Genomic DNA, 143,106 nt, shown 5'->3' on the forward strand with positions numbered 1-143,106 from the left:
GTGGGTGAGTCCCGGGGCACGAGTCACTGAATCTTCTAGGTGGCGTGCTTCGAGCCATTTCACCACCCACTGAAACTGCGCTGCAAGATAGTATTGTTCCATATTGGGTAGTGAAAGACCTCCGCCAGTCCACGAAGGATACACCTTGATTACTGCCACCCTGCTGCGTGAACCTGCCCCAGATGAACCTCCACACATCCAGCTTTAAGCTTTTTAATGATGTTGGTTTAAGGCACAGGGGCACATTTACAAAGTGATACAGAAGTCGCAGGAGAACTACCATCTTGAGTAGTGCAATCCGCCCCATGACCATCAGCGGCAGGGTGCCCCAGAATGTCATCTGCACCCTTATGGCAGTGGTTCTTCCGGAAACCCGATTGAGTGCTGTCCAGTAGGTGGTGGAGCTCGAGGTAGCTTGTGAGTTGTTTGTTGATGGCCTTTCTATTACTTTAGCTAGTTAGGGAAGACAGTAGGTAGGTCAGAAGTTAGCCAGTTGGTTGGGATCAGATGAAGATTTCTTGAGGAAGGCGTTGACCGCTGCATGTTTCCAGTCGTCTGGGAAGGTGGCGGTGGTGATGGAGGTGTTTATGTTGTGGGTGAGAGCTGTGCTGATAGGTGATGTACCGAAGTTATAGATGAAGTGGGGGCATGAGTCTGATGGGGCCCCAGGGTGGTTGGTCTGCATGATTGCAGCTGTTTCTCCATTGGTGAAAGGCTTCCATCTGATCAGGTGATTGTTGTGCTTGGTAATGGGCAGGTTGAAAGTGCTGGGATCTGATTGGGGCATTGCTGTAGATGTTCATGATTTTGCAGTGGAAGAAATTGGGATAGGTCGTTGTTGGACTTCGCCCTGTCTGCAGAGACATCCCAAAAGATTTGCCTTTACTACTCCTATTTTGTTTGGCCTTAGTACTGCACTATAACTCTGCTAACCAGTACTAAAGTGCTTGTGCTCTCTCCTCTAAACATGGCAAGATTGGATTATACCAAATTGGCATAGTTAATGTATTTATAAGTCCTTAGTTAAGTTGTACTACATGTACCCAGGGCCTGTAAATTAACTGCAACTAGTGGGCCTGCAGCACTGATTGTGCCATTCACTTAAGTAAACTTTCAAACATGCGTCAGGCCTGCCATTGCAGAGCCTGTGTATGCAGTTTTAAAATGCCATTTTGACCTGAAAAAATAAACCTTTTGTTGGGCCCAAACCTTCCTTTTTAATACATATATGTCACCCCAGGGTAAACCCTGACTAGTCTAGAGGGCAGGGTGCAGTGTATTTAAAACGTTGGGCATATACGTTTTAGCTATACATGTCCTGCTAGTGAAAAACGCCTAAATTCATTTTTCACTACTGCAAGACCTGCCTCTCTCATAGGATAACATTGAAAAAAACTATTACATTTAATATGTTGTAACTTCTAAATGGGAACAGGCAACCAGTTCATGTTCGGTGTCTTTGGAACTGTGATAAGAATCATCTCTTACAGTAAAAGCAGATTTTAAATTACAATTTTGAAAATGTCAATTTTAGAAAGTTGGCATTTTCCTGCTGTAGGGCCTCAATACGATGGAGGTGGGACCGCCACTGCCAGGCCGTCGGTGGTGGTCGCACCGCCATCGGACCCTGCAGGACCACCTGCATTATGATGGCAGGCGGATGTAGGGTGGGTGGAGAGACCACCCACCATGTATCCAACGGGCTCAAGGAGTCCGTCAGACCGTTGGAGGGACCAAAATCCCTACAACAGTGGTGGTGCCTGATCAGGCATCGCGGTAGGGATTACAAGGTCCCTTTCTGCTGACAGTTTCATGGCGGTTAGCCCGCCATGAAAAGGCAGACGGAAAGTGGCTTGGGGTCCTGGGGGGCACCTACATATCCGTGCACCATATGGCAGGCAGCGCTTGGTTCCTGCCACATAGTGCAGGGATATGTCAGATGTGGGTTTTTTTATATTGCAGCGTGTGCTGCAGCCTGCATCACACACTCCAATAAAAAAAATACAAAATGCGACCGCAGTGAAGGCGGTCACATTGTAATGCGGCCAGCCAGACCTCCGACACCTCGTCGGGTGGTCGTGTTCCGCATCAGTGTTGGGCGGACGTAAGTCCACCTAACATCATAATCAGGTCCTAAGTCTTTTATTGCCTGGGCCTGTCTCTGTGTCACATGACTGGGTGTAGCTGACAAGTTGTTCTTTGTCTATTCCACCTAGACAGCCACACACAATAGAAAATGTAAGTGTGTCATGATGGGCCCTCACTCGCAGGATGGGAGGGCGGGGCTGGGCACAGCCCTACTTACACTTGAACAGTATGTGTCTAGCCCCCACACAAAGGGCTGCATACTCCCTATAGTTAGTCCGGTGCCAGAGCACAGGAGGCGGAAACATCTAGAAGATTTTCCCACTTCAAAGGAGGCACCTAGTATATATATTGGACCTCAGATACCAACTTTTAAGTGCACTTCTAGACCTGTGGAGATTCTGCCAGGAAGAAGGACGGATGTGCTGCTAAAAGCAGTGCCACCCTGCTAGACTTCTCCCCTGTTGGACTACTGTCTTGCTGGACTGCTGCCTTGCTGGACTGCAACTTTACTGGATTGCTGCCTTGCAACCCTGCTGCTCACCTGCCCGGAGTCTGGGGGATTGGACCTGCATCTAAACCCACAACTCCCAGGGTGACTTCAAGGGCTAGTCTGCTGGCCTCCTGTTCAGAGCTGCAGAAAAATAACAGGATCACAATCACATGAACCAGCAGCCAGATTGAGCTGGAGCAAGCTCCTTATCCCAAAGTGGTGCTTCTCAGGTCCTGGAAACTTGGTGTGGGCTCCGTTGAGCTGAATTGAAATGTTTGGGCTCTTCATACCTGTGAACGGCCCGGTTGACACCAAAACCTTGTCGCTCATACAGCCCGCAAATGCGAAGTTCCGTCAACCCGACCTTTCTCGCTACAGCATCGACCACTTTGGGTACTGCCACCGCGAATTACAGGCCCAACAGTTGAAGACGACAACAGGATCTTTGTGCTACAGTGACGCCCGTTTGCGATGCCAAGCATGCTCTTCGCCCTACATCGATGAACATCCGCAAAGCTTCCCTTCTTCCTGTGGCCCCGTCCACCAAGAACTGGACTCTTTGCACTGTTCTCAAAGCTGTGGAAACATTGTAACTGTGTTCTCTAAATACTCATAGAGACACTGATGTATAATTAGTAAACATAGGCAAAAGACTTTTTATCACTCTTACATAATGCATGCTCCTCAGTTATTGGAAAAAACACTTCATGAGTCCAACATAAAAAAAAATGTTTCTTCCCTTAACATAAATAAACATGGTATCTCATCATGCAGAAATAAAATAATTTCAACACAAATTACAAAGTGAAAATACTATTTAAGAAAATATGCAACACTATGCAAGTGCATGTGATCATTGGTAATGCAGTATATCTCAAATGTGCTCGGACCACTGTCTACTGCAGGAGAAAGTCGGTCAAGTAACCTATGGGAACACAAAAGGGGGTGGGGGTTATGATAGTTTAAAGCCAGCGTGGCAGTGGTAACCTGAGTGAGGTTGAAAATCACCTACCCCTGTGAAGACTTAAAGCCTAAGTCACCTCATATGCAAGTATATTTATAATATATATATATATATATATATATATATAAATATATATATATATATACACTGAAAAAACCAAAGGTTTCAGGGGCGTTATAGTTAGGAATTGGCATTTAAAAAACCTTAGAAATTCACTGAAAAAAACATAGGTTTCAGGGGCGTTATAGTTAGCTGGACATTTCCCTCGTACAAAACCCTAGAAATTCCCCTGTTATAGTTAGTTCAGCTAACTATAACTCGCGCCCCCGCAATGCACTGCTGATGACGTCACATATTACATCACTCAGGACATGGTCAGTGACATCACTGATGACATCACTGATGACATCTGAAATGACATCACTGATGACATCACTGATGACGTCATCCAGTGAGTGTGTGTTTCTGTAACTTTTAAATATGTTTAATATATATATAGGGAAAAACCTATGGAAGAATGAGTGGATGTATAAGTGTGTGAATGGATGATTTAGTAGGTGCGTGACTGACTCTATAAGTGAGTCATTAAACGTATCTTACTGCAGACTAGTGACTAAACTGTGTGAATGTCTGTATCTGTCTGTCTGTTGGTGTATAAGCGGCTGCATGGTTTTGTGAATAGCTATATGAGTGTCTCAAGAGGTTATTGATTGGTTGTCTGAGTATCTGTATGGGTGCCTGAGTGTTTGTGTGGGTGGGGTGTGTGTGACTCTGTGCATACATGTGTAAGTGGGTGATTCTATGGGTGCATGGTTTTAAGAGTGCATCTGTGATGGACTGTATGGTTGGGTGAGTGTATGTATGGGTGTGTTAGTGATTGAATGTATATCTCAGTGGTACATGTGTGAGCAACTACATATGTGAAAGGCAGTATATATGTGTGTCAGAGTATATAAGCGGGTATATGTGAGTGTGTGTGATTGTGAGAGTGGCTGTATGGATGAGTGTGTGCTTGTATCAGTGATTGTATAAGAGCGTAAGAATGTGGTACTATTTTTATGAGTAAGTGAACTTGTGTGTGTGTATAACTGCATAGGTAAATGGGAGTGTGATTAATTATTTGCATGACTGACTAGGTGTGAGAGTACCTCTATGGATGATTGGTGGTGTGTGAGTGTCTATGTTGGTGTATAAATGCATATGATAGTCTTGTACTGAGTGACTGTAAGTATGGGTGACTGTACAGGTGAGTGAATGGATGTGAGTGTAGATCTAAGAGTCAATGAGTGGGTATGTAGTTATTGGTATTGGAGTATCTATGGTTTTGAGAATGGACGTCTGAAATTTTGATTGAGTATATCAAAGGGTGTGAGAAGAAGCACTAATTTATCACATGGATGACGTCATCAGTGATGTCATCAGTGATGTCATTTCAGATGTCATCAGTGATGTCACTGACCATGTCATGAGTGATGTAATATGTGACGTCATCAGCAGTGCATTGCGGGGGCGCGAGTTATAGTTAGCTGAACTAACTATAACAGGGAAATTTCTAGGGTGTTGTACGAGGGAAATGTCCAGCTTACTATAACGCCCCTGAAATGTATGGTTTTTTCAGTGAATTTCTAAGGTTTTTTAAATGCCAATTCCTAACTATAACACCCCTGAAACCTTTGTTTTTTTCAGTGAATTTCAAAGGTTTTTGAAATGCTAATTCCTAACTATATCAGGCCTGAAACCTATGTTTTTTTCAGTGAATTTCAAAGGTTTTGTAAATGACAATTCTTAATGTATTAATTGTTATACTGATTTTTTTTTATACTGATTTACTACATTTTTTAAACTATTTATTTTTAGATATTTTTTTTAATTACATTATAATTACATTATACATTACAATACAAAATATACTTTCTCAGAATGAATTACTTTAGTTTAAATACTTGGCAAATAGGCAACAGACTTTTAAGTACACTAGTTACAGTTGTTGCAATGGGCAACACAATTTCAAACACAAAGCAACATTGAGCTCAATTTGAATTTCTAGTTAAATGCAATTAGTTACTTTATGGATTACTTTTCTAACCACAGGACTGGATCCTAGATTCAGTCCTTGGACATCTCCTGTAAACCGCTGAGTAAAAGCGCTTTGGTTACAGTAGTAATTTTTAAGGAATATTATTGTATTTTAAAACTTGACACTTAGAAACTTTTTCCCATAGAGTCACCAATGTTATCCTATGGCAGAAAATTCACTTAGCAGGTAAGTAGTGTTATCGTTACTTTTTCTTACTCAGTGGTGGATCCAGGATCCAGCACTGGCCAACCTCCTGTAAACAGTTGAAAGAATGTGTTTAAGTCATACAGATGATTTTTTAGGAATATCTTTAGTTTGTGAAAATGGACACAGAAATTTTCTGGTGAAAACCACACAATGGATTCCTATGGAAGGAAATACAAGTTACTGGTAAGTACGCTTAGAATTACTTCTCAGGGTCAGTGCTGGGCTAAAAGATGCAGCCCTGGGTTCTCTCCTGATAACAGGTGAGTAAATCGGAATTCGTAGTTCGGCTGATTTTAGAGGAATATTTGTACGTTTAAAAAATGGACACTTAGAAAATTTTCTGGTGAAAACCACACAATGGATTCCTATGGAAGGAAATACAAGTTACTGGTAAGTACGCTTAGAATTACTTTTCAGGGTCAGTGCTGGGCTAAAAGATGCAGCACTGGGTTCTCTCCTGATTACAGGTAAGTAAATCGGAATTCGTAGTTCGGCTGATTTTAGAGGAATATTTGTACAATGGTGAAGGAAGGGGGAGGGGCCTGAGGTGACGTGTGCAAACACGCCCTGTGGCACATTTTAAGTTGGGGAATTAATTCCTCTTCAATCCTGAGGTCCCCTGGGGGCCAACTAGCCCACCAGGTACCTCCAGTATGCGCCAGGGAGCTGCATTGCAGAGAGGTATTCAGAGGCCACGCCCCTTTTTAGAACACTCTGCAACACAGCTCCGTGGCGCTTACTGGAGGTACCTGGTGGGCTAGTTGGTCCCCAGGGACCCTCAGGATTGAAGAGGAATTAATTCCCCAACTTAAAACGCGCCACAGTGCGTGTTTGCACAGATCTCACCTCAGGCCCCGCCCCCTACCTTCACCACTGTGCAAACGCGCCCCGTGGGATGTTTTAAATTGGGGGATAAAGTCCCCTTGAATCCTGAGGTCCCCTGGCGGCCAACTAGCCCACCAGGTATCTCCAGTATGCGCCAGGGAGCTGCATAGCAGAGAGGTGTTCAGAGGCCACACCCCTTTTTACAACACTCTGCAACGCAGCTCTGTGGCGCTTAGTGGAGGTACCTGGTGGCTAGTTGTCCCCTAGGGGACCTCTGGATTGAAGAGGAATGAATTCCCCAACTTAAAACGCGCCACAGGGCGTGTTTGCACAGTATCGCCTCAGGCCCCACCCCCTACCTTCACCACTGTGCAAACGCACCCCGTGGCACGTTTTAAGTTGGGAGATTAAGTCCCCTTGAATCCTGAGGTCCCCTGGCGGCCAACTAGCCCACCAGGTACATCCAGTAAGCACCAGGGAGCTGCGTTGCAGAGAGGTGTAAAAAGGGGCGTGGTCTCATTACACCTCTCTGCAACGCAGCCCCCTGGCACATACTGGAGGTTCCTGGTGGGCTAGTTGGCCCCAGGGACCCCCAGTATTGAAGGGGAATTCGTTCACCCTCTGCAAACGCGCCAGGGGGTGCGTTTGCAGAGTGCCTCCCCGATCCCGTTTTTTAAAAAATGTTTCTTTTTAAGAAGGGGGGCTGTGTAGCTCCCCTTCTTTTTCTTATTTTTTGGCCCTGGGGACCCCATCCCCCAGGGCCTGCCCCCAATTTGTATTTTTTTATAAAGAAATAAAAATCAGGAAGGGGGCCACGTGGCCCCCCTCCCGAGGCCATAATTTGCCCCGGGGACCCCATCCCCCGAAGCATGGCCTTTTTTTTATTTTTGTTTTTGGAGGGGGGCTACCTTGCCCCCCTCCTGTGTCCCCTTTTTCCCTGCTCTCGCTTCAATGAAGCAAAGCAGTTTGCAATGGCAGGGTGGGAGCCGCGAGGCTCCCGCCCTTCAGCAGCAGTGTCCCGGGGGTGGGCACCCCGGGACACTGCAGGAGCCGGCCCTGGGGGGTGGCGGTCCCCAGGGCCATCTTTGGCCCTCCCACTTAATTTTAAGCACCCAGGGGTGGTGGTCCCCGGGGCTTGGGGGTCCGTAACGGACCCCCTATTTTAAATAATTAGTGCCCCGGGGAGGTGGCGATCCCCGGGGCATGAGGGGGGGCTCGAGCCCCCCCACACTTGTTTTTTTTTCTAAACAAACATGCCCTGGTGGGTGGCGTTTCCCGGGGCTGCGGGGGGCCATGAGCCCCCCGCATACATTAAATTAAAGCCCCGGGGGGTGGCAGTCCCCGGGGCTTGGGGGGGCATTTGAGCCCCCCACCCATTTATAATGAAGCCCCGGGGGTGGCGGTCCCCAGGGCTGCTGGGGGCTGTGAGTCCCCCCGCACATTCAATCTTGGAGCCCCGGGGGGTGGCGGTCCCCGGGGCAGTGTGGGGGGGATTGGGAACCCCCCACACTTTTTTTTTAAATTATGCCCCCGGGATTTGGCCCCCGGGGGCAAAATAGAATATTCAGCGCGGGAGCCCGCGCTGAATTGTTTTTTATTTTCGGCCGAAATTCGCGCTGGGTGCGCGAATCTCGAGGTTTTTTTTTTTAATTCTTTTTTCGGCCCTGGGAGTCCTTGTGGGACCCCCTGAGCAGACTTAGGGGGTCAGGGTGTTTCTACCCTGCCCCCTTGTCGTGTTTTTCGCTTTTTTTTTTTTAGGTTTCTTGTGCCTCGGTTCTACCGAGGCACAAGATGGCTGCCAACACTTCCTGATCTGGTGTGTTTACAGCCAATTAGCATTCAACTCGTGCACGGCAGGGTGCGCGCTGGGTGCGGGGAGGGTCCACGGATCCTCCTCGGCCATAGATATATATGTACTTTTAACTGTAATTTTCTCAGGAACTACTGAACGGATTTACACCATTTAAGCAAAAGGCATGAGTCTGAACTGAGGACTACCTCTTTGCCAAATTTGGTGTAATTCCGTTCAGCAGTTCGGGCTGTAGCTGCGACAACAGATCCTATGGGAAATGCATGGGGAAAACGCGTTTTGGGACCCCCCTTTTTTCTCAGCCCCCGCTTGACGAATCACCGCGAAACTTTCAGGGTAGGAGCGGAGTGGAGCTGGCCAAAAGTTTGGAAAATTTCGCGAGATTCGTCAATCGGCACCAACGTTATTCCAAATAGAATGTTGCAGATTTCCTATGGAAAATAGGCCCTAACTATAACTATCTACTGGTGACCGCCAGTAGATAATATATATATATATATATATATATATATATATATATATATATATATATATATATATATATATATATATATTACCTACTGGCGGTCGCCAGTAGGTAGTTATAGTTAGGACCTATTATCCATAGGAAATCCGCAACATTCTATTTGGAATAACTTTGGCGCTGGTTGACAAATCTTCGTGAAATTTTCAAAACTGGTGGGATGCTCTGGTCCGCTCTTATCCTAAAAGTCTCGGGGTGATTTGTCAAGTGGGGGCCGAGAAAAAAGGGGGGCCCACAACGTGTTTTCCCCATGCAATTTTCTATAGGAACCTTCAATCGCAGTTACAGCCCGAACTGTTGAATGGAATTACACCAAATTTGGCAAAAAGGTAGCCCTTGGTTCAGAGTCGTGCCTTTTGGTTAAATGGTGTAAATCCGTTCAGCCGTTCCTGAGAAAATCAAAACTAAAATCACATACATATCTGGGCGGAGCCTAACCACACATCTCATCGTGAGATCTGATTGGCTGTTAGCACTTCATCCAAGAAGTGTTGGCAGCCATCTTGGGACCAATATACATGATAGCACCTCATTAAAAAGCATTGCTGTTAATAGAAGGTTTTAAGACTTTGGTTACACTATAAATCATTTGTTGATGGTAATATACTCATTTTAGGAATTGTGGTGTGTTCTAAGGTGATTTTACCATGTGAAAAAGCCTTCTGCTGGGATATCATGAATCATGTTTGAGAGAAAACAATTTTCTCATGCTTTTCCCACAGAGGTTTGGAAGGTGATCTATACGCTAATCTGAGAGCATATTTTCTGTAAATTCACAATATGTTTCTCAGTCATGTGAGAATGAAGTCTGACATTCTCAGAAAAACATGTACATCCAACAAGAGCAGAGACTGTCAGTTGATTCCTTTGTGTTCTACTGCAGCTTCCCAGAGTGTTCTAAAGAACAACTAGAGCGCTAACAGTCCTACTTATGACAAACGTATTGCACACCTGAAGCCATCTTGATTGGAATAAAGTGCTAACTCTTAAAACATTTAATTTAAAAGGGAACAAAATGAGGGGGTTCATTTTGCCATAGAAAGTATGATTAGTGCTGCAGAAAGAAAAATTAGGGCACATTTTGAGTGACTTCTCAAATCCTTTTCTATGTCATTAAAAAATTCTGACATGCAGACTGAAACATGCACTTTCAATACCAGCAGCAGACTTCCCTGGTGAGCAGTAGCTTTACTACAGTGATCTAATGAGCAACGAGAGAGCTAACATTCAGAATTTATGGCAAGTGTGTGACACATCTGAATGCCTTCTTGATGGAACCAAAGTAAAAAACTGAAAGTATTTCCTACTGAGGAGACTGCAGTAAATGAGGAAATTAGGAAACTCCATAACAAATAAGTCTCCAAAGATGGCCACCAGAGACAAAAGAGCTCAAATGCAGCACAAATATCCCCCAGATGTAGCCCAAGGATAGCCAAAATACATGGTGGGCAAAAAGTATGGAGCAGGGGCATTCACAAAGACATCGGAGGGCAGGGGGAAGGAGAATAGGGGCAGCAAGCTAAGCACAGAGGCTAAGCAGGAGGTCAATGATGGGGCATAGGATTGGGCAATGGAGGGCAGGAGGAGTGGACAGGTACATCATGCTAAATGGAGGGCAGTGGCAGCACATCCGACCATGCATGGCAGGAGGGAGGAGGCTAGTCCATGAATTTAGACAACAGAGGATAGGGAGGAGGTGGATGGGGCAGCAAGCTAACTGTTCAGAGAAGGCGGGTATTAGGAACTTTATTGTTATTAAAATGTGTCTGTGAGGACTACTTAAAATATGAACAAGCATGCAGCTTAATCTCACTTTTTTTCAGGAAGAAGAGGACATTTGTGACTGTGACTCCGGCTCACTTGGCAGAAACTCCCCATGACCCTCCACCCCCCATCGCAAAATGTAATGCCCGTGAAAAGGGTAGGTGAACGCAGTGTTATATAAAATATAGTCCTGAGAGCACGATTGAAAATGAAAACTAGATGTAGTATATGGTATAAACTATGCACCAAAAAGTGTGATATAAGATGAACTGGGGCATGAAATATAATATGCAATACATTATGCGCAATAACAGATTCATTGGAGAGCGCGAGATAGCACAGGCACTAGCGCGTGCTATGAGATATGCACCTTGCACCTTACATCTCTCTGCAACGCAGCTCTGTGGCGCTTACTGGAGGTACCTAGTGGGCTAGTTGGACCCTAGGGACCCATAGGATTCAAGGGGACTTAATCTCCCAACTTAAAACAGCCACAGGGTGTGTTTACACAGTGGGGAAGGGAGGGGACGGGGCCTGAGGTGACGTGTGAAAACACACCCTGTGGCGCGTTTTAAGAGGTAGTTTTAATCCCCCTGCCCTATTATATACTAGGGGCTTACAGAGGAGGTCATGCTAATCACAGGGGGACCTCAATGCATAGTGTTCCCTAGTGTATGTAGGTGTTTTCACTGTATTCTAAGTGTCTTTCAACATAGCACTGGCTCTAGGACTGGTTAGTCAGACTCAGTTACCACCAGTATCCGTCTGAAAAAGTTGAGGGTACAAGATGATTTTGCAACAAGGCTTCTTTCTGCTCTTCTGTTTGTTCTTTCTGCACGTTATCCTTCTTCCTGCACTTTTCTTCGTCTTTGAGGACTTCTGTTGATTCTTTCTGCATTTCTTTTTTTTCTTTCTGTGCATTTTTTCTTCTTTCTTCACATGTCCTATCTCTGTAGGCATAGTTAGAAATGAGCATTTAAAAAACCTTTGAAATTCACTGAAAAAACCATAGGTTTCAGGCACGTTATAGTTAGGAATTAGCATTTAAATAACCTTAGAAATTCACTAAAAACAACATAGGTTTCAGGGGCGTTATAGTAGGCTGGACTTTACACTTGTACAAAACCATTGAAATTCCCCCGTTATAGTTAGTTCAGCTAACTATAACTCGCGCGCCCGCAATGCACTGCTGATGACGTCACATATTACATAACTCATGACATGGTCAGTGACATCACTCATGACATCACTGATGACATCTCAAATGACATCATCCTTGTGATAGAGTGGCAGACCTCCTCTCACCCTAATATAACCTTTGACACACACATTCAAAAATAGAAACTAAAATGTTCAAAACAATGGACATACCAATACCAGTTACAACAACCTATTCAGTAATTCCAAGATCCACATACACATCCACTCATTCACCAACAGTCCTATACAGTCACTCATACATGTACTCACTCATCATATGTACTCATACACCTATACATCCTGTTACACAATGCCACTCATCCATAGAGTTACTCACACACATAGTCACTCATGCTAATAAAGAATCAAACAGCCATTTACTTGCATATACAGTTATACACACACCACCACACTTACTTCTACAGAAACTTACACAAACTTAGTCTTTTAAACAATCACTTATAGAAACACATACTTATTCGTAAAGGAACTCTTCCAATCTCTCACTCTCACATATACTCACTTATATACACCAATAGTCACATATACTAGTTTAAAACATATGTAGTTACTCATAAAGACACTATTGAGACAGTCATTCACTCACTAACACACCCTCATCCACCCATACAGTCCTGCACACATGCTGTCTTCAACACATACAAACAGTGGGTCACTCATTCATGCATCTATGAACTACGTAATGCCCCCCATCAAACCATACAGACACTCATACTGATACTCAAAAAACCAACTAATAACCGAGACACTCATGTGGCTACTCACCAAACCATGCAGCCACTTATACACAAAGTGAGAGACTGATACAGATATTTACATATTTAAACATTACTCACTAAGCCATGTATTCACTAAGATACACTTAATCAGTCAGTTATACAATCAATTTTCCCCCAAAAAATCATCCATTTAGACACTTACATACCCATTTATTCTTCCATCGACCTTGAAATATACATATATAAAAATATACATATATAAAACATATTTAATTTTCAGAAAAACACACATTGATGGGATGATGTCATCAGTGATGTCATTGAATGTGTCATCAGTGATGTCATGAGTGATATCACTGACCATGTCATGAGTGATATAATATGTGACGTCATCAGCAGTGCATTGCGGGCACGCGAGTTATAGTTAGCTGAACTAACTATAACGGGGGAATTTCAATGGTTTTGTACGAGTGAAAAGTCCAGCTAACTATAACGCCCCTGAAACCTATGTTTTTTTTCCGTGAATATATATATATATATATATACATATATATATCAAATGACATCACTGATGACATCATCCAGGGACTGTGTGTTTCTGTAAAGTTTAATTTTGTTTTATATATATGCCAACCTGTATTGAGGAATGAGTGGGTGTATAAGTGTCTGTATGGAGGATTTAGTATGTACGTGACTGACTGTAGAGGTGAGTGATTAAATGTGTCTTACTGAATGCATGGGTTAGTGACTAAACTGTGTGAAAGTCTGTATCAGTCTGTCTGTTGTTGTGTAGCTGCTGCATTTGTTGGTGAGTAGCTGCATGAGTGTCTATATGGGTTATTGATTGCTTGCCTGAGTATTTGTATGGCTGCCTAAGTGTGTGTGTGGGTGGGTGGGAGGTGTGTGACTCTATACATAGATGTGTGAGTAGTTGATTCACTGGGTGTATGGGTTCAAGAGTGCATGTGGATACAGCTGTATGGGTGGGTGAGTATGTGTATGGGTGTGTTAGTGAGTGAATGGATATCTCAGTGGTACATGTGCAAGTAAGTACATATGTAAAAGGAAGTATATGTGAGTGATGGTGTATATAAATAACTATAGAGAGACAGTAATTGTAAGATTGGCTGCATGGATGAGTGTGTATTTGTATCAGTGATTCTATAAGAGAATAGTTATGTGTTAGTATCTGCATGAATAAGTGAGGTTGTGTCTGTATAACTGCATAGGTGAGTAAATGGAAGTATGATTGATTCTTTGCATGACTGACTAAGTGTGTGAGTAACTCTGGATATGTGGCAGTGTGTGAGTGTCTGTATAGGTGTATGAGTGCATGTGATTGTGTTGTATTGATGAGTGACTGCATGTATGAGTGACTATGGGTGAATGAGTGGATGTGTGTGTAGACCTAGGAATCAGTCAGTGCATATTTAGTAACTGGTATTGATGTGTCTATTTTTTCGAAAAAGGTAGTCTGTATTTTAGAATGGGTGTATCAAAGGTTACATTCAGGTGTGAGGAGGTGCATCAGATTTTCACGTGGATGATGTCATCAGTGATGTCATTTGAGATGTCATCAGTGATGTCATCAGTGATGTCACTGACCATGTCATGAATGGTGTAATATGTGACATCATCAGCAGTGCATTGAGGGGGCACAAGTTATAGTTAGCTGAACTAACTATAACGCCGGAATGTTCCTGAAACCTATGTTTTTTTCAGGTAATTTCTATGGTTTTTTAACCCTTTCGCTGCCAGGCCTTTTCCCCCTCCTGTGCCAAGCCCTTTTTTGGCTATTTGGGGTAGTGCGCGCTTAGGCTCCTGTAACTTTTTGACCACATTAGGTATCCATGCCAAATTTGCGTCCTTTTCTTCCAACATCATGGGGATTCTAAAGGTACTCAGGGTTTGTGGATTCTCCTAGAGGGGTTACAGAAATGAGCCAAAATACAGCAAAATTTTTTTTTTTTTTTGGAAAAATGGGAAAAACGGGCTGCAAATGAAAGCATCTGGGTTTTTCCCTGTAAATGTTATCAAAAAAGGGTTTGTGGGGTTGAAATCACCATTTTCCCAGCTTTTTGGGGATACCAGACTTTTGTCAGAAACCCAACATTTTTTACACAGTTTTGGCATTTTTCTGGGACATAGCCTATTTTTGCTATTTTTTGTGCTTTTGACCTCCTTCCAGTTAATGGCAGAAATGGGTACAACAGCAATAATGGATCCTGGAAGGCTATACATTTTCAAAAAGAAGACAATATTCTGAATTCAGCAAGGGGTCATTTGTGTAGATCCATCAAGGTTTTCTTATAGAAACTAACAGTTAAATATAGGATAAATTGAAAATTAGTTGAAAAAACAGCATTTTGTGTCAACGTTTTCACCTGTAACTTCGTCTAATTAGGACAGCTCTTTGAAAGCAATATACCATTTCATCCGCTGGACATTACTGGTTGTGGGGATATATAGGACTTGTAGGTTCACCAAGAACCCGACGAACCCAGAGCCAAAAACTGAGCAGCAACTTGTAATGGTTTTTTATTATGTACCGGGTATATTATTCTGTAAAAATGTGTACATGGAAAAATCGGTATGAAAGACACCTATGTATTTCTGAAATGGGAACAAAATATAGAGTTTAGAAACAATAGATATTTGCACATTTCTGAAATTGGGAATACTCATACTAGCATGAGAATTATCAGTCATTTTTTAGAATGACTTCTTTTTTACACAATATCTTTCATTTGGAAGGCAGAAATGCATCGAAAGTCAATAGATAATAACAGTTCCTTTACAAATCTGAATTACCCTAAGTCTCCCGATAAAAATGGTACCTCACTTGTGTGGGTAGGCATAGTGCCCGCGACAGGAAACGGCGCAAAACGCAACGTGGTCACAACTCAATATCGCAGTGAAAATTTACCCTTTTTTGGCAAAGTGCCTAGCTCTAGTTTTTGAACCCTAGCTCTGCGGGCACCTTGGGAAACCTAGCAAACCTATACATTTTTGAAAACTAGACACCCAGGGGAATCCAGGATGGGGTGACTTGACTGCCTCCCACCAGGGTCTGTTACACAGAATCCCTTGCAAACCTAAAAAATTGTAAAAAAAAAACACATTTTCCCCACATTTTTGTGGTGGAAAGTTCCGGAATCTGCGTGGATCCACAAATTTCCACCCACCCCGCGTTCCCCAAAGTCTTACGAGAAAAAACGGTACCTCACTTGTGTGGGTCGGCCTAGTGGCCACGACAGGAAACGGCGCAAAACGCAACGTGGTCACACCTCAATTTCGCAGTGAAAAATGACCCTTTTTTGGCAAAATGTCTAGCTGTAGTTTTTGAACCCTAGCTCTGCGGGAACCTAGGGAAACCTAGCAAACCTATACATTTTTGAAAACTAGACACCCAGGGGAATCCAGGATGGGGTGACTTGACTGCCTCCCACCAGGGTCTGTTACCCAGAATCCCTTGCAAACCTAAAACATTGTCAAAAAAAACCACATTTTCCCCACATTTCTGTGGTGGAAAGTTCCGGAATCTGCGTAGATCCACAAATTTCCACCCACCCCGCGTTCCCCAAAGTCTTACGAGAAAAAAGGTACCTCACTTGTGTGGGTCGGCCTAGTGCCCGCGACAGGAAACGGCGCAAAACGCAACGTGGTCACACCTCAATTTCGCACTGAAAAATGACCCTTTTTTGGCAAAATGTCTAGCTGTAGTTTTTGAACCCTAGCTCTACGGGCACCTTGGGAAACCTAGCAAACCTATACATTTTTGAAAACTAGACACCCCAGGGGAATCCAGGATTGGGTGACTTGACTGCCTCCCACCAGGGTCTGTTACCCAGAATCCCTTGCAAACTTAAAAAATTGTTATAAAAACCACATTTTCCCCACATTTCTGTGGTGGAAAGTTCCGGAATCTGCGTGGATCCACAAATTTCCACCCACCCCGCGTTCCCCAAAGTCTTACGAGAAAAATGGTACCTCACTTGCGTGGGTAGGCCTAGTGTCCGCTTCAGGCAAGGGCCCAAAACCAATTGAGGAGACATCAAAATTACCTATCACAAAACAACCTGGTTTTGCAAAGGGGGTCCCATGAGTTTTTGGCCCCGGGCTTGGCGGCTATCTAGGGAAACCTACCAAACCCACACATTTCTGAAAACTAGACACCCGGGGGATTCCAGGGAGGTATGGCTTGCGTGGATCCCCCAACGTTTCCTTACCCAGAATGCCCTGCAAACCTCAAATTTAGCTGAAAAAAATCACCTTTTTCACACATTTTTGTGTGGGAAAGTTGTGGCATCACTGGGCTGACACAAATTTCCTACCACCCAGCGTTCCCCCGGGTCTCCCGATAAAAACGGTGCCTCACTCGTGTGGGAGGCCCAAGTACCCGCGACAGGCAAGGACCCAAAACATAGTGAGGCAACATGAAAATTGCCTCTCTCCAAACAACCTGGTTTTGCAAGGCGGGTCACTTGGGTTTTTGGCCCGGTGCTCGGCGGCTATCTAGGGAAACCTACCAAACCCACACATTTCTGAAAACTAGACACCCGGGGGATTCCAGGGAGGTATGGCTTGCATGGATCCCCCAACGTTTCCTTACCCAGAATGCCCTGCAAACCTCAATTTTAGCTGAAAAAATCACTTTTTTCATACATTTTTGTGTGGGAAAGTTGTGGCATCACCGGGCTCCCTCAAATTTTCCACCTCCCAGCGTTCCCCTGGGTCTCCCGGTAAAAATGGTGCCTCACTTGTGTGGGAGGCCCAAGTACCAGCGACAGGCAAGGGCCCAAAACGTAGTGAGGCGACATCAAAATTGCCTATCTCAAAACCACCTGGTTTTGCAAGGGGGGTCAAAAAGAAGGGCATTTCTCTGCATTTTTAGATCCATTTCACAGGGAAGCAACTAGAAAGACGAGCGTTTTTCAACTTTGGAAACAATTTACAGGGAAGCAACAACAGGCACACACGAACGAAGCCGAGCCTCGTGGCATGCCTTAGCATACCAAAGTCCCCCCACCCTAACCCAAACCCACCGATGCAAGAAACCCCCCTCCCCAGCCCCAAAACTCACCTTTACTCTCTGTGGCGCAGGAAGCAAATGGCTTCCTGTGCCTCGGAGAGCAAAGGGAAACCTCCAATGACGTCAGCGCGGCTCGCGCGCTGACATCATTGATGACGAGGGGGGCAGGGGGAGGCAGGGGAAGGTCTTCCCCTGCCTTCCCAGTAAAAAAAAAAAAGATCGACCACTCACGGGGGAGCGCCAGCGCTTCCCCCGTGGGTGGGTGTCATGACGAGATGGTCTCGTCATGGGCACAGCGCGACTGTGCTCCATGACGAGACCATCTCGTCATGGGCACAGAAGGGGTTAAATGCTAATTTCTAGCTATAACGTGCCTGAAACCTATGGTTTTTTCAGTGAATTTCGATGGTTTTTTAAATGCTAATTTCTAACTATAACGTGCCTGAAACCTATGGTTTTTCCAGTGAATTTCAAAGGTTTTTTTAAATGAAAATTGGTAGGTCTAATGTACCTCAATCCTATTTTTTTTATTATATGTATATATATATATATATATATATATATATATATATATTATCTACATGTGTGAAACCTATGGTTTTTTAAGTGAATATACATATATATTTTTTTCCTCCAAATGCCCAAAAGCTTCGAACTCGCACTCCCAGCAGATGTCACCTTGCGGTATTGAAACACGGAGACCAACCTCGGCATATCAGGGAACTTTATTGCATGTGCCTACGCGTTTCGAGACAACAGTCTCTTCTTCCTGGGCAGCTGCTAAAACATGGCATAGGAGTTTCCTCGTTGCTTGCATACATATATATATATATTTTTAAAACAATTGTGAATAATTTTTAGTAAGGAAAACTATATTCATTCTTTTAAAAAAATATATATATTATACAGAAGTCATGCACCCTTCGCGCACCCTACACGATGGCTGCGTGCATCCCGGTAGCCATTTTGAAAAGTCGCGCTGGGGTCGCGACTTCGGCGTAATTTGTAAAGTATGAAATATCTTTAAATTAATTAAAAATAAAAGTTTTCCTTTAAGTGTTTGTCTAAATTTATTAATAAAAGTATTTTTAAAGTATTATTTTCAATATAATTTCGACTAAAAATTATTCGATTATTATAGGATTCGGAGGTTAGGAGGATTGGCCATTTTGCTCGATCTTTTTTGCAAGGTTTTTTGGTCTAGTCAGGTGGACACCCTCCTCCGGGTGAGGTACAGCTTGAGGATTCTATTCAAAAGGTGAGGAATCAACAGGCAGAAGAATCCATCAGAAGAGCAAGTTACTTACCTTCGGTAACGCTTTTTCTGGTGGATACAGTATCTGACTGTGGATTCCTCACTGTCCCACCCGCCTCCCCGTTGTCCACCTGTTTCTACCAAAAAGGTGCTTTTACTGTTTGGCATGAATGTTTCTAATATGTCTTAATCATGCTTATGTTTTAATAGTGAGAAATGCTTGATCTGTTGCTATTTCTTTATGCCTTTATTGGTTATGGATTTGTGTATATATATATGTGTGTGTATATATATATTTAGTATACTATGTATACATGTGAAAATGTGTCAGTCCACCTGTTTACCTCGGTGGCACGGAAAAAATGGGTGGAACTGACATCAGCACGCCGATGAGGTTCTCTTATGGCTCCTATGACGTCATACGGTGTCGCGAGCGGAGCCGTGCTATTATGACATCGTCATCGACGTGGGAGAGCTAGGAAAGAATTTCCGTGGAATGCTGGACCATGGGATATTCACCTAAGTGTTCAGGCTAGGTCTTTGGGAGCAACTGTTTATGTTACCACTCCAGAAACCGAAACCAGTGAGCCGAGGGTAGAGGCCCTGCAGATGGCACACAAGGTGGGGAGCCCAGTCGTGAGCACCAGCAGGGCAGCGAAGTGACAAGCACCACTACCCACAGAAAAGGTAACGAGGGCACTGAATAACACAGGATCTTCTCTTTTTATCTGGCAGGAACAACAAGGTTAAAATGCCCTAGTTCCAAAATGTAGAATTAGTGATACAATGGTCTTCCAGAGGACCTGCGATGGATGCCGCTTCTGCCTTCCGTACACTGGAGGCGGCACATGGGTCACGCGGTACGGTCATACTGCGGTGGGACGCACACTCGTTGACCTCTAATGGCACTGCTCCACACTTCGGGGACAACGCTTTCCATTAGCTGTGCTTTCTGATGACGTGTCGCGCCGGCCCCGTCCAACAGCAGAACTCCTTTAGATCCAAACAGACTCTTCCACTCTCTCACCGGAACTGAAACCAGGCCACGTGGACACTTTCACAATACAACAGCCGGGAATGCACTTTTCGGTAAAAAAAACACATTCCTTCCTCCTAATTTATAAAAAAAAATGACTCGCTGAAGAACAGGGGCCAGCTTCGATCGGTAAACAGCCATTAAAACGAATTTTTTACTTCGCGATACCATTACAATACATGCATTACCACGCATGCGTTGTACATCGCAAAGTCATTACTGCGCATTTTTTTAGAACGCATGGTCATTTACCACGCATGCCTTTACAACGAATTTTGTTGTAAAGGTATGTATGGTAAATGACCATGAGTTCTAAAAAAAATGTAGACGATCCACGTCGTTGCAAGGAAACAGAGGCTGTTCTGTTTCCTCACAACAACGTACACCTCCCCTCAGAGACAACATGAAGCAGGAACCATGAGGAGAGAGGAACCACAAGGAGTGCGAAGTAAGGGGGATTGGGCATGGGGTGGTGGTAACTTTTTTAGGGTTTAAGGTAGTGCAGTGGTGTTTGAGTAATGTAGGGGGTCGTGCTGACGGTAGTGTTTTAGGGTTTAGGGCAGTGCAGTGGTGTTTGTGTAGTGTAGGGGTCGTGCTGGGGGTAGTTTTTAGGGTTTAGGGTGGTGCAGTGGTGTTTGGCTAGTGTAGGGGGTCATGCTGGGAGTAGAGTTTTAGGGTTTAGGGTAGTGCAGTGGTGTTTGGGTAGTGAAGGGGGTCATGCTGGGATAGTGTTTTAGGGTTTAGAATAGTGCAGTGGTGTTTGGGTAGTGTAGGGGTCATGCTGAGGGTAGATTTACAGTTTAGGGTAGTGCAGTGGTGTTTGTGTAGTGTAGGGGGTCGTGCTGGGGGTAGATTTAGAGTTTAGGGTAGTGCAGTGGTGTTTAGGTAGTGTAGGAGGTCGTGCTGGGGGTAGATTTAGGGTTTAGGGTACTGCAGTGGTGTTTGGGTACTGTAGGGGTCGTGCTGGGGGTGGTGTTTTAAGGTTTAGAGCAGTGCAGTGGTGTTTGATTAGTGTAGGGGGTCGTGCTGGGGGTGGTGTTTCAGGGTTTAGTTCAGTGCAGTGGTGTTTGGGCAGTGTAGGGGGTTGTGCGGGGAGCGGTGTTTCAGAGTTTAGGGCAGTGCAGTGGTGGTCGGGCGGCATAGGGGGTCGTGCAGGGGGTAGTGTTTCAGGGTTTAGGGCAGTGCAGTGGTGGTCGGGTGGCATAGGGGGTCATGCTGGGGGTGGTGTTTCAGGGTTTAGGGCAGAGCAGTGGTGTTCGGGCGGCATAGAGGGTCATGCTGGGGCTGGTGTTTCAGGGTTTAGGGCAGAGCAGTGGTGTTCGGGCGGCGTAGAGGTTGTGCTGGGGCTGGTGTTTCAGGGTTTAAGGCAGTGGTGTTCGGGCGGCGTAGGGGCTCCTGTGAGGGATGGTGTTTCAGGGTTTAGGGAAGTGGTGTTTGGGCAGTGTAGGAGGTTTTGCTGGGGGTGGTGTTTCAGGGTTTAGGGCAATGGTGTTCGGGCAGTGTAGGGGGTCTTGCTGGGGTGGTGTTTCAGGTTTTAGGGCAGTGCAGTGGTGTTCGGGCCGTGTAGGGGGTCATGTTGGGGGTGGTGTTTCAGGGTTTAGGGCAGTGGTGTTCGGGCAGTGTAGGGGGTCTTGCTGGGGGTGGTGTTTCAGGTTTTAGGGCAGTGCAGTGGTGTTCGGGCAGTGTAGGGGGTCTTGTTGGGGTGGTGTTTCAGGTTTTAGGGCAGTGCAGTGGTGTTCAGGCAGTGTAGGGGGTTGTGCTGGGGTGGTGTTTCAGGCTATAGGGTAGTGCAGTGGTGTTCGGGCAGTGTAGGGGGTCATGCTGGGGGTGTTGTTTCAGGGTTTAGGGCAGTGCAGTGGTGTTCGGGCAGTGTAGGGGGTCGTGCTTGGGGTGGTGTTTCAGGGTTTAGGTCAGTGCAGTGGTGTTCGGGCAGTGTAGGGTGTGGTGCTGGGGCTGGTGTTTCAGGGTTTAGTGCAGTGGTGTTTGGGCAGTGTAGGGGGTCATGCTGGAGCTGGTGTTTCAGGGTTTAGGGCAGTGCAGTGGTGTTCGGGCAGTGTAGGGTGTCGTGCTGGGGCTGGTGTTTCAGGGTTTAAGTCAGTGCAGTGGTGTTCGGGCAGTGTAGGTGCTGGTGTTTTAGGGTTTAGGGCAGTGCAGTTGTGTTCGGGCAGTGTAGGGGGTCGTAAAGGGGGTGGTGTTTCGGGGTTTAGGGCAGTGCAGTGGTGTTCGGGCAGTGTAGGTGGTCATGCAGGGGGTGGTGTTTCAGGGTTTAAGGCAGTGCAGTGGTTTTTGGGTTTTGCTGGGGGTGGTGTTTCAGAGTTTAGGGCAGTGGTGGTCGGGCAGTGTAGGGGGTCTTGCTAGGGGTGGTGTTTCAGGGTTTAGGGCAGTGCAGTGGTGTTCGGGCAGCATAGGGTGTTTTCTGGGGGTGGTGATTCAGGGTTTAGGGCAGTGGTGGTCGGGCAGGGTAAGTGGTCAAGCTGGGGGTGGTGTTTCAGGGTTTAGGGCAGTGCAGTGGTATTCAGGCAGTGTAGGTGGTCATGCAGGGGGTGGTGTTTCAGGGTTTAGGGCAGTGCAGTGGTTTTTGGGCAGTGTAGGGGGTTTTGCTGGGGGTGGTGTTTCAGAGTTTAGGGCAGTGGTGGTCAGGCAGCGTAGGGGGTCTTGCTAGGGGTGGTGTTCAAGGGTTTAGGGCAGTGCAGTGGTGTTCGGGCAGTGTAGGGGGTCGTAAAGGGGGTGGTGTTTCAGGGTTTAGGGCAGTGCAGTGGTGTTCGGGCAGTGTAGGTGGTCATGCAGGGGGTGGTGTTTCAGGGTTTAGGGCAGTGCAGTGGTTTTTGGGCAGTGTAGGGGGTTTTGCTGGGGGTGGTGTTTCAGAGTTTAGGGCAGTGGTGGTCGGGCAGTGTAGGGGGTCTTGCTAGGGGTGGTGTTTCAGGGTTTAGGGCAGTGCAGTGGTGTTCAGAGAGCATAGGGTGTCTTGCTGAGGGTGGTGTTTCAGGGTTTAGGGCAGTGGTGGTAGGGCAGGGTAAGGGGTCTTGCTGTGGGTGGTGTTTCAGGGTTTAGGGCAGTGCAGTGGTGTTCAAGCTGTGTAGGGGTTTGTGCTGGGTATGGTGTTTCAGGGTTTAGGGCAGTGCAGTGGTGTTCGGGAAGTGTGAGAGGTCATGCTGGGGCTGGTGTTTTGGGGTTTAGGGCAGTGCAGTGGTGTTCAGGCAGTGTAGGGGGTCGTGCTGGGGCTGGTGTTTTAGGGTTTAGGGCAGTGCAGTGGTGTTCGGTAGTGTAGTGGGTCATGCTAGGGCTCGTGTTTTATGGTTTAGGGCAGTGCAGTGGAGTTCGGGTAGTGTTGTGGGTCGTGTTAGGGCTCATGTTTTATGGTTTAGGGCAGTGCAGTGGTGTTCGGGCAGTGTAGGGGGTCCTGCTGGGGTGGGGTTTTAGGGTTTAGGGTAGTGCAGTGGTGTTCGGGCAGTATAGGGGGTCGTGCTGGGGGTGGTGTTCTAGGGTTTAGGGCAGTGCAGTGGTGTTCGGGCAGTGTAGGGGGTCGGGCAGGGGGTGGTGTTTCAGGGTTATGGGCAGTGCAGTAGTTTTCGGGCAGTGTAGGGGGGCATAAAGGGGGTGGTGTTTCAGGGTTTAGGGCAGTGCAGTGGTGTTCGGGCAGTATAGGTGGTCATGCTGGGGGTGGTGTTTCAGGGTTTAGGGTAGTGCAGTGGTGTTCGGGTGGCATAGGGGATCGTGCGGGGTGGTGTTTCAGGGTTTAGGGCAGTGCAGTGGTGTTCGGGCAGTGTAGGGGGTCATAAAGGGGGTGGTGTTTCAGGGTTTAGGGCAGTGCAGTGGTGTTCGGCAGTGTAGGTGGTCATGCAGGGGGTGGTGTTTCAGGGTTTAAGGCAGTGCAGTGGTTTGTGGGCAGTGTAGGGGGTTTTGCTGGAGGTGGCGTTTCAGAGTTTAGGGCAGTGGTGGTCGGGCAGTGTAGGGGGTCTTGCTAGGGGTGGTGTTTCAGGGTTTAGGGCAGTGCAGTGGTGTTCGGGCTGCATAGGGTGTCTTGCTGGGGTGGTGATTCAGGGTTTAGGGCAGTGGTGGTCGGGCAGGGTAAGGGGTCTAGCTGGGGGTGGTGTTTCAGGGTTTAGGGCAGTGCAATGGTATTCAGGCAGTGTAGGTGGTCATGCAGGGGGTGGTGTTTCAGGGTTTAGGGCAGTGCAGTGGTTTTTGGGCAGTGTAGGGTTTTTTTCTGGGGGTGGTGTTTCAGAGTTTAGGGCAGTGGTGGTTGGGCAGTGTAGGGGGTCTTGCTATGGGTGGTGTTCAAGGGTTTAGGGCAGTGCAGTGGTGTTCGGGAAGTGTAGGGGGTCGTAAAGGGGGTGGTGTTTCAGGGTTTAGGGCAGTGCAGTGGTGTTCGGGCAGTGTAGGTGGTCATGCAGGGGTGGTGTTTCAGGGTTTAGGGCAGTGGTGGTCGGGCAGTGTAGGGGGTTTTGCTGGGGGTGGTGTTTCAGGGTTTAGGGCAGTGCAGTGGTGTTCGGACAGCATAGGGTTTCTTGCTGTGGGTGGTGTTTCAGGGTCTAGGGCAGTGCAGTGGGATTCAGGCAGTGTAGGGGTTCGTGCTGGGTATGGTGTTTCAGGGTTTAGGGCAGTGCAGTGGTGTTCGGGAAGTGTGAGAGGTCATGCTGGGGCTGGTGTTTTGGGGTTTAGGGCAGTGCAGTGTTGTTCGGGCAGTGTAGGGGGTCGTGCTGGGGCTGGTGTTTTAGGGTTTAGGGCAGTGCAGTGGTGTTCGGGTAGTGTAGTGGGTCATGCTAGGGCTCGTGTTTTATGGTTTAGGGCAGTGCAGTGGTGTTCAGGTAGTGTTTGGGTCATGCTAGGGCTCGTGTTTTATCGTTTAGGGCAGTGCAGTGGTGTTCGGGCAGTGTAGGGGGTCCTGCTGGGGTGGTGTTTTAGGGTTTAGGGTAGTGCAATGGTGTTCGGGCAGTGTAGGGGGTCGTGCTGGGGGTGGTGTTTTAGGGTTTAGGGCAGTGCAGTGGTGTTCGGGCAGTGTAAGGGGTCGTGCAGGGGGTGGTGTTTCAGGGTTTAGGGTAGTGCAATGGTGTTTGGGCAGTGTAGGGGGTCCTGCGGGGGTGGTGTTTCAGGGTTTAGGGCAGAGCAGTAGTGATCGGGCAGCGTAGGGGGTCGTTCTGGGAGTGGTGTTCCAAGGTTTAGAGCCGTGCAGTTGTTTTCGGGTTGCGTAGGGGGTCGTTCTGGGGTGGTGTTTCAGGGTTTAGGGTAGTGCAGTGGTATTCGGGCAGTGTAGGGGGTCGTGCAGGGAGTGGTGTTTCAGGATTTAGGGCTGTGCATTGGTGTTTGTGTAGTATAGGGGGTTGAGCTGTGGGTGGTGTTTCAGGGTTTAAGGCAGTGCAGTGGTGTTCACGCAGTGTAGGAGTTCATGCTGGGTATGGTGTTTCAGGGCTGCGGGCAGTGCAGTGGTGTTCGGGCGGCATAGGGGGTCGTGCTTGGGCTCGTCTTTCGGGGTTTAGGGCAGTGCAGTGGTGTTCGGGCGGCGTAGGGGGTCGTGCTGGGGCTGGTGTTTCAGGGCTGAGGGCAGTGCAGTGGTGTTCGGGCGGCATAGGGGGTCGTGCTGGGGCTGGTCTTTCGGGGTTTAGGGCAGTGAAGTGGTGTTCGGGTGGCGTAGGGGGCCGTGCTGGGGCTGGTGTTTCAGGGTTTAGGGCAGAGCAGTGGTGTTCAGGTGGCGTAGGGGGCATGCTGGGGGTGGTGTTTAAGGGTTTAAGGCAGAGCAGTGGTGTTCGGGCAGCATAGATGGTCATGCTGTGGCTGTTGTTTCAGGGTTTACGGCAGAGCAGTGGTGTTCGGGAGGTGTAGAGGTTGTGCTGGGGCTGGTGTTTCAGGGTTTAGGGCAGTGGTGTTCGGGCGGCGTAGGGGGTCATGTGGGGGATGGTGTTTCAGGGTTTAGGGCAGTGGTGTTTGGGCAGTGTAGGAGGTCTTGCCAGGGGTGGTGTTTCAGGGTTTAGGGCAGTGCAGTGGTGTTCGGCCGTGTAGGGGGTCATGTTGGGGATGGTGTTTCAGGGTTTAGGACAGTGGTGTTCGGGCAGTGTAGGGGGTCTTGTTGGGGAGGTGTTTCAGGTTTTAGGGCAGTGCAGTGGTGTTCAGGCAGTGTAGGGGGTTGTGCTGGGGGTGGTGTTTCAGCTTATAAGGTAGTGCAGTGGTGTTTGGGCAGTGTAGGGGGTCATGCTGTGGGTGGTGTTTCAGGGTTTAGTGCAGTGCAGGGGTGTTCGGGCAGTGTAGGGGGTCGTGCTGGGGCTGGTGTTTCAGGGTTTAGGGCAGTGCAGTGGTGTTCGGGCAGTGTAGGGTGTCGTGCTGGGGCTGGTGTTTCAGGGTTTAAGTCAGTGCAGTGGTGTTCGGGCAGTGGAGGGGGTCGTACTGGTGCTGGTGTTTCAGGGTTTAGGGAAGAGCAGTGGTGTTCGGGCAGTGTAGGCGGTCGTGATGGGGGTGGTGTTTCAGGGTTTAGGGCAGAGCAGTGGTGTTCGGGCATTGTAGGGGGATGTGCTGGGGGTGGTGTTTTAGGGTTTAGGGCAGTGCAGTGGTGATCGGGCAAGGTAGGGGGTCGTAAAGGGGGTGGTGTTTCAGGGTTTAGGGCAGTGCAGTGGTGTTCGGGCAGTGTAGGTGGTCATGCAGGGGGTGGTGTTTCAGGGTTTAGGGCAGTGCAGTGGTTTATGGGCAGTGTAGGGGGTTTTGCTGGTGGTGGTGTTTCAGGGTTTAGGGCAGTGGTGGTCAGGCAGTGTAGGGGGTCTTGCTAGGGGTGGTGTTTCAGGGTTTAGAGCAGTGCAGTGGTGTTCGGGCAGCATAGGGTGTCTTGCTGGGGGTGGTGTTTCAGGGTTTAGGGCAGTGGTGGTTGGGCAGGGTAAGGGGTCTTGCAGGGGGTGGTGTTTCAGGATTTAGGGCAGTTCATTGGTGTTCGTGCAGTGTAGGGGTTCGTACTGGGTATGGTGTTTCAGGGTTTAGGGCAGTGCAGTGGTGTTCGGGAAGTGTGAGAGGTCATGCTGGGGCTGGTGTTTTAGGGTTTAGGGCGGTGCAGTGGTGTTCGGGCAGTGTAGGGGGTCGTGCTGGGGCTGGTGTTTTAAGGTTTAGGGCAGTGCAGTGGTGTTCGGGTAGTGTAGTGGGTCGTGCTAAGGCTCGTGTTTTATGGTTTAGGGCAGTGCAGTGGTGTTCGGGTAGTGTTGTGGGTCGTGCTAGGGCTCGTGTTTTATGGTTTAGGGCAGTGCAGTGGTGTTCAGGCAGTGTAGGGGGTCCTGAAGGGGTGGTGTTTTATGGTTTAGGGTAGTGCAGTGGTGTTCGGGCAGTGTAGGGGGTCGTGCTGGGGGTGGTGTTTTAGGGTTTAGGGCAGTGCAGTGGTGTTTGGGCAGTGTAGGAGTCGTGCAGGGGGTGGTGTTTCAGGGTTTTGGGCAGTGCAGTGGTTTTCGGCAGTGTAGGGGTCTTGCTGGGTGTGGTGTTTCAGGGTTTAGGGCAGTTCAGTGGTGTTCGGGCGTGTAGGGTGTCATGCTGGGGGTGGTGTTTCAGGGTTTAGGGTAGTGCTGTGGTGCTTGGGTGGTGTAGGGGGTCGTGCGGGGGTGGTGTTTCAGGGTTTAGGGTAGTGCAGTGGTATTCGGGCAGTGTAGGGGGTCGTGCAGGGGGTGGTGTTTCAGGATTTAGGGCAGTGCATTGGTGTTCGTGCAGTATAGGGGGTTGAGCTGTGGGTGGTGTTTCAGGGTTTAATGCAGTGCAGTGGTGTTCACGCAGTGTAGGAGTTCGTGCTGGGTATGGTGTTTCAGGGTTTAGGGCAGTGCAGTGTTTTTCGGATAGTGTAGTGGGTCGTGCTAGGGCTTGTGTTTTATGGTTTAGGGCAGTGCAGTGGTGTTCGGGCAGTGTAGGGGGTCCTGCTGGAGTAGTGTTTTAGGGTTTGGGTAGTGCAGTGGTTTTTGGGCAGTGTACGGGGTCATGCTGGGGGTGGTGTTTTAGGGTTTAGGGCAGTGTAGTGGTGTTTGGGCAGTGTAGGGGGTCGTGCAGGGGTGGTGTTTCAGGGTTTTGGGCAGTGCAGTGGTTTTCGGGCAGTGTAGGGGTCTTGCTGGGGGTGGTGTTTCAGGGTTTAGGGTAGTGCAGTGGTGTTCGGGTGGCGTAGGGGCCCGTGCTGGGGGTGGTGTTTCAGGGTTTAGGGCAGAGCAGTAGTGATCGGGCAGCATAGGGGGTCGTTCTGGGAGTGGTGTTTCAAGGTTTAGGGCAGTGCAGTGGTGTTCGGGTGGCGTATGGGGTCGTTCTGGGGGTGGTGTTTCAGGGTTTAGGGCAGTGCAGTGGTGTTCGGGCGGCATAGGGGGTCGTTCTGGTGGTGGTGTTTCAGGGTTTAGGGCAGTGCAGTGGTGTTCAGGTGGCTTAGGGGGTCGTTCTGGTGGTGGTGTTTCAGGGTTTTGGGCAGTGCAGTGGTGTTCGGGCAGCATAGGGGGTCGTGCAGGGGGTGGTGTTTCAGGGTTTAGGGCAGTGCAGTGGTGTTCGGGCAGCGTGGGGGGTCGTGCTGGGGCTGGTATTTTAGGGTTTAGGGCAGTGTAGTGGTGTTTGGGCAGTGTAGGGGGTCATGCTGGGGGTGGTGTTTTAGGGTTTAGGGCAGTGTAGTGGTGTTTGGGCAGTGTAGGGGGTCGTGCAGGGGTGGTGTTTCAGGGTTTTGGGCAGTGCAGTGGTTTTCGGGCAGTGTAGGGGTCTTGCTGGGGGTGGTGTTTCAGGGTTTAGGGTAGTGCAGTGGTGTTCGGGTGGCGTAGGGGCCCGTGCTGGGGGTGGTGTTTCAGGGTTTAGGGCAGAGCAGTAGTGATCGGGCAGCATAGGGGGTCGTTCTGGGAGTGGTGTTTCAAGGTTTAGGGCAGTGCAGTGGTGTTCGGGTGGCGTATGGGGTCGTTCTGGGGGTGGTGTTTCAGGGTTTAGGGCAGTGCAGTGGTGTTCGGGCGGCATAGGGGGTCGTTCTGGTGGTGGTGTTTCAGGGTTTAGGGCAGTGCAGTGGTGTTCAGGTGGCTTAGGGGGTCGTTCTGGTGGTGGTGTTTCAGGGTTTTGGGCAGTGCAGTGGTGTTCGGGCAGCATAGGGGGTCGTGCAGGGGGTGGTGTTTCAGGGTTTAGGGCAGTGCAGTGGTGTTCGGGCAGCGTGGGGGGTCGTGCTGGGGCTGGTATTTTAGGGTTTAGGGCAGTGCAGTGGTGTTCGGGCAGCGTAGGGGGTCGTGCAGGGGCTGGTGTTTCAGGGTTTAGGGCAGTGCAGTGGTGTTCAGGCAGTGTAGGGGGTCGTGCTGGGGCTGGTGTTTCAGGGCTGAGGGCAGTGCAGTGGTGTTCGGGCGGCATAGGGGGTCGTGCTTGGGCTCGTCTTTCGGGGTTTAGGGCAGTGCAGTGGTGTTCGGGCGGCGTAGGGTGTCGTGCTGGGGCTGGTGTTTCAGGGCTGAGGGCAGTGCAGTGGTATTCGGGCGGCATAGGGGGTCGTGCTGGGGCTGGTCTTTCGGGGTTTAGGGCAGTGAATTGGTGTTCGGGTGGCGTAGGGGGTCGTGCGGTGGATGGTGTTTCAGGGTTTAGGGCAGAGCAGTGGTGTTCAGGTGGCGTAGGGGGCATGCTGGGGGTGGTGTTTCAGGGTTTAAGGCAGAGCAGTGGTGTTCGGGCAGCATAGAGGGTCATGCTGTGGCTGGTGTTTCAGGGGTTACGGCAGAGCAGTGGTGTTCGGGCGGCGTAGAGGTTGTGCTGGGGCTGGTGTTTCAGGGTTTAGGGCAGTGGTGTTCGGGCGGCGTAGGGGGTCATGTGGGGGATGGTGTTTCAGGGTTTAGGGCAGTGGTGTTTGGGCAGTGTAGGAGGTCTTGCCAGGGGTGGTGTTTCAGGGTTTAGGGCAGTGCAGTGGCGTTCGGGCAGTGTAGGGGATCTTGCTGGCGTGGTGTTTCAGGTTTTAGGGCAGTGCAGTGGTGTTCAGGCAGTGTAGGGGGTCTTGTTGGGGTGGTGTTTCAGGTTTTAGGGCAGTGCAGTGGTGTTTGGGCAGTGTAGGGGTTGTGCTTGGGCTGGTGTTTAAGGGTTTAGTGCAGTGCAGTGGTGTTCGGGAAGTGTGAGAGGTCATGCTGGGGCTGGTGTTTTGGGGTTTAGGGCAGTGCAGTGGTGTTCAGGCAGTGTAGGGGGTCGTGCTGGGGCTGGTGTTTTAGGGTTTAGGGCAGTGCAGTGGTGTTCGGTAGTGTAGTGGGTCATGCTAGGGCTCGTGTTTTATGGTTTAGGGCAGTGCAGTGGAGTTCGGGTAGTGTTGTGGGTCGTGTTAGGGCTCATGTTTTATGGTTTAGGGCAGTGCAGTGGTGTTCGGGCAGTGTAGGGGGTCCTGCTGGGGTGGGGTTTTAGGGTTTAGGGTAGTGCAGTGGTGTTCGGGCAGTATAGGGGGTCGTGCTGGGGGTGGTGTTCTAGGGTTTAGGGCAGTGCAGTGGTGTTCGGGCAGTGTAGGGGGTCGGGCAGGGGGTGGTGTTTCAGGGTTATGGGCAGTGCAGTAGTTTTCGGGCAGTGTAGGGGGGCATAAAGGGGGTGGTGTTTCAGGGTTTAGGGCAGTGCAGTGGTGTTCGGGCAGTATAGGTGGTCATGCTGGGGGTGGTGTTTCAGGGTTTAGGGTAGTGCAGTGGTGTTCGGGTGGCATAGGGGATCGTGCGGGGTGGTGTTTCAGGGTTTAGGGCAGTGCAGTGGTGTTCGGGCAGTGTAGGGGGTCATAAAGGGGGTGGTGTTTCAGGGTTTAGGGCAGTGCAGTGGTGTTCGGCAGTGTAGGTGGTCATGCAGGGGGTGGTGTTTCAGGGTTTAAGGCAGTGCAGTGGTTTGTGGGCAGTGTAGGGGGTTTTGCTGGAGGTGGCGTTTCAGAGTTTAGGGCAGTGGTGGTCGGGCAGTGTAGGGGGTCTTGCTAGGGGTGGTGTTTCAGGGTTTAGGGCAGTGCAGTGGTGTTCGGGCTGCATAGGGTGTCTTGCTGGGGTGGTGATTCAGGGTTTAGGGCAGTGGTGGTCGGGCAGGGTAAGGGGTCTAGCTGGGGGTGGTGTTTCAGGGTTTAGGGCAGTGCAATGGTATTCAGGCAGTGTAGGTGGTCATGCAGGGGGTGGTGTTTCAGGGTTTAAGGCAGTGCAGTGGTTTTTGGGCAGTGTAGGGTTTTTTTCTGGGGGTGGTGTTTCAGAGTTTAGGGCAGTGGTGGTTGGGCAGTGTAGGGGGTCTTGCTATGGGTGGTGTTCAAGGGTTTAGGGCAGTGCAGTGGTGTTCGGGAAGTGTAGGGGGTCGTAAAGGGGGTGGTGTTTCAGGGTTTAGGGCAGTGCAGTGGTGTTCGGGCAGTGTAGGTGGTCATGCAGGGGTGGTGTTTCAGGGTTTAGGGCAGTGGTGGTCGGGCAGTGTAGGGGGTTTTGCTGGGGGTGGTGTTTCAGGGTTTAGGGCAGTGCAGTGGTGTTCGGACAGCATAGGGTTTCTTGCTGTGGGTGGTGTTTCAGGGTCTAGGGCAGTGCAGTGGGATTCAGGCAGTGTAGGGGTTCGTGCTGGGTATGGTGTTTCAGGGTTTAGGGCAGTGCAGTGGTATTCGGGAAGTGTGAGAGGTCATGCTGGGGCTGGTGTTTTGGGGTTTAGGGCAGTGCAGTGTTGTTCGGGCAGTGTAGGGGGTCGTGCTGGGGCTGGTGTTTTAGGGTTTAGGGCAGTGCAGTGGTGTTCGGGTAGTGTAGTGGGTCATGCTAGGGCTCGTGTTTTATGGTTTAGGGCAGTGCAGTGGTGTTCAGGTAGTGTTTGGGTCATGCTAGGGCTCGTGTTTTATCGTTTAGGGCAGTGCAGTGGTGTTCGGGCAGTGTAGGGGGTCCTGCTGGGGTGGTGTTTTAGGGTTTAGGGTAGTGCAATGGTGTTCGGGCAGTGTAGGGGGTCGTGCTGGGGGTGGTGTTTTAGGGTTTAGGGCAGTGCAGTGGTGTTCGGGCAGTGTAAGGGGTCGTGCAGGGGGTGGTGTTTCAGGGTTTAGGGTAGTGCAATGGTGTTTGGGCAGTGTAGGGGGTCCTGCGGGGGTGGTGTTTCAGGGTTTAGGGCAGAGCAGTAGTGATCGGGCAGCGTAGGGGGTCGTTCTGGGAGTGGTGTTCCAAGGTTTAGAGCCGTGCAGTTGTTTTCGGGTTGCGTAGGGGGTCGTTCTGGGGTGGTGTTTCAGGGTTTAGGGTAGTGCAGTGGTATTCGGGCAGTGTAGGGGGTCGTGCAGGGAGTGGTGTTTCAGGATTTAGGGCTGTGCATTGGTGTTTGTGTAGTATAGGGGGTTGAGCTGTGGGTGGTGTTTCAGGGTTTAAGGCAGTGCAGTGGTGTTCACGCAGTGTAGGAGTTCATGCTGGGTATGGTGTTTCAGGGCTGCGGGCAGTGCAGTGGTGTTCGGGCGGCATAGGGGGTCGTGCTTGGGCTCGTCTTTCGGGGTTTAGGGCAGTGCAGTGGTGTTCGGGCGGCGTAGGGGGTCGTGCTGGGGCTGGTGTTTCAGGGCTGAGGGCAGTGCAGTGGTGTTCGGGCGGCATAGGGGGTCGTGCTGGGGCTGGTCTTTCGGGGTTTAGGGCAGTGAAGTGGTGTTCGGGTGGCGTAGGGGGCCGTGCTGGGGCTGGTGTTTCAGGGTTTAGGGCAGAGCAGTGGTGTTCAGGTGGCGTAGGGGGCATGCTGGGGGTGGTGTTTAAGGGTTTAAGGCAGAGCAGTGGTGTTCGGGCAGCATAGATGGTCATGCTGTGGCTGTTGTTTCAGGGTTTACGGCAGAGCAGTGGTGTTCGGGAGGTGTAGAGGTTGTGCTGGGGCTGGTGTTTCAGGGTTTAGGGCAGTGGTGTTCGGGCGGCGTAGGGGGTCATGTGGGGGATGGTGTTTCAGGGTTTAGGGCAGTGGTGTTTGGGCAGTGTAGGAGGTCTTGCCAGGGGTGGTGTTTCAGGGTTTAGGGCAGTGCAGTGGTGTTCGGCCGTGTAGGGGGTCATGTTGGGGATGGTGTTTCAGGGTTTAGGGCAGTGGTGTTCGGGCAGTGTAGGGGGTCTTGTTGGGGTGGTGTTTCAGGTTTTAGGGCAGTGCAGTGGTGTTCAGGCAGTGTAGGGGGTTGTGCTGGGGGTGGTGTTTCAGCTTATAAGGTAGTGCAGTGGTGTTTGGGCAGTGTAGGGGGTCATGCTGTGGGTGGTGTTTCAGGGTTTAGTGCAGTGCAGGGGTGTTCGGGCAGTGTAGGGGGTCGTGCTGGGGCTGGTGTTTCAGGGTTTAGGGCAGTGCAGTGGTGTTCGGGCAGTGTAGGGTGTCGTGCTGGGGCTGGTGTTTCAGGGTTTAAGTCAGTGCAGTGGTGTTCGGGCAGTGGAGGGGGTCGTACTGGTGCTGGTGTTTCAGGGTTTAGGGAAGAGCAGTGGTGTTCGGGCAGTGTAGGCGGTCGTGATGGGGGTGGTGTTTCAGGGTTTAGGGCAGAGCAGTGGTGTTCGGGCATTGTAGGGGGATGTGCTGGGGGTGGTGTTTTAGGGTTTAGGGCAGTGCAGTGGTGATCGGGCAAGGTAGGGGGTCGTAAAGGGGGTGGTGTTTCAGGGTTTAGGGCAGTGCAGTGGTGTTCGGGCAGTGTAGGTGGTCATGCAGGGGGTGGTGTTTCAGGGTTTAGGGCAGTGCAGTGGTTTATGGGCAGTGTAGGGGGTTTTGCTGGTGGTGGTGTTTCAGGGTTTAGGGCAGTGGTGGTCAGGCAGTGTAGGGGGTCTTGCTAGGGGTGGTGTTTCAGGGTTTAGGGCAGTGCAGTGGTGTTCGGGCAGCATAGGGTGTCTTGCTGGGGGTGGTGTTTCAGGGTTTAGGGCAGTGGTGGTTGGGCAGGGTAAGGGGTCTTGCAGGGGGTGGTGTTTCAGGATTTAGGGCAGTTCATTGGTGTTCGTGCAGTGTAGGGGTTCGTACTGGGTATGGTGTTTCAGGGTTTAGGGCAGTGCAGTGGTGTTCGGGAAGTGTGAGAGGTCATGCTGGGGCTGGTGTTTTAGGGTTTAGGGCGGTGCAGTGGTGTTCGGGCAGTGTAGGGGGTCGTGCTGGGGCTGGTGTTTTAAGGTTTAGGGCAGTGCAGTGGTGTTCGGTTAGTGTAGTGGGTCGTGCTAGGGCTCGTGTTTTATGGTTTAGGGCAGTGCAGTGGTGTTCGGGTAGTGTTGTGGGTCGTGCTAGGGCTCGTGTTTTATGGTTTAGGGCAGTGCAGTGGTGTTCAGGCAGTGTAGGGGGTCCTGAAGGGGTGGTGTTTTATGGTTTAGGGTAGTGCAGTGGTGTTCGGGCAGTGTAGGGGGTCGTGCTGGGGGTGGTGTTTTAGGGTTTAGGGCAGTGCAGTGGTGTTTGGGCAGTGTAGGAGTCGTGCAGGGGGTGGTGTTTCAGGGTTTTGGGCAGTGCAGTGGTTTTCGGCAGTGTAGGGGTCTTGCTGGGTGTGGTGTTTCAGGGTTTAGGGCAGTTCAGTGGTGTTCGGGCGTGTAGGGTGTCATGCTGGGGGTGGTGTTTCAGGGTTTAGGGTAGTGCTGTGGTGCTTGGGTGGTGTAGGGGGTCGTGCGGGGGTGGTGTTTCAGGGTTTAGGGTAGTGCAGTGGTATTCGGGCAGTGTAGGGGGTCGTGCAGGGGGTGGTGTTTCAGGATTTAGGGCAGTGCATTGGTGTTCGTGCAGTATAGGGGGTTGAGCTGTGGGTGGTGTTTCAGGGTTTAATGCAGTGCAGTGGTGTTCACGCAGTGTAGGAGTTCGTGCTGGGTATGGTGTTTCAGGGTTTAGGGCAGTGCAGTGTTTTTCGGGTAGTGTAGTGGGTCGTGCTAGGGCTTGTGTTTTATGGTTTAGGGCAGTGCAGTGGTGTTCGGGCAGTGTAGGGGGTCCTGCTGGAGTAGTGTTTTAGGGTTTGGGTAGTGCAGTGGTTTTTGGGCAGTGTACGGGGTCATGCTGGGGGTGGTGTTTTAGGGTTTAGGGCAGTGTAGTGGTGTTTGGGCAGTGTAGGGGGTCGTGCAGGGGTGGTGTTTCAGGGTTTTGGGCAGTGCAGTGGTTTTCGGGCAGTGTAGGGGTCTTGCTGGGGGTGGTGTTTCAGGGTTTAGGGTAGTGCAGTGGTGTTCGGGTGGCGTAGGGGCCCGTGCTGGGGGTGGTGTTTCAGGGTTTAGGGCAGAGCAGTAGTGATCGGGCAGCATAGGGGGTCGTTCTGGGAGTGGTGTTTCAAGGTTTAGGGCAGTGCAGTGGTGTTCGGGTGGCGTATGGGGTCGTTCTGGGGGTGGTGTTTCAGGGTTTAGGGCAGTGCAGTGGTGTTCGGGCGGCATAGGGGGTCGTTCTGGTGGTGGTGTTTCAGGGTTTAGGGCAGTGCAGTGGTGTTCAGGTGGCTTAGGGGGTCGTTCTGGTGGTGGTGTTTCAGGGTTTTGGGCAGTGCAGTGGTGTTCGGGCAGCATAGGGGGTCGTGCAGGGGGTGGTGTTTCAGGGTTTAGGGCAGTGCAGTGGTGTTCGGGCAGCGTGGGGGGTCGTGCTGGGGCTGGTATTTTAGGGTTTAGGGCAGTGTAGTGGTGTTTGGGCAGTGTAGGGGGTCATGCTGGGGGTGGTGTTTTAGGGTTTAGGGCAGTGTAGTGGTGTTTGGGCAGTGTAGGGGGTCGTGCAGGGGTGGTGTTTCAGGGTTTTGGGCAGTGCAGTGGTTTTCGGGCAGTGTAGGGGTCTTGCTGGGGGTGGTGTTTCAGGGTTTAGGGTAGTGCAGTGGTGTTCGGGTGGCGTAGGGGCCCGTGCTGGGGGTGGTGTTTCAGGGTTTAGGGCAGAGCAGTAGTGATTGGGCAGCATAGGGGGTCGTTCTGGGAGTGGTGTTTCAAGGTTTAGGGCAGTGCAGTGGTGTTCGGGTGGCGTATGGGGTCGTTCTGGGGGTGGTGTTTCAGGATTTAGGGCAGTGCAGTGGTGTTCGGGCGGCATAGGGGGTCGTACTGGTGGTGGTGTTTCAGGGTTTAGGGCAGTGCAGTGGTGTTCAGGTGGCTTAGGGGGTCGTTCTGGTGGTGGTGTTTCAGGGTTTTGGGCAGTGCAGTGGTGTTCGGGCAGCATAGGGGGTCGTGTAGGGGGTGGTGTTTCAGGGTTTAGGGCAGTGCAGTGGTGTTCGGGCAGCGTGGGGGGTCGTGCTGGGGCTGGTATTTTAGGGTTTAGGGCAGTGCAGTGGTGTTCGGGCAGCGTAGGGGGTCGTGCAGGGGCTGGTGTTTCAGGGTTTAGGGCAGTGCAGTGGTGTTCAGGCAGTGTAGGGGGTCGTGCTGGGGCTGGTGTTTCAGGGCTGAGGGCAGTGCAGTGGTGTTCGGGCGGCATAGGGGGTCGTGCTTGGGCTCGTCTTTCGGGGTTTAGGGCAGTGCAGTGGTGTTCGGGCGGCGTAGGGTGTCGTGCTGGGGCTGGTGTTTCAGGGCTGAGGGCAGTGCAGTGGTATTCGGGCGGCATAGGGGGTCGTGCTGGGGCTGGTCTTTCGGGGTTTAGGGCAGTGAATTGGTGTTCGGGTGGCGTAGGGGGTCGTGCGGTGGATGGTGTTTCAGGGTTTAGGGCAGATCAGTGGTGTTCAGGTGGCGTAGGGGGCATGCTGGGGGTGGTGTTTCAGGGTTTAAGGCAGAGCAGTGGTGTTCGGGCAGCATAGAGGGTCATGCTGTGGCTGGTGTTTCAGGGGTTACGGCAGAGCAGTGGTGTTCGGGCGGCGTAGAGGTTGTGCTGGGGCTGGTGTTTCAGGGTTTAGGGCAGTGGTGTTCGGGCGGCGTAGGGGGTCATGTGGGGGATGGTGTTTCAGGGTTTAGGGCAGTGGTGTTTGGGCAGTGTAGGAGGTCTTGCCAGGGGTGGTGTTTCAGGGTTTAGGGCAGTGCAGTGGCGTTCGGGCAGTGTAGGGGATCTTGCTGGCGTGGTGTTTCAGGTTTTAGGGCAGTGCAGTGGTGTTTGGGCAGTGTAGGGGGTCATGTTGGGGGTGGTGTTTCAGAGTTTAGGGCAGTGGTGTTCGGGCAGTGTAGGGGGTCTTGTTGGGGTGGTGTTTCAGGTTTTAGGGCAGTGCAGTGGTGTTCAGGCAGTGTAGGGGGTCTTGTTGGGGTGGTGTTTCAGGTTTTAGGGCAGTGCAGTGGTGTTTGGGCAGTGTAGGGGTTGTGCTTGGGCTGGTGTTTAAGGGTTTAGTGCAGTGCAGTGGTGTTCGGGCAGTGTAGGGGGTCGTGCTGGGGCTGGTGTTTCAGGGTTTAGGGCAGTGCAGTGGTGTTCGGGCAGTGTAGGGTGTCGTGCTGGGGCTGGTGTTTCAGGGTTTAAGTCAGTGCAGTGGTGTTCGGGCAGTGGAGGGGGGTGTACTGGTGCTGGTGTTTCAGGGTTTAGGGAAGAGCATTGGTGTTCGGGCAGTGTAGGCGGTCGTGATGGGGGTGGTGTTTCAGGGTTTAGGGCAGAGCAGTGGTGTTCGGGCATTGTAGGGGGACGTGCTGGGGGTGGTGTTTTAGGGTTTAGGGCAGTGCAGTGGTGATCGGGCAAGGTAGGGGGTCGAAAAGGGGGTGGTGTTTCAGGGTTTAGGGCAGTGCAGTGGTGTTCGGGCAGTGTAGGTGGTCATGCAGGGGGTGGTGTTTCAGGGTTTAGGGCAGTGCAGTGGTTTATGGGCAGTGTAGGGGGTTTTGCTGGTGGTGGTGTTTCAGGGTTTAGGGCAGTGGTGGTCAGGCAGTGTAGGGGTCTTGCTAGGGGTGGTGTTTCAGGGTTTAGGGCAGTGAAGTGGTGTTAGGGCAGCATAGGGTGTCTTGCTGGGGGTGGTGTTTCAGGGTTTAGGGCAGTGGTGGTTGGGCAGGGTAAGGGGTCTTGCAGGGGGTGGTGTTTCAGGATTTAGGGCAGTGCATTGGTGTTCGTGCAGTGTAGGGGTTCGTACTGGGTATGGTGTTTCAGGGTTTAGGGCAGTGCAGTGGTGTTCGGGAAGTGTGAGAGGTCATGCTGGGGCTGGTGTTTTAGGGTTTAGGGCAGTGCAGTGGTGTTCGGGCAGTGTAGGGGGTCGTGCTGGGGCTGGTGTTTTAAGGTTTAGGGCAGTGCAGTGGTGTTCGGGTAGTGTAGTGGGTCGTGCTAGGGCTCGTGTTTTATGGTTTAGGGCAGTGCAGTGGTGTTCGGGTAGTGTTGTGGGTCGTGCTAGGGCTCGTGTTTTATGGTTTAGGGCAGTGCAGTGGTGTTCGGGCAGTCTAGGGGGTCCTGCTGGGGTGGTGTTTTAGGGTTTAGGGTAGTGCAGTGGTGTTCGGGCAGTGTAGGGGGTCGTGCTGGGGGTGGTGTTTTAGGGTTTAGGGCAGTGCAGTGGTGTTTGGGCAGTGTAGGGGTCGTGCAGGGGGTGGTGTTTCAGGGTTTTGGGCAGTGCAGTGGTTTTCGGCAGTGTAGGGGTCTTGCTGGGTGTGGTGTTTCAGGGTTTAGGGCAGTTCAGTGGTGTTCGGGTGGCATAGGGGGTCATGCTGGGGCTGGTCTTTCGGGGTTTAGGGCAGTGAAGTGGTGTTCGGGTGGCGTAGGGGGTCGTGCGGGGGCTGTTGTTTCAGAGTTTAGGGCAGAGCAGTAGTGTTCGGGCAGCGGAGGGGGTCGTGCAAGGGCTGGTGTTTCAGGGTTTAGGGCAGTGCAGTGGTGTTCGGGTAGCATAGGGGGTCATGCAGGGGGTGGTGTTTCAGGGTTTAGGGCAGTGCAGTGGTGTTCGGTTAGCGTAGGGCATCGTGCAGGGTTGGTGTTTCAGGGTTTAGGGCAGTGCAGTGGTGTTTGGGCAATGTTGGGGGTCTTGCAGGGGTGGTGTTTCAGGGTTTAGGGCAGTGGTGTTCGGGCAGTGTAGGGGGTCTTGCTGGGGCTGGTGTTTCAGGGATTAGGGCAGTGGTGTTCGGGCAGTGTAGGGGGTCTTGCTGGGGATGGTGTTTCAGGGTTTAGGGCAGTGAAGTGGTGTTCAGGCAGTTTAGGGGGTCTTGCTGGGGTGGTGTTTCAGGGTTTAGGACAGTGCAGTGGTGATTGGGCAGTGTAGGGGGTCGTGCAGGGGGGTGGTGTTTCGGGGTTTAGGGCAATGCAGTGGTGTTCGGGCAGTGTAGGGGGTCGTGCTGGGGTGGTCTTTCAGGGTTAAGGGCAGTGGTGGTTGGGCAGGGTAAGGGGTCTTGCAGGGGGTGGTGTTTCAGGATTTAGGGCAGTGCATTGGTGTTCGTGCAGTGTAGGGGTTCGTACTGGGTATGGTGTTTCAGGGTTTAGGGCAGTGCAGTGGTGTTCGGGAAGTGTGAGAGGTCATGCTGGGGCTGGTGTTTTAGGGTTTAGGGCAGTGCAGTGGTGTTCGGGCAGTGTAGGGGGTCGTGCTGGGGCTGGTGTTTTAAGGTTTAGGGCAGTGCAGTGGTGTTCGGGTAGTGTAGTGGGTCGTGCTAGGGCTCGTGTTTTATGGTTTAGGGCAGTGCAGTGGTGTTCGGGTAGTGTTGTGGGTCGTGCTAGGGCTCGTGTTTTATGGTTTAGGGCAGTGCAGTGGTGTTCGAGCAGTGTAGGGGGTCCTGCTGGGGTGGTGTTTTAGGGTTTAGGGTAGTGCAGTGGTGTTCGGGCAGTGTAGGGGGTCGTGCTGGGGGTGGTGTTTTAGGGTTTAGGGCAGTGCAGTGGTGTTTGGGCAGTGTAGGGGTCGTGCAGGGGGTGGTGCTTCAGGGTTTTGGGCAGTGCAGTGCAGTGGTTTTCGGCAGTGTAGGGGTCTTGCTGGGTGTGGTGTTTCAGGGTTTAGGGCAGTTCAGTGGTGTTCGGGTGGCATAGGGGGTCATGCTGGGGCTGGTCTTTCGGGGTTTAGGGCAGTGAAGTGGTGTTCGGGTGGCGTAGGGGGTCGTGCGAGGGCTGTTGTTTCAGAGTTTAGGGCAGAGCAGTGGTGTTCGAGCAGCGGAGGGGGTCGTGCAAGGGCTGGTGTTTCAGGGTTTAGGGCAGTGCAGTGGTGTTCGGGTAGCATAGGGGGTCATGCAGGGGGTGGTGTTTCAGGGTTTAGGGCAGTGCAGTGGTGTTCGGTTAGCGTAGGGCATCGTGCAGTGTTGGTGTTTCAGGGTTTAGGGCAGTGCAGTGGTGTTTGGGCAATGTTGGGGGTCTTGCAGGGGTGGTGTTTCAGGGTTTAGGGCAGTGGTGTTCGGGCAGTGTAGGGGGTCTTGCTGGGGCTGGTGTTTCAGGGTTTAGGGCAGTGCAGTGGTGTTCGGGCAGTGTAGGGGGTTGTGCTGGGGCTGTTGTTTCAGGGTTTTGGGCAGTGCAGTGGTGTTCGGGCAGTGTAGGGGGTCGTGCTGGGGGTGGTGTTTCAGGGTTTTGGCAGTGTAGGGGGTTGTGCTGGTGCTGGTGTTTCAGGATTTAGGGCAGAGCAGTGGTGTTCGGGCAGTGTAGGGGGATGTGCTGGGGTGGTGTTTTAGGGTTTACGGCAGTCCAGTGGTGTTCAGGCAGTGTAGGGGGTCATGCTGGGGGTGGTGTTTTAGGGTTTAGGGCAGTGCAGTGTTGTTTGGGCAGTGTAGGGGGTCATGCTGGGCTGGTGTTTCAGGGTTTAGGGCAGTGCAGTGGTGTTTGGGCAGTGTAGGGGGTTGTGCAGGGGGTGGTGTTTCAGGGTTTAGGGCAGTGGTGTTTGGGCAGTGGAGGGGGTCTTGCTGGGGGTGGTGTTTCAGGGTTTAGGGCAATGGTGTTCGGGCAGTGTAGGGGGTCTTGCTGGGGTGGTGTTTCAGGTTTTAGGGCAGTGCAGTGGTGTTCGGGCCGTGTAGGGGGTCATGTTGGGGGTGGTGTTTCAGGGTTTAGGGCAGTGGTGTTCGGGCAGTGTAGGGGGTCTTGCTGGGGGTGGTGTTTCAGGTTTTAGGGCAGTGCAGTGGTGTTCGGGCAGTGTAGGGGGTCTTGTTGGGGTGGTGTTTCAGGTTTTAGGGCAGTGCAGTGGTGTTCAGGCAGTGTAGGGGGTTGTGCTGGGGTGGTGTTTCAGGCTATAGGGTAGTGCAGTGGTGTTCGGGCAGTGTAGGGGGTCATGCTGGGGGTGTTGTTTCAGGGTTTAGGGCAGTGCAGTGGTGTTCGGGCAGTGTAGGGGGTCGTGCTTGGGGTGGTGTTTCAGGGTTTAGGTCAGTGCAGTGGTGTTCGGGCAGTGTAGGGTGTGGTGCTGGGGCTGGTGTTTCAGGGTTTAGTGCAGTGGTGTTTGGGCAGTGTAGGGGGTCATGCTGGAGCTGGTGTTTCAGGGTTTAGGGCAGTGCAGTGGTGTTCGGGCAGTGTAGGGTGTCGTGCTGGGGCTGGTGTTTCAGGGTTTAAGTCAGTGCAGTGGTGTTCGGGCAGTGTAGGTGCTGGTGTTTTAGGGTTTAGGGCAGTGCAGTTGTGTTCGGGCAGTGTAGGGGGTCGTAAAGGGGGTGGTGTTTCGGGGTTTAGGGCAGTGCAGTGGTGTTCGGGCAGTGTAGGTGGTCATGCAGGGGGTGGTGTTTCAGGGTTTAAGGCAGTGCAGTGGTTTTTGGGTTTTGCTGGGGGTGGTGTTTCAGAGTTTAGGGCAGTGGTGGTCGGGCAGTGTAGGGGGTCTTGCTAGGGGTGGTGTTTCAGGGTTTAGGGCAGTGCAGTGGTGTTCGGGCAGCATAGGGTGTTTTCTGGGGGTGGTGATTCAGGGTTTAGGGCAGTGGTGGTCGGGCAGGGTAAGTGGTCAAGCTGGGGGTGGTGTTTCAGGGTTTAGGGCAGTGCAGTGGTATTCAGGCAGTGTAGGTGGTCATGCAGGGGGTGGTGTTTCAGGGTTTAGGGCAGTGCAGTGGTTTTTGGGCAGTGTAGGGGGTTTTGCTGGGGGTGGTGTTTCAGAGTTTAGGGCAGTGGTGGTCAGGCAGCGTAGGGGGTCTTGCTAGGGGTGGTGTTCAAGGGTTTAGGGCAGTGCAGTGGTGTTCGGGCAGTGTAGGGGGTCGTAAAGGGGGTGGTGTTTCAGGGTTTAGGGCAGTGCAGTGGTGTTCGGGCAGTGTAGGTGGTCATGCAGGGGGTGGTGTTTCAGGGTTTAGGGCAGTGCAGTGGTTTTTGGGCAGTGTAGGGGGTTTTGCTGGGGGTGGTGTTTCAGAGTTTAGGGCAGTGGTGGTCGGGCAGTGTAGGGGGTCTTGCTAGGGGTGGTGTTTCAGGGTTTAGGGCAGTGCAGTGGTGTTCAGAGAGCATAGGGTGTCTTGCTGAGGGTGGTGTTTCAGGGTTTAGGGCAGTGGTGGTAGGGCAGGGTAAGGGGTCTTGCTGTGGGTGGTGTTTCAGGGTTTAGGGCAGTGCAGTGGTGTTCAAGCTGTGTAGGGGTTTGTGCTGGGTATGGTGTTTCAGGGTTTAGGGCAGTGCAGTGGTGTTCGGGAAGTGTGAGAGGTCATGCTGGGGCTGGTGTTTTGGGGTTTAGGGCAGTGCAGTGGTGTTCAGGCAGTGTAGGGGGTCGTGCTGGGGCTGGTGTTTTAGGGTTTAGGGCAGTGCAGTGGTGTTCGGTAGTGTAGTGGGTCATGCTAGGGCTCGTGTTTTATGGTTTAGGGCAGTGCAGTGGAGTTCGGGTAGTGTTGTGGGTCGTGTTAGGGCTCATGTTTTATGGTTTAGGGCAGTGCAGTGGTGTTCGGGCAGTGTAGGGGGTCCTGCTGGGGTGGGGTTTTAGGGTTTAGGGTAGTGCAGTGGTGTTCGGGCAGTATAGGGGGTCGTGCTGGGGGTGGTGTTCTAGGGTTTAGGGCAGTGCAGTGGTGTTCGGGCAGTGTAGGGGGTCGGGCAGGGGGTGGTGTTTCAGGGTTATGGGCAGTGCAGTAGTTTTCGGGCAGTGTAGGGGGGCATAAAGGGGGTGGTGTTTCAGGGTTTAGGGCAGTGCAGTGGTGTTCGGGCAGTATAGGTGGTCATGCTGGGGGTGGTGTTTCAGGGTTTAGGGTAGTGCAGTGGTGTTCGGGTGGCATAGGGGATCGTGCGGGTTGGTGTTTCAGGGTTTAGGGCAGTGCAGTGGTGTTCGGGCAGTGTAGGGGGTCATAAAGGGGGTGGTGTTTCAGGGTTTAGGGCAGTGCAGTGGTGTTCGGCAGTGTAGGTGGTCATGCAGGGGGTGGTGTTTCAGGGTTTAAGGCAGTGCAGTGGTTTGTGGGCAGTGTAGGGGGTTTTGCTGGAGGTGGCGTTTCAGAGTTTAGGGCAGTGGTGGTCGGGCAGTGTAGGGGGTCTTGCTAGGGGTGGTGTTTCAGGGTTTAGGGCAGTGAAGTGGTGTTCAGGCAGTTTAGGGGGTCTTGCTGGGGTGGTGTTTCAGGGTTTAGGACAGTGCAGTGGTGATTGGGCAGTGTAGGGGGTCGTGCAGGGGGGTGGTGTTTCGGGGTTTAGGGCAATGCAGTGGTGTTCGGGCAGTGTAGGGGGTCGTGCTGGGGTGGTCTTTCAGGGTTAAGGGCAGTGGTGGTTGGGCAGGGTAAGGGGTCTTGCAGGGGGTGGTGTTTCAGGATTTAGGGCAGTGCATTGGTGTTCGTGCAGTGTAGGGGTTCGTACTGGGTATGGTGTTTCAGGGTTTAGGGCAGTGCAGTGGTGTTCGGGAAGTGTGAGAGGTCATGCTGGGGCTGGTGTTTTAGGGTTTAGGGCAGTGCAGTGGTGTTCGGGCAGTGTAGGGGGTCGTGCTGGGGCTGGTGTTTTAAGGTTTAGGGCAGTGCAGTGGTGTTCGGGTAGTGTAGTGGGTCGTGCTAGGGCTCGTGTTTTATGGTTTAGGGCAGTGCAGTGGTGTTCGGGTAGTGTTGTGGGTCGTGCTAGGGCTCGTGTTTTATGGTTTAGGGCAGTGCAGTGGTGTTCGAGCAGTGTAGGGGGTCCTGCTGGGGTGGTGTTTTATTGTTTAGGGTAGTGCAGTGGTGTTCGGGCAGTGTAGGGGGTCGTGCTGGGGGTGGTGTTTTAGGGTTTAGGGCAGTGCAGTGGTGTTTGGGCAGTGTAGGGGTCGTGCAGGGGGTGGTGCTTCAGGGTTTTGGGCAGTGCAGTGCAGTGGTTTTCGGCAGTGTAGGGGTCTTGCTGGGTGTGGTGTTTCAGGGTTTAGGGCAGTTCAGTGGTGTTCGGGTGGCATAGGGGGTCATGCTGGGGCTGGTCTTTCGGGGTTTAGGGCAGTGAAGTGGTGTTCGGGTGGCGTAGGGGGTCGTGCGAGGGCTGTTGTTTCAGAGTTTAGGGCAGAGCAGTGGTGTTCGAGCAGCGGAGGGGGTCGTGCAAGGGCTGGTGTTTCAGGGTTTAGGGCAGTGCAGTGGTGTTCGGGTAGCATAGGGGGTCATGCAGGGGGTGGTGTTTCAGGGTTTAGGGCAGTGCAGTGGTGTTCGGTTAGCGTAGGGCATCGTGCAGTGTTGGTGTTTCAGGGTTTAGGGCAGTGCAGTGGTGTTTGGGCAATGTTGGGGGTCTTGCAGGGGTGGTGTTTCAGGGTTTAGGGCAGTGGTGTTCGGGCAGTGTAGGGGGTCTTGCTGGGGCTGGTGTTTCAGGGTTTAGGGCAGTGCAGTGGTGTTCGGGCAGTGTAGGGGGTTGTGCTGGGGCTGTTGTTTCAGGGTTTTGGGCAGTGCAGTGGTGTTCGGGCAGTGTAGGGGGTCGTGCTGGGGGTGGTGTTTCAGGGTTTTGGCAGTGTAGGGGGTTGTGCTGGTGCTGGTGTTTCAGGATTTAGGGCAGAGCAGTGGTGTTCGGGCAGTGTAGGGGGATGTGCTGGGGTGGTGTTTTAGGGTTTACGGCAGTCCAGTGGTGTTCAGGCAGTGTAGGGGGTCATGCTGGGGGTGGTGTTTTAGGGTTTAGGGCAGTGCAGTGTTGTTTGGGCAGTGTAGGGGGTCATGCTGGGCTGGTGTTTCAGGGTTTAGGGCAGTGCAGTGGTGTTTGGGCAGTGTAGGGGGTTGTGCAGGGGGTGGTGTTTCAGGGTTTAGGGCAGTGGTGTTTGGGCAGTGGAGGGGGTCTTGCTGGGGGTGGTGTTTCAGGGTTTAGGGCAATGGTGTTCGGGCAGTGTAGGGGGTCTTGCTGGGGTGGTGTTTCAGGTTTTAGGGCAGTGCAGTGGTGTTCGGGCCGTGTAGGGGGTCATGTTGGGGGTGGTGTTTCAGGGTTTAGGGCAGTGGTGTTCGGGCAGTGTAGGGGGTCTTGCTGGGGGTGGTGTTTCAGGTTTTAGGGCAGTGCAGTGGTGTTCGGGCAGTGTAGGGGGTCTTGTTGGGGTGGTGTTTCAGGTTTTAGGGCAGTGCAGTGGTGTTCAGGCAGTGTAGGGGGTTGTGCTGGGGTGGTGTTTCAGGCTATAGGGTAGTGCAGTGGTGTTCGGGCAGTGTAGGGGGTCATGCTGGGGGTGTTGTTTCAGGGTTTAGGGCAGTGCAGTGGTGTTCGGGCAGTGTAGGGGGTCGTGCTTGGGGTGGTGTTTCAGGGTTTAGGTCAGTGCAGTGGTGTTCGGGCAGTGTAGGGTGTGGTGCTGGGGCTGGTGTTTCAGGGTTTAGTGCAGTGGTGTTTGGGCAGTGTAGGGGGTCATGCTGGAGCTGGTGTTTCAGGGTTTAGGGCAGTGCAGTGGTGTTCGGGCAGTGTAGGGTGTCGTGCTGGGGCTGGTGTTTCAGGGTTTAAGTCAGTGCAGTGGTGTTCGGGCAGTGTAGGTGCTGGTGTTTTAGGGTTTAGGGCAGTGCAGTTGTGTTCGGGCAGTGTAGGGGGTCGTAAAGGGGGTGGTGTTTCGGGGTTTAGGGCAGTGCAGTGGTGTTCGGGCAGTGTAGGTGGTCATGCAGGGGGTGGTGTTTCAGGGTTTAAGGCAGTGCAGTGGTTTTTGGGTTTTGCTGGGGGTGGTGTTTCAGAGTTTAGGGCAGTGGTGGTCGGGCAGTGTAGGGGGTCTTGCTAGGGGTGGTGTTTCAGGGTTTAGGGCAGTGCAGTGGTGTTCGGGCAGCATAGGGTGTTTTCTGGGGGTGGTGATTCAGGGTTTAGGGCAGTGGTGGTCGGGCAGGGTAAGTGGTCAAGCTGGGGGTGGTGTTTCAGGGTTTAGGGCAGTGCAGTGGTATTCAGGCAGTGTAGGTGGTCATGCAGGGGGTGGTGTTTCAGGGTTTAGGGCAGTGCAGTGGTTTTTGGGCAGTGTAGGGGGTTTTGCTGGGGGTGGTGTTTCAGAGTTTAGGGCAGTGGTGGTCAGGCAGCGTAGGGGGTCTTGCTAGGGGTGGTGTTCAAGGGTTTAGGGCAGTGCAGTGGTGTTCGGGCAGTGTAGGGGGTCGTAAAGGGGGTGGTGTTTCAGGGTTTAGGGCAGTGCAGTGGTGTTCGGGCAGTGTAGGTGGTCATGCAGGGGGTGGTGTTTCAGGGTTTAGGGCAGTGCAGTGGTTTTTGGGCAGTGTAGGGGGTTTTGCTGGGGGTGGTGTTTCAGAGTTTAGGGCAGTGGTGGTCGGGCAGTGTAGGGGGTCTTGCTAGGGGTGGTGTTTCAGGGTTTAGGGCAGTGCAGTGGTGTTCAGAGAGCATAGGGTGTCTTGCTGAGGGTGGTGTTTCAGGGTTTAGGGCAGTGGTGGTAGGGCAGGGTAAGGGGTCTTGCTGTGGGTGGTGTTTCAGGGTTTAGGGCAGTGCAGTGGTGTTCAAGCTGTGTAGGGGTTTGTGCTGGGTATGGTGTTTCAGGGTTTAGGGCAGTGCAGTGGTGTTCGGGAAGTGTGAGAGGTCATGCTGGGGCTGGTGTTTTGGGGTTTAGGGTAGTGCAGTGGTGTTCAGGCAGTGTAGGGGGTCGTGCTGGGGCTGGTGTTTTAGGGTTTAGGGCAGTGCAGTGGTGTTCGGTAGTGTAGTGGGTCATGCTAGGGCTCGTGTTTTATGGTTTAGGGCAGTGCAGTGGAGTTCGGGTAGTGTTGTGGGTCGTGTTAGGGCTCATGTTTTATGGTTTAGGGCAGTGCAGTGGTGTTCGGGCAGTGTAGGGGGTCCTGCTGGGGTGGGGTTTTAGGGTTTAGGGTAGTGCAGTGGTGTTCGGGCAGTATAGGGGGTCGTGCTGGGGGTGGTGTTCTAGGGTTTAGGGCAGTGCAGTGGTGTTCGGGCAGTGTAGGGGGTCGGGCAGGGGGTGGTGTTTCAGGGTTATGGGCAGTGCAGTAGTTTTCGGGCAGTGTAGGGGGGCATAAAGGGGGTGGTGTTTCAGGGTTTAGGGCAGTGCAGTGGTGTTCGGGCAGTACAGGTGGTCATGCTGGGGGTGGTGTTTCAGGGTTTAGGGTAGTGCAGTGGTGTTCGGGTGGCATAGGGGATCGTGCGGGGTGGTGTTTCAGGGTTTAGGGCAGTGCAGTGGTGTTCGGGCAGTGTAGGGGGTCATAAAGGGGGTGGTGTTTCAGGGTTTAGGGCAGTGCAGTGGTGTTCGGCAGTGTAGGTGGTCATGCAGGGGGTGGTGTTTCAGGGTTTAAGGCAGTGCAGTGGTTTGTGGGCAGTGTAGGGGGTTTTGCTGGAGGTGGCGTTTCAGAGTTTAGGGCAGTGGTGGTCGGGCAGTGTAGGGGGTCTTGCTAGGGGTGGTGTTTCAGGGTTTAGGGCAGTGCAGTGGTGTTCGGGCTGCATAGGGTGTCTTGCTGGGGTGGTGATTCAGGGTTTAGGGCAGTGGTGGTCGGGCAGGGTAAGGGGTCTAGCTGGGGGTGGTGTTTCAGGGTTTAGGGCAGTGCAATGGTATTCAGGCAGTGTAGGTGGTCATGCAGGGGGTGGTGTTTCAGGGTTTAGGGCAGTGCAGTGGTTTTTGGGCAGTGTAGGGTTTTTTTCTGGGGGTGGTGTTTCAGAGTTTAGGGCAGTGGTGGTTGGGCAGTGTAGGGGGTCTTGCTATGGGTGGTGTTCAAGGGTTTAGGGCAGTGCAGTGGTGTTCGGGAAGTGTAGGGGGTCGTAAAGGGGGTGGTGTTTCAGGGTTTAGGGCAGTGCAGTGGTGTTCGGGCAGTGTAGGTGGTCATGCAGGGGTGGTGTTTCAGGGTTTAGGGCAGTGGTGGTCGGGCAGTGTAGGGGGTTTTGCTGGGGGTGGTGTTTCAGGGTTTAGGGCAGTGCAGTGGTGTTCGGACAGCATAGGGTTTCTTGCTGTGGGTGGTGTTTCAGGGTCTAGGGCAGTGCAGTGGGATTCAGGCAGTGTAGGGGTTCGTGCTGGGTATGGTGTTTCAGGGTTTAGGGCAGTGCAGTGGTGTTCGGGAAGTGTGAGAGGTCATGCTGGGGCTGGTGTTTTGGGGTTTAGGGCAGTGCAGTGTTGTTCGGGCAGTGTAGGGGGTCGTGCTGGGGCTGGTGTTTTAGGGTTTAGGGCAGTGCAGTGGTGTTCGGGTAGTGTAGTGGGTCATGCTAGGGCTCGTGTTTTATGGTTTAGGGCAGTGCAGTGGTGTTCAGGTAGTGTTTGGGTCATGCTAGGGCTCGTGTTTTATCGTTTATGGCAGTGCAGTGGTGTTCGGGCAGTGTAGGGGGTCCTGCTGGGGTGGTGTTTTAGGGTTTAGGGTAGTGCAATGGTGTTCGGGCAGTGTAGGGGGTCGTGCTGGGGGTGGTGTTTTAGGGTTTAGGGCAGTGCAGTGGTGTTCGGGCAGTGTAAGGGGTCGTGCAGGGGGTGGTGTTTCAGGGTTTAGGGTAGTGCAATGGTGTTTGGGCAGTGTAGGGGGTCCTGCGGGGGTGGTGTTTCAGGGTTTAGAGCAGAGCAGTAGTGATCGGGCAGCGTAGGGGGTCGTTCTGGGAGTGGTGTTCCAAGGTTTAGGGCAGTTCAGTGGTGTTCGGGCGTGTAGGGTGTCATGCTGGGGGTGGTGTTTCAGGGTTTAGGGTAGTGCTGTGGTGCTTGGGTGGTGTAGGGGGTCGTGCGGGGGTGGTGTTTCAGGGTTTAGGGTAGTGCAGTGGTATTCGGGCAGTGTAGGGGGTCGTGCAGGGGGTGGTGTTTCAGGATTTAGGGCAGTGCATTGGTGTTTGTGTAGTATAGGGGGTTGAGCTGTGGGTGGTGTTTCAGGGTTTAATGCAGTGCAGTGGTGTTCACGCAGTGTAGGAGTTCGTGCTGGGTATGGTGTTTCAGGGCTGCGGGCAGTGCAGTGGTGTTCGGGCGGCATAGGGGGTCGTGCTTGGGCTCGTCTTTCGGGGTTTAGGGCAGTGCAGTGGTGTTCGGGCGGCGTAGGGGGTCGTGCTGGGGCTGGTGTTTCAGGGCTGAGGGCAGTGCAGTGGTGTTCGGGCGGCATAGGGGGTCGTGCTGGGGCTGGTCTTTCGGGGTTTAGGGCAGTGAAGTGGTGTTCGGGTGGCGTAGGGGGCCGTGCTGGGGCTGGTGTTTCAGGGTTTAGGGCAGAGCAGTGGTGTTCAGGTGGCGTAGGGGGCATGCTGGGGGTGGTGTTTAAGGGTTTAAGGCAGAGCAGTGGTGTTCGGGCAGCATAGATGGTCATGCTGTGGCTGTTGTTTCAGGGTTTACGGCAGAGCAGTGGTGTTCGGGAGGTGTAGAGGTTGTGCTGGGGCTGGTGTTTCAGGGTTTAGGGCAGTGGTGTTCGGGCGGCGTAGGGGGTCATGTGGGGGATGGTGTTTCAGGGTTTAGGGCAGTGGTGTTTGGGCAGTGTAGGAGGTCTTGCCAGGGGTGGTGTTTCAGGGTTTAGGGCAGTGCAGTGGTGTTCGGCCGTGTAGGGGGTCATGTTGGGGATGGTGTTTCAGGGTTTAGGGCAGTGGTGTTCGGGCAGTGTAGGGGGTCTTGTTGGGGTGGTGTTTCAGGTTTTAGGGCAGTGCAGTGGTGTTCAGGCAGTGTAGGGGGTTGTGCTGGGGGTGGTGTTTCAGCTTATAAGGTAGTGCAGTGGTGTTTGGGCAGTGTAGGGGGTCATGCTGTGGGTGGTGTTTCAGGGTTTAGTGCAGTGCAGGGGTGTTCGGGCAGTGTAGGGGGTCGTGCTGGGGCTGGTGTTTCAGGGTTTAGGGCAGTGCAGTGGTGTTCGGGCAGTGTAGGGTGTCGTGCTGGGGCTGGTGTTTCAGGGTTTAAGTCAGTGCAGTGGTGTTCGGGCAGTGGAGGGGGTCGTACTGGTGCTGGTGTTTCAGGGTTTAGGGAAGAGCAGTGGTGTTCGGGCAGTGTAGGCGGTCGTGATGGGGGTGGTGTTTCAGGGTTTAGGGCAGAGCAGTGGTGTTCGGGCATTGTAGGGGGATGTGCTGGGGGTGGTGTTTTAGGGTTTAGGGCAGTGCAGTGGTGATCGGGCAAGGTAGGGGGTCGTAAAGGGGGTGGTGTTTCAGGGTTTAGGGCAGTGCAGTGGTGTTCGGGCAGTGTAGGTGGTCATGCAGGGGGTGGTGTTTCAGGGTTTAGGGCAGTGCAGTGGTTTATGGGCAGTGTAGGGGGTTTTGCTGGTGGTGGTGTTTCAGGGTTTAGGGCAGTGGTGGTCAGGCAGTGTAGGGGGTCTTGCTAGGGGTGGTGTTTCAGGGTTTAGAGCAGTGCAGTGGTGTTCGGGCAGCATAGGGTGTCTTGCGGGGGGTGGTGTTTCAGGGTTTAGGGCAGTGGTGGTTGGGCAGGGTAAGGGGTCTTGCAGGGGGTGGTGTTTCAGGATTTAGGGCAGTTCATTGGTGTTCGTGCAGTGTAGGGGTTCGTACTGGGTATGGTGTTTCAGGGTTTAGGGCAGTGCAGTGGTGTTCGGGAAGTGTGAGAGGTCATGCTGGGGCTGGTGTTTTAGGGTTTAGGGCGGTGCAGTGGTGTTCGGGCAGTGTAGGGGGTCGTGCTGGGGCTGGTGTTTTAAGGTTTAGGGCAGTGCAGTGGTGTTCGGGTAGTGTAGTGGGTCGTGCTAGGGCTCGTGTTTTATGGTTTAGGGCAGTGCAGTGGTGTTCGGGTAGTGTTGTGGGTCGTGCTAGGGCTCGTGTTTTATGGTTTAGGGCAGTGCAGTGGTGTTCAGGCAGTGTAGGGGGTCCTGAAGGGGTGGTGTTTTATGGTTTAGGGTAGTGCAGTGGTGTTCGGGCAGTGTAGGGGGTCGTGCTGGGGGTGGTGTTTTAGGGTTTAGGGCAGTGCAGTGGTGTTTGGGCAGTGTAGGAGTCGTGCAGGGGGTGGTGTTTCAGGGTTTTGGGCAGTGCAGTGGTTTTCGGCAGTGTAGGGGTCTTGCTGGGTGTGGTGTTTCAGGGTTTAGGGCAGTTCAGTGGTGTTCGGGCGTGTAGGGTGTCATGCTGGGGGTGGTGTTTCAGGGTTTAGGGTAGTGCTGTGGTGCTTGGGTGGTGTAGGGGGTCGTGCGGGGGTGGTGTTTCAGGGTTTAGGGTAGTGCAGTGGTATTCGGGCAGTGTAGGGGGTCGTGCAGGGGGTGGTGTTTCAGGATTTAGGGCAGTGCATTGGTGTTCGTGCAGTATAGGGGGTTGAGCTGTGGGTGGTGTTTCAGGGTTTAATGCAGTGCAGTGGTGTTCACGCAGTGTAGGAGTTCGTGCTGGGTATGGTGTTTCAGGGTTTAGGGCAGTGCAGTGTTTTTCGGATAGTGTAGTGGGTCGTGCTAGGGCTTGTGTTTTATGGTTTAGGGCAGTGCAGTGGTGTTCGGGCAGTGTAGGGGGTCCTGCTGGAGTAGTGTTTTAGGGTTTGGGTAGTGCAGTGGTTTTTGGGCAGTGTACGGGGTCATGCTGGGGGTGGTGTTTTAGGGTTTAGGGCAGTGTAGTGGTGTTTGGGCAGTGTAGGGGGTCGTGCAGGGGTGGTGTTTCAGGGTTTTGGGCAGTGCAGTGGTTTTCGGGCAGTGTAGGGGTCTTGCTGGGGGTGGTGTTTCAGGGTTTAGGGTAGTGCAGTGGTGTTCGGGTGGCGTAGGGGCCCGTGCTGGGGGTGGTGTTTCAGGGTTTAGGGCAGAGCAGTAGTGATCGGGCAGCATAGGGGGTCGTTCTGGGAGTGGTGTTTCAAGGTTTAGGGCAGTGCAGTGGTGTTCGGGTGGCGTATGGGGTCGTTCTGGGGGTGGTGTTTCAGGGTTTAGGGCAGTGCAGTGGTGTTCGGGCGGCATAGGGGGTCGTTCTGGTGGTGGTGTTTCAGGGTTTAGGGCAGTGCAGTGGTGTTCAGGTGGCTTAGGGGGTCGTTCTGGTGGTGGTGTTTCAGGGTTTTGGGCAGTGCAGTGGTGTTCGGGCAGCATAGGGGGTCGTGCAGGGGGTGGTGTTTCAGGGTTTAGGGCAGTGCAGTGGTGTTCGGGCAGCGTGGGGGGTCGTGCTGGGGCTGGTATTTTAGGGTTTAGGGCAGTGTAGTGGTGTTTGGGCAGTGTAGGGGGTCATGCTGGGGGTGGTGTTTTAGGGTTTAGGGCAGTGTAGTGGTGTTTGGGCAGTGTAGGGGGTCGTGCAGGGGTGCTGTTTCAGGGTTTTGGGCAGTGCAGTGGTTTTCGGGCAGTGTAGGGGTCTTGCTGGGGGTGGTGTTTCAGGGTTTAGGGTAGTGCAGTGGTGTTCGGGTGGCGTAGGGGCCCGTGCTGGGGGTGGTGTTTCAGGGTTTAGGGCAGAGCAGTAGTGATCGGGCAGCATAGCGGGTCGTTCTGGGAGTGGTGTTTCAAGGTTTAGGGCAGTGCAGTGGTGTTCGGGTGGCGTATGGGGTCGTTCTGGGGGTGGTGTTTCAGGGTTTAGGGCAGTGCAGTGGTGTTCGGGCGGCATAGGGGGTCGTTCTGGTGGTGGTGTTTCAGGGTTTAGGGCAGTGCAGTGGTGTTCAGGTGGCTTAGGGGGTCGTTCTGGTGGTGGTGTTTCAGGGTTTTGGGCAGTGCAGTGGTGTTCGGGCAGCATAGGGGGTCGTGCAGGGGGTGGTGTTTCAGGGTTTAGGGCAGTGCAGTGGTGTTCGGGCAGCGTGGGGGGTCGTGCTGGGGCTGGTATTTTAGGGTTTAGGGCAGTGCAGTGGTGTTCGGGCAGCGTAGGGGGTCGTGCAGGGGCTGGTGTTTCAGGGTTTAGGGCAGTGCAGTGGTGTTCAGGCAGTGTAGGGGGTCGTGCTGGGGCTGGTGTTTCAGGGCTGAGGGCAGTGCAGTGGTGTTCGGGCGGCATAGGGGGTCGTGCTTGGGCTCGTCTTTCGGGGTTTAGGGCAGTGCAGTGGTGTTCGGGCGGCGTAGGGTGTCGTGCTGGGGCTGGTGTTTCAGGGCTGAGGGCAGTGCAGTGGTATTCGGGCGGCATAGGGGGTCGTGCTGGGGCTGGTCTTTCGGGGTTTAGGGCAGTGAATTGGTGTTCGGGTGGCGTAGGGGGTCGTGCGGTGGATGGTGTTTCAGGGTTTAGGGCAGAGCAGTGGTGTTCAGGTGGCGTAGGGGGCATGCTGGGGGTGGTGTTTCAGGGTTTAAGGCAGAGCAGTGGTGTTCGGGCAGCATAGAGGGTCATGCTGTGGCTGGTGTTTCAGGGGTTACGGCAGAGCAGTGGTGTTCGGGCGGCGTAGAGGTTGTGCTGGGGCTGGTGTTTCAGGGTTTAGGGCAGTGGTGTTCGGGCGGCGTAGGGGGTCATGTGGGGGATGGTGTTTCAGGGTTTAGGGCAGTGGTGTTTGGGCAGTGTAGGAGGTCTTGCCAGGGGTGGTGTTTCAGGGTTTAGGGCAGTGCAGTGGCGTTCGGGCAGTGTAGGGGATCTTGCTGGCGTGGTGTTTCAGGTTTTAGGGCAGTGCAGTGGTGTTCAGGCAGTGTAGGGGGTCTTGTTGGGGTGGTGTTTCAGGTTTTAGGGCAGTGCAGTGGTGTTTGGGCAGTGTAGGGGTTGTGCTTGGGCTGGTGTTTAAGGGTTTAGTGCAGTGCAGTGGTGTTCGGGAAGTGTGAGAGGTCATGCTGGGGCTGGTGTTTTGGGGTTTAGGGCAGTGCAGTGGTGTTCAGGCAGTGTAGGGGGTCGTGCTGGGGCTGGTGTTTTAGGGTTTAGGGCAGTGCAGTGGTGTTCGGTAGTGTAGTGGGTCATGCTAGGGCTCGTGTTTTATGGTTTAGGGCAGTGCAGTGGAGTTCGGGTAGTGTTGTGGGTCGTGTTAGGGCTCATGTTTTATGGTTTAGGGCAGTGCAGTGGTGTTCGGGCAGTGTAGGGGGTCCTGCTGGGGTGGGGTTTTAGGGTTTAGGGTAGTGCAGTGGTGTTCGGGCAGTATAGGGGGTCGTGCTGGGGGTGGTGTTCTAGGGTTTAGGGCAGTGCAGTGGTGTTCGGGCAGTGTAGGGGGTCGGGCAGGGGGTGGTGTTTCAGGGTTATGGGCAGTGCAGTAGTTTTCGGGCAGTGTAGGGGGGCATAAAGGGGGTGGTGTTTCAGGGTTTAGGGCAGTGCAGTGGTGTTCGGGCAGTATAGGTGGTCATGCTGGGGGTGGTGTTTCAGGGTTTAGGGTAGTGCAGTGGTGTTCGGGTGGCATAGGGGATCGTGCGGGGTGGTGTTTCAGGGTTTAGGGCAGTGCAGTGGTGTTCGGGCAGTGTAGGGGGTCATAAAGGGGGTGGTGTTTCAGGGTTTAGGGCAGTGCAGTGGTGTTCGGCAGTGTAGGTGGTCATGCAGGGGGTGGTGTTTCAGGGTTTAAGGCAGTGCAGTGGTTTGTGGGCAGTGTAGGGGGTTTTGCTGGAGGTGGCGTTTCAGAGTTTAGGGCAGTGGTGGTCGGGCAGTGTAGGGGGTCTTGCTAGGGGTGGTGTTTCAGGGTTTAGGGCAGTGCAGTGGTGTTCGGGCTGCATAGGGTGTCTTGCTGGGGTGGTGATTCAGGGTTTAGGGCAGTGGTGGTCGGGCAGGGTAAGGGGTCTAGCTGGGGGTGGTGTTTCAGGGTTTAGGGCAGTGCAATGGTATTCAGGCAGTGTAGGTGGTCATGCAGGGGGTGGTGTTTCAGGGTTTAGGGCAGTGCAGTGGTTTTTGGGCAGTGTAGGGTTTTTTTCTGGGGGTGGTGTTTCAGAGTTTAGGGCAGTGGTGGTTGGGCAGTGTAGGGGGTCTTGCTATGGGTGGTGTTCAAGGGTTTAGGGCAGTGCAGTGGTGTTCGGGAAGTGTAGGGGGTCGTAAAGGGGGTGGTGTTTCAGGGTTTAGGGCAGTGCAGTGGTGTTCGGGCAGTGTAGGTGGTCATGCAGGGGTGGTGTTTCAGGGTTTAGGGCAGTGGTGGTCGGGCAGTGTAGGGGGTTTTGCTGGGGGTGGTGTTTCAGGGTTTAGGGCAGTGCAGTGGTGTTCGGACAGCATAGGGTTTCTTGCTGTGGGTGGTGTTTCAGGGTCTAGGGCAGTGCAGTGGGATTCAGGCAGTGTAGGGGTTCGTGCTGGGTATGGTGTTTCAGGGTTTAGGGCAGTGCAGTGGTGTTCGGGAAGTGTGAGAGGTCATGCTGGGGCTGGTGTTTTGGGGTTTAGGGCAGTGCAGTGTTGTTCGGGCAGTGTAGGGGGTCGTGCTGGGGCTGGTGTTTTAGGGTTTAGGGCAGTGCAGTGGTGTTCGGGTAGTGTAGTGGGTCATGCTAGGGCTCGTGTTTTATGGTTTAGGGCAGTGCAGTGGTGTTCAGGTAGTGTTTGGGTCATGCTAGGGCTCGTGTTTTATCGTTTAGGGCAGTGCAGTGGTGTTCGGGCAGTGTAGGGGGTCCTGCTGGGGTGGTGTTTTAGGGTTTAGGGTAGTGCAATGGTGTTCGGGCAGTGTAGGGGGTCGTGCTGGGGGTGGTGTTTTAGGGTTTAGGGCAGTGCAGTGGTGTTCGGGCAGTGTAAGGGGTCGTGCAGGGGGTGGTGTTTCAGGGTTTAGGGTAGTGCAATGGTGTTTGGGCAGTGTAGGGGGTCCTGCGGGGGTGGTGTTTCAGGGTTTAGGGCAGAGCAGTAGTGATCGGGCAGCGTAGGGGGTCGTTCTGGGAGTGGTGTTCCAAGGTTTAGAGCCGTGCAGTTGTTTTCGGGTTGCGTAGGGGGTCGTTCTGGGGTGGTGTTTCAGGGTTTAGGGTAGTGCAGTGGTATTCGGGCAGTGTAGGGGGTCGTGCAGGGAGTGGTGTTTCAGGATTTAGGGCTGTGCATTGGTGTTTGTGTAGTATAGGGGGTTGAGCTGTGGGTGGTGTTTCAGGGTTTAAGGCAGTGCAGTGGTGTTCACGCAGTGTAGGAGTTCATGCTGGGTATGGTGTTTCAGGGCTGCGGGCAGTGCAGTGGTGTTCGGGCGGCATAGGGGGTCGTGCTTGGGCTCGTCTTTCGGGGTTTAGGGCAGTGCAGTGGTGTTCGGGCGGCGTAGGGGGTCGTGCTGGGGCTGGTGTTTCAGGGCTGAGGGCAGTGCAGTGGTGTTCGGGCGGCATAGGGGGTCGTGCTGGGGCTGGTCTTTCGGGGTTTAGGGCAGTGAAGTGGTGTTCGGGTGGCGTAGGGGGCCGTGCTGGGGCTGGTGTTTCAGGGTTTAGGGCAGAGCAGTGGTGTTCAGGTGGCGTAGGGGGCATGCTGGGGGTGGTGTTTAAGGGTTTAAGGCAGAGCAGTGGTGTTCGGGCAGCATAGATGGTCATGCTGTGGCTGTTGTTTCAGGGTTTACGGCAGAGCAGTGGTGTTCGGGAGGTGTAGAGGTTGTGCTGGGGCTGGTGTTTCAGGGTTTAGGGCAGTGGTGTTCGGGCGGCGTAGGGGGTCATGTGGGGGATGGTGTTTCAGGGTTTAGGGCAGTGGTGTTTGGGCAGTGTAGGAGGTCTTGCTAGGGGTGGTGTTTCAGGGTTTAGGGCAGTGCAGTGGTGTTCGGCCGTGTAGGGGGTCATGTTGGGGATGGTGTTTCAGGGTTTAGGGCAGTGGTGTTCGGGCAGTGTAGGGGGTCTTGTTGGGGTGGTGTTTCAGGTTTTAGGGCAGTGCAGTGGTGTTCAGGCAGTGTAGGGGGTTGTGCTGGGGGTGGTGTTTCAGCTTATAAGGTAGTGCAGTGGTGTTTGGGCAGTGTAGGGGGTCATGCTGTGGGTGGTGTTTCAGGGTTTAGTGCAGTGCAGGGGTGTTCGGGCAGTGTAGGGGGTCGTGCTGGGGCTGGTGTTTCAGGGTTTAAGTCAGTGCAGTGGAGTTCGGGCAGTGGAGGGGGTCGTACTGGTGCTGGTGTTTCAGGGTTTAGGGAAGAGCAGTGGTGTTCGGGCAGTGTAGGCGGTCGTGATGGGGTGGTGTTTCAGGGTTTAGGGCAGAGCAGTGGTGTTCGGGCATTGTAGGGGGATGTGCTGGGGGTGGTGTTTTAGGGTTTAGGGCAGTGCAGTGGTGATCGGGCAAGGTAGGGGGTCGTAAAGGGGGTGGTGTTTCAGGGTTTAGGGCAGTGCAGTGGTGTTCGGGCAGTGTAGGTGGTCATGCAGGGGGTGGTGTTTCAGGGTTTAGGGCAGTGCAGTGGTTTATGGGCAGTGTAGGGGGTTTTGCTGGTGGTGGTGTTTCAGGGTTTAGGGCAGTGGTGGTCAGGCAGTGTAGGGGGTCTTGCTAGGGGTGGTGTTTCAGGGTTTAGGGCAGTGCAGTGGTGTTCGGGCAGCATAGGGTGTCTTGCTGGGGGTGGTGTTTCAGGGTTTAGGGCAGTGGTGGTTGGGCAGGGTAAGGGGTCTTGCAGGGGGTGGTGTTTCAGGATTTAGGGCAGTTCATTGGTGTTCGTGCAGTGTAGGGGTTCGTACTGGGTATGGTGTTTCAGGGTTTAGGGCAGTGCAGTGGTGTTCGGGAAGTGTGAGAGGTCATGCTGGGGCTGGTGTTTTAGGGTTTAGGGCGGTGCAGTGGTGTTCGGGCAGTGTAGGGGGTCGTGCTGGGGCTGGTGTTTTAAGGTTTAGGGCAGTGCAGTGGTGTTCGGGTAGTGTAGTGGGTCGTGCTAGGGCTCGTGTTTTATGGTTTAGGGCAGTGCAGTGGTGTTCGGGTAGTGTTGTGGGTCGTGCTAGGGCTCGTGTTTTATGGTTTAGGGCAGTGCAGTGGTGTTCAGGCAGTGTAGGGGGTCCTGAAGGGGTGGTGTTTTATGGTTTAGGGTAGTGCAGTGGTGTTCGGGCAGTGTAGGGGGTCGTGCTGGGGGTGGTGTTTTAGGGTTTAGGGCAGTGCAGTGGTGTTTGGGCAGTGTAGGAGTCGTGCAGGGGGTGGTGTTTCAGGGTTTTGGGCAGTGCAGTGGTTTTCGGCAGTGTAGGGGTCTTGCTGGGTGTGGTGTTTCAGGGTTTAGGGCAGTTCAGTGGTGTTCGGGCGTGTAGGGTGTCATGCTGGGGGTGGTGTTTCAGGGTTTAGGGTAGTGCTGTGGTGCTTGGGTGGTGTAGGGGGTCGTGCGGGGGTGGTGTTTCAGGGTTTAGGGTAGTGCAGTGGTATTCGGGCAGTGTAGGGGGTCGTGCAGGGGGTGGTGTTTCAGGATTTAGGGCAGTGCATTGGTGTTCGTGCAGTATAGGGGGTTGAGCTGTGGGTGGTGTTTCAGGGTTTAATGCAGTGCAGTGGTGTTCACGCAGTGTAGGAGTTCGTGCTGGGTATGGTGTTTCAGGGTTTAGGGCAGTGCAGTGTTTTTCGGGTAGTGTAGTGGGTCGTGCTAGGGCTTGTGTTTTATGGTTTAGGGCAGTGCAGTGGTGTTCGGGCAGTGTAGGGGGTCCTGCTGGAGTAGTGTTTTAGGGTTTGGGTAGTGCAGTGGTGTTCGGGCAGTGTAGGGGGTCCTGCTGGAGTAGTGTTTTAGGGTTTGGGTAGTGCAGTGGTTTTTGGGCAGTGTACGGGGTCATGCTGGGGGTGGTGTTTTAGGGTTTAGGGCAGTGTAGTGGTGTTTGGGCAGTGTAGGGGGTCGTGCAGGGGTGGTGTTTCAGGGTTTTGGGCAGTGCAGTGGTTTTCGGGCAGTGTAGGGGTCTTGCTGGGGGTGGTGTTTCAGGGTTTAGGGTAGTGCAGTGGTGTTCGGGTGGCGTAGGGGCCCGTGCTGGGGGTGGTGTTTCAGGGTTTAGGGCAGAGCAGTAGTGATCGGGCAGCATAGGGGGTCGTTCTGGGAGTGGTGTTTCAAGGTTTAGGGCAGTGCAGTGGTGTTCGGGTGGCGTATGGGGTCGTTCTGGGGGTGGTGTTTCAGGGTTTAGGGCAGTGCAGTGGTGTTCGGGCGGCATAGGGGGTCGTTCTGGTGGTGGTGTTTCAGGGTTTAGGGCAGTGCAGTGGTGTTCAGGTGGCTTAGGGGGTCGTTCTGGTGGTGGTGTTTCAGGGTTTTGGGCAGTGCAGTGGTGTTCGGGCAGCATAGGGGGTCGTGCAGGGGGTGGTGTTTCAGGGTTTAGGGCAGTGCAGTGGTGTTCGGGCAGCGTGGGGGGTCGTGCTGGGGCTGGTATTTTAGGGTTTAGGGCAGTGTAGTGGTGTTTGGGCAGTGTAGGGGGTCATGCTGGGGGTGGTGTTTTAGGGTTTAGGGCAGTGTAGTGGTGTTTGGGCAGTGTAGGGGGTCGTGCAGGGGTGGTGTTTCAGGGTTTTGGGCAGTGCAGTGGTTTTCGGGCAGTGTAGGGGTCTTGCTGGGGGTGGTGTTTCAGGGTTTAGGGTAGTGCAGTGGTGTTTGGGTGGCGTAGGGGCCCGTGCTGGGGGTGGTGTTTCAGGGTTTAGGGCAGAGCAGTAGTGATCGGGCAGCATAGGGGGTCGTTCTGGGAGTGGTGTTTCAAGGTTTAGGGCAGTGCAGTGGTGTTCGGGTGGCGTATGGGGTCGTTCTGGGGGTGGTGTTTCAGGGTTTAGGGCAGTGCAGTGGTGTTCGGGCGGCATAGGGGGTCGTTCTGGTGGTGGTGTTTCAGGGTTTAGGGCAGTGCAGTGGTGTTCAGGTGGCTTAGGGGGTCGTTCTGGTGGTGGTGTTTCAGGGTTTTGGGCAGTGCAGTGGTGTTCGGGCAGCATAGGGGGTCGTGTAGGGGGTGGTGTTTCAGGGTTTAGGGCAGTGCAGTGGTGTTCAGGCAGTGTAGGGGGTCGTGCAGGGGCTGGTGTTTCAGGGTTTTGGGCAGTGCAGTGGTGTTCGGGCAGCATAGGGGGTCGTGTAGGGGGTGGTGTTTCAGGGTTTAGGGCAGTGCAGTGGTGTTCGGGCAGCGTGGGGGGTCGTGCTGGGGCTGGTATTTTAGGGTTTAGGGCAGTGCAGTGGTGTTCGGGCAGCGTAGGGGGTCGTGCAGGGGCTGGTGTTTCAGGGTTTAGGGCAGTGCAGTGGTGTTCAGGCAGTGTAGGGGGTCGTGCTGGGGCTGGTGTTTCAGGGCTGAGGGCAGTGCAGTGGTGTTCGGGCGGCATAGGGGGTCGTGCTTGGGCTCGTCTTTCGGGGTTTAGGGCAGTGCAGTGGTGTTCGGGCGGCGTAGGGTGTCGTGCTGGGGCTGGTGTTTCAGGGCTGAGGGCAGTGCAGTGGTATTCGGGCGGCATAGGGGGTCGTGCTGGGGCTGGTCTTTCGGGGTTTAGGGCAGTGAATTGGTGTTCGGGTGGCGTAGGGGGTCGTGCGGTGGATGGTGTTTCAGGGTTTAGGGCAGAGCAGTGGTGTTCAGGTGGCGTAGGGGGCATGCTGGGGGTGGTGTTTCAGGGTTTAAGGCAGAGCAGTGGTGTTCGGGCAGCATAGAGGGTCATGCTGTGGCTGGTGTTTCAGGGGTTATGGCAGAGCAGTGGTGTTCGGGCGGCGTAGAGGTTGTGCTGGGGCTGGTGTTTCAGGGTTTAGGGCAGTGGTGTTCGGGCGGCGTAGGGGGTCATGTGGGGGATGGTGTTTCAGGGTTTAGGGCAGTGGTGTTTGGGCAGTGTAGGAGGTCTTGCCAGGGGTGGTGTTTCAGGGTTTAGGGCAGTGCAGTGGCGTTCGGGCAGTGTAGGGGATCTTGCTGGCGTGGTGTTTCAGGTTTTAGGGCAGTGCAGTGGTGTTTGGGCAGTGTAGGGGGTCATGTTGGGGGTGGTGTTTCAGAGTTTAGGGCAGTGGTGTTCGGGCAGTGTAGGGGGTCTTGTTGGGGTGGTGTTTCAGGTTTTAGGGCAGTGCAGTGGTGTTCAGGCAGTGTAGGGGGTCTTGTTGGGGTGGTGTTTCAGGTTTTAGGGCAGTGCAGTGGTGTTTGGGCAGTGTAGGGGTTGTGCTTCGGCTGGTGTTTAAGGGTTTAGTGCAGTGCAGTGGTGTTCGGGCAGTGTAGGGGGTCGTGCTGGGGCTGGTGTTTCAGGGTTTAGGGCAGTGCAGTGGTGTTCGGGCAGTGTAGGGTGTCGTGCTGGGGCTGGTGTTTCAGGGTTTAAGTCAGTGCAGTGGTGTTCGGGCAGTGGAGGGGGGTGTACTGGTGCTGGTGTTTCAGGGTTTAGGGAAGAGCATTGGTGTTCGGGCAGTGTAGGCGGTCGTGATGGGGGTGGTGTTTCAGGGTTTAGGGCAGAGCAGTGGTGTTCGGGCATTGTAGGGGGACGTGCTGGGGGTGGTGTTTTAGGGTTTAGGGCAGTGCAGTGGTGATCGGGCAAGGTAGGGGGTCGAAAAGGGGGTGGTGTTTCAGGGTTTAGGGCAGTGCAGTGGTGTTCGGGCAGTGTAGGTGGTCATGCAGGGGGTGGTGTTTCAGGGTTTAGGGCAGTGCAGTGGTTTATGGGCAGTGTAGGGGGTTTTGCTGGTGGTGGTGTTTCAGGGTTTAGGGCAGTGGTGGTCAGGCAGTGTAGGGGTCTTGCTAGGGGTGGTGTTTCAGGGTTTAGGGCAGTGAAGTGGTGTTAGGGCAGCATAGGGTGTCTTGCTGGGGGTGGTGTTTCAGGGTTTAGGGCAGTGGTGGTTGGGCAGGGTAAGGGGTCTTGCAGGGGGTGGTGTTTCAGGATTTAGGGCAGTGCATTGGTGTTCGTGCAGTGTAGGGGTTCGTACTGGGTATGGTGTTTCAGGGTTTAGGGCAGTGCAGTGGTGTTCGGGAAGTGTGAGAGGTCATGCTGGGGCTGGTGTTTTAGGGTTTAGGGCAGTGCAGTGGTGTTCGGGCAGTGTAGGGGGTCGTGCTGGGGCTGGTGTTTTAAGGTTTAGGGCAGTGCAGTGGTGTTCGGGTAGTGTAGTGGGTCGTGCTAGGGCTCGTGTTTTATGGTTTAGGGCAGTGCAGTGGTGTTCGGGTAGTGTTGTGGGTCGTGCTAGGGCTCGTGTTTTATGGTTTAGGGCAGTGCAGTGGTGTTCGGGCAGTCTAGGGGGTCCTGCTGGGGTGGTGTTTTAGGGTTTAGGGTAGTGCAGTGGTGTTCGGGCAGTGTAGGGGGTCGTGCTGGGGGTGGTGTTTTAGGGTTTAGGGCAGTGCAGTGGTGTTTGGGCAGTGTAGGGGTCGTGCAGGGGGTGGTGTTTCAGGGTTTTGGGCAGTGCAGTGGTTTTCGGCAGTGTAGGGGTCTTGCTGGGTGTGGTGTTTCAGGGTTTAGGGCAGTTCAGTGGTGTTCGGGTGGCATAGGGGGTCATGCTGGGGCTGGTCTTTCGGGGTTTAGGGCAGTGAAGTGGTGTTCGGGTGGCGTAGGGGGTCGTGCGGGGGCTGTTGTTTCAGAGTTTAGGGCAGAGCAGTAGTGTTCGGGCAGCGGAGGGGGTCGTGCAAGGGCTGGTGTTTCAGGGTTTAGGGCAGTGCAGTGGTGTTCGGGTAGCATAGGGGGTCATGCAGGGGGTGGTGTTTCAGGGTTTAGGGCAGTGCAGTGGTGTTCGGTTAGCGTAGGGCATCGTGCAGGGTTGGTGTTTCAGGGTTTAGGGCAGTGCAGTGGTGTTTGGGCAATGTTGGGGGTCTTGCAGGGGTGGTGTTTCAGGGTTTAGGGCAGTGGTGTTCGGGCAGTGTAGGGGGTCTTGCTGGGGCTGGTGTTTCAGGGATTAGGGCAGTGGTGTTCGGGCAGTGTAGGGGGTCTTGCTGGGGATGGTGTTTCAGGGTTTAGGGCAGTGAAGTGGTGTTCAGGCAGTTTAGGGGGTCTTGCTGGGGTGGTGTTTCAGGGTTTAGGACAGTGCAGTGGTGATTGGGCAGTGTAGGGGGTCGTGCAGGGGGTGGTGTTTCGGGGTTTAGGGCAATGCAGTGGTGTTCGGGCAGTGTAGGGGGTCGTGCTGGGGTGGTCTTTCAGGGTTAAGGGCAGTGGTGGTTGGGCAGGGTAAGGGGTCTTGCAGGGGGTGGTGTTTCAGGATTTAGGGCAGTGCATTGGTGTTCGTGCAGTGTAGGGGTTCGTACTGGGTATGGTGTTTCAGGGTTTAGGGCAGTGCAGTGGTGTTCGGGAAGTGTGAGAGGTCATGCTGGGGCTGGTGTTTTAGGGTTTAGGGCAGTGCAGTGGTGTTCGGGCAGTGTAGGGGGTCGTGCTGGGGCTGGTGTTTTAAGGTTTAGGGCAGTGCAGTGGTGTTCGGGTAGTGTAGTGGGTCGTGCTAGGGCTCGTGTTTTATGGTTTAGGGCAGTGCAGTGGTGTTCGGGTAGTGTTGTGGGTCGTGCTAGGGCTCGTGTTTTATGGTTTAGGGCAGTGCAGTGGTGTTCGAGCAGTGTAGGGGGTCCTGCTGGGGTGGTGTTTTAGGGTTTAGGGTAGTGCAGTGGTGTTCGGGCAGTGTAGGGGGTCGTGCTGGGGGTGGTGTTTTAGGGTTTAGGGCAGTGCAGTGGTGTTTGGGCAGTGTAGGGGTCGTGCAGGGGGTGGTGCTTCAGGGTTTTGGGCAGTGCAGTGCAGTGGTTTTCGGCAGTGTAGGGGTCTTGCTGGGTGTGGTGTTTCAGGGTTTAGGGCAGTTCAGTGGTGTTCGGGTGGCATAGGGGGTCATGCTGGGGCTGGTCTTTTGGGGTTTAGGGCAGTGAAGTGGTGTTCGGGTGGCGTAGGGGGTCGTGCGAGGGCTGTTGTTTCAGAGTTTAGGGCAGAGCAGTGGTGTTCGAGCAGCGGAGGGGGTCGTGCAAGGGCTGGTGTTTCAGGGTTTAGGGCAGTGCAGTGGTGTTCGGGTAGCATAGGGGGTCATGCAGGGGGTGGTGTTTCAGGGTTTAGGGCAGTGCAGTGGTGTTCGGTTAGCGTAGGGCATCGTGCAGTGTTGGTGTTTCAGGGTTTAGGGCAGTGCAGTGGTGTTTGGGCAATGTTGGGGGTCTTGCAGGGGTGGTGTTTCAGGGTTTAGGGCAGTGGTGTTCGGGCAGTGTAGGGGGTCTTGCTGGGGCTGGTGTTTCAGGGTTTAGGGCAGTGCAGTGGTGTTCGGGCAGTGTAGGGGGTTGTGCTGGGGCTGTTGTTTCAGGGTTTTGGGCAGTGCAGTGGTGTTCGGGCAGTGTAGGGGGTCGTGCTGGGGGTGGTGTTTCAGGGTTTTGGCAGTATAGGGGGTTGTGCTGGTGCTGGTGTTTCAGGATTTAGGGCAGAGCAGTGGTGTTCGGGCAGTGTAGGGGGATGTGCTGGGGTGGTGTTTTAGGGTTTACGGCAGTCCAGTGGTGTTCAGGCAGTGTAGGGGGTCATGCTGGGGGTGGTGTTTTAGGGTTTAGGGCAGTGCAGTGTTGTTTGGGCAGTGTAGGGGGTCATGCTGGGCTGGTGTTTCAGGGTTTAGGGCAGTGCAGTGGTGTTTGGGCAGTGTAGGGGGTTGTGCAGGGGGTGGTGTTTCAGGGTTTAGGGCAGTGGTGTTTGGGCAGTGGAGGGGGTCTTGCTGGGGGTGGTGTTTCAGGGTTTAGGGCAGTGGTGCAATGGTGTTCGGGCAGTGTAGGGGGTCTTGCAGGGGGTGGTGTTTCAGGGTTTAGGGCAGTGGTATTCGGGCAGTGTAGGGGGTCTTGCTGGGGGTGTTGTTTCAGGGTTTGGGGCAGTGGTGTTTGGGCAGTGTAGGGGGTCTTGCAGGGGGTGGTGTTTCAGGGTTTAGGGCAGTGCAGTCGAGTTCTGGCAGTGTAGGGGGTCTTGCTGGGGGTGTTGTTTCAGGGTTTGGGGCAGTGGTGTTTGGGCAGTGTAGGGGGTCTTGCAGGGGGTGGTGTTTCAGTGTTTAGGGCAATGCAGTGGTGTTCGGGCAGTGTAGGGGGTCAATCTGGGGCTGGTGTTTCAGGGTTTAGGGCCGTGCAATGGTTTTCGGGCAGTGTAGGGGGTCATTATGGGGCTGGTGTTTCAGGGTTTAGGGCAGTGCAGTAGTGTTCGGGCAGTGTAGGGGGTCGTACTGTGTCTGGTGTTTCAGGGTTTAGGGCAGAGTAGTGGTGTTCAGGCAGTGTAGGGGGTCGTGCTGGGTCTGGTGTTTCAGGGTTTAGGGCAGAGTAGTGGTGTTCGGGCAGCGAAGGGGGTCGTGCTGGGGGTGGTGTTTCAGGGTTTTGGGCAGAGCAGTGGTGTTCGGGCAGTGTAGGGGGTCTTGCTGGGGGTAGTGTTCCAGTGTTTAGGGCAGTGCCGTTGTGTTTGGGCAGTGTAGGGGTCACGCTGGGGGTGGTGTTTCAGGGTTTAGGGCAGTGCAGTGGTGTTCGGGCAGTGTAGGGGGTCGTGCTGGGGATAGTTTTTCAGGTTTTAGGGCAGTGCAGTGGTGTTCGGGCAGTGTAGGGGGTCATGCTGCGGGTGGTGTTTCAGGGTTTAGGGCAGTGCAGTGTTGTTCGGGCAGTGTAGGGGATCGTGCTGGGGGTAGTGTTTCAGGGTTTAGAGCAGTGCAGTGGTGTTCGTGCAGTGTAGAGGCTCGTGCTGGGGTAGTGTTTTAGGGTTTAGGGCAGTGCAGTTGTGTTTTTGTAGTGACAGCGCATGCGCTGCATCGCTAGGCGATACCTAAAAAGCATTGCACCAAGATGGCTGCCAACACTTCCTGGATTGAAGTGCTGGCAGCCAATTAGAGCCAAGCTCGTGTTTGTGTAGTTAGGTCCCGCCCAGATATATAAAGATTTTTTTACTTTAATATCTCAAAAACTACGGAACGGATTAACACCATTTTAAAAAAAGGCAGCTTTATGAACCAAGCACTACCCTTTTCCCAAATTTGGTTGTTTTCCGTTCAGCAGTTTCATCTGTAATCGTGTCTAAAGTTTCCTATGGGAAATTTATATTTTGACCTCTATTTTTTGAATTTCTCAGGAACTACTGAACGGATTTACACTATTTAAAAAAAAAAGGTCTCTTTCTGAACCAAGGGCTACCTTTTTGCCAAATTGTGTGTATTTCCGTTCAGCAGTTCGGGCTGTAGTCGTGTCTTAAGTTTCCTATGGGAAATAACATGGAGAAAACGTGTTTTGAGACCCCCCTTTTTTCTCGGCCCCCGCTTTGTGAAATACCCCGAAACTTACAGGATAGGAGCTGACCGGAGCGGCAACAACGTTTTGAAAATTTCGTGAAGATTCGTCAACCGGCGCCAAAGTTATTGGGAAAAGAAAAAACGCTTTTTTGAATAGAAACAAGATCCTAACTATAACTACCTACTGGCGACCGCCATTAGGTAATATATATATATATATATATATATATATATATATATATATTCACTTAAAAAACCATAGGTTTCACACATGTTATAGTTAGCTGGACATTTCACTCGTAAAAAACCAATGAAATTCCCCCGTTATAGTTAGTGCAGGCAACTATAACTCACGCAACCGCAATCCTCTGCTGATGACGTCAGATATTACATCACTGTATTTAGACACTTATTTACCCATGTCTTCTTCCATTAATCTTTAGCTATACATATATTACAAATATTTATTTTTCATAAAGACACATATGTCATCAGTGATGTAATATCTGACGTCATCAGCAGAGGATTGCGGTCACGTGAGTTATAGTTGCCTGCACTAACTATAACGGGGGAATTTCATTGGTTTTTTACGAGTGAAATGTCCAGCTAACTATAACGTGTGAAACCTATGGTTTTTTAAGTGAATTTGCAAGGTTTTTTGAATGCTAATTCGTAACTATAACGTGTGTGAAACCTATGGTTTTTTCAGTGAATTTGTACGTTTTTTTAAATGCTAAGTTATGTATTTATTAATTATTTTGTTTCAGGTTTTTCACCGTGCGCGCACCGTGAATTTCTTTTTTTTTTTTTACATCGCGAGGTGCGCGCACTGTGCGCGCGCGGTGCACTTCGCGTACCGAGCACCCACGGTTCGCAGTGCGTGCCGTGCGCGCGCGGTGCGCGCACCTCGCGATTTAAAAAAAAAAAAAAATTGATTTTTTCTCCCTTGGGGGTCCTTCTGTCACCCCCTGACCAAGGCTAGGGGGTCAGAAACTGTCCACTCTGCCCCCTTTTCACGTTCTCCACCTATTTTTTTCACCCCCTCAGACTGCGAGAGACAAAATGGCGGCCGACACTTCCTGGTTTCGACCGATTCGAATGTTTACCGACATCTAACAACCAATCAGAATTGCGCTCGCGCACAGCAGGGTGCGCGCACAGTGCACGCACGGTGCACGCGTATAGATATTGATATGCTTTTAAATGCTATTTTCTCAGGAAATACTGTACAGATTTACACCAGACCTGCAAAAGGCACTTCCTTGACCTTATGGCTACCTCTCTGCCAAATTTCACGTAATTCTGTTCAGCCGTTCGGGCTGTAGCTGCGACTAAAGGTCCTATGGAAAAATGCATGGGGAAAACACGTTTTGGGACCCCCCCTTTTTCTCGGCCCCCGCTTGACGAATCACCCCGAGACTTTCAGGGTAGGAGCTGAGCGGAGCGCCCCATTAGTTTTGAAAAATTCGCGAGGATTCGTCAACCGGCGCCAAAGTTATTCAAAATAGAATTTTGAGATTTCCTATGGAAACTAGGTTGTAACTATAACTATCTACTGGCGACCGCCAGTAGATAATATATATATATATATATTCACTGAAAAAACCATAGGTTTCACACATGTTATAGTTAGCTGGAAATTTTACTGATAAAAAACCTATGAAATTCCCCCGTTATAGTTAGTGCAGGCAACTATAACTCACGCGACCGCAATCCTCTGCTGATGCTAATACTGTATTTAGACACTTATTTGCCCATGTCTTCTTCCATTAAATTTTAGCTATACATATATTACAAATATTTTTTTTTCATAAAGACACATATGTCATCAGCAGAGGATTGCGGTCGCGTGAGTTATAGTTGCCTGCACTAACTATAACGGGGGAATTTCATATGTTTTTTATCAGTAAAATTTCCAGCTAACTATAACATGTGTGAAACCTATGGTTTTTTCAGTGAATTTGCAAGGTTTTTTAAATGCTAATTCCTAACTATAACGTGTGTGAAACCTATGGTTTTTTCAGTGAATTTGTACGGTTTTTTAAATGCTAAGTTACTTTACGCCATTCGTGGCGTGCGCGCCCACTTAACGCAGTTCGTTCCGTGCGCGCGCACCGCGCGCCCACGTTACGCAGTTAGTGCCGTGCACGCACGGTGGACACGCGGTGCGCTATGCGCACCGCGTGCCCACATTACGCTGGATGGGCCATGTACGCACGATGCGCTTCGCGCACCGTGCGCACATGGAGGGATTATTACGCGCTTCGTTGTGCAAGGTAAACTTTTACATTTTCATTACAAAATTTTTGCCATGCACAAATGGTGCACTTCGGGCACCATTTGCACACGGGGTGGGGAGAGTTTGTTTATTTTTTTTTTTAATCCATTTACATTTCCATTAATTCAATATGCCATGCACAAATAGTGCACTTCGGGCACCATTTGCACACGGGGTGGGAAAAATATTGTTGATTTTTTTGTTTTTAAAGTTTTTTACCGTACGCGTACGTTAAGCGTAATCGTCGATTTTTCGAAAAAAATTTATCTTGATTTTTTGCCATTAGGGGTTCTTTGGGGACACCTACATCATATCTAGGTGGTTAGGAGCAGTCTATACAGCTCCTTTATATGTTTTTTCCCTTTGTTTTGCCTCCCCCTGTCTGAGTGCGAGAGAGAAAATGGCGGCCGCCGCTTCCTGGTTTCGACCGATTCGAATGTTTACTAAGATCTAACAGCCAATCAGAATCGCGCTCGCGCACGTCACCGTACGCGTACGGTAAGCTTACCGTAAGCGCACGGTAAGCGCACCGTAAGCTGCCACAGATATATATATTGATTTAAATGCTATTTTCTCAGGAACTACTGAACAGATTTACACCAGACCTACAAAAGGCACTCCCTTGACCTGAGGACTACCTCTGTGCCAAATTTCAAGTAACTCTGTTCAGCCGTTCGGGCTGTAGCTGTGTCTAAAGGTCCTATGGAAAAATGCATGGGAAAAACGCGTTTTGGGACCCCCCTTTTTTCTCAGCCCCCGCTTGACGAATCCCCCCGAGACTTTCAGGGTAGGAGCGGAGCGTAGCGCCCCATTAGTTTTGAAAATTTCGCGAGGATTCGTCGACCGGCGCCAAAGTTATTCCAAATAGAATGTTGCGGTTTTCCTATGGAAACAGGGTCCTAACTATAACTACCTACTGGCGACCGCCAGTAGGTAATATATATATATATATATATATATATATATATATATATACACACATTGGTTTAGGGATAGGCAGGGTTAGGGGTGGGTAGTATCATAGGTTAGTAAGGGAATTTTTACAATCTAATGGGTGGGTTGGTGTATAGGGCTGTTAGCATATTTTAGGGTAGAGGTGGGTAGGGGCAACAGGTGGTAAGGAAATTCTTATGGTTTAGGTGTAGGTAGAGGTATAGGATGATAAGAGTATTTTAGGGGTGGGTAAGCATATTTTTAGGATTTATAGGTAGGTAAGGTCATAGGGTGGTAAAGTAATTTTCACAGTTTAGGAATGTGTAGGGGTGTAGGGTGCTAAGGGTATTTTTCAGCATTTAGGAGTGGGTTTAACTTACCTTATTATTAGTTCCTTGCGTGGCAAAGGCATGTGTGGTAAAGGTATGCATTGTAGAAAGCTATATAATTCAATTTAGAGTTGAATTTGTACCTGATAGTACCGTTCGGGTAATGTTTTGAGTGAGAAACAAATGTTTCTTTTTTTTTAACAGGAAGAAAGTGAGATAGAGACAGGGGGCTACTGTACACACAGTAGCAACTTTCTCTTTCTGCCCTGAATATTCTTTCCTCTGCTTTGTTCAGCACTTGGTCATTATGGATTTGGATTTTGGAGGGAAAACACCACTCTCTTTTTGTCTGCAAACTCTCCTGCATCCACACACTTCTTCTTGTTTGGAAAAAATCAACAAAGTTCACTGCATTACTTTGCCAAACATTTGTTGTGTGAGAGAGTGCATTGCACAGCACATATTGCTAGATTTCTCAATTCCACCATTCCAAACCACATTCTGTGCAACATTTGATTAGTTCCAATTGATGCATCTGTGCAAAGTTGCTAAAAAAGTTCAATATTACACTCACATATGATTGACAGATTGGGCAATAGATTATACCCTTAATCACAATTCTCTGGACACTACTTTGGGATGATGCCCCAGTGGGCTAATGTCATCATTGCGCTAAAAAAATGATGAATCTGTGCAAAGTTGCTAAATTAAAAAGCTCAGCGTTGCACTCACATATGACACATGCTTGATAAATTGGACAGCGTGATAATAAACTAAATCACAACTCTTTAGGCAGTGTTCTTTTTGTCTGCAATTTCTCCTGCATCCACACACTTGTGATCTTATTGTTTGGGAAAATTCAAGTAAGTTCAATGCATTACTTTGCCAAACATTTGTGGTTTGATAGAGGGTAGGCACCACTATTTTTGCTTGTTCATGTTGGATGGGCTGGGGTTAGAAGGGAAAACGCTTTTGGGATGTTGGAGGGGCCTGGAGTTGATATATGTATGTATATCTATATATGTGTACGTAAATCTATATCTATATTCACTGAAAAAACCATAGGTTTCAGGCACGTTATAGTTAGAACTGAGCATTTAAAAAACCTTTGAAATTCACTGAAAAAACCATAGGTTTTAGGGAAAGTTATAGTTAGTTGGACATTTCACTCGTACAAAACCATAAAAATTCCCCCATTATAGTTAGTTCAGCTAACTATAACTCGCGCCCCTGCAATGCACTGCTGATGACATCACATATTATATCACTCATGACCTGGTCAGTGACATCACTGATGACATCACTGGTGACATCTCAAATGACATCACTGATGACATCATCCAGTGAATGTGTGTTTCTGTAAAGTTTAAATATGTTTAATATATACAGGATATATAGGGAAAGGCGTATTGAAGAATGAGTGGGTGCATAAGTGTCTGAATAGATGATTTAGTATGTGCATGACTGACTCTATAAGTGAGTGATTAAACTTATCTTACTGAATGCATGGGTTAGTGAGTAAACTGTGTGAATGTCTGTATCCGTCTGTCTGTTGGTGTGTAAGCAGCTGCCTGGGTTTGCAAATAGCTACATGAGTGTCTGTATAGGTTATTGATTGGTTGTCTGAGTATCTGTATGGGTGCCTGAGTGTTTGTGTGGGTGGGGTGTGTGTGACTCTGTACATACATTTGTGAGTGGGTGATTCACTGGGTGCATGGTTTCAAGAGTGCATCTGTGATGGGCTGTATGGGTGGGTGGGTGAGTGTGTGTATGGGTGTGTTAGTGAGTGAATGTATATCTCAGTTGTATATGTGTGAGTAACTACATATGTGAGAGGCAGTATATATGTGTGTTGGAGGGTATAAATGGCTATAAGTGAGAGTGTGTGATTGTGAGAGTGGCTGTATGGATGAGTCTGTGCTTGTATCAGTGATTGTATAAGAGCATAAGTATGTGCTAGTATTTGTATGAGTAAGTGAGCTGGTGTGTGTATAACTGTATAGGTGAGTAAATGGCAGTGTGATTAATTATTTGCATGACTGACTAGGTGTGTGAGTTCCTCTATGGATGAGTGGTGGCGTATGAACTTCTATATAGGTGTATGAGTGCATATGATAGTCCTGTACTGAGTGACCATAAGTATGAGTGACTGTACGGGTGAGTGAATGGATCTGTGTGTAAACCTAAAAATCAGTGAGTGTGTATGTAGTTATTGGTGTTGGAGTGTCTATGGTTTTGAGAATGGCAGTCTGTAATTTAGAGTGGGTGTATTAAAGGTTATATTAGGGTGTGAGAAGATGCATCAAATTATCACATGGATGATGTCATCAGTGATGTCATTTGAGATATTATCAGTGATGTCATCAGTGATGTCACTGACCATGTCATGAGTGATGTAATATGTGAAATCATCAGCAGTGCATTGCGGGGGCACGAGTTATAGTTAGCTGAACTAACTATAACGGGGGAATTTCTACGGTTTTGTACGAGTGAAATGTCCAACTAACTATAACTTTCCCTAAAACCTATGGTTTTTTCAGTGAATTTCAAATGTTTTTTAAATGCTAATTTCTAACTATAACGTGCCTGAAACCTATGTTTTTTTCAGGGAATTTCAAAGGTTTTTTAAATGCTAGTTTCTAACTATGCCTTCAGAGGTAGGACATGTGATGAAAGAAGAAACAAAGCGCAGAAAGAAAAAAAAAGAAATGCAGAAAGAAGCAACAGAAGTCCACAAAGACGAAGAAAAGTGCAGGAAGAAGAAGAGATGTGCAGAAAGAACCAACAGAGGAGCAGAAAGTCCTCCTGTCCCCGCAACTTTTTCAGACGGGTACTGGTGGTAACTGACTAACCAGGCCTAGAACCAGTGCTATGCTAAAAGACACTTAGAATACAGTGAAAACAACCTACATACACTAGGGAACACTATGCGTTGGGGTACCCCTGTGATTAGCATGAACTCCTCTGTAAGACCCTAGTACATAATAGGGCAGGGGGATTAAAACTACCTCTAAAAACACACCACGGGGTGCGTTTGCACACTGGTAAAGGGAGGGGGGAGCCTGAGGTGACATGTGTGCAAACACGCCCTGTGGCCGTTTTAAGTTGGGGGATAGAGTGCCCTTGAATCCTGAGGGTCCCTGGGGTCCAACTAGCCCACCAGGTACCTCCAGTAGGCGCCACAGAGCTGCATTGCAGAGAGGTGTAAAAAGGGGCTCTCTGCAACACAATGCAGTGGCGCTTACTGGAAGCACCTGGTGGGCTAGTTGGCCCCCAGGCAGGGGCGGCTGGTGGATTTTGAAAGTGGTGGGCGAAAAATGTTGTGCGCGGGCATATACAGCTTAGCGTACTTACTGAACCGCCTTCACCAACAATGTGAACTGAATGCTGAAACGAACCCAAAAAGCATTACACTGAAACCTTACTAGATCAACCAATCAGCCACAGGTTACTTGGCAGATGCTATGCAGGAAAGCACCACTAAACCTTAGAATGAGGGCTTGCCTTTCCTGTGTTGGTAGTGCGACATTCGCACGCGTATTCACCTATAAAACATTGCACTACCTTCTCCGCATTAAGTGCAAAAGTACTTTTTTGGCTTTTGTGTATTCTAGACCTGTTGTGTGGTCGTGTTTCTCAGGGGCACTTCTGATGGCTTCAGCATTAAGTTTCTGTCAGCCTGTAACATAACGGGCCTCGTTTAACAATATTTATACCCACCCATGTAACACTGGGTGGGCTTTCACTGAGCCTTCTGTTGCCACATTAGTCAAGCACTCTGATAGGGAGAGGGGTAGAGGGTGGTCTCGACCTGTACTGCAGATAGATATTGGACGCCATTAATCAGGGTGCAGTGCTTATAATAATCTCGGTAAAATACATCTCAATCTCCGAGAACTTGCATTCTCATCTGAAGGCACAGCGTAGTAACTGCGCATGCAAGGGCATAAACTGTATCCCTGCCAGATTGCATTGCTTGTTAATACCCGCAGGCTATTAATAATTCTTCAATATGTTGCGCACGTGCCCACAGACAGATTGCAGCTTGTTCTGCGGCTGCGATTGTGGCTAGCAAACAGTAAGTGAAACGCTAACAAGGCACTGCCGTAATTAACACTGGTGCACTTGCCCAACAAAATCCTACCGCTTTTCTAATTCTAAATAGTCTTCAGTCTTATCCTTACGAATTTAAGGAATAGTCCCAGGCCTCGTCTTCTACTGACTGTACCCTTGCTCGCATTTGACTGGTGATCTAGTTCCAAATAAAGCTGACACAAAAAAAGTACAATGAACACTCGACTCGACCGGAAGAGAGTAGATTATGTTCCACATTAAATTATACTTGTTCACTTACCTCAAAAGCTTGTGCCGCCTGGTTAAGTCCCATCTCGTCTGGTCGGTGTCCCTCCTGGATAATAAACCGCCAAGGCGCCAACACCACAATACACGACGCACGCACACCTCCTGCATTCTGATTATTATCCCGACCCCGAAATGAAATCGGAGCTGCCTAGAAAAAATCTTCCACAGCCAGCCCACTCCCCCAGCCTCCAACATCCAATCAGGAGGCTTAAACAGCAGTACAAACATGAAGTGAGTCCTTCAGTTGTTGCCACCCACTTCACTTCCTCGATGTAGGCCAGCCCTGCCCCTTACCATTTATTTCAATGGCGCTCTGCTGAAAACACCTGGGCCACAGCATAAGCGCCCCATATACAAGTTAACCATTACCGCTTCTACTGGCCACTCCTACCATGCTGACATCACTCTCCTCGTGTGTGTGCCTCAAGGGCGAGCGATAGCCGTCGCCCCAGCTAGCAGCCTAGCACATGCGCACGAGGACTTTTGACTTGTCTCGCTCCTCAGCTCTTCATTAAGAGGCAACAGAAAGAATCTGTGTTAGCACGAAGCAGAGAGCACTTTATTTAAAGCTGCTTCGTGTTGTACGTTCATTCTCTCTTTCCTCTCGGATGCTTGGTAGGGCAACGCCCCTTTTGCCCGTTATAACCAGCCGCCACTGCCCCCAGGGACTCTCAGGATTGAAGAGGAATTAATTCCCCAACTTAAAACGTGCCACAGGGCGTGTTTGCACACAAGTCACCTCAGGCCCCGCCCCCTCCCTTCACCACTGTGCAAACGCACCCTGTGGCACGTTTTAAGTTGGGGGATTAAGTCCCCTTGAATCCTGAGGGTCCCTGGGGTCCAACTAGCCCACCAGGTACCTCCAGTAAGCGCCACAGAGCTGCATTGCAGAGAGGAGTAAAAAGGGGTGAGGCCTCTGAACACCTCTCTGCAACGCAGCTCCCTGGCGCATACTGGAGGTTCCTGGTGGGCTAGTTGGTCCCCAGGGACCCCCAGTATTCAAGGGGAATTAGTTCTCCATCTTACAACGTGCCAGGGGGCACGTTTGCAGAGTGCTGCAGGGAGGGGGCGGGGACTCTGGCGCGATGCCGGTCTTTTTTTTATTTATTTTTTTAAAAAGGGGGGCTGTGTGGCTCCCCTTCCTTTCCTATTTTATTGGCCCTGGGGACCCCATCCCCAGGGCCTGACCCCTATTTTTTATTTTATTTAAAAAAATGGGAACGGGGCTGCGTGGCCCCCCTCCCGAGGCCATATTCAGCCCCGGGGACCCCATCCCCTGGGGCATGGCCATGTTTATTTTTTTAAATAAATTATTGGAGGGGGGCTGCGTGGCCCCCCTCCTCAGGCAATTTATGGCCTGGGGACCCCATCCCCCGGGGCCGTCCTTTCCGTGTTTTAAAAAAAAATTGTATTTTATAATGGAGGAGGGGGGCCATGTGGCCCCCCTCCTGGACCACTTATGGCCCCAGGAACACCATCCCCAGAGGCCTGGCCTCTCGTTGGGGACAGTGGAGGGGTCCCCCATTTTCCCCACAGTCCCGCCGGCTTCCCGCTTCCTGCGGGAGCCGGCATTGCTTTTCCACACGGGGAGCTGCTAAGATGCAGCTACCCATGTGGAAAAACAATGTGGTTTGGATTTTGAAAGCAAGAGCAGGATTCCTGCTCTCTCTTTCAAAACCCAAACCAGAGTTTGCAATGACAGGGCGGGAGCCATGAGGCTCCTGCCCTGTCATTGCAAACAGCAGTGTCCCCCCACACAGGTAGTTTTTTTTTTTTTTAATCAAGCCCCGGGGGTGGCAGTCCCCGGGGCTTGGGGGCAAGGCCCCCCACCCATTTAAAATCCAAGCCCCGGGGGGTGGCGGTGCCTGGGACATGGGGGGCCTTGGAGGCCCCCCACCCATTTAAAAAAAAGCCCCTGGGGTGGCAGTCCCCGGGGCCACAAGGGGGACTGTGTGCCCCCGTGAATATTTATTGAAAGCCCCGATGTGGCGGTCCCCAGGGCTGTGGGGGTCCCCCTGGGCCCCAGCAAATATATATTCCACATGCCCCCAGGACTTGGCCCACCCAGAGGCTAATTAATAACGAAGCACGGGAGCCCGCAATTCATTTTTTTATTTTCGCGGCCGGAAAAAAAAGAAGCTTTTTTTGGCCCTGGGGGTCCTTGTGGGTTCGACTAAGCAGGCCTAGGGGGTCAGGGTTTTTCTACCCTGCCCCCTTTTCTTGTTTTTCGCATTTGTTTAACTGATTTCTTCTGCCTCGGTTCTACCGAGGTACAAGGTGGCTGCCAACACCTGGTTTGAAGTGTTGACAGCCAATTAGAATGCAGCTCGTGATCGGGAGGGTGCACGCCTCCGCGCCTCTAAATATCAAAATTTGTATTTTTGATTTTCTCAGCACCTACTGAACAGATTCACACCATTTTTAAATAGGTTGCTTTCTGAGCCAAGCAGTACCTTTTTGCCAAATTTGGGGAAATCCGTTCAGTAGTTTCTGCTGTAGCATTGCATAAAGTTTCCTATGGGAAATTGATTTTTTGACTCTACTGAACAACTATCTGTTTCACCACAAGTCACCACCTCGTGGCCTTACTGAGGCAGAATTAATTAGACAAAAGGCATTGCTACCAGTGCGGCCTGCCCGGACCACGCATCATCGCAGGGTGCGCACACGCTGAGTGCTTCTGGTCCCACTAATTCAGTGCACCACAAGTCACCGCCAAGTGGCCTTACTGAGGCAGAATTCATTAGACAAAAACATTGCTACCAGTGTGACCCGCCCGGACCACGCATCATCGCAGGCTCCGCACATGCTGAATACTTCTGATGCCACTAACTGTGCAGCTCAACTCAACGCCACGTGGCTGTAGGCCCTTGCTGACCGCTACCTCTGGCCTACACTACGGTCAGCATGGCTCACAATCAAAATTGAGTCGTGATTAATTAATTACAGAGTTCAGTAGGCAATTAACGACAACGTCCCTGAAACCTACACAATATTTTTTTTGTATTCTTGCTTCAAGAACTTTTTTGATATCAATATATCTTTAGTACATTGACCAAATTCATCTTGCAAGACCAAAGGAACACTGAATGGCAGTCTACACTGCGGCCAGCAGAGCTCACAGTTTGAAATTAATGAATCAAGACTGAATTCGGAGTCCAGTAGGCAACTAACTATAACGTCCCCGAAACCTACACTTTCAACAATGTATTCCATACATATTTCATCTTTTGTTACCTACACTGCGGTCAGCAGAGCTCACAATTTACATTGAGACATGATTTAATAATTGCAGACAGAATTCTACTCTATGTCCTCGAACTTTGTCAAGAGGAAGTGACTAAAAACATTCCTCAATGTCTGTGCTGACTACTGCCTTCGATGTACACTAGCGATAGCAGGGCTCACATTCGAGTTGCGATTCTGTGGCTTGCCAGCACCACGCTTCATTGCTGACTGCACAGACGCTAAATGCTTCTGATGCCCCTATCTCAGTGCAGCACAACTCATGCACCCTTTCTGATACAATATTTTGTGTATAATTTTACATCTGCTGTCCTACCTCAGTGTATTACAAGTCATGAACCCTTTACGATAGAATATTTTCTGTATGATTTCATATCTGGTACCAGCACAAATCATTGACCCTTTATGATTGAATCTCTGTGTCTGATCCAATGATTACTGTTGTACTTGTTGCCAGCACCAACCATTCCCGGAGGGTTGGTTTACAAACACCCCACACGCATCCACCACAGATGTCACTGGACATGTGACCCTGATAATAAAAAGGAGTTGAACGCACGTGCCCGTACCCAGTTCCACTATCTATCTGTGTCCGTGTGTTCATTATGTATGCAACATACTGCCCCTAGGCCCTGCCACATTACATAGTGCTCTGGACAGCGTATGCAACCATCTTACCTTTGACAGTGGGGGAAAACTTTAGCTATGTAACTTTGTCTCGGTCATTGTGCAATTACGTACGTAGAGACTGCATCATTAGAGTACTACAAGCAGAGTGTATAGTGAATTTATAAGTGCGTGAGGATCGTCGCAGAGACTGTATAAGTACATATGTTGGCGCAACCTAACTCCGACAATGAGCTTGTCTCTAATTGGCTGCCCTCCATGTGCCAAAAACTGAAACTTCAACTTTCCATGGCCCTGTATTGCTACAGCTGCACCACTCCACTGAATGTGCAATAAACATTCATATCCACACAGATGTCTCATGTCCACCATCTTTCTTGTGTGGAACTATGGAGGAATATAGGGTCAGTAATTCCCCTTACCTTCCATGTTGGCCATATTGTTGGACTTGGCTCACAGAGTGGCACTTTGGCTTTAACAACCCGGGTGACGGTACCACTCCAACACAGACACCCGCATTCAGTGTTGTCAGATTTTGTAAGCTTTCTATAGTCCAAAGCCAACCACAAAGTAGTCCAAAGTAGCCCAATATTGCTACTTATGGGCAGTAGGGGCAGGGACAGCATCAAGCAGGCGTTGAATTTGATGTTGCAGCAGGATGCCAAGTAAATATTTGTCTAATAAAGCGCTTTAAGATACTACTTTGCTGCAGCGCTGTATATATATTTATAATCTGGCAACTGGCACAAACCAAAATGTTACCACACAACCGGCAAAATATAGCCCAATTGTGCGTGATCTAGCCCAATCTGGCAACACTGATGCCACAGCCACTCCCTCACAGCTGGTATACACCCACACCACACCCATCCACCACAGGTGTCACAGGACACGTGACCCTACTAATAAAAATAACTGGGCGCACATGCTCTATGCCATTTTAGAGTTGCTCGCAACGCATGCACAGCGGCTGACACAGTCATACCGCCACGGTGATGGCCCGTCCCGGTGGTCCGGACACTTGATTTGTTTGTGTGCTCTGCTGCACCGCAGTGTAGGCCTGAGCCCAACAGCGAGGGCCTAACACCATGTACAAGGCCTGACATCTCACTAATTTAACAGCACCGCAAGAACTGAACGGGTGTACAACCTGCGATGATGATAGGTGCACTAGTATGTCCTCTGCCATGGCGATATCAAGACTCAGTACGAAATGTGAGACCTATTAGCTTGCAGAACGGAGCTGCATGAAGTGGAGGGTGCCGTGACCGCGAAAAGGTGAGCAGTGAGGCCTTGGTGTGCAGCGTCGGGCAGATACCTCTGGGTGGCGGGAGTGGATGGGGTACAGCAGGCTGAATGCAGAAAGATGGCAGAGCGATGTAGGCATATGCACTCGTATATACTCTGCCACAGCGTCGGATTGGTAACGCGGGCACTGGTGCAATGCCCAAGGAGCCAGTGCCGAGTTGCAACTGTGGGCTGCTTTTTGGAGCAGTTTGGGTGGCAGATTTGGGCCATGTCTCTGTTGTTTGGATACAGCCAGCGGCCCAGTGGGTGTCTGAATGGCCTTTCTGGAGGCAGATGGGCGTCATTACCTCACGTTTAGCAACAGGCAGAGGTGTCACTTTCTTTCTCGCGCAGGGCCGCCCATTAATGTATGCATACCTAGCAGGGCAGGGGGCCTGAGCAGAAGTGGCCTCACGTGTTTTTAAGTCACCAGTGTAAACAAATCTGTACATTTTTTGTATCTCCCCCACCAACCCTTTTTTAAATAAAATTTTGCCGAAGCAGTTTTTTGAGGAAAAGCAATATGCAAATGTGGGCAATTTTTTTGGCGTACCCGGGCCGAATTTGAATCCTAATGCAACCCTGCTCTGCCATTACTAATTCTGCACTATCTTTCAGATGTGGGAGCTTGAGAGTTCCACTAGGTCACGGCACGTGGTTGGAGACAGAGCGGTGGCATAAAGGTAAGCTGTGACAGTTTTGTACACAGTGTGGGCACTCAGTGTCCCTCCTCATCTCTTCCTTTCTCTCCCTCACACTCTTTCTATCTCCCTCTTCCTCGTACACTGTTTGTCTCTTTCTCTCTCTCTCTCTTCCTCTCTCTCTGTTTCTCTCTCTCTCTCTCTTCCTCTGTTTTTCTGTTCCTCTTGCTCACACTCTTTCTCTCTCTCTTCCTCTCTCTCACTGTTTCTTTCTCTCGCTTCGTCTTTCTCACTTTTTCTCTCTGTCTTCTTCTCACTTTCTTTCTTTTTCTCTCTCTCACTGTTTCTCTCTTTCGCTCTGTCTTCTGCTCACCCTTTCTTTCTCTCTCTCTTCCTCTATCCTTTGATGGACGCATGACGCACAATCTTATCTTGCTTTTTATCTATCAGGCTGTGAATCACGAATCGACGTTCACCCCTCCAACACCACCAAAGCTGAACACACGAAAAATCTGCGATGATGCGTGGCCATCCTGAACGCATGACAAAGTTGCTTCGGCACGTGGTGGACCCTCTTACACACATGCCGGTAGCGGAAGGTGAGCAGAGAGACTTCTTTCCGCAGCAGCGGGGAGTCACCTCTGGGCGGTGGGAGTGGATAGTGTGGAGCAGTCTGGGTGCACAAGAGCGCACAGACACCTCCGAGCAGTGGGAGTGGATGGGGTGCACCAGCCTCATTGCGCATTAGCGAAACAGAGAATTACGCATGTGCAGTTGTATGTACTCTGCAATTACTAATTCTATACTATCTTTCAGATCACTAAACTTGAGGGCTGCACTATCTCCTGGAACGTGGTTGGAGACACACCGGTGGCACAAAGGTGAGCTGCGAAGATTTTCTCCAGTGTCAACACTCCCTCTCCATCTCTTCCTTTCTCTCTCTCACACTTTCTCTCTTTCTCTGTCTCTTACTCTCTCTCTTTCTTTCTTTCTCTCTTCTCCTCTCCCACTCTTTCTCTCTCTCTCTCACTCTCTCTCACTCTTCCTCTCTCTCTATTCCTCTCTCTCTTCCTCTCTCTCACGCTGTTTCTCTCTTTATCTCTCTCTCTTCCTCTCTCTCACATGGATTCTCTCGTTCTCCCTTCCTCGTATGTCACTCTTTCTCTCTCTTTCTCTGTCTTCCTCTCTCTCTCACTCTTTCTCTCTCTCTCTTGCTCTCTCTCACTCTTTCTCTCTCTCTCTATCTCCTTTGCTGCACGCATGACGCACCATCTTATCTTTCTTTTTGTCTTGCAGGCTGTGAATCACAAATGGACCAGCGATGACATGCCACGGCTGTACATAGTTTTATTTGTTGTTGTTTTGATTTAATAAAATGTTTTTATGTAAATCTACACATGACTATGATTCTTATTTCTCCAACCTCACAAGCATCTTTTTATCAATAGTTGGTAGAGGGACACTTCTGGGCCCAAGAAGGTTGTTGGGGGTATGCTGGTGATGTGGGAAGAGGGTGCGTTACCTGCTAATGTGGGGGGACCCAGCGTGAAAGGGGTATCTCTCACAGAAAGAGCTCCGGTATGTTTTCAGAAATGCCTCGGACAGATGCCAGCTGACGGACTGAATCACAAAATGGCTTTTCAATGCTCATATAGTGTGACTTATGAACAGTTCGTACCCAGGCTCGCAGAGGGACAACTGCAGCCCGTACGTTTGACTCACAGAGGCAGAACTGCGAGCCGTCCGCTCCCAAAGGAACAGCAGTGTAGTAGCTCGCAGAGGTAGAGGCACAGCAGTGTACTAGCTCACAAAGGTAGACAGCTGCGAGTCGACGGACTGTCTTCTAAAGGCATAGCTGCGAAGTGGTGATGTTGGGCACAGGGAGCGTGATAGTGTTATCTTCCTACTGGTGTCCTGGAGTGGAAGTCGTTATGCCTGGCGCTCACCTGTTTCTCCTTTATTGTTAATAAATCTTAAACCTTCACTGCGTACAAATCATCATTACACAGAGCTCCGCTATATTAAATTGCCCCCGGAACCTTTCTTTTATATTTTCACTCGATGCGAGGCACAAGATGGCTGCTAACAGTTCCTGGTTTGAAGTGTTAGCAGCCAATCAGAGGACACTTCCTGCTTTTAAGTGTTAGCAGCCAATTAGAGGCAAGCTCGTGCTCGGGAGTTGGGTGCCGACCAGATATATATACATATATTTTACTTTATTATCTCAAAAACTACTGAATGGATTTACACCATTTCTACAAAACCGCGCTTTCTGGACCAAGATCTTTCTCCCTGCCAAATTTGGCGTAACTCCGTTCAGCAGTTTGACCTGTAGCCTTGTCCAAAGTTTCCTATGGAAAATGCATTGAGAAAACACGCTTTGACACCCCCCTTTTTTCTCAGCCCCCCTTGACCAATCACCCCTAAACTTTCAAGATAGGAGCTGATCAAAAAAGAGAAACGTTTTGGAAAATTTCGTAAAGAATCGTCAAACGACACCAATGTTATAAGCAGATGGAGGGCTCCAGGAGGGGGGCCGCGCAACCCCCCTCCCAACATGAGTGAAGCCCCGAGACTGCGGGGACCCCAGCAGGCCCCCGCAGCCCCAGCGAACCCCCGCTATTGTTTTTTAAGAAATGCCCCCGGGACCTAGCCCACCCCGGGGTCTCATTAAAACAAAACACAGGAACCCACGACCCCAGTGCGAATTGCACCAATTATTATTTTTTTGTAAACATTTTTTTGGGCCCTGGGGGTCTACCGAGTCACAGGATGGCTGCCAACACTTCCTGGTTTGGAGTTTTGGCAGCCAATCACAGTGAAGCTCGTGCACGGGACTTAGGCTCCGCCCAGATATCGAAACTTTTATTTTTCTAATTTCTCAGCAACTACTGAACGGATTTACACAATTTAAAAAAAGGTTGCTTTCTGACCCACGTACCACCTTTGTGCCAAATTTGGGGTAATTCCGTTCAGTAGTTTCAGCTGTAGCCTTGCACAAAGTTTCCTATGGGAAATTGATTTTTTGACTCTAAATTTTTTGAATTTCTCAAAAACTACTGAACGGATTAACACCATTTAAAAAAATGTCGCTTTCTGAACCAAGCTCTACCTTTCTGCCAAATTTGGGGTAATTCCATTCAGCAGTTCGGGCTGTAGCTCGATCTTAGTAATATGCAAATTTGAGGGGCAGATGCTCGAAGGTCTTAAATACACTGCAGAGTCAAACAGAAAGGAAGGACTCAAGTGTGGATGCTTTCTATGTATGTAAAGTACATTGACAATTAGTATGTGAAATTCACAGTATCTCATGTTTTAACGGATCAGATGACAATGTCCTGGGGCGCCCACCCCGGACATTGCAGTTTGCTATGGGATGGCATATATATATTTCATACAGAACCAGTGAAATTCTGCAGTTATAGCTACCTGAGCTAACTACAACTTACGCCCCCGCAATGCACTACTTATGACCTCACATATTACATCATTCATGAGATGGTCAGTGACATCACTGATGAAATAATCGATTACATCTCACAAGACATCACTGATACATCATACACAGATTCACAAACCCACTCACACCCCGTATAACCTCTAATACGCCCACTCGCACACCCGCACAACCAATCACATATTCAATGTTCTTGCTTGCTAAAAGCGAGCACAGTTTGCTATGGCTTGGTGGGAGCAGTAAAGCTCCCACCGCGCTATAGCAAACAGCTATGTCCTGGGGTGGGCAACCTGGGACATAGCAAGGGCTGGCCCAGGAGGGGAGTCACTTGGCCAGCCTCTATTTCAGGACACAGCCCCAGGGACGTGGTGGTCTCCGGGGCTGCGGGGGGCCATTTAGCTCCCTATTTTAATTGTTACCATTTGCCCTGGGGAGGTGGTGGTCTCTGGTACTGCGGGGTGGCTGGAGCCCCCCTGCATTAATATTGCGTTTAGCCCAGAGGAAGTGGCGGTCCCTAGGGCTACAGGAGGGTCATGTGGCCCCACACCTTTGTTATATTTAGCCCCAGGGAGGCAGCAGTCCCACAGCTGTGGAGTGCCACGCGAGCACCCCACATTCATACAACATTTACCCCTGTGTGGTGGCATAACCAGGACATGAGGTTGCGCAGGTTCACCCCAGCATAAATGATTAAAAATGCCCTGGGCAGGTGGCGGTCCCCGTGGCTTCAGGGCTCCTTGAAAGGGGGCCCTTGCACCCGCCTCCTACATATTTTTAACATGCCCCTGGGACCTAGCCCGCATTGGGGCCGATACGAAACAAAGTTCAGAATCCGGCGCTTCGTTTTAAAAAACAAATTCAGCTGGATTTACAGATCCAGGGCAACTCCAGCCAAAATTATTTTTATAAAATGCCTTTCTGGCCATGCTGGGTCTCCATGGGATCTCCCAAGAGGCCTATCGGGTCAGGGTGTTTCTAGCCTGCCCCCTTTAAATTTGTGTTACATTTTTATCTGTGACTGGTGACTGGGTTGAACCGAGTCACAAGATGGCTGCCAACATTTACTGGTTTGAAGTGTTGGCAGCCAATCAGAACTCAGCACGAGATCAGGAGGTGTCAAGGATCATCTGCGTCCCTATACATACAACTGGAAGTTTCTTAGAATAACTCCACTACTACTGAACAGATTTCCACCATTAACAAAAAGGTTGCTTTCTAGACCAACAGCTATCTTTCTTCCTAATTTGGTGTAATTTCAATCATCAGGTTGGGCAGTGGCCTTGTCTAAATTGGGGAAAACATGTTTTTGGACCCCTTCCCTTTTCTCAGGCCCCGCATGATGGATCACTTCAAAACTTTCAAGATAGCAGATTCATTGAGCACTGAACCTGTTTTGAAATGTTGTGAGGATTCGTCAAACAACACGAACGTTATTGGCAAATTAGAAAATGTTCTTCCTATGGAAACTACATCCTAACTATAACTACCAACTGGCAGTAAGTAATATATATATAGAAATAACCTATTGTCTGTTGCCACTGGGTAGTTATAGTTAGGTCTGCTTTTCCCTAGAAAGTGTTTTTTCATTTCCTAATAACTTTGACTAATTTTGACACATCTACTTGCAAAAACAGTTCACTCACCTCATAACCTTCCTGGAAAGTTTCACGGTGATCCGTCAAGCGTGGGCTAAGTAAAATGGGGAGTCCTAAAAACACAAGATCCCAAGGCATTTTTGATAGACTTCTTTAGACAAGGCTACAGCAAAAACGCTGACGTAATTACACCAAATTCGACAGGAAGCTAGATCGTGGTCCACAAACGGTGCTTTTTGTGGTTTGATGTAAATCTTTATGCAGTTTTGAAAAAATTAGCATAAAAAATAATTGTATATTTAGGCAGTTGGGTCCATGAAAGTCTCGAGAGTGGGAGCGCCATTTTAAAATAGAGTGTTCTGATTGATCCAGGGAGCTTTAGTTCCCTTGAGCCATCTCGCTCCTGTGGGAGTCAGACTGCCGCAGGTGCGAGCGCTCTGATCGGCTGCCAGTAACATGAGAAAACGTTTCTGGCAGCCATTACAGGACTAAAGTACTTAGTCCCCTGTCCTAAAATAATAAAAATAGTATAAGGGACCATCTAGGCTCAATGGGAAAATATAACAGCAATAAATACCACCTTTCAACAAGACTTTTGCAAAAACAAAAAAAATAAATGCAGGCCAGGCTGCATTTATTAACTATAAGGCTTGGGGAGCCCATACAGAGACTGTATTCATAAAGTGGAGGGGGGCTCAAGAAGCCTCAGGCTGCCCATACATGACAGTAAAAATATTATTTATGGGGAGCCACTTTCCGAGCCATCAGAGACCCCAGGGAGCAAACACCTGGGTCTGAACATATTGTGGATGGGGAGACATGCCGCCACACTCGCTGAGCCATCCGAGGCCCCAGGGAGCCCACCCCTGGGGCAAAGGTACTTTGATTGGGGAGTGGGTCTTTGTGGCCCCCCTCCTCGAGCCATGACAGGCTCGGGAAACCCACCCCTGGCACTGAAATTTTGAAAAATGGGGAGGGGACCATGTGAACCCCCTCCCCGAGGCTCTAAAGGCCCAAGAGAGCCCATACCGGGGCTGAAAACTTTCAAAATCAGAGGGATGCACGGCCCTGCTCCCTGAGCCTCTAAAGACTCCAGAAAACCCACACCCCAGGTCGGGTTTAAGAGAGACGGACCCCTCCCAGAGTCATTAATGGCCCGAGGGGCCCCATTCCCTGGGGCTGCCTCTGAGAGGGGTAGCAGCACAGGCAGGCATACCTGTGTTTCTTCTTGCTTGGTAGTAGCCTTTTCAAAACTCCAGCCAAATAGAAGCAAACACCAAGTTCACTCCCAGCAGTCAAGAGCTTCAGAAATGCTCCTGCCCCCTGGGAGCGGACTTTCAATCTTTTTCCCTGCCCGCAGTGATGAGGGCAGGAAAACAGATCTAAATATTGCTCCTACCCACAGGGAGCAGATTCAATAGCTGCTCCCTGTGAGCAGGACCACTGTATGAGGGGAGCCGGCTGGGAGCATGGGGCCTTGGAGCTTCCCTGGCAGCCTCCCAACAAATGCATGGCAGGTGGCCCCCTCCCCAAGCCTCATTATGCCTTAGCAACCCCCTACCCTGGGACCCTTTGTTTTACGGGAGGGAGTCTGCATGCAACCCCTCCCCGAAAATGATAAGGGCCTGGGGGCCCCATCCAAAAGGGCTGTTATTTTATGTTAAAGGGGAGGGAGGGCAGCACAGTCCCCCTCCCTAAGCGTAATTAGGCCCTGGGGAAATTAGTTTTTTTCATTGAATATATATATATCGCTCAAATATCCGACAGTGAATTAATTTTTATGGGGAAGTGTGTCTCCTACGAATGACGACTCTGGTGAGAGGGAGGGGAGCATTCCCCCTCCCGGGAGGAGAACAAAAAGAACTAGGCGAAGCCGACAAAAAAAAGGAATAGGCAAAAAAAATGGAAAGAGGTAAAACAGGACAAAAATATGCCTGGCCCCCACCCGGAAGATAATTTGGTCCTCTATCTCTCTACAAAATCCTTGAACCAAAAACATTCATTTGTTCAATCAGGGTCTCAGTTTTTACCCCAATAGTGGGATGGATTTAGCCACAACAAGAGTGGATCACTATAAATTCTGCAGAAAATTCAAATAAAAAATAATTCTTTGCCAAAAGGAAATCCGGAAGTGTGCCAGAGCTATCAATGTTAAAATCTGAAGATATAATCCCCCTTAGAGCCCCACACAGTTTAGAATCAGAGGATGGGGTTTTATCTATAGGATGTGAAGTGGACAGTATGTCCAATATGGAGTGTTGTGACGTATTGGGATTGAAATGAATAAATCAATAATTGGTAAATGCAAAGTTAAATCTAGATTTTGCCCCCAACTTCCACTGTGAAACAGAATAGACATATTCCGGGAGCTTATGGCAGAAGATTTGAGAGACATCGTAATTAAAAAAAAAAAGCAGAGTCATTGATAACAACAAAACATGAAGGCAAATGACTGGTGGGCTAACAGGGATCAATAGGTCCCGCGAAATGGGTTTACCAGAAGGATTGGAGAGGCAGGATTAATGGACAGTAGGAAAGGATGTAAAGTAAATTTTTAGATAAATTGTTTTTTTTATTTTTGCTTAGACTAATTGGGAGAGTAACTTATGTTTATGACAAACCGGAAAGGGAAATACTTTACCCTACTAATAGGATGACCAGAGAGACAACAGTCAGGACATTATAATAAAGATTGTGACCCTATGTAGGAACAGTCACAGAGAATTTGCTAACATGGGAAAGTGTTGTTGAAAATAGATATGCACAACTATATACTAGTTGGGGTGATGGGGGAAAGTAATTGAGACATACTGGAATGAAAGGCTTCATCTCTTGTTGTTCAGATATAAATATAGATATGCACAATTATACACCTGTTGATGAGACACTGAGGGGTTATTTAGACAAATTGTAACTATAGCCTTGGTCTCTTTTATTGTAGATGAGAATAACAACAAAAGGACGGTTTGAAGTTATACATCGGATTCGCATTACCTTCTGAAGAATGCAAATTGTGGTGCTTCAATTAGGATTACGAGGTAATGTTTTCTTCTAGACAATATAAGAATACGGTGATATTTAGCACCTGGAAGGGGTAAGGAAATTGAATGAATCAAGGTATAAAGGAAGAACAACAGGATAAAATTGTGATTATAGAGCATTAAACATGGATAGGACATAAGACTTAGAATTTACTAATAAATTGAACATGTATTCAAAAAATGTGAAGAGGAGGTTCTGATCCCATGAGGGAAATTGTCAATAATACATTATTGTTTGTGAAATGTTCTCAGTTAGACCTTATATAGGCAGGGAGTCTTGGGGGTTGTTTTTGGGATATAATGCATTGATACTTTTTTGATTTGTGTAGGACTGATCATGATTATTGATATGCCTTTTTTAAATTTGCAGCTCTGATGATGTCCATATTGGACGAAACGCGTTGGCTGGATTGATTTAACCGATTGCTGGATTGATTTAAATGCTTCTTTTTTGATGTATCACGGATTGAATAAAATTGGAATTGAAAATTCAACTAAATGAGACTCCCTAGAGACTTTTTTGTGATTGAATGATAAAGAATATACGGATCAATATTATGATGTTGTGAACTATTGTACAAAGGAAGGACTGACACTTACACGCTCTTTACGTAGATTTGAACTTTGCTTGGACCTGGCCTTGTTGCAGTGGGACCACATTAAGTGAGCATGACAAGAACATTATTGAATTTCCCAGATTATACACCTGTGCGCCCTGGGTTGTAGCCCTCACTTACAACGAACTGTGTTTATACACAAGTTCCAGTTACTTGAGATAACTATAACTGATTAAATTCAGTGGTTTTGTTAGTTTAAAACGTTTTGTTTTAACTGACATTTACACCTACCCATAACGTCCCTTTAACCTATGTTTTTTTGGTAAATTTCTATATATCTATTTGGTTTGTGGTAGTGTGGTTCACATTATGCCACCGATTATAATAATGTAAATACATTTTCATATTCAGTATTCACAGTAGAGATAGTCAATCCAGGGAGAAACAGCAATTTATTTTGCCAGCATTGACTATGAGGTGAGAGGTGAGTTAGATTAATTCAATATTCAGTTCAACCATAGACTTTAAAATGAGCAATGGTATTAGTCTGCAATGGAAGCCTCCAATTCTTAAAAAAAAAACAATGATGCCTCCTATCCTACTCTATGTTTCACTCCCATACTGCCAGTAAATATTCAAAAGACTAATTTATATTGTGTATTGCTTTAATAGGAAGGAGAGACACATAGGTAAATGGACACCACACTTGGAACAGGTTACTTGTACCAATTACTATAGATAAAGAGGATTCTGGTTTAGTAAAATTGTGTGCCAATAGTTATGAACTTTTTTGCACAAAAAGTAAAATGCTGCACCTTGTAAAACTATATTTTACTGCACTTGGCTAAACTAGTCCTGAACGAGACCTAAATTCCATCTTGAATTCTAATCAGCCATGGTGAGTGTTTTCATTCCTGCTCTAATCAAACGTAGCAAAATGTGCACTGTTATAATGCTCTGTGTTGATGGGATGCTCTGGAAGAACTCACAAGAAAGCCGTTTACCACTGTAAGCCTATTCATAAGTTGATACTGTGATTGTTTTGAGTGTCACAATAAAAAACACTTTAGAGAGCAGACCTACATCAGTCTGTTCCCTACTTAGAACTTCGAAATATTTTATTCTGAGACTTAATTTTCTGCTGCATTTCATTGAGCCTTCTGCTAATTTACGGTTCTGATTTACCATGCATTTGACTATTATTTATCCCTTCTGTAATGCACTTTAATTATTTAATAAACCTTTAATGTTTTGTACTTAAAGAAGGTTTTAAGTCTCACCTTGTATCAAGACTTTTTTAATTGACTCCATTTATTTACAGTTTTTTTGTTATCTGTAGGGACACACTGCCTCATACGATTTTAAGTTAACATAGACCTTGATCCTTTGTAGGCGCTTTACCTTATATTTTAAATAAGGTAGTGTCAACGATACTGAATAATGATGATTCCTATCTAGGCAGGAGGGTCTATACAGGAAAACTAATCTTGATGTAAAGTTTGGGTAATCATGCTGAATTCATCTCATCACTGGGATAGCTACCTTACTTGATTGTCCTTCATAAACTTAAGTTCATCTTATCTGTGCTCTACTGAGAGCACTCAGTTTACCTAGACTAGACTCATATTCAATTGATTTTCTTTTTCCTGTTCAACGTGTTAATCTCTAATTGGTCAAAGTACTTTTGACACTATCCAGAAAAAGGTCCAATGCCCTTCTACTTCATTGGAAAACAAAAGGACTCAAAGAGGCCTATCCCTATGGACTGGAGAGAGATGGATTGAGTAGAAAATGTCAGACTTGTGGCTCAATTTGCAAACTCTAATTAAGTGGTTGAGGTTTCTCTGGTCTTGTCACACAATGTGCACAGCAAATCTTTTTCATTGTTTGTATAATCAGCCAGGTCCATGCGGCGAGTTGTCTTGGCTTTGGAATCAATACAGGATTGACTGTTAGTTAATGGTGCCTCACTATACCGGCCTATGAGCTGCCCTCCAAAAGTGACGCCTATTGACCCAAGCTTACCTTGACTCTCCAATATTGTCACATTCTTTTTCCATTCCACAGGCTTTCTTTTATGCAAGGAACCGCTTTTGCATTCCACATAATGCCAGAAAATGGCAGATACACCATCCGCTTGTATACAGTATAATTTTTCTTTCATTATAATTATTTCTTAATCCGTGCAGTTCCGCCCTACTTAGCAGCCTAGGTAATGAATAGCTAACTTGGGGGTGTGGAGGCTGCTAAAGAAAATGACTGTTTGAATTTGGTAAATGAACTGTCATCTTCCATCCATGACAGATGTGACATAATGTACTGCTCACAGACTTGATGAATGTCTTGTTTGTCTATCTCTCAATTGTCGCTAATTCCCCAGACCATCCATTCATGAAACTCTTCACCCTCTTCCCCCAAATTGTGCAATCTGTTTTTTCAGTTAATTTCCACTGTCAACTGACTTCACACTTGGTGGGGCGGATGTGGTTAAAGATATGGCAATTACTACCTGAGGAGGAGGTTACCAAAAATTGCAAATTTGCCCATGCCACCACTCCTACCCAGGCAAAAAGGGACATCTAAGTACAAATAATACATTTCAACACTGATTGGGTAAGGGTGGGTAGCATGAACTTAGTTGTTGCCTCGTGGATTTTACTGAAGTAACCTTCTCTTGAGTCCTGAGACTTGAGGGCTTTATTATGCTTACTTTATAAATAGATCAACACTATGATGCTAGTTGTTGTTGTTTTATAATAATGGTCTATATCTTGGATTTTCCATTCAATCTGTGTTTTGTTATAGTCTAGTTGCCTCTGTTGCAGAATGAGAACCCTTTGACTAGCTTACCCGCATGTTTTTGGATAAGAAGAACCTTAATTTTCCTGTGATGTCTTCCCTGTTCATGATGGGCAACCTACCACCAGTATTACTGAGGCCCTTTGGAGACCCTGCATTAAGAAATTGGACTGTTGCAGATAGCAAACATCACTTTTTCTACTCCGAAAAAGAAAAAGAAGTTCTAAGGACTGAACGGAGGGATTGTTATCTTTGCTCAGTTTTGACATACACCATTAGTGGTTAGTAGTTACAGAGGGTAGGGCAAGGTTAGTCAACATATAACTATCACTGATAGGAGCATATATACAACCTTATGGCACATACAATTATATAAAAATAACTTTTATGTAATTTCAGTCTATAGTTGATGTTTTCAGTCTTGCCCTTTACGAGTGCTTTATTCCATTTCATAATAGCCTCCACTATAGCCAACACATGTTTCGTCGTAATCATGACTTCCTCAGGGCTTAAGATACCAAAGACATAACAATCATTATCTAATCTCATAATGTAAATCACATTTATACCACCACCAAGTGACTTAATGTGCCATCTTTTTCTCATGCAAACACAGTGAGCATTTTTTGATCCCTTTTAAACATTTTATGTAAATAAATCAAACTCAGCGATTTAGCAAAATACCAAAGGAGACTTTACGAACTTACTTAGGTAGCTATTACCATATAGTGGAAGATTTAATACAAAATGAGTTAACGAGTTCAACTCTTGACCTTTACTAATTTACCCAGTATCACGAGTTCAGAGCAAAAATATATCACCAAAATCCAGCATGCAGGTGTCTAGTGAGGAGGTTTATAGCCATTACCTCTATATCAATGCAGGCTAGCCAAATCAATGTAACTCCTGAGTGTCTCATAGTACAAAATTCCATCTGATAAGACACAATCCTGTAATAACCACACCATAATAATATAGCCAGTGTATCTCCATATTGCCAAACCGCAAGGCACAACTTATCCTGTTGCTTTATACAATATCCCAATGCGGTATGTATACGATGTCACTATTACGTGTCCAAAGCGTACCCTGCAATAATTTAAGGGCATAATAAGTCTCTGCATACTCAAAGGCCCAACCGTACAATGGCGAATCAAAATAGGGACTCACCAAACACGCAACTTAGTCTACTGGGGCGTGTATGGGGCGGGTTCACCGCATTCCGTGTAAGTGCCTTCTTGAACTGCTCTTTTAAAGGCCTAGGCTAGAGAAAGGATTGCGAGTCACAAGAGTTGTGTGTATCATCAGCACCATCTCGAATATATTTGTACAGGCGAAAGACAATTTATAACATTTAAATTGCTGTAGTCATTTCCTTGAAACTTAGAGCAAGTAATTTTAAGCCTGCTCCTGCCATGAACATGGACACCTCCTGTAAGTCCAATGGTTTAATGCATTTCACAGCTGGCAAAACCAATTGGCCCCTGACCATTTTTGAAAAATAAAATCAACAATTAGAGTTCTTGAGTTCTAGAGTTCTTGAAATGTAGTACTACGGTCTTCACTCAAATCAACAGATGTATCAAGTATCCCCAAACATAAGTGCATGCAGCGCTAAGACAAACCAAAAATAACGGCACTATTGTCTTGGCTTCAAATCCCAACATCTTAACACTTGTAGGTCTTGCAATTATCATTGCATTATACCACTGCATACCATCTGCTCTATAATAGTCTGTCTCACTCCAGCCTGCAAAGGAATGGTTTGTGACCAGAGTTCTTTAGCCATCGCAATAAAATGTACTATAGTGTACCCAATGTATATCCTACCAATAGTGAGTCCCATTGCAACTCCAAATTACATGGCTCTAAGGATGGGTACTTCTCAGCCTGATCCAGCCATAAAGGTGGGGTTTGGGGATGGTCATGGTCAGTTTTCCAACACTGATTTCAGGGGAGGTGGTGAACTGGAGAAGATAAGGTGTTAATCTACCTAATGTGGCAAGGAAGCTCAGGTAGAGAAAAATTTAAGAGTGGACAAGGGGGATGGACACAGTTGGACAATTGCTTTGTGATGGGCCTGGTGTCCGTCACAGCCTCTGCAGTCATTAGGTTAGTACAGCATCCTGTTTAATTAAGGGTGATGCTAGATTGACCAGCAATGCCTAGTAGTAAATTAAGAAAAATAAACTGACACATATTGAAGGAAAAAAACCTCCCTTTATTAACAAAATATTCTAAAGTCCCACAGCCAATCCCAATTTATGTGGTGACACTTATACCACACACTGTCAGTATACCAGCCCGCGCCCCAAGAATGTGTTGTAAGTGCACATTGGCATTTACTCAAGTTAATTCTGGGAGAAACACCAGCACACTGTGTGTATAACTAACATTGGGGGTGCCAAAACTTGTAATAATTGGCTTCACTAGGACCTCTTATCTGAGTAGGCCTAGTGGTGATGTTACGTGCATTGCGCAAGCTATATTTAACAAGAAACTAAACTTGGCAAAGTAGAGCTTCATGTCAGTGTAACACTATCTATTATTTATCCATTATTTAAAGGGAGTCTCTCCCACAAAAGGAAGAAGCCAAGTCTTGCAAGATTTCGGGATTGTTCCCGGTGGCTGTTTTGGGTGTGGTTTGAATGCATAAGTTGCACCCAACACTATCACCCTTCCTTGTTATCTAGGTTTCCAGGAGCTTTCTGGACTTTGTGTGTGAGAAGATCCCGACACCCACTCAGCTGTGATCTGTGTCAAGAACAGAATGCTGAGGGCTACAACCCTGTAAGAAAAAGGAAGAGAAAAAGAGAAATGAGTTCAAGTCCCATTTTTTATCAACACAAGGTAAGGCACAAAGCGCACCTCATATTAAGAATTTACTTATTCCAAGCACATGGCAAGGGCGTGAGTTTTAGTTACTCCACTGGTGAATTTCAGTGTTTTTGTAAAATTTTAAATGTAACATTTTAACTGACATTTTCGCCTAACTATAACTTTACTTTATCCTTTGTTTTTTTCAGTGAATATATATATATATATATATATATATATATATATATATATATATATATATATATATACATATATACATATATACAGACACATATGTAGGTATCTGTACACATACACATATAAATATATAATACAATATTAAATATATACCCCTCTTTATTTGCATTCTACAAAGATAGATTTATTCTTCTAAACAACACACAATCAGAACGCTGAAAGAACCACAGTACCAAAACAGCACTCATTGTGGCCACCGACAATACTCGAAAGGCCCTGGACCAAGGAGAAAGACCGGCTTTTGTCCTCACCCTCCTCAGCTCTTTTACTGAGCTCTCAATTGCCCCTATGCTTGATTCATTGTATCAGCGGCATTGCATCTTCGAAAGCATGAAATTGTGATGCTGTCTGGACATCTAGATCAAAGTCTGTTCATATATATATATATATTACGAGTGTTCCTCCGCTCACTCTCACCAGACGGCTCTCCCGAAGGATGGACACAGACCCGAAATTCGTGCAAAGTATTCCTTTATTCCATTGTTGCCATAACGCGTTTCGGCTCACCAGAGCCTTGATCACATATATATATATTCACTGAAAAAACCATAGGTTTCACACATGTTATAGTTAGCTGGACATTGCACTCGTAAAAAACCATTGAAATTCCCCTGTTATAGTTAGTTCAGCTAACTATAACTCGCACGACCGCAATCCACTGCTGATGACGTCACATATTACATCACTGATGACGTCATCCAGTGAGTGTGTGTTTCTGTAAAGTTTAAATATGTATAATATATATAGGGAAAGGCCTGTGGAAGAATGAGTGGCTGTACAAGTGTGTGAATGGATGATTTTCTAGGTGCGTAACTGACTCTATAAGTGAGTCATTTGAGATGTCATCAGTGATGGCATGAGTGATGTCACTGACCATGTCATGAGTGATGTAATATGTGAAGTCATCAGCAGTGGATTGCGGTTGCGCGAGTTATAGTTAGCTGAACTAACTATAACGGGGGAATTTCAATGGTTTTTTACGAGTGAAATGTCCAGCTAACTAGAACATGTGTGAAACCTATGGTTTTTTCAGTGAATTTGCAAGGTTTTTTAAATGCTAGTTCCTAACTATAACGTGTGTGAAACCTATGTTTTTTTCAGTGAATTTGCAAGGTTTTTTAAATGCTAATTCCTAATTATAACGTGTGTGAAACCTCTGGTTTTTTCAGTGAATTTGCAAGGTTTTTTAAATGCTAATTCCTAACTATAACGTGTGTGAAACCTATGGTTTTTTAAGTGAATTTGCAAGGTTTTTTTAAATGCTAATTTCTAACTATAACGTGTGTGAAACCTATGGTATTTTTAGTGAATTTGTAAGGTTTTTTAAATGCTAATTTATGTATGTATTATTATATTTTTTATATATTTATTTTACAATAAACTACCTATGTATATAGTTATAGATTGACTGTATCCTTTAATATGGAATGGCTCAGCTCTTTTATTTTGAATTTGGATAAAGTTGAACAGCATAGTTAATATCTTCTATAAACTTATAAACAGTTTTTTTTCACGGTGCGTGCACCGTGCGCGCACCCCGCGATTTTTTGAAAGAAAATAAAAAGTTTTTTTTACCCTTCGGGGCCCTTCAGGGACCCCCTGACAAAGGCTAGGGGGTCAGGAACTCTCTACCCTGCCCCCTTTTCACGTTCTCCACCTTTCTTTTTCACTGTCACACACAAAATGGCATCCGACACTTCCTGATTTCGACCGATTGGAATGTTGACTGACATCTAACCACCAATCAGAATTACGCTCGCGGACATTTGGTGCGCGCACCGTGCGCGCACCGTGCGCGCACCGTGCGCGCATATAGATATTTATGTACTTTTAACTGCAATTTTCTCAGGAACTACTGAACAGATTGACACCATATATGCAAAAGGCACATGCCTGACCTGAGGACTACCTCTTTGCCAAATTTCATGTAATTCTGTTCAGCCGTTCGGGCTGTACCTTCGACTAAAGGTCCTATGGGAAACTGCATGGGGAAAATGCGTTTTGGGACCCCCCTTTTTTCTCAGCCCCCGCTTGACGAATCACCCCGAGACTTTCAGGGTAGGAGCTGAGCGGAGCGCCCCATTAGTTTTGAAAATTTCACGAAGATAAGTCAACTGGCGCCAAAGTTATTCAAAATAGAATTTTCAGATTTCCTATGGGAACTCGGTCTTAACTATAACTATCTACTGGTGACCGCCAGTAGATAATATATATATATATATATATATATATATATATATATATATTTTGATACAGTCACAGTCTATTACATTATTTTGGTCATTTGACCATAAAAGTGCAATGTACAATATAACTCTTACGTAGAATATTGATATATTAGTCGGGCAGACATGCATAGCAAAGACGTATAGGAATAAAGTGCATTCGAATGATACAAAAACAGTTATAAATTAATAAAAACTTTTAAAACATATCAAAAACATCAGACCTTTAGGTATAATATGGAGTTTAGCTCATTCATAAAAATTATATATTGTTGGAAACTTTAAAGCGTATCATAAATATCAAACCATATAGAGCAAAAACCAGGGATATAATGCATGATACATTTTTATGTTTTTACACATCATAGTATTTTATTTTTTAACTTTGTAGGAAATTTCTATATGGAAAATAATGAACATGGACCACATTACCCGTAACTAATTATTGGAGCTCTGAGAAAAATTCGACATGGAAACTTATGACATTTTCCAGGAAGTTCATGGAAAGTTTGGTGTATAGAGCTTGGGAGAGGGTAATGGCTATGGTGCTGGTGAGTGGGGAAGTGAATACTTTGAGGATGGACAAGATCTCTTCAGTGGAGCTTAAACTGTTTTATAAGCAGTAGGTGGTGACATTGAGGTGTAGGTGGTAGATCCAGAGAGCTAGTTTTTTAAAGATAGAAGAGGACTCTACTAGTTGATAGTGAGCTACCAGTAAACTTGATGTTACAATAGAATATCAGATCCAGAAGACAGAGGAGGGTGCTACCAGTTGATCAGGAGCTACCAGTAAATTTTATGTTACAATGAAATTACATCAGGTTCAGTACTTAATTTGAGCTGTTGGTTTCCAGTGCTTTGCACCATTGTTAGCGCTGGCCCTTACAACAATCAACCACACGGTGCAGCTGTACATCTGATTTGGAGATGAGCACAAAAACAGCTGTTTATTAATTCAATATACATTCAAAATCACAAATATCTGCCTCCCAATCCATTCTTATAGCTTTGGAGCCTGGAATTGTCACACTTGTTGGAGCGTGATGGTTAGTAGATGTGTTGGTACTGTCATTGGCAGAACTGGCAAGGTCAATGGGTGCTGCAGGCTGCAGTAGCCTTCAAACAAGGGTCGGGCACTTATTTTTTACAAATTAAGAAGTGATCAAACACAAGCTTATTTGAACAGGAGAATTAGTGGCTCATTGTTTTCCTAGCATTACAAAAGGACATGAAGGGAAAATGCTGGAAGAATTCAATTAAGCTGAGCTCATAAAAATATATTCATAATTTAAAAAGTGGAGATCATCTTCACCAAATGACCATTTCAATGTGTAACATCCATTCATCAAATTCAAAGAAAATGGTGAATAAATTAGAGAATTATACAATATGGCACCATAATAAAAGGATTACTCCCTAATTGCCACAAATACATACAAGACCAGGAAATTATTTGCTTGAAGCAGAAAGAAAAGCCAAACAACAAGAAAGCAGACACTTGGTCAAACGTTTCAAAAACACTTACATGCTGTAACCTTACAAATTACAAAACCATAATTTAAAGTGTCAACATATATCAGTTGTATACATGTTAAGCTATATTGATCAAAGATTGCTACACTACATTTATGCAATTAAATGCACTAGCAGCCTATACTATATTGGCCAGCCAATGGGCAAATTGACAATGAACAGAAATTCAATATTAAGAATAATAACAAAACTTCCCAAAGGACAGACACTTTCAGGAATAAAACCATAAGGTAACACAAATGAAATTTAAAATAATCAATTCTGTGCCAATATTTTTTGAGAGGAGGTGAAAAACGAGGACAACTAAATCATAAAGAAATATATTGGGTTAGCAAAACTTATGAAAAAACAAGGGCTTATATGAAACTGAACATTTATGATGTTTCATTTCACTAGAATAAGGTTTCATTGAAATGAAGAAATAAAATTATCAAGAGAAATAAGATTGATAAATGAATGAAAAATAATTATAAAGAAAGGGCAGTTTTAACATCCAAATAATAAAGGCTACACGAACAATAAATCAATTTAAAAAAAACATACACTTATATAATAATTATGGTAATTAAGGAGAAAGAAAAAAGACCAATGTAAAAAAACCTTGAGTAGAGAGCAAACGAAGAAAGTGGGTAAAAGTGGTTATTATGCATAACAGATATTCTGCAAATCCTAGCAAGATATGGATACTACAATTGATATATTAAATAAGCTTTTATATCGTTTGTGAATTTTTAAAGATTGACATTGGAAATAGTATTTCAATATTTTGGATTTAATAATAAGACTTCTTTACATTTACGTTTTACTAAGGGGGCTTTCTTTTGTAGAAACTGGTAGCTTTTTTGCCGAACCTCAGCAAAAACATCCATCATATGATGTCATTTGATGGTGCATAGATGATAAAGTGGAAACAATTTTGGTATCTTGAAATTCTTAACTGTTTCATGCCCACTGTAACATAGAACTATTTTATCATGTTGACATATTTATAAAAAACAGATGTCAGAGTAAAATTCATCAATAGTGTACAAAGTATCAGCTTTGTGTGTATTTTCATTTTGAGAATTAATTGTTTTATGCATATACACATTATACAGCCTCCAATACTACAAAAGTATGCTGTTGTTTCTGTTTGAAAAGACTTTTCAAGCAAAATTCAGGTATAAAAGAAAATTGGGATAGAACGTTCACAAATAGGCAGTGAGAAATCACATTAAATTTCACTTCTAAAACACTCTGAGAGACTCGCTCAGAGTTTTACGCTAATGTTCTCAAATAAACAAATAATATCTAGCACCACACATGTTTTGCACTAACTTTGTTATTTTGTGTGCAAAGTAGTTTATACTAGCCTTGGGCTAAAGTTAATCAACATGCTATTTACGTGCTCAATATAAATTACAACATTTAAGTAATGCAGCGTGTGGTAACTTGGGAATTGATGTGGGATGCGACTGTGTCATATTCCTGCAGAACAATGTGGTGGGGGAATTTCTCAAGGGAATGATTTATAATTGGAGCCTGGCCAGAACAGGATGGCTGGGATGACTCTCCTGAAGCCTGTCATTTAATAAGCCTTTATCCGCTCACCTTCTATACATGGTGACTCTTCTATGCATGGAGTATCTACTTTCAACACTGGAGACAGGGCAAATTACGGTTCATGAAGGACACCCGTGAATTTCTAAAACAAAGGAGAAATTGAGAACCGTATTTTGGTGCCAGGAATGGTCATGGAGGTAGAAAGATTTGTGAAGGAGTGCATGCAATGTGTGATAAGTGACAAGATACTTAAACCTAGAGTTCCACCCATGGTTATGAGGAAGATACCCGGTGAACCCTGGGAAGAAGCTGCACTGAACATCTTAGGGCCAATTCACTTGAAGGCAGGATCTACGTATGTCATTGTACTGATAGATATATTCTCTAGATGCCCAGAGGTGACCGTTACCCAAGGTGTTGAAACAAGATATGTGGCAGCATTTGTCAATTAACTCATTGGTAGGGAGGGAGTTCCCAGTGTGTTGCTTACTGACAATGGAGTACAATTGGTCTCTAGATAAATGGAGGAATTTCTCTTGGAAAAAGGGATCAAACACAAAGAATGTGCAAATGTCACCCAGAGGGCAATGGTATGGTGGAACAGTATAACAGGGTATTGAAGGAGATGATCAGGATGGCTAATGGCAATGAGGTAGAGTGAAAAGAGGAAGTGCAGAGGAAAGTTGAAATTTATTGTTTGACTCCGCATTCGGTTAATGGAGAATCTCCATTTGAACTGTTTAGAAGGAGAAAACCTAACAGAGTAATGTTGCCATCTTGGTTGAATGTTAAATGTGATGAAAACTGTGAGAGAGGTAGTGCAAGAGAGAGAGATGACGAAAATGGAGGACAGGAAGAGATGGTTTGATGGGACGAAAAGAGTAATGGTCACCAGAGTAAAAGTTGGTGATTGGGTAAGAATCAGAATGCTGGGGGGGCAGTGTTACATTTTTTAAACCAATACGTGCAGTAAAATTATTCAGGAATGCTATCAAGACCGCTGACACGAGGGTGTGGAATCTCAATAGAGTGGTTGTGGTGAGCCACAATGAGGAAAGTGAGAAGGTTGGGGGAGGCAATTAGCCGGATATTTGTTAGTGAAAAACAGTCAGAAGTGAGAAGGAGTCAAAGAAAGATGAAGGACCCATATATCTAGAAGAGAGAGATGGGTAAAGCACTACCTTGGATGCATTACACTTAACTTTTAGGACTCTTCATCAAAAGGGGTGCATAGTACTTAGAACCTGATATTATTGCTCGTTCATTCACTATCATTTTTGCTTATATATTGTTTGTAGTTAATTTCTCTGTATTTTGTTCGAAACATTTTATGATTTATTTTAGATAGTATTGTTATAGGATGGAGTGACTACTTGTTGTCTATATGAGAGAAGGTGTGAGGTAACTGAGATTGATGTGGAATGTGACTGTGTCACATTCCCATAGAACAATGTGGTGAGGAATGTTTTCAAATGAATGTTATGGTTTGGTTTGTAACTGGAGCCTGGCCAGAAGAGGATGCCTGAGATGATTCTCATGAAGTTTGTAATTTAATAAAACGTTATCCAATTCCCTTGTATACCTGGTGACTCTTCTATGCGTGGAGTGTCTACTTTCAACACAGTACTACTGGGTTCTTTAAAAATAATGAGTTAAATGTGGATTAATCTAGTTGCCACTGATTTCTCCCTGTATTGGGCAAAATTCTGCACCAGTAGATTTATAATTATGTTGGAGTGTAGATTTTCTAAGAGTACTCTAAGAAAAGATGCAAGTTTTCTTGTTTGTTTATAGGAACACATTTCTGCAACTCTAATTGTAAACAGCATATGACCATCTATGCAAAATGCTCTTTGCACTGTTGCAATTGACTGTTTTATTTCTCCATGGTGAAAATATGTTTCCCCATGGAGAAAACTGTTCTATTACACAGCTGCTGATTTAATGCATGTTTTATGGGTGTTCTTTGCCAAATATAATCCCAAACCCTTTTTCTGCTCATCTGTGACAGGAGAAAATGTCAAGGAAGGGAATGGAAGTGGAAATGTTTGTGAATGTACACCAGACATGTTACTTAGAGGGTGCAGAGAAATGTTCCAGTGTATCCCTTCCAGTGGAATGTCAGTCGTTATCTTGCATATACCATGAGAGGATGGGGTAGAGAAAAGGCCCTCAGGAGGTTGAAAAGCAGATATATTATACAATTTAATACCAAGCTAAATGGATCGAATGCAGATGAAGAGTTATTTGTACATCTATAAAACATTAAGGTGCCTATTCCGATCCTGTAAAACCCGGGTACAAATGGTCGTACGGAGCGTATTCTCCGTACGACTCGTACCCGGGAAATCCTCCTTACAAAGCAGCAAGTACGATTCGTACAGAAATACCATTTCCGTACAAATCGTAAAAAACTACGTGCGGCTAAAAAATACCCACAATTCTGATCCGGGACATCGCGTACGTGACGTCCGGACGGAGTCAGGCAGCGTTTTACGGACCAGCAAGTACGATTCGTACCTACGTCACTCCGCACAGCTCACTTTTTACGGCAGCCAAAAACTCCCGGGAAATTGAGGACGACGCGAAGAAGGAGCACCGGTACGCGACGGACAGCCATGGAGCCCATCCAACGTGTCATCCCGGCCCTCCTAGCCTACGACCTGATGCACCAAAACCGCCGCGCACGCCGCAGAAGGTCAGAACAACACCCAGGGGAAAAGGGGGGGGGCGAGGGGCAGGAAACATAACCCCTACCCAATTTAAAAAATACTATATTCTGTACATACATTACCTCCAGGGTCTGGTCACTTCGGGGGGCGTGTCCACCAATCCCTGCGTACCGCAACAACAGAAGTGGACGTGGACGCGTACCAGTCACCACTACAATGGTGGGACAGACCGTACCCACGCTCTGAGGGCGTGGGTACGGCCCGTTCCACCATTGTAGTGGTGATGTAGGGGTATGCGTGGTACGGACCGTACCCATGCCCTCAGAGCGTGGGTACGGTCTGTACCACGCGTACCCCTACATCACCACTACAATGTTGGTACGGACCGTACCCACGCCTTCAGAGCGTTCCACCATTGTAGTGGTGATGTAGGGGTACGTGTGGTACGGACCATACCCACGCACTCAGAGCGTGGGTATGGTCCGTACCACCATTGTAGTGGTGATGTAGGGGTACGCGTGGTATGGACCATACCCAACCTATGAATGCGGGGGTACGGACCGCATCACCCGTACCCCTAGGGCACCAGTACATTTGTGATACAAGGCGTACACACGCCACAAATGTTGGCTTAGGGCCTGGTGCAGCATGTAACCAGTATATTGGGGTGTGTGTATGCCCAGGACAGCAGTGTACTGCACCAAGGGTGCGGGCGGGTGGGTGGGTGGGTGGCTGCCTAGGATTCCATGTGAGGGGTGGGTGCAGAGGAATACCAGCAGTGGACAGAGACATGAGAGGGGTGGGTGCCTATCACTCCCAGCAGTGGACAGAGACATGGGGGTGGGTGCCTATCACTCCCAGCAGTGGACAGAGACATGTGAGGGGTGGGTGCCTATCAGTCCCATCAGTGGACAGAGACATGTGAGGGGTGGGTGCCTATCACTCCCAGCAGTGGACAGAGACATGTGAGGGGTGGGTGCCTATCACTCCCAGCAGTGGACAGAGACATGTGAGGGGTGGGTGCCTATCACTCCCAGCAGTGGACAGAGACATGTGATGGGTGGGTGCCTATCAGTCCCATCAGTGGACAGAGACATGTGAGGGGTGGGTGCCTATCACTCCCAGCAGTGGACAGAGACATGTGAGGGGTGGGTGCCTATCACTCCCAGCAGTGGACAGAGACATGTGAGGTGTGGGTGCAGAGGAATACCAGCAGTGGACAGAGACATGTGAGGGGTGGATGCCTATCACTCCCAGCAGTGGACAGAGACATGTGAGGGGTGGGTGCAGAGGAATACCAGCAGTGGACAGAGACATGTTAGGGGTGGGTGCCTATTACTCCCAGCAGTGGACAGAGACATGGGGGTGGGTGCCTCTCACTCCCAGCAGTGAACAGAGACATGTGAGGGATGGGTGCAGTGGAATACCAGCAGTGGACAGAGACATGTGAGGGGTGGGTGCCTATCACTCCCAGCAGTGGACAGAGACATGTGAGGGGTGGGTGCCTATCACTCCCAGCAGTGGATAAAGACATGTGAGGGGTGGGTGCCTATCACTCCCAGCAGTGGACAGAGACATGGGGGTGGGTGCTTATCTCTCCCAGCAGTGGACAGAGACATGTGAGGTGTGGGTGCAGAGGAATACCAGCAGTGGACAGAGACATGTGAGGGGTGGGTGCCCATCACTCCCATCAGTGGACAGAGACATGTGAGGGGTGGGTGCCTATCACTCCCAGAAGTGGAAAGAGACATGTCAGGGGGGGTGCAGAGGAATACCAGCAGTGGACAGAGACATGTGAGGGGTGGGTGCCTATCACTCCCAGCAGTGGACAGAGACATGGGGGTGGGTGCCTATCACTCCCAGCAGTGGACAGAGACATGTGAGGGGTGGGTGCCTATCACTCCCAGCAGTGGACAGAGACATGTGAGGGGTGGGTGCAGAGGAATACCAGCAGTGGACAGAGACATGAGAGGGGTGGGTGCCTATCACTCCCAGCAGTGGACAGAGACATGGGGGTGGGTGCCTATCACTCCCAGCAGTGGGCAGAGACATGGGGGTGGGTGCCTATCACTCCCAGCAGTGGACAGAGACATGCGGGGGTGGGTGCCTATCACTCCCAGCAGTGGACAGAGACATGTGAGGGGTGGATGCAGAGGAATACCAGCAGTGGACAGAGACATGTGAGGGGTGGGTGCCTATCACTCCCAGCAGTGGACAGAGACATGGGGGTGGGTGCCTATCACTCCCAGCAGTGGACAGAGACATGGGGGTGGGTGCCTATCATTCCCAGCAGTGGACAGAGACATGTGAGGGGTGGGTGCCTATCAGTCCCATCAGTGGACAGAGACATGTGAGGGGTGGGTGCCTATCACTCCCAGCAGTGGACAGAGACATGTGAGGGGTGGGTGCATATCACTCCCAGCAGTGGACAGAGACATGTGAGGGGTGGGTGCCTATCACTCCCAGCAGTGGACAGAGACATGTGACGGGTGGGTGCCTATCAGTCCCATCAGTGGACAGAGACATGGGAGGGGTGGGTGCCTATCACTCCCAGCAGTGGACAGAGACATGTGAGGGGTGGGTGCCTATCACTCCCAGCAGTGGACAGAGACATGTGAGGTGTGGGTGCAGAGGAATACCAGCAGTGGACAGAGACATGATAGGGGTGGGTGCCTATCACTCCCAGCAGTGGACAGAGACATGGGGTGGGGGCCTCTCACTCCCAGCAGTGGACAGAGACATGTGAGGGGTGGGTGCCTATCACTCCCAGCAGTGGACAGAGACATGTGAGGGGTGGGTGCAGAGGAATACCAGCAGTGGACAGAGACATGTGAGGGGTGGGTGCCTATGACTCCCAGCAGTGGACAGAAACATGGGGGTGGGTGCCTGTCACTCCCAGCAGTGGACAGAGACATGGGGTGGGTGCCTATCACTCCCAGAAGTGGAAAGAGACATGTGAGGGGTGGGTGCCTATCACTCCCAGCAGTGGACAGAGACATGTGAGGGGTGGATGCAGAGGAATACCAGCAGTGGACAGATACATGTGAAGGGGTGGGTGCCTATCACTCCCAGCAGTGGACAGAGACATGGGGGTGGGTGCCTATCACTCCCAGCAGTGGACAGAGACATGGGGGTGGGTGCCTATCACTTCCAGCAGTGGACAGAGACATGTGAGGAGTGGTTGCCTATCACTCCCAGCAGTGGACAGATACATGAGAGGGGTGGGTGCCTATCACTCCCAGCAGTGGACAGAGACATGTGAGGAGTGGGTGCCTATCACTCCCATCAGTGGACAGAGACATGTGAGGGGTGGGTGCCTATCACTCCCAGCAGTGGACAGAGACATGTGAGGGGTGGGTGCCTATCACTCCCAGCAGTGGACAAAGACATGTGAGGTGTGAGTGCAGAGGAATACCAGCAGTGGACAGAAATATGTGAGGGGTGGGTGCCTATCACTCCCAGCAGTGGACAGAGACATGTGAGGGGTGGGTGCCTATCACTCCCAGCAGTGCACAAAGACATGTGAGGGGTGGGTGCCTATCACTCCCAGCAGTGGACAGAGACATGGGGGTGGGAGCTGATCACTCCCAGCAGTGGACAGAGACATGTGAGATGCAGGTGCAGAGGAATACCAGCAGTGGACAGAGACATGTGAGGGGTGGGTGCCTATCACACCCCTCAGTGGACAGAGACATGTGAGGGGTGGGTGCCTATCACTCCCAGCAGTGGACAGAGACATGTGAGGGGTGGGTGCAGAGGAATACCAGCAGTGGACAGAGACATGTGAGGGGTGGGTGCCTATCACTCCCAGCAGTGGACAGAGACATGGGGGTGGGTGCCTATCACTCCCAGCAGTGGACAGAGACATGTGAAGGGTGGGTGCCTATCACTCCCAGCAGTGGACAGAGACATGTGAGGGGTGGGTGCCTATCACTCCCATCAGTCGACAGAGACATGGGGGTGGGTGCATATCACTCCCAGCAGTGGACAGAGACATGGGGGTGGGTGCCTATCACTCCCAGCAGTGGACAGAGACATGTGAGGGGTGGGTGCCTATCACTCCCAGCAGTGGACAGAGACATGTGAGGGGTGGGTGCAGAGGAATACCAGCAGTGGACAGAGACATGTGAGGGGTGGGTGCCTATCACTCCCAGCAGTGGACAGAGACATGGGGGTTGGTGCCTATCACTCCCAGCAGTGGACAGAGACATGTGAGTGGTTGGTGCCTATCACTCCCAGCAGTGGACAGAGACATGTGAGAGGTGGGTGCCTATCACTCCCAGCAGTGGACAGAGACATGGGGGTGGGTGCCTATCACTCCCAGCGGTGGACAGAGACATGTGAGGGGTGGGTGCCTATCACTGCCAGCAGTGGACAGAGACATGTGAGGGGTGGGTGCCTATCACTCCCAGCAGTGGACAGAGACATGTGAGGGGTGGGTGCCTATCACTCCCATCAGTGGACAGAGACATGTGAGGGGTGGGTGCCTATCACTCCCAGCAGTGGACAGAGACATGTGAGGGGCGGGTGCCTATCACTCACAGCAGTGGACAAAGACATGTGGGGTGTGGGTGCAGAGGAATACCAGCAGTGGACAGAGACATGTGAGGGTTGGGTGCCTATCACTCCCAGCAGTGGACAGAGACATGTGAGGGGTGGGTGCAGAGGAATACCAGCAGTGGACAGAGACATGTGAGGGGTGGGTACCTATCACTCCCAGCAGTGGACAGAGACATAGGGGTGGGTGCCTATCACTCCCAGCAGTGGACAGAGACATGTGAGGGGTTGGTGCCTATCACTCCCAGCAGTGGACAGAGACATGGGGGTGTGTACATCATTATCAGATGACCACAACTCCATGGGTGAATGCAGAGACCTTGTGATGGCACGCAGATCCCATGGTCCACCTCATGACCATCAGACTCGAACCTTCGCCCGAAACATAACACATTACCACAACCCCAACTCCTGGAGCATCAGCACCAACATCAATACCTGAAATGCAATAATGTTCAAAGAAAAAGAAAATACTTTAATCAGCATAAAATAATATTTTTTTCAAGAACACTATATACAAAGGCCAATGGCCAGTCCAGAATAGAAGTCCTTGGGGGGAAACATGGGCACGCGTCTCCCCTAGCTTGCCTGCACATTTGAGCCCTCAGGTTCGTCGACTGGGGGGGGGGCATCATGTGGGGAAGGACTAGGCACCGCAGGGACAGGAGGTGTAAGGGTAGGTGTGGTGGGTGCAGGGCCGGACGCCTCCACCACGGGGGGTGGGGCAGCGCCAAAGGTGGAGGTGAGCTCGGTGCCACACACTTCTGCCAGGGTGTCCAGAGTATCCCCTGCACCGGAAGAAACCACAGGCACAAAGGAGGGGGGGGGGTCAGAGGGATGGGGTGCAGCGCTACTGGGGGAGGGGGTGGACATGGGGGGGGACTCAACTCCCCTACCCGGGGAGTGCCTTGCCCGTTTGCGGGCTGGTGACCCAGTGGGGCGGAGGCCCAGCACAGACATGTAGCTCTCCTTGTCTGACTGTGTGGCAGGGGAGCCAAGGGGAGAGTTCTTTTGGAGGGACTGGGTAGTGAGGCATGCAGACTCAGACTGTGGCTGCGTGTATGCCTGTGTGCCCCTGACCCAGTTGGTGTGCCTTTATCCCACTGAGTGTGCGTGCCAGGAGGTGTGTGCTTGCCCTTACGTGTTGGTGTGCTGCCTGTGTCTGGTGGGGTGCGTGCTTGGGAATGTCTGGGTGTGCATGGGACAGGCATGGGAGTGGGAAGGGTGGATGGGGCTGGGGTAGGGGGGGACGAAGCGCTGCAGGAGACTCACTGCTGCCGTCAGTGAAGAGTCCATGGACCTCAGCAACATCCGTTGGTCAGACATCGCTGCTGACATGCCCTCCATGAACGACACCATCTGTGTCAGCAGTCTGGTGTGGCCATGGAGGACATTCAGCATTGATGTCTGGCCAACCTGCAACTGCCGCTGAATGTCCACAGACTCTGCAGTGAGGGCAGCAGGGGTGACAGGAGCAGGGGGTGCGGTGCATGGCACGAAGGAGACATGGTGGTGCCCTGCACGGACAGAAGGGACCGGAGCAACTGGGAGGGCGGTGATGGGAATGGAGGAGGCGGGGACAGATGTTGTGCTGCTGCCAGGTGTTGTAGCAGCCTCCGCCCCCTCGAGGAGTTCAGCCTCGGACCCGTCAGCGTCGTAGTCGGTGCCGCCACCAGACAGGTCCTCTGCCTGACTCCCCTCGCCCTCCGTGCCACTTGCTCCCGCAGACTCGCCAGCAGTGGTGGCACTGGTGCTGGATCCCTCCTCCAGGTCCGTGCAGGTGTCTCCCTCGGTGTCCTCCGATGATGCTGTGGGCAAGGTGAAGATACAGAAAATAATCAGTCACCTGTATACATCTGACACATGAGTCCAAACAAAATAGGTCACAGTGCATATCAGGCAATGCATCATGAGTAACATCTAGATTACTCCGCACATATGTAAGCCCTGTACTCCCCAGTTGGTTGAACCACCATGCCACTTGGAAACAAGGAAAAATAGGACACAACAGCAAATAACTTGTTATCGAAATATACTGAGAAGCTAGTGTCTGGGAACAGTTGAGCACAGCAATACTATGAAGGCATGCCACCTCTTGTTTACTGTGAAAGAAACAGTATTGGTGCACCCAAGGCTAAATAAAAGACCTCAATGCTGAATGTGTCCCCACACTCAGAGACCTGTAAGTACTTTGGAAACCCAAACGAAATACATTGTGATCCCTTGGGAATCACACCACTTTACACAATATACATGTTTAGAATGTGTGAATGTGCCACTTTGTGAACAGAACACACATGTGCCTGTATAAAAGAAGTCACACAAGGAGGTGCACACAAAACTACATTTACACAGTCATTGTATGAGCTGCCAGCCTTATTCAAAGAAGCCACTGTTAGAAAGAAATGGGGTTTCAGTGAGTACATATACATGGCACCACGGCGGTCTGGATGACTTGACACTCGTAAGTTGGTATCAGCAACAACCAAGGACTTACCCGAATGCCACCACACTGTGGGAACATGGATATGTATAATCTGAAAAACAGTCTTATTCGAACTGTGCCTTTCTTAAAAATGTGCCAGCGTGTCCCCTGAAAGTGTAAAGGTGGTTTCTTGTGCACTTCCTTGGGAGACATCTGTCAGGCAGGCACATTATTGTCCCTCACAACAAAACATCAAAGTCAAGCATTGAAAACATGAAGACATGTTGACAAGTGTAGTGAGTGCCAAGGTACAAGACTTCTTGACTAACAACTTGAATCATGCCACCTGTCACATGGCCATCCGTACCATGATGATACAGTTGGCAACACATCTGACCCACTGCCTGTCATGTGGAGTGGCACACATGTCCAAACACAGGACAATGCATAAGCTAATGGGCCTGCAATTGTGTCGGAATAAGGCACACCTGCACTGAGGAGACACCCTCATGGCAAGCAAGAATGTCCACACAGATGTCAGCACACAAAGACCAAACTACCTAGCATCTGGACCACACACTGGTGCCAAAAATGTATGAGCAGGAATCATGTATTTAAACTTTTGACACATGCTGCAAAGCACAAACATGAAAGCCTGCACAACATCACTGGGTCACTGCATGTTGAGTGTCTGTCCAGACAATTATCACACACAGGTCAGACCTGGCAGGGGGACATAAGGTTTGGACATGTAGGCCTCGCCCGCACAAACCCCCATACCTGAGACAATGTGATTGAGGCAGATCAAGAAGTTACACCTCTTAATCAGGGTTTACAAAAATGTGCATCAAGAATTCCAAAATGTACTCCACATCACCTCGTGAGGCTGCCAACACATATTTGTGACAAACAACCATCAACAGATAGTTGTAAATAGACACACAGGGACTGCCCAGTGTGAGGATGCACAAGCCAAATGGGGTCACCCTGTCCAATGGACACATGTAGCACACTTTAGATAAATACAATTGAGGCCAGGGAACAATGCCACAGGGGCCAATCTATGCTGAACACACAGAGAATGGGCACAGTGTTGGATGACACACATGATTCCGAGGCAAGGGTGTCTCAGGGGACTGTAGTGGGCACACTGCTCCATGGTCCTGGAATGATCTGACTGTAACATGAGCAACCGTCCCGGCACTATGCATATCTCCCACTCATGCACATCATGTCTGAGGCCACAACATCGGTCATGCATGCTGCAAGTCTGTTCATTTGAAACCTCACACTCCTATGTTGAGACTCTGCATCAGTGCCAACAAATATGGACCCCCAAATGACTGAACAGGACAGGGCACAGGCAAGGTACCAACACATGTCACAGACCACCCCCACACATGATGCAGAAAGCAATGTGCACTTGGATTAACTGGCAGCCTAGATGACCATGTGCAATAGTGATTACACACAGACCAGGGAACACATGTCAAGGAGGGGAAGGGAGGAAGAACAGCACCGGTTGACTTGGGGGAACAGGATATGCACTGCACATATAAACCCTGGCAGTGTATCCAGGCGACTGAGCACTTCCAAAAGCTGGTGACTCACAACAAACACACATGTACCTACCCCCTCCTTGCTGCTGTCTCTCCTGTAACCACCTATCCATGTCAGGGAAGACCACCGCCAGGACACTCCTCATCTGGTGGGTCAGGCGTTGGCGCCCGCCGTGGGGGCGTGGAGGTGAGTCCTCCAGCAGGACCCAGGCGATCCTCCGGGTCCAGCACCGTATGTCCTGCCACCGTTTTCTGACTTGGGCTAGGCGCCGACTGCGACCCTCCACCGATCTCATGGCCCTGACGGCCCGCTTCCAGATCTCCCCCTTTGCGTAGGCAGTTACCTGTGAGGATGACAAAGTGAGACAACATCACTACACCTGCTCCATGTCAGAGACACACACATTTGAACATCTTTGATATGTTGAACAGGGCATAGGATGCTGCCAAGGATTAGCATCTTTGTCATATGGACATTGGCCTCTGTGGAAGCCCCAATGCACTACATGGCATATAAAGTACACAGGTGGCATGAGGGTTGCGACACACTCCATGATCATGGCACACACTGTGCATCAAAAGCAACACCAGGCTGATGGACAGCACCTCCAAGCAGTTACATGCCCCAGGCCACTGACGCAACCTCAGCAGAGTACACAGACACACACAGGCACAGATCAATCACATGCCATTGGCAACAGCGGGTACAAACCTCACTCTGCACATGTGCCACTTGCCTGTGGGGTGTCACAGGTGTGGGGCTAGCTCAGCAAGTCAGACACACAGCACGGCTTACTTCTCACATCAGATAGGTAGAGCTGTTGCCTCCTCCATGCAGCTGTAGTGCAACACTTCACATATACACTCACCCACATGACAAGGAACATTCACACACATCAAGGTCCAGGGGGCGTACACATCACTTGGACACTCTCACCACAGCTCCACTCAACTCACACACATTTGTGGGTACAGTCACACCTGTCACACCGGGGGGACCACTGAATCACCTCAGGACTATAGACAAAAAATGCCACAAAGGATTAGCCAGGCTGAATGTGTCATGCACTATGCAGTGAATGTCACAGTAAGTACAATGCAAGTGAGGAGTGCACACATGAACTACATCATGCTCTGCATGGGAGACATAAGCCATTCCCCCCCCTGGGACCCACTCTAAACAACATTGCATGTCTATCACACCTGGACACAATGCCAGAAGTGACAGTCACAAAAAAGGTGCACAGTGAAAGGTAGTGGAGTCAGCACTCACCTGCTCCCCTGGTCTCCCATACAGGCTGGTGTACTGTGGTAGGATGACATCCAGTAATGCCTCATTCTCCTCCTGGGTGAATGGCTGGGCCCTCTCCACAGACCTTGACATGGTGCCAGAGGAAGCACAGACAGCATCAGTGTTGTCAACAGGAAAGTTGTGCAGGCAAGTGCCCTCTCATGGGTTCTGGCTGACTTATATCTGTCTTGCTGAGGGGTATTCATTTGGAGGAGTACATAGTGATTGGTCAGATTCATTCGCATCTTACGTTTACTCCAATCCCTTTCCACATACACCAGTGACAGCATTTGCATCGTTCAAATTTTGAACATCATGTTTAGTCAACAACCACTTTGCAACATTGCATTTTGTGGGCAACTGACTTTTCCAGGACACCTGATGGAAAAATTTGAACCGAAAACTCTGTATCCATGACAACCAGCATGCATGTAGTGCCTAATACTTGTCCCTTATGTGTCCCCTATGTAATTTTCAAATCCACACACAGGTACGGTGCGTTTCACACGTACCCCTACGGCATCAGTTGCACAGTGCGTTTCACACGTACGTGTACGCACTGGTAGTACACGTACGGGTACGTGTACTACCAGTGCCTACACGTACGTGTACTACCAGTGCCTACACGTACGTGTACTACCAGTGCGTACACGTACGTGTAGACATTGGTAGTACCTGTACGTGTACTACCAGTGCCTACACGTACGTGTAGGCACTGGTAGTACACGTACGTGTACTACCAGTGCGTACACGTACGTGTAGGCACTGGTAGTACACGTACGGGTACGGGTACTACCAGTGCCTACACATACGTGTACTACCAGTGCGTACACGTACGTGTAGGCACTGGTAGTACCCGTACCCATACGTGTACTACCAGTGCCTACACGTACGTGTACGCACTGGTAGTACACGTATGGGTATGGGTACTACCAGTGCCTACACATAAGTGTACTACCAGTGCCTACACGTACGGGTACGCACTGGTAGTACACGTACATGTAGGCACTGGTAGTACACGTACGTGTGTACAGTCCGTACCACACGTGCTCCTACGGCACCACTACTATAGTGATACAGACCGTACTTGTACGGTCCGTACCACGCGTGCTCCTACGGCCACACAACTCTAGTGATACGGACCGTACACACGCCCTCAGAGCGTGTGTACGGTGCGTTTCACACACTTACACTGTTGATAGGATGCGCACACGAAAGGAATGGAGGTCTCAGACTCGCACAAGGATGTACATCAAGTCATTGTCATTGCTGTCCTACATGTGCAGGGCCTAGGTGTGTCAGGCAGTGATATTGCACATGTCTCCTCATGTATTTGCACAATTGATGTGTGATGACCTGTGTACACGTCATGTGTGATGGGGCACTATGTGGCACACTTCCCCTTTACACTTTGCACATGCGTGCATGTAGTACAAACGTGTCAAGCACAGCATCACTGGTATGGCACAGTCACAACCACCCGCAACTGTCCCCTGATGCCAGGGACAGGGACACTAACAACTGACATTTAACGACCAGCGTGCACCGATGTGACTATGTCATGTGTGTGTCATGTGTTCCCATGAGCTTGCTGTTGGTGTTCCGTCAACTGCATCTGCTGTTGCTGCATCCAACATGTGTCTGTGTGTAGATGGGCATGGCACACATCTACGCACACCATGCCACATGTGGATTTCCACGCAATGTGTGTCTGTATGCATCGAACTTGATATTTTGACATGAGGACATATCTGCGTCGTCTCAATGTCTGTGTTTTCTGTTTTCACGTGTACCCCTTCATCGCAATGTGTGTGATCTGTACATTTGACATTCCATGTGATCTGTGCGTCTAGCTTGCCGTCAGCTGTCTGTATGAGATGACATCCTTCAAATGCTGATATGTGGATGTATGTCACTCTTGTGATGTCTCTGGCTGTTCACTGACACTGGCCCACAGCTCTTTTCAGGGCATGTCATGTAGACTTGACAATCAACCGGTGTAGCTGGCTTTTTGTAGAAGTATCACCTGGCTGGCATATGTGTCCTGGATGTATTGCACAGGCCAGACTCTGTATTTAGCAGATGTGTATTAGCAGTTGAGCATGTGCTCAGTTCATTGACAATGATGTTGTTATGTTCTCACTGTTCGTTATTCATTCCAATTTTCTGCAGGGCACCGCCTGTCCCCAGACCAATGCCAGACTTGGGTGCCATGAGGGAACGTGACTGCATACGCCGTTACAGATTCACCCAACAGTTGATTGAGGACTTGACCTCCAAGCTGGCACCACACCTCCAACCATGACACAGGTATCCTACTGCGCTGACCCCCAAGATGAAGGTGATGGCAGCCCTACATTTTTTTGCCACAGGTACATTTCAAATCACAATAGCTGATGTTGGTGGCATGTCACAGACGATGTTCAGCCGTGTCCTGCATGATGTTTTGGCAGCCATGTTGGAGCACCTGGATGAATTCATCCATTTTCCGACTCCTGAGGAGTTGACAGGTGTCAAGGGTGATTCCTATGCCCTGGGAGGGATGCCCCATGTCATTGGGTCCATTGATGGGACACATGTGGCTTTGGTACCACCACAGGCACAGGAGGTCGCCTATCGCAACCGTAAACATTACCACTCTATAAATGCCCTTGTGGTGTGTCTTGCTAACATGCTGATTTCCCATGTCTGTGCACGTTTTCCAGGGTCAGCACACGATGCCTACATCATGAGGCGTAGCAGGGTGCCACAAATGATGCTGCGGCTGCACTGTGGTAAATATTCTTTTTTACCTTGACTGAATTTCATGCGGAATCTAAAATAAAGTAAAATAGCTCAGAATAACAAGAGGCAGAATCCGTGGTATAAGAGATTTTCTGAATGGGCTTTATTCCAAAATGGCCGACTCGAGTGGCGGCCTTCAGGTTCCGTCACCACGAGGGTTCAGGAAGTGAAGTACAATACTTTATTGACAAGAAGTAACTTTTATAGTTCATACATTACAATGAAATGAATGCAAAAGGCGTAACAATTGATAAGAGAGATGACATAGTGGTACGTAATCGAAACTAGGCGTAATAAGGAGCAGAAAGAAACATGATTGGCTCTGATTATCATGCATAGGTGGATCTATAAGATAATACTTAACATAGATGCGCGCGCAGCAGCATGACGTGTGATTGACGTGCAACTAGGGGGTGAAGGGGACTTGACATTTAGCTCTACATGTGGAGACGAGAAGTCTGGGGGGTCAAGTCAACCTAATCCCAAATCATATCTAACATCCTATGTTTAGAGAACTATGTTATCCACAAGAAAAGACTCTCGGACAGAATCTATTCTATACTGACTGTGTGTGCGTGTACAAGCGTCTAAGTGTCTATATGAGATGCGAGGGGCAGAAAACTTTCCATGGCAACAGGGCTATGAATTACTTGCAGGAGGACGGAAAGGCCGAGTCCTTTGCTTGTGAGCTTAGAGGAAATGTTTACCTAAATCACTGGACAGGAATGCATCGGCCGGAGAGCAAAGTAGATAATTCGAAGGTGAAATACAGCTTCTTGGCAGGCAGGCAAAACTGGCCGAGGCAGGCACCGTTAGCTGCACAGGGAGTAGGACAAAGTTCATGGATACAGATGCGAGCTCAAGCTGAAGCTGTCAGAGGCAGAGAGCAGGGAAAGGCTTGAGGACAGAATCGGGCCTACTCGCCTGAACTGTAAAAATGGAGTAACTGAGCCAAACAAAGTCGGTGGCCTTTCATACTTAGGAAGCGAATATCCAGCCCATTGATGGCGGATCTGACAGAGAACATGTTGACGGTGGACGCACATATGTTTGCGTTTTGGAAACTGGAACTGGAGGGGACATACATGTACTTGTGACATGCACATAGAACCGTTGGGGTCCAAGATAGGGGACATAACTGATCAGGAAAATCCACATTTCCACATTCCCTCCTTGTCCCCTACTTGCCCTTCAAGAGATATCAATCTTCATCATTCCATCGATTTGCTCATGGAGCATCATTTCTTCTTCCTTCTTCTTTCGGCATTTTGAACGAGAACCTTGATATGGAATGCATGATGTGGCACACAGACCACAAATCGCTGGTCCACATTGCAGGCATAAACAACAACTGAAGAGCATAAGAAGGCCAATACCTAGGAAGGATAGAACTCTCCATCCCCAGGCTGATATCACACTCCAAAACCACCCGGACCACGTCCAAGTGCCTGGATTTTCGTGTATCTGGCTCACAATCTTATGAAGGCGTGTTATAGCTTTATATACAGATGGCGAATTTTCTGGTATGAATATGCAGCAGCTGGATCCGATGACCCTGCAAGCTCCGCCCCTATCGGCCAGGATGACGTCAAGGACAAGACGATTCTGGAGAACAACAATTCTCATTACTGATTGTTCCTCTGTCAGATTGCCTAGGGCGGCTATAGTCTCGTTTACTACAGCTTCGAGAGTCTTGGTTAGTTTACGTATCAGCTTACTATTAGATATTGTACCTATATAGGGAAAGATACCTTTATTGAAATCTACATACTTGTCCCATGCCGTCTCAGTATAATCGACAACTGGGAGATCTCTTCGCTCTCTATTGTGTACTAAATGAACATTCCGATAATAATCAGGTGGAGCTAGGAAAACAGGTGGCAGAAGGAATGCTATGTAACAGGTACCATCCCAATCTAGAGGCAGACGCATATATGCCGTCTGACCACATATAAAGTAAGAATGGCGAGAAGCTCTAAATGAAGATTTACCTTGATCACTATATTCTACTGTAGTAACGCATTGGCTATGGCCCATATGTATGGAACCAACTTTTCTTACACATAATTCACCCTTAACTGAAAATACTGACATAGTGGGCAGAATTAGTTCAACTTCGGATTTGACATTCAGAATCATAAGATTAGGTGTAAAATTACCTAATTTATACACTTCATTTTCTAGATCAGTTCCTGTTCTACTGGGGCGACCCTCCTTATTAGGATGACAGACTTTGAATAAAACTAGATTCAGATTTCCCCATATCCAATGTTGTTGATAAACTGCTGTGTCTGGGTCTATGGAATTTAGTAAACTAAACCATGCTCCACAGGAGCCGTTGTGTGTGAACGGATGTGGAAAGAAAGGCAGAACTCCTTTGTTATTCTGATAGGGAGGGAGTCGGCCACACACCCAACAATTGGTGGCATTACTAGTCTGATGGGAATGATGTAACATACTAATGAAAGTGTTATTGCGCAGCGCAAGTCTATAAGATAATTCATGTGGCGGTAGGTCGCTAAAAGAATGTTCAGCAGCAACATTATAAACATGTCTAGAAATAGGATGATATATGTGCAAAATCACACTCGTAATAATTATTAAAACACTCAATAAAAACAAAATTAATAATGTCCTCATACAGTAGCTACGCAGTGATTTACAATACGCCTGTCGTTTCAACATTTCTCGGGTATTTTCTCTACTCAGGTCCAAGGGATACATGTCGGAGACAATTCAACCGCTTCACCTTGGAGAGGACTTAAACAATCAAATTGCTCGACTGCTTGGGCCTAAGCTTTAATTTATAGCACTGAGAGTCATTTTGTTCAACAAAAGGAAGTTTTGAATCAGTCTGTGAGGGAGTGCAGGGCACAGTGTCTATATCCGAGGATAGTCCATGAAATTTCTTAATATGGCTGGAGTGTATCCAGCCCTTGCGGCCCTCAACTTTCACGGCTGTTCTTGTGGTCAGCAGGACTAGCTTCGGTGCTTTCCACCTGGGCTCCAACTGGGTCTTCCGATCAAAATTTCTCACAAACACCAGATCCCCCGGAGCAACGTCATGGGGTTTCACCTCAGTGTTGTCAGGAAAAGCTGCAGTTACCTGTGAACGACAAGATTGTAGTGCAGACATCAAGGAAGCCAAGTAATCTGTCAGCATATTACAATTAACATCAGTTATTTTATGTGGTATAGGCGTCCCCCACATATTTGGTGGTCTTCCGAAGATCACCTCATACGGGGATAGCCCTGTTCGAGAGTGTGCTACCATTCTTATGTAAAATAGTGCAACTGGTAATGCTACTATCCAGTCAACACCTTTCTCCTTACATATTTTAGACAATCTGATTTTCAAAATTTGATTATGTCGTTCCACGAGACCTGCTGCCTCGGGGTGTCGGACACAGTGGAATTTCCACTGATATCCCAACAAAAGTGAGACATGTTTCATTAATTCGGATGAGAAAGGCTGGCCGTTATCTGAATATACAACACGTGGTAAACCGTACCGCGGGAAGAATTCTCGAACTAACTGTTTGGCAGTAGTCGGGGCCGTGTAATCTGATACTGGGTACGCCTCAGTCCATCGGGAGAGAGCGCAGACAACTACCAGAACATATTTGAATCCTCGACATCGTTCCATCTGGATATAATCCATTTGGAGCACTTCAAAAGGATGATCAGGAGTCTGGAATCCACCCTGTTCTACGGGAACACTTTTTCCTGGGTTGAACTGACAACATATCATACAGGTACGGACTTTTTGTTTAGCTGCTGCTCGTAAATGTTTGTTGAACCAAATGTGTTGAATGCTATCTAGCATAGCTTTCTCTCCTAAATGCGCTGGGCTGTGAATTGTAGCTATAATGGCCTGGACCATAGAGTCAGGAAGAAACCATACAGATTTCTCCTTCGTCATCCATCCCTGATCTGTCTGGATCCCTCCTAGTTCAGTCCATTTCTTTAATTCCTCTGCAGTAGCATGTGTCTGTATGTCAATTACGTCAAGTGCGGGATCCTTAATTGTCATACACTGTGTTGGTGTCTGAACTATTGGCTTTGTCATGTCTAATGTGCGATTCTGAGCAGTCTGTTTAGCTGTTCTGTCAGCTAAATCATTGCCTTGAGAAATGATATCAGTAACCTTCGTGTGTGCTTTACATTTCATAATCGATATGGCAGTTGGTAGATGTATTGCGTCTAACAAGGCATGAATGAGGGTTCCGTGCTGAATGTGGGCACCATGGGAGGTTAAATAACCTCTCTCTCGCCACAGCACGCCGAAGTCGTGTACAACTCCGAATGCATAACGTGAGTCAGTGTATACATTAACTTTCTTATTTGTGGCTTGAATACAGGCTTGTGTTAGAGCAATAAGTTCTGCTGCTTGGGCTGACAAAGTATCTATACAATTTGTCTCAATAACTTCAGTGTCTGTTGTGACTGCATACGCGGCCACTAAGTTTCCTGTACTTGCTCTCATGCACGATCCATCTACATACAACGTCAGGTCTGGATCTAACAATGGAACGTCTGTCAAGTCTTGTCTAGGTTTCGTCTTTATTTCAATAATTTCAACACAATCATGAGCTAGTGGGTCTGTTCCAATTACAGGTAATAGTGTAGCAGGATTCAATGTATTACACCGTCGGATCTCTATGTGTGGCTGAAACAATGTCAGTTCATAACCGGTAAGTCTTGCTATGGTCAAGTGTTGTGTTTGTGTTCGGTTCACAAGAACTTCTACTGCATGTGGTACTTGTACTGTCAATGGATGTCCTAACACTATGGCATCGCTTTGTCTGATTGCTAAAGCTGTTGCTGCCACTGATTTCAGGCATGCGGGCAAAGCCTGAGCTACGGGATCTAATGTACTGGAAAAATAAGCACATGGCTTGCGTGATCCTGCTTGTTCCTGTGTGAGTACTGACAAAGCAGTACCTTCGCGTTCTGTGACAAAGAGTGTAAAATGTTTGCTATAACATGGTGTTGCTAAAACAGGTGCTTGACATAAAGCTTCCTTTAAGCTTTCAAAAGCTTGTGTATGTTCCTGAGTCCAAGGGAGAACAGTCGATGTGGCTGCCTCCTGTGTGGTTAACTGAATGAGTGGTTTTGCTAGAAATGCGTACTGAGGGATCCACTGCCTACAATATGAAGTGAGGCCTATGAAAGCCCGCACCTCCTTTTGTGTCTGGGGTATTGACATGTTAGCAATTAACTGGATGCGATCTGGTGTAAGCTGCCTTCCCTCCTTGGACAGCGAGTGACCAAGATAAATAACTCGCTGGGCACAGAATTGCAGCTTAGAGGGAGACACTTTGTGCCCCTTGTCGGCTAGAAAATGTAAAACTGTCAGAGAAGCCTTTTCACATTCAGGTTCGCTTCTCGCGGTGATCAGCAGATCATCGACATATTGAAGCAGTGCAGTATTGACTGGCATGTGGATACTGTCAAGTTCTCGTTTCAGTGCTTGGCTGTAGATGCTGGGGCTTTCTGTGAATCCTTGGGGAGCGCGTGAGAATTTAAAGCTGCGCCCATTTAAACTGAATCCGAACAAATATTGGCTTTCCGGATCTATTGGGACGCTAAAAAAGGCATTCTTGAGATCAATTACAGTAAAGAATGTTGCTTCGGAATCAATTGCTGTCAATAATGATGATATATCGGGGACCACAGGAAATTGTGGCACAATGCACTTGTTTAGTTCCCGCAAATCAATAACCAATCGGTATACTGGCGGAGCAGTAGGGTCAGTTCGTTTAAGAATCGGAATTATCGGTGAATTACATACATTGGAGTCTGTTTCTACAACTACTCCTTGGGCAATTAACTCATCAATGATTTTCAGCAACGCCACTACAGCATCTTGCGGTAACTTGTATTGTCGCATTCGTGGTAATACCACTCCTGCCTTGAGTGTAACTCGGTATGGTGTAATGTTCATGCAACCAACATCAGTAGGGCCTTGTGCCCATAGATGTGCTGGTAAAGTCTGTAGTCGGGGATCCATGTCTCTAGACACATAGTGACCTTTAAAATCACGTAAAAACAACCTTATTCCTTCCGGAGAACAACATATTATGGCTCCTAGGGCTTTCAGAGTTTTAATTCCTAACAAATTTTCTGGGCATGATTTAGTAAGCAATAAATCTGTAGTTCGTGTCAAAGGTCCTATCGTAAGTGGAAGAGGCTGTGATACTTCGTTAACAATAGGTTTTCCTGAAAAACCAAGGGAAACATTTTGAGAGCCTGAGAGGGGTGCCCCTGGAACTTCACTACGTTTTATAGTTGTACGACTTGCCCCTGTATCGAGTAAGAATTTTCTATCTTGACCTAATAATTCACTATGTACATAAGGTCCTTCTTGATCTACAGGAATCTCGATAAGCGGTAAGTCAACTTCCCTCTCTAGGCTGGTTCATGCGTAACGCTGATACTCAGGATATTCATACTGTGCAGTCTGATACATTTGTCGTGTGGTGGTTTGTGTGGCAGTAACAGGCAACGGTGGTGCAGCTGGCACAAACTGTATTGGCTGTTGTGCGGCTGGCATGGCCTGGGAATGTGGCATAGCTCCTTGTTCATTCTGATCTTGTCTGAGTGGCCGTGATCTTTCTTGTGTTTTACCTATGGCGATATTGTGTTTTAAAACTGGACAGTCGTGTACGTAATGACCTGGCTTTTTGCAATAATTGCATGTCCCTTTTACCGGTCCTGCTGAATCGGACTGTGTCATACCCTTTTTATGTCCTTCAGCCGGTACTGTCTGAGACACTAGCATTTTCATTTTTGTATCTTTCATACGTCTTTGTTCGTGTTCTTGTTCATCTCTAATTCTATTGTGATGATACTGTAACATTTGTAGCATTTGTGACGGAGTGTTACTTTGCCAGGTACTCTCGAATTTCAATATTCTATTCTTTACTGGAGGTAATGCATTTTCTACTAATTTTGTCACAAATAAATGTGGATACGACTCACTACTTGTTTTTATACCACTATTTATTCCAAAACATTTTTCAAATCGGGCATAATAGTCACTTGTGTCTTCATCATGCTTTTGTTTACAGGCCGTGATTGCACCCCAATCTTCCTTTTTCGTAGTTAACAAACGTGGCAGTACTTGTACTAGTAAACCTGGTAATGCTTTGACTTTATCCCCGAGCCCTGAACCTGCAGCTCGGGCCTTTTCTTCCGTTTCTGATGCTGTCCAATCTATCTTTTGGTCTCCCACTTCCCACTCTTTTTCTTTCAGTTTTTCATAAATACCAGCAGGTAAGAGCACCTTTAATATCGTCATAATATCAGGATAGGTATACTCTCCCATCAGCAACATGTCCTTAATTTCTCGGTGGAAACCCGCTGGGTCTTTGTCATGACTTGGTACTATTTTCTTCATTTCTAACAATTCAATTTTTGATATGGGTGTGTATACAAATACACGGTGAAACTCATTGTCTTCGCCTTTTATTGGGTGCACTTCTCGTAAGGGATTTTGTCTATCCATATAATACGGCGTTCTTTCTCTGCGGGGCAGCGGGAAAGAATCCGGATTTACAAAAAGGACATACTGTTTACGTGACACTAATATTTCTTTAATCAACTTGTTACTAGAACCTCTCCATCTGTTCGTGAGTAGTTCCGTTAATATATCAGGTAAAGGACCAGGGTCAGCATGTTGGCTCTTATATAATATAAGGAGTTGCTGAATCATATAGATTCCAGCTAAACGTTGTTCATCTGCACTAAGGTTAAAAAACGTGTGTGCTACGGTCTCATCACCGTATTTTTCAGGACTGTCAATCCAGTGAACGGCTGATCTGGCCAATTCTTGCTCATCCATGGAATCGAGGAGGTGGTAACCCCTTCGTTCTCGTAGTAGTTTATCTGCGGCTTGGAACAGATGTTCAGGAGACTTTAAATTTATTACAGGCGTCGGATACGTTCTGCTATTATTTGGACATACAGAGTGTATGGGATCAGAAAAGCATCTAGTATTATCACAGGATCTTCCTCTGCCTACGTATGCTATGGTTTCTGACTGTCTTGCGGAATTCCCTGATTCGGAGACTTCATCTTGCTCGAACTCGTCTGTTTCCAATCTTTCTTCGTGAATGCGTTCTATTTCTCTACGGATTTTTCGGCACATGGCTATTATACAGTTTTTCTTATCGTGTCTCCCTTCTGATATATTCTGGCTCCATCTTGTAAGAATAAGCATTGTATTCGGGTCTACCCCCGGACGGTCTTGATTTCTGATCACGCAGTTTATGAGGAAACGTAACAGTTCCCCCTGTATCTCTACTTTCTGGAATTCCATAGCTCTGTTAATACATTCTGGGTCTCGCCCTGTTTGGACAAAATGATATATGTTATCTAGATGCGTAGTCATTCCTGGTAACCTCGCTAAATACTCTGCGGCTCGTCTGATACGTAATGATGCCAGGACCATTTCGTCCTCTTTACCGACCACCGGGTCATATCTACAATCTATAAGGAGTTCCTTAAGCGTACGTTCACTTACGAATTTGGGTGTACGTGAGTGCGCTGATTCTTGAAAAATAAGTTTATTTATTCTAGGTGGCGTAAAAGTATTGCTTGCACCTCCCGTGGCCCCTTCAGGGGCGTCGGGTGTGAATGGATTCGTCGAACGTGACACAGCAACTATAGGTGTCGATACCACTGTAGAATCGACTGCGGGGACAGATGCGGAAACAGACGTGCTTGCCGGAGCTCGCGTCGGGACTTGCTGTTGCACGGGGACAGATACCTGATCCTGACGTTGAACCCCTCCGCCAGACGGTCTATGTGGTGTGGGGTTAGCATACTCGGGAGCTGCGTCATCTAGATATGAGGAAAGAAAAACATCTTCTGCGGTTCTGGGATGCCCTTTTGGATGTACCTTAATTGGAAATAATGGGGGTGGCAAGTCTTTTGGCATCTCTGGAACAGCCTTAGGTAGTCCTTCGGCTAGGAGGGGATACATACCACTCATAAGAGCGTTTCTTTGTCTATCTACTTGTTCTGATTTTACTCGGATACCTTCCTCAATTAATATATTTTCTTGAACTTCCTTTGAACTCTCTTTACTCCTCTCTTCCTGTCTACGTGCTTTTTCTGTACGTCTATGAGATTCTTTACGCCATAACTCAACAGCGTCTTTCTGTGACTGTCTGACTTTTCTTTTCCATAACTCTTCTTCCACTTTCATGATGCACTCTGCATCCCAGGTTCCCGCTGCGGGCCACCTTTGACTTTCCGGCAATCCCTTGGTATAATCTACCCATAGATCAAGAAACAATATGGCATCTAAGCCATGCTTGTGATACATAAAATGCCCTGGGGTGTCCCTAGGAGGAATAGGAACTGCTTCTTCGAGCACCCCTTTTCTGGTAGTAATCTGTCTTAACTTCGAGAAGAGCGGCATCTCGGCAACTGATCTGATACTTACTCTTGAATTCACTTAATACGGAAAACACAATAATGAACGGTGAACAATGAACAATCATTCATACCACAATATGCAAGACATTTGAACACTTTAAACATTTAAACATTAAACATTTTTAAAAAAATGACCGACGATGATGACAGTCTGCATGACTAATCACCACGCTGAATTCTTGACAATAACTGAATACTTAGGAATACTTGATATACTGCTAAACAGTACATATACACTGCTAAACAGTGCAGACCGGATTTGTGTACCCAAATCCGTCTTGACCGGCACAACCTATGTGCTGTCAACACGCCTCCCCGGCGATGGTACTCACCGAGTAGCTCCTTGAAACGGAAGGCCTCAGAGAATGAACGGGACTCGATGACTGCGGACAGCGGACCCTCTGGACATCGGGATTTCGAAAACCTGGTGGGCCTCTGTATACCTCGGATCTTGCTCTCTCAGCTAGGCTCTGGTCGGGATACTTCGCACTTCTCACCGCCTCGTCTGGGTTGATCGCAGCCTCAGTCGCCCCCGCTTGACCGGAGGGAGCTTACAGGAAATCCTGCTGGTACGCGTTTATGGTCCGTCCAGCTGTGGCAGGAGACCGGGCCTGCAACGCACCGCCGGCGCGTGAGATGAGAAAGTGTCCCTGTTCGGGCGCCATTATGTGGTAAATATTCTTTTTTACCTTGACTGAATTTCATGCGGAATCTAAAATAAAGTAAAATAGCTCAGAATAACAAGAGGCAGAATCCGTGGTATAAGAGATTTTCTGAATGGGCTTTATTCCAAAATGGCCGACTCGAGTGGCGGCCTTCAGGTTCCGTCACCACGAGGGTTCAGGAAGTGAAGTACAATACTTTATTGACAAGAAGTAACTTTTATAGTTCATACATTACAATGAAATGAATGCAAAAGGCGTAACAATTGATAAGAGAGATGACATAGTGGTACGTAATCGAAACTAGGCGTAATAAGGAGCAGAAAGAAACATGATTGGCTCTGATTATCATGCATAGGTGGATCTATAAGATAATACTTAACATAGATGCGCGCGCAGCAGCATGACGTGTGATTGACGTGCAACTAGGGGGTGAAGGGGACTTGACATTTAGCTCTACATGTGGAGACGAGAAGTCTGGGGGGTCAAGTCAACCTAATCCCAAATCATATCTAACATCCTATGTTTAGAGAACTATGTTATCCACAAGAAAAGACTCTCGGACAGAATCTATTCTATACTGACTGTGTGTGCGTGTACAAGCGTCTAAGTGTCTATATGAGATGCGAGGGGCAGAAAACTTTCCATGGCAACAGGGCTATGAATTACTTGCAGGAGGACGGAAAGGCCGAGTCCTTTGCTTGTGAGCTTAGAGGAAATGTTTACCTAAATCACTGGACAGGAATGCATCGGCCGGAGAGCAAAGTAGATAATTCGAAGGTGAAATACAGCTTCTTGGCAGGCAGGCAAAACTGGCCGAGGCAGGCACCGTTAGCTGCACAGGGAGTAGGACAAAGTTCATGGATACAGATGCGAGCTCAAGCTGAAGCTGTCAGAGGCAGAGAGCAGGGAAAGGCTTGAGGACAGAATCGGGCCTACTCGCCTGAACTGTAAAAATGGAGTAACTGAGCCATATAAAGTCGGTGGCCTTTCATACTTAGGAAGCGAATATCCAGCCCATTGATGGCGGATCTGACAGAGAACATGTTGACGGTGGACGCACATATGTTTGCGTTTTGGAAACTGGAACTGGAGGGGACATACATGTACTTGTGACATGCACATAGAACCGTTGGGGTCCAAGATAGGGGACATAACTGATCAGGAAAATCCACATTTCCACAGCACAACGAACGAGCATGTCTTGTTGGTGGGTATACTCTGTTTGTCCTGTGTTTTGCGGTATCTTTGTATCTTACAGCATCTCCTCACCCACTTATTTACATGATGTTTCCATGTAGGGGACTCTGGCTATCCCAACATGCCATGGCTGATGACGCCTCTCCGCAACCCAAGATCAGCTGCAGATCACCATTACAACAATGCACACGGGCAGACCAGGCGAGTGATTGAGAGGACGTTTGGCCTCCTGAAGAGCCGATTCCGGTGCCTTCACAAGACAGGCGGGTCCCTCCCATTTGCACCGGCAAAGGTCTGCGAAATCTTCCTCGTGTGCTGCATGCTGCACAACATGGCAGTGGAGAAGGCAGTGCCACTCATCCTGGAGCAGCATGAGCAGGAACATCCACCCGTGGAGGATGAAGGGCTTGGTCACGAGGCAAGTGAGGAGGAGGAGGAGGATATCCGGAGTCAGCTCATACGCAACTTCTTCTCATAATGGTGAGTCACTGGGTCTGAGTGTGCACGCTTGGAGACTTGTGTGGCATGTGTTGCAATGTGTGTGTCCAGCTGACTGTATGCTAAGTGACTTAGATGTGTGTTCTGATGTGTCACTCGAGTGATGATGTCATTCCACTCATTTTAGCTGAGACCCTAATTTTTCTAATCGCATGGTGACCTTTAGAGTAAATGACCATGTATGCGGATAACATTCTTTTAGCTGACTTCTTGTGTGTCTGTCATCCACAGGTTCTTGCGCATGTTGTCTGGTCGTGTCATCGTTGGCCTCCTGCTATTCCTCATGAGTATTGCAACGTGTGCTGAATCAGAGTTCTATGCACGGACATGGGGAAAAGTCATTTTGGGTGAGGATTGCAGCAAGGCATTTTGGGGGTGTTACGTGTTAGGAATGTGTGGGGACTGCTCCTGTGCATGCTGGGTTACCATGCATACATGTCGACTCACCATGGGGCACATGACATGTAGCATGACTCCCATGAATTGATAGTCAACCTTCGTGACAGTCATCTCTAATGGTTTGTGGATTCTGATGAAGGCATCAATGTGTGTAAAACTTGCCTCAGAAACATTCAGGATGCTACGGGTGGACATGGTGTGGGACATCCCCATAACAGGCTCAATGGGGAATTGCAGCCTCTCCGTGTGCAGCAGGGGGTGTTTGGCTCATCCCCTTAACTTGTGTGCCAGGCCATTTGGATTTATTACATCTGTGTTGTGAAGGGGGTGTCCAGTGTAGGTCCCACATGTTCAGCCAAATGACCTGTGTGTCTGTTCATATTGATGCATTTCCCTTAGTGTGAGCCTGAGTAATAAAGGGGTTCCTCACCCTCCAAGGTGCCTCATCTCTGTCAATGCAGGTCTCTTGCCACTTTGCATGTGGCATCTCTGGCATAGTTGTCAAAGATTGTGCATATGAGTCTATGTGTAGTTTGGCTACATGCATGCAGTTCTTCATGTGTTAGAATCTCGATTGTGCATGAAGTCCATGGTTGTGTATGTATTTGGGCATGTTGGTCCCCACGACGGGCCGTAAACGCCTGCTGAGGGTGTGTCTCCTGTGAGCGGCTCGGCCTTCTGTTTTCTGATCCTGTGTCAGTCATCTTTGGTGATTGTGCATCCATTTTCTCTGGGTGTGCCATGGGTAACCGGATACTCCTTCCTTTACATACGCCTGTTGCAGTTGTCCTTTCTGACATCCTTGTCTTTGTGTGCTACTTTTGGCATAGTTTCCAAGACATGCCGCCTGCTGCTGCGGCCCCTGCAGCAAGGGCCCACAAAGTAGTGGGATTCGGCAACACACACGCCTCAAAGATGCTCCTCCCTGCCTCCCTCCACCCATTCATTTGGCTGTCATCATCTTGTCTGTGCCACTGTTGCGGCCACGCGGTGCCAAAGGCAGGACTGTCAGCACATGCAACGTGCACATTGCACGACCCTCATGTCCTTGCATGACCCACATCACACTACAGTCTGATGTTGTAGCCACCCTCCAAGCAATGTCTATCCGAAACTCATCCGCCTGCTCTTTGGCATACCCTAAGTGCACACACGACACCTTTGCATGCTGAGTGTGCAACTCCAACTGCCTACACAGCGCTGCCCCGCCTTCCTGGCCCTGTCACACCAACCAGATCATGTCCCTCCTGCTCCACACCGGCTCCGTCCACCAGCAAGGCCATGGGAGTGGGACTCAAGCCTTCAGCATGTGGTATAGTGGCGTCATCTGGCACATGGCCCAGGGATCATCTCTCAGCGTGTCAATCTTCAATGTGTCCAGGACCCCTTCTCCACCATCACATGTGCACACAACCTCATCATCATGTCGTATGCCATTGACACCCAGGTGCTCCTCACCCTCACCAAAGACGTAGCCATTGCCAGTTCCAACATTCAAGAAGGCATGAGGTTCGTGGATGAATGGCTGAACATCAGCCACGTGAGGCTGGACTTGTACAGGACTGAGGTAAGCATCTGAGGATTGTCCCCTTACAGCTGGCTCAACTCCTTGTGTCCCACCCACAGGGGCCCTACACAAGCACCCAGTGGCCACGCACACAAGATGGTGTGCATCATGGATTTGTCACTCACATTTGCCATGCAAATCACCAGAATCTGTACCTCATGCTGCAACACCCTCTGCATGATGACCATGATCCTCAGATAGATCCACTCCAAGGAAAGACAGACCATCCCCCAGGTCCATGACACCAGCCGTGTCAACTACTGCCCCGCCCTCTACGGAGCAAGTGCATCCAAACTCACGGGAAACTTGTCCACATCCAGGGTGCATCTGCACAACTCAGCTTCAACATCCCGCACCCCATCAACATCACTGTCCACCTGAGATAGCTGCAAGGGATCACTATGTGTTGCAGGATGACCTTCACACTCCTCACACACACTCAGGAGGCAGTCAACAACCCCAGACCCCAAAATCAACCTTGTACGTCTGTCATCCAAGACCCCGTTGGCCCAACTCTATGCATCCGAACTTGGCCTGGCCACCATTCTTCACATCCACAACACTCCAGCATGAAGGAGATGGTTCTCACGCCTGGACAAACATACCTGGGACTCCCTCCCCGGGAACCTCCACATGAGCCATGACCTCTAGGCCTTCATCATCCTATTCCTGATTGGTGTGTCCGCACAGTATTTCAAGCCCCCCCTCAGCAGCTTGAGGCCATCATGGGTGAGTATTGGGCTTCCAGGCTGTATCGGATGATACATTGTGACCCATGTGTGTCCTGTACCGGACTCAGATCCCAGGGTATGATGGCTGGAGTTAGTTCAACACTCAGGCATAGTTTGACATTTACCCACATGTATGTTGTAGACTAATGCAAAATGACTGCAACATCTCATGACAAATAAATAGTTTTATTCTCGGTGGGGTGCGTGTTTTGGTAGAAAAAATAAGGTGCTCTACCGGGTGCATAGAATCCAAAGTTCACAGGGGGAGATGGGATCCTTGGCATTTGAAGTAATCAGAGTCCAGACCACAGTGTTGGTCATCATTGGTCAGACTGTGACCAGCAAGTCCATGTGGCAGAGAATGTCAGTGAATGATGTGCTGCTGTTGCGCATGAAGGCCAGGTGCCAGGCCAGGTGACCTGGGAGATGTGGATGGTCCGCTGCCTCTCACGGTCTTTTCCGTGGACGACCCACCTTCCTCCGGGGACCCTCAGATACAGGCCTTGACGATGTTTGGGACGCTCCGTCGGACGAATCCTCCTCCTCCTCCTCCCTCCCTGTGGCTGGTGCTGGTCTGCGCCTGGTGTCACAGGGAGGGTTGCCCATGTTGTCGGCGATCCGACGGAGTGAATGGCTTATGTCCCTTTGCACCGCCAGGAGCTCAGCCAGTCTTGCTTCCATCCGTCCTTGGTGTTGTTGTTGACTGGCGTGTTGCACGGCCTGCTGATTCTTAATGTCTGTGAGGGTCGCCACTACCTGACTGATGGCCCTGGTGTCACGCCGGTATGCCTCCATGATGTTGCGTACGTGTGACATACCGGTCCCTTCAGCTGTCTGGTCAGGTTCTCGCCTCCGCCTGCCTCCACTCCCACCACCCCTGCCAACACGAGCCTGGCCTGCCATTGTGGGCACATCGGGTCTACGGGACCCCTGAGGGATGGCAGTGGCGGTGTTGGCTGCCTCCTCCTGGGTGCCCGGCGAACCTTGTCCCTCCAGGTCAGACTGGCTCAGTTGTTCAGTGTGGGCAGGGCTCCTGGGTGTCTCCTGGGATGTGGCAGGAATGGGGGTGGTGGTTGGCACAGGTGTTCCTGAAGCAGGTGCTGCAGGGGCTTGGACACCAGAGAGGCCAGGTGGGTTGGGGTCATCCGCGGAGTGTTGTGAGGTGTCGCTGCCGGTGGGATCAGGTTCTTCCCGAGCCTGGGACTGTGGTACTTCCCCCCCATTGTTGGGGGGAGATCCATGACGTTGCCCTGTGTGTGAGAGAGAGACAATGTTAATGCTGTTTAATGCGACATCCATGTTTCATACATATTCTAGTTGCCACAGTTCCTCCAGGTAGTTGTATGTGCCTAGCATTCACATCAATGTTCACTTGTGGATGGGTATGTTGCAGGGGACTGATTGAAATGTTCTCCAGGGTGTTTGACATGTCGAATTTGGGCTTGGATGCTTATTTGGCTGTGGCTTGATCTTTTTGTGTCACATGTCCATTGTGAGAGTGGGTAACTCCATTGGCTGCCCTGGGGGTGTGTGCTTGTGTAAGGGGTGAGTGATCATCCCTCAGCCTGACGCTGTTCAACATCCACATGGCCCCCTCACACAAGTGGCCCGCCACCACAACCTCAAAAACATCTCCTACGCCGACGACACCCAGCTCATCCTCTCCCTCACCAAGGACCTTCACACCGCCAAAACAAACATCCACGAGGGTCTGAGGGCCATCGCCGACTGGATGAGGAGCGGCCATCTGAAACAGAACTCGGACTAGACGGAGGTCCTCATCCTCGGACCCACACCCTCAGCCTGGGACGACTCCTGGTGGCCGATCGCTCTGGGGACTGCACCGACACCCACCCACCACGCACGCAACCTAGGATTGATCCTCGCATCCTCCCTCTCCATGTCCAAGCAGGTCAACGCCGTCTCCTCCTCCTGCTACGACACCCTACGCACGCTCCGCCGGATATACTGGTGGATCCCGACCGAAACAAGTAGAACAGTGACACAGGCCCTCGTCAGCTTGCACTCTACGCATGACTCCCATCCAAACACCAATGGTGGCTACAACGCTTCCGAAACGCCTCCGCACGACTGATCGTCAACGCCCCCCACCACAGCCACATCACCCCCCCTCCTGAGTTACCTGCACTGGCTCCACATCGACAAGAGGATCACCTTCAAGCTCTCACCCACGCACACAAGGCACTCCACAATGCCGGACAAGCCTACCTGAACATCAGACTCAGCTTCTACACCCCCACCCGCCAGCTCCGCTCCGGCAGCCTCGCCCTCGCAGCTGTCCCCCGCATCCAACGTACGACCGCCTGCAGCAGATCCTTCTCCTACCTCGCCGCCAAGACCTGGAACACCCTCCCAACCCACCTACGACTGACCCAAGACCTACTTGCCTTCAGAAGACTCCTTAAGACCTGGCTCTTCGAGCAGTAGTGGACCCCCCCCCCCCCCCCAGCGCCTTGAGACCCTCACAGGTAAGTAGCGCGCCTTACAAGTACCCTGATCGATTGTTGATTGATTGACGGTGCCTGCTGGTTGGTGTAGTGTGATTTGGCAGTGGGTCTCCCAGGTGATGTATCTGTCCCCCATGGAGCATGCTGCCATGTCAGTGAGTGTGAGTTCCTGTCCTAGTTATCTGAGCTTGTTGTGTTTGTGTTAGAGTTTGCAGTTGTCACAGGAGGGCCTTGTGCTGCCTACAGCAGGGCCAAGTGTCAGCTAGCTTGTCAGTACTTTGCCAGTCCCTGTGCAATGCGCATGGTGCATGGGTATGTACCTGGGCCATATGGGCTGAGGGCAATGGTGTCTGTTTCTGAGTTGTACAATATGTTTAGTGATCCCCACCCTCCCAGCATCCCGGACATCCAGTCTTGGGTTTGTGATTTGTGTAGGCTGGAACATGGCATGGCCTTGCTTTGTGAATGGGGCATACACATGTTAGTGGCATGAGCGTTGTTTTTGAGTGTGGTTGTGTCCGCTGAGGGCTTGGGGGTAGGTGAGTGCATTTGTTGTAGTTGGGGTGTGGATGCCATTACCCCCATGTTACGTAAGTTGTTTGTGTACTCACCAGGCTCGGCAACTCCTTCGACTCCGTGTACTCCCACCGGCGGAAGCAGGGCCATCACCTTCTCCTCCCAGGGATGGTAATGTACCTGTCTGCGGGGCAGCCCACCTCCAGTGATGTTACTCTGGGCGTAGTCCTCGTTCCTTTTGCGCTTGACTGCCCTCCGCAGATCGTACCACCTGTCTTGGCATTCATTCCTGGGCATTCTGATGGGTGCAACAGCATTCACCCGATCGACGATCCTCTGCCACAGGCGTGATTTTTCGGCTATGCTGGTCTGTCTGACCAATGTTCCAAAGAGCTGTGGCTCGACTCTGATGACTTCGTTGACAAGGATGTCCAGCTCCTCCCTTGTGAACTTTGGATTCTTGTCTGTGGGCATGGTGTGGGGTGTGGGTGTGGATGGTTGTGGGTGTGTGGGTGTGAATGTGTAGGTGTGTGTGTGAATGTGTAGAGGGGGTATGTGTGAATGAGGTTGTGTGAAGGTATGTAAGTTAAGGTGTATGGGTGCAGTTGTTTGTGTGTGATGTCTGTCAGCAGTGGGTCTGTTGCAAAGGCTCATGGTTTGTGAGTGTGGGCCCTTTTTATTGGTCCATTTGTGGGTGTGGCTGGGTTTGAACTTTTGGTGGGTGTGTTATAAGAGGTGGTTGTGAGTTTGGGCCTCTGTTTGATGGTTTGGATGTGCCAGGTCAGTCTTTTAGATGTTTGTTGTACTGTAGGCGTGTTTTGTGGTTCTGTGCGAGTCGAATTGACCCTCCTTGTGCTATTTTACAGTGTCCTGGTTCTGTACGAGTCGTTTTAGCATATGTAAGGTGCGTACATATGCGATGTTGTTGTACAGTGCTCACATATGCAATGTTGTTGTACGGTTCGTACATATGCGATGGTGGGGTACGGTGCGTCCAAGTACGGGGCTGGGGTACGGTGTTGGGGTATGGTGCGCACAAGTACGGTGCTGTGATACGGTGTTGGGGTACGGTGCGTACATGTACGTGGCTGGGGTACGGCGCTGGGGTACGGTGCGTCCAAGTAGGGGCATGGGGTACGGTGCGTCCAAGTACGGGGCTGGGGTACGGTGGTGGGGTACGCTGCGTACCAGTACGCAGCTGGGGTACGGTGTTGGGGTATGGTGCGTACATGTACGGGGCTGGGGTACGGCGCTGGGGTACGAGGCGTCCAAGTCGGGGCATGTGGTACGGCGCTGGGGTACGGTGCATCCAAGTATGGGGCTGGGGTACGGTGGTGGGGTATGGTGCGTACAAGTACGGTGCTGGGGTATGGTGTTGGGGTACGGGGCTGGGGTAGGGTGCTGGGGTGCTGGGGTACGGTGCGTCCAAGTCCGGGTTGGGGTATAGCGCTGGGGTGCGGTGCATCCAAGTACGGGGCTGGGGTACGTTGGTGGGGTATGGTGCGTACAAGTAAGGGGCTGGGGTACGGCGCTGGGGTAGGGCGCTGGGGTACGGTGCGTCCAAGTACGGGGCTGGGGTACGGTGGTGGGGTACGGTGCGTACAAGTAAGGGGCTGGGGTACGGTGCATACAAGTAAGGGGCTGGGGTACGGTGGTGGGGTATGGTGCGTACATGTATGGGGCTGGGGTACGGTGGTGGGGTACGGTGCGTACACGTACGGGGCTGGGGTAGAGTGCGGACATGGTGGGGGGGTATGGTGCTGACATAGGGGGGGGCTGTACGATTCGTATCCCGGGCACATGTTTACCCGGATACGAGTAGTACGCCGTTCGCTCCGTACGGGGCCTTTTCCATGCGCTTGTGTTTTCGGACGGGCGGTACGGATCGTACTTGCGCGTGCGGACTTCAGTTTTACGATTTGTATGTAAAACTGTCCGGGGACGTCTCGTAGACTTTTCCCGTAGCGATTCGTATGTATTTTTCACGTACGAATCGTACTTCACCGGTGGGACGGCACTTGCACGATTCGTACGTAAAAAAATACGGATACGAGTCGTACGGTAATTTTTTTTAACGGATCGGACTCGGCACCTAAGTGTCACTGTGATGAAGTGAATCTCAGTATTTTAATTTGAAATGATAATTCCATTATGAAATCAACTTTGAAGGCTTTAAATTATGAGTTCAGTTTTTCATTAAAAACGAAGAAAATTACAAACCTAAGTCACAGGACTGAGGGTGCTAGTGAATGACAGAGCAAAATGAGATAAGCAAAAGAAAGTGCTATTTCTCCATACATGGACCTTTTGAATTTAATACATGAGAAAATGAATTATGTGATTAGCCCACATGGGTTAAATTTGTGCAGTAATCTGCAATGTCTAAACTGTACTCATTTATGACATGAATATTATGAGCTCATTGTTGGGATTACTAACTTCAAGACTTGAGATAATGGATTTTGAGAATTGCCCACTTATGTGCAATTGTGTTATTGATTTATTGTTGTTTGCACAGTAATTTTTTACGGCGTAAAAACTGTGGGCTTGATATTTGATTTGAAAAGATGAACTTTGCTTGAATTGCATTTAAAATGTGTTGCAATAGGGTTGAAATGTAATCATGTATCTAACTGTAGGAAAGTGCCCCTTTTTAGGTTGAGCATCAGTGCGCATGCGCGGTCTGCAAGACCTGCTATAATCACTCGTACTGAGTGTAATACCCCCTGCCACTAGCCATTGGTTTTAGGCCAGGCGCACCAGCCAACTACAGTTTCCTTGCACTGTATGTATTTTTGGGGACTACTTATTTACTAGCATGGCACCAGCTGATGCTGCTTCACTCGCAGCCAAGCACGTGTGTTATATACATAGGTGCTGAGATTTATTTCAAGACGACACCTCATGCTGGTTATCCCCGCTCCTCTCCTTTCTCCTCCACCCGGCCCCCTCCCAGGATGCCACAGAGCACACATGTAGGGCAGCGACACTGGGAAATCAACATATGGCCCACGGCCTCCCTGTGCCCTGCTGTGTTTTTATGGCGGCTGCATACATCTCCGGAAGTAAGTTTTGACCGCTCCTCTCCTCACATTCCCAATACGTGTTTTTCTTTGGCATTCTTTTTTCATTATGATGAAGATTTGTTTGACGCAGCCATGCACGTGTTTGATATACATAGGAGCCACGCTTCTTGCTGCACCGCACCACATGCTAGTTATCGCCGCTCCTCTCCTTGCTCCTCCCGACTGCCACGGAGAATGCATGTATAACAGCCACGCTGTGAAATCACCATACGGCCCATGGCCTCCCAGTGCCCTGCTGTATTTTTATGCAGGCGCTCACATCTTCTGACGTAGGTTTTCACCGCTACTCTCCTTACATTCCAACTGCTTGTTTTTCTTTGGCATTCTTTTTTCATTATGATGAACATTTACCCATAGCTGAGCTGTATCCACTAAAACACACTAAAACTCAATGTGAAGATGCTTTATCTGGAAGAGATGTCAGAAGAATATATGAAACAAATTTATCGATGAATGACGTTTCAGTACACGGTGTATATTGAAAAAATAGATTTTATCGGATTTAAATAATCAGGGGTACTAAATCATTGGACACACAATGTAACAGGAAGTTGCATATACAGATAGTTGGTCATTGTACTTCTCAGTAAAAACAAGGCAAACCAACAAATAAAGCAAATGGATATTGCCTGTATTAGCATTATACAGAAAATAAGTGTGGTTGTCGACGTTTCGGTCGATGGGCTGTCGTCTATTCGATCATCTTCAGGACTGTAGGAGTTTGCAATGGTTGACCCTCAATAAATCTAATTGAACGAAGAATATATTTGGGGAGTCAGATAGTTAATGAATAAAGACTGACTTCTCCAAGGGATCGGATCCAAATCTGATTATTTCATTTTAAATACGATAAAATCTATTTTTTTCAATATACACCTGTGTACTGAAACGTCATTCATTGATACATTTGTTTCATATATTCTTCTTACATTTGTTGATATTTTCATATTTTTGAAGAACTAAAACTATATGAGTTGTTTGTGTACAGACAATTATTTCAAGAGAAATCACTCTGCAAGCATATCATTAAGGCTTGCCCTTAGTAAAAAGTAAAATAACTCAAAAGAATTGCATGAATAAATGCCTTGCTAGCACATTTACCTGCTTATTTGATATTACCCAAGCCGTCAAGGGTTAATTGGGGTACCCATTTTACTTCTCACTCACTTATCTGGAAGAGGGCAGCCATAACCTGAATGAACATAGATCCGTAAAGTAGAGGCCGTGTTGTGATTTACGCTCCCCTAAGTGGAATCCGGCAGTTGCTGCTTTTTTTGCTCAATACCCCCAGACACCTAACAATATCTGGCCCGCAGCCTCCCAGTGCCCCGCTGTGCTTTCATGGCAGCCGCGCACATCTCGGGAAGTACGTTTTTTTTTTTTTTTAAACCATGCACGCTCATTTTCACACTCCTCCCCTATCATTGAAAATGCTTCTTTTTCTTTGGCTTTATTTTTTCATTATGATGAAGATTCGCCGATAGCCGAAGTTTGGATCCAGTTTTTGACACTAAAACGCAATGTACTGTATATGGTACTTCCTCTCCCTTCCCTCAGTAAATTATCAAGTCATGTGAAGAAACATCCTCTGGGAGAGAGGGCAGCCATAACCTGAGCGAACAGAGGTCGGTAAACTGGCGGCCGTGTTATGATTTCCTCTCACCCTCAGTGGAATCTGGAAGCTGCTGCTTTCTGCTCAGTACCCTCGGACACCTAACAATATCGCTTCCAGTCAGTGACACAGCTGTCAGCAACTTATCCTTACAAGTTCCATTATAGTAGTTCATTAGTACATACCTTTGTTGTTTATGTCACATTCTTGTACTTTTAAATTGTCTGTGAAGTATGCATTGTTCTCATCTTACCTGCTCTGATTCTGGCTCATTACAAGATGACCAACCATAGCCCTCCTCAAGCACCTGAATCACCCACAAAGCCCTGGCAGTGACATACTAATGTCCCTAGTGAACACCCTTTCAGACCTTCTTCTCGTCTTCTCATCAACCAACATTAACAACTGGCTTAGCAAATGCCATATGCAGTAGCAGTGATCCCCTTGGTTCTCCATCACTTCACACAAGAACAGTCTCCCTTGGCCCAAACAATAGATGAGAGCGTTAATGAATGCAGAGTGGTATTATTATAGGAAAGACCCTGTTGCATTATCGTATATTGTTCCTTGGCCTTCAGTTGTCACATCCCCTCCTGCAGCGCAGAATCCCTCAAAATTATACAGCGACCAATGAGACAAACAAGAGTGAGCTTCCTAAAGGAAACAGAGCACAGCATTTTTGGCCTATTCCAGAATCTACCGTATGCAGCTCCCTGGAGGCCTGAGTATCCTCTTTCTCCTTTCTATAAAGGGTATTTGAATCATGTAAGGAGACAAAGGTTTCTGTTCCCACCACCATTAGACCCTCATCCCCCATAAATAATACATTCTCAGAATGAAATGGGAAAAGTATTTTCACTTTCGATGTATTTCCTTAACGATTTGTTTTAAACTTTTATTCCTCAATAAATCATTTTATTTCTGCCTTTCAACATTGTGTAAGTTTCCTACCTCCAAATGTATCTTGAGCAGGGATCACAATATAAATCCGTTACTTCGCATACTAGAACTAAAGAGCATGTTCAAGCTTTCGCCTCTTGTTCCAAGGGATGGTAGTTATGAGTGGAATAGACAATACCACTGCCCTGTGTACCTGAAAAATCATTGAGACATCACTGACTCCTCCTCAGCTTTTATCGAGGTTAATACAGCCTCAGGAGAAAGCCATGTTCTGCAACATTTCCTGTCCGGTACGCCCTACTGGAAATGAAGAATATGTAGACAGAGTCTGAAGGTATAGCTAAGAAAGTTGGAATCTGCTGTACTGTGTGATGGTTAATCTGTTGTGGTCAGGCCTATTTACAAATTTTGCCACAACTTCTCTTTTTGCCAGGCCTATGCTACCTCACAAAGGATTGGCTACAGATGCTCCTTTATGCAGTGCTATTTTTTCTAATTCTTACGGACTATAAAAAGCTGCTGCATCTAGTCCTGTCCCCAAAACATTAAGTATCTGTAGCAGCAAATAATGGGTTTTCATTTCTAGTTTGCCTAACAAGAGGTTGAATACTGGACTTTTCACAAGAACCCAACGTACTATATCAGACACAAGAAGGGATTCTTCATTCAACCAATCAGTCTCAGTTGAAAAGCAGATTCCAGAGCATATAATACACAGGCGGCTCTTACCATCATTAGGGAGTATAAAATAGTTGCCCCTGAGCAAGAAAGATTCCCCCAATGGCATTAGCCAAATCTGTTCCTCAAGTTTCATTTCATCGCTCTTATAGGTGAAGAAGCCAATTGGAGAGCTAAGTTAAGGTTATACAATTGATATTTAGTTCCATGCTCCTCAAGGGGACTCCTGATAAGTTTCCTTGCCCGGAGATTACATATCTGCTATGGTCTTGCTGGGGGTATAAACATCTCATGAGAATTTTTAGATCACACGGTTGAATAAAACTTAGCTCAACCTTACCATTTAGTCAGACCACAGTTATTAATTGGTGCCTCCCATGGTGCATGTCTTAGAATTGTAGGGATATTGGTGATGGGAATTATGATGTTGTGTTGTCTGCTACTGGATCTCATATCTTTGCATTTCTGTATGTGGGCATTATGTTTTTAACTATATAGTATGTGGAATTTACAGATTGCCTGTTAGGAGCAAGACCTGAACACTGGTGCAGATCTACTCAGAAGAGTGCTATGTCCTAGTTTTCTATTTACCACTGTAGTATTTGGGGATATCAATATGGTTTTAGGAGCCAATAAATCGGAAGATCAAATGATACAATGGTCTGATAGTGAGGTAGGCATGATAATTAGAACTAATTTAGGGTTGCTTACAAATGTTGAATTGGAAATCGGAGCCTGTCAAAAGTCTTTACTTTTATATGGGTCATAGAATCCCTCAGCGTGGTATGTGTCTGCCTCCTTGTTCCTATGAGGATATGGGCATGAATCTCCGTCTACTTTCCAGCCATCTTTTTATTTACCTCCCATAAGGACACCCCCTGTTAAATGTGCTGTTACCCGGTATGTTTCAATTACAGCCGCGGAGGAGTATTTTCTTAAGTAGCTTTTTATTGCCTGGTGTGGCAGGCAGGACATGCTCTCCCAAAACACTTTTTTTTTTAAATTTAAGCACGCGGCAGCCTCAGTTGGAATAATGGTGGCCGCTCTTTTACTTTTGTTAGTTGCAATTGCCGAACGCGGCAGCATGCCATTTTCTATTTATTTACTTTTGTTACAACGGCAGCACCCGCGCTTTAGCTTATGATGTGTAAAGCTAAAGCGCAAGTGCCACGATTGATTTGCAATGCAATAGCTCTCTCATTACTGTAAGTTTGAGCTATTGGCATTGCATTATTATTAGCAATGCCAATAGCTCAAACTTTCAGTATTGCGAGACCTATTGCATTGCAAGAGCTTGTTAACATGGTCACCCTCACTGTTTTGCCTGGTAATTATTGCAATGTTGACAGGAAGCGCACTGGATTCCTGGTAACCAGATCCCAAGTGCCAGATCTCTTTCCCTAAACTATACAATTGTTTCCCCAATTGAAATACCTTTAGAACTCTCTGTAAGTCCCTAGTAAATTGTACCCCTGGTCAAAGAGGCTAAAGAGGATCCCTAAGGGGCTGCAGCATTTAAACCCTAAGGGCCCCAACACCAAACTCATGCAGACTGCCACTGCAGGTTGTATGTCTTGGTTGAGAAAAAAGTGAAAATACTGCATGGCTGATATGTGCCATGCCTACAGACAGTAAAAACTAATGGATTAACCCAAATGGCCAAAGGACCAGGGTACAGTTTGATACAAATAACAAAATGGTCCTAGTGACAGAAATGCAATATCAATTAACACAAATTGATTAATGAGAGAGAAAATAAACCAACACATAAGATCTGCAAAATAAATTCAATTTATATTTTGGCAATCAATAACACAGACATTCATTGAAGACTATTACTGTTGCTCCATATAATGCATGAAGGGTGCTCATAGAAGTGCTCATGTGTAAAGTTACATGAAAGAGGACAAATAATAAATATAAAAAATACAAAAAACAGTAAACACTGCAGAATTAGCAGGTCATTGTGATAAGCTTACCTGTAAACTTTTTCTGATATTCAAGATACATTCTAGGGGGCCGATGAATCAATGCACATCCTTCAAAAGGATCTTAATATTTCATCCAGGCATATAAAAGTAGGTCAACTTTTCGACTCGAATAATGGATGAGGAAAATTTTGACCTTAGCTACAAATCTTCATCAGTACGAAAAGAGGAGAAAGGGGGCAACCTAAAAAAGGGAAAAGTGTATTTACAAGTAAAAACATTATTATATGGAAGTTGGGGTAGATACAGCTCTCTCTCTCTAGGATTGGCCCACTATAGTATATAGTGTTTATTGTGTGGTTTTCAAGAAGGTGGATTGTTATCATCTGGTCCACCGAAATGTATATTGACTGCCTTCTGAGAGACCCCATTGCACAACACAGCAACAGTAGAAATTGGAGATCTTTTCCTGTGGTAATTTGAAGTGTATGCCATATGTGGCAGTCATAATGTTTAGAATATTCAAATTGTAAAGTATGGTAGGATATCCACCAGGAGTAAAATGAATATAAAATTTAAAAAATATATAAAATAGTCATCCGTTTTGAAGTTGCTTTTGGTCAGGGCCTTAGGCACCTAATGCCCATGTAAAAGACATAAAGGTCACGCTTGATACTGAACGTTGTTGTGGTATCTTTAAGCATGGTCTTCCCCATGACAAGGTGACCATTTACGGGTTATGATCCGAGAGCGTTCACACCAGAGTGTTGAGAGAAGTTATGAACCATCCCCAATGAGCATTATGCTATACCTATTCCGGAGTACAGAGAGCTAACTGCAGAGTAATGTGAGTGTGCCTTTGTATCTGTGTGAGAAATTGGGTTGTTTGCTAAGGGGGGGTGTAAGCCATTCCCAAGCAACAGCCACAAACCTTTTCAGGATGAACCACAAAAGAGTCACCTAATGAACCTGTTCTCAACCCTCTGGTAGCTTGGCACAAAAACAGTCAGGCTTAGCGTAGAGGTAATGTGTAGAAGTATATATGCAGCACTTAAACAGTAATAAAGTGAAAACACAACACAAGAAAAATCACAAGCTAATTTAGAAAAAATAGAGCACAATTTAACAAATCATTTGACACCAAAACTATACAAATTTAATCAGCAGAACTGGAGTCATAATTTGTTTAAGTTTAAAGTGAAACATTGTGCCTAAAAGATCAAAGTGCAAACCGCAGCTGCATGAGACCGGGGCAAAGTCAAATGTTATGGCAGACCACAATAAAGCACAGTTCAGCTACACAAAGTATATTGGGGCATGTCTCCGCTTAACCTCGGACTTAGAAGAAATTTTGAAGATAAATATTCTGAGAAGGTAAAGTTTACCTGGGCAAGACCGCAACAGTGCCCGAGGCAGAGGCATCGTTGCCGGTAAGGCCACTGGACGAAACTGTAGTGAGGATTTCTACATTTGGACTAAGTGTCTTTTCTGGATGTTGAAAATCTCCAGCGGGATGAAGATGCAGGTAGTATCGGGAGAGGGCTGCTGGAAGCCAGATACCCATTCTGCGAGGAGCCTTTGACCAAGATTTGCTGCTGTGGTGAAGTATGTATAAAGAACGGATGAAGGACGGAATACTGAACAAATCAAACATTCACCCCCAGTTACAGATCTAGGTTAAATTAATTGTGTTTTAGCTCGCCACGCAGTTCCAGTTTGTGCCTAGCCATATGCAAATTAGTCTTGACCCAGCACCCCATAGGAATAGTCCAGCCCAAATTGCCAGGCCACGTCCTCCCTGGACCGAAAAACAAGCAACCTGGTACCTCATTGGCTAGGCTAGCTTGATTCTGATGGCATAGCGAGCACAGGACCCATGCTTGAGCATATCCTTTCCACTTAGGGCGAACATGTAATACAAAAAAATGAGGAATGGAATGCTGAACATTGTCACACATTCACCCCCTTTCAAAGATCTGGGTTTAATCCATTGTTATTTAGGTCACCATGCTATTCCAATTTGGACCCAGCCATATGCAAATCAGCCTTGACCCTGCTCCCCACAGTCCAGACTGAACTGCCAGGCCAGGTCCTCCCTTGCCCAGAAAACAAGCATCCTGTGACCAATCTGGTGGTATAGTGAGCGAGGGACCAAGGTCTTTTTTAATACAATGCATCCTGATCTATAGGCTGTTTAGGGCCTACCTTAGGGCGGACTTACATGTAGCAAAGAGGGAGTTTTAGGCCTGGCAAGTGGTTTATTTTGCCAATGTGAATTGGTAAAACTACTAACAGATTGCAATGGCATGCCCAGGACATGTTGTAAGGGGCTACTTACGTGGGTGGCACAATATGTGCTGTAGGCCCACTAGTAGCATTTAATTTTCTGGCCCTGGGTATATGGTATACCACCTTACTAGGATCTTATAAGTAACTTATATGTGCCAATCAGGTGTAAGCCAATTATTCCATCTGTTAGGGAGTGAGCACAAGTATGTTAGCACTGGTTAGTAGTGGTAAAGTCCACAGAGCCCTAAGGTCAACAAAAATAAATTCAGTAAAACAGGAGGGTAGAAAGCAAAATGTATGAAGGGAATGTTACCATAAGGGTGACGGTCTAATATGTACCCCTCCAAGCTCAAAGTGAGGAGAATTACCCTACTTGGGAGTTCTCATCAATAAGGCGTAAGAACCTGAACAGAGCTGTAACTCTATGAGAGTGGTCTTCTGGTCGTACCAGAGTTTCAAAAGTTCCTGGCTGGTTTGAAGGTTCTCAAAAGCCTTTTAACAGACCATTTGCTGGGTTCTGAGGGCTAGCATGTAACTAACCACATCTTCCGGGGGCTTGCTGGGAGCTTGCTTCCATCCCTCCTTCACCAGACTGTGAGTTCCCGTAATAGGGGAACCATAGAGGAGCTCAAATAGGCTAAACCCAACTTCCTTCTGTGGTACCTCCCTGTAGGCAAACAACACGCATGGCAAGACAACGTCCCACTTCTGCCTCATGGGCTCATGTAGGCCCATAATCATGCCCTTTTTGTTGAATCTTTCAACAAGCCCATTTGTCTGAAGGTTATAGGATGTAAAGAACTTGTAGGTTACCCGACACACATCTCACACAAGATCAT

The sequence above is a fragment of the Triturus cristatus genome, chromosome 2_2, assembly GCF_964204655.1.
Source record: "Triturus cristatus chromosome 2_2, aTriCri1.1, whole genome shotgun sequence".
NCBI classification, from domain to species: domain Eukaryota; kingdom Metazoa; phylum Chordata; class Amphibia; order Caudata; family Salamandridae; genus Triturus; species Triturus cristatus.